This window comes from Callithrix jacchus, chromosome 5, assembly GCF_049354715.1.
Source record: "Callithrix jacchus isolate 240 chromosome 5, calJac240_pri, whole genome shotgun sequence".
Lineage (NCBI taxonomy): Eukaryota > Metazoa > Chordata > Mammalia > Primates > Cebidae > Callithrix > Callithrix jacchus.
In genome coordinates this window covers 160,343,647-160,446,998 of record NC_133506.1, presented here as the reverse complement: position 1 = coordinate 160,446,998, position 103,352 = coordinate 160,343,647, and the positions used below count along the sequence as shown (strand labels likewise).

Here is a 103,352-nt window from a genome sequence, read left to right as displayed (position 1 = left end):
ACTTTTTGTATTTTTAGTAGAGACGAGGTTTCACTATTTGGCCAGGCTGGTCTTGAACTCCTGATCTCAGGTGATCCCCCCCCTCCCCCGCCCCCCCCCAGTCCTCCTAAAGTGCTGAGATTTACTGGCCTGAGCCGCCACGCCCCACCTGTCTACAATCTTTGTGAGGCTCTCCCGCAGGCCTTGAAACGAGCTCACCAATCAGAATGCACGTTTGAAAGAAAGGTGGGAAGAAATATTCCCAGCAGTTTAGAGCACCTAACACTTTCAGTGGCAATTACGGTTGGTTGTTTTGAGACGGAGTCTTGTTCTGTCACCAGGCAGAAATGCAGTGGCATGATCTCGGCTCACTGCAACTTCCGCCTCCCCGTTTCAGGTGATTCTCCTGCCTCAGCCTCCCGAGTAGCTGGGACTAAAGGCGTGGCCCACCAGGCCCAGCTCATTTTTGTATTTTTAGTAGAGACAGGGTTTCACCATGTTGGCCAGGATGGTCTCAATCTCTTGACTTCGTGATCCACTGGCCTCGGCCTCCCAAAGTTCTGGGATTACAGGCATAAGCCACTGGAATTATGGTTTTATAAGACCACTGGTCCTCCAAGTCTACCTACTCTTTCTCTTCAGATGATTCCCCTTCCTACAAGCCACATAATCATAGAAGAAACACTCTTTAAACCCGGGACCTTTCAACTCTGGGATACTTTCTACAACAAATAAAAGGCAGCACATTGATGGTAATGTGAGTCTAGAAAGATACATGGGCAGCATGCATTCAGTGTAGGGTTAGTATTAAAGTGTGTGTAACATTAGGTACATAAGCTTATTTATGCATATGCTGAATCTTAATGGGTGCATATTTCTGAGACTATAATTGATGAATAATTGCATTTAATGGGCCGTAATCAGAACTGGGCTGCCCTTTATTTGATTTTCCTGTTGTTGTTGTTGTTGTTGTTTTGAGACAGAGTGTCACTCTGTCCCATGATCTTCGCTCACCGCAACCTCTGCCTCCTGGGTTCAGGCAATCCTCCCACCTCAGCCTCTCAAGTAGCTGGGATCACAAGCATGTGCCACCATACCTGACTAATTTTTGTATTTTTAGTAGAGACAGGGTTTTGCCATGTTGGTCAGGCTGGTCTCAAACTCCTGACCGCAGGTGATCCACCCACCTTAGCCTCCCAAAGTGCTGGGATTATAGGCATGAGCCACCGCACCCATTTGATTTTCCTTCTTTCTAGCCTAAGTTGATTGGAGATGAAAGAAAATAATAGAAGTCTTTTTTTTTTTTTCTTTTAGTCTCCTACATTTCACACAGGATCATAGGAGTCTTTTAAAACAGGATCATAGGAGTCTTTTAAAATGGGGAAAGTACTGTCATTAAAATTGGGGGTCCACAGCAATCCCACTGCTGGGTATATGCCCAAATGAATATAACTAGTTCTGCCATAAAGACATATGCACAGCCAGCTAGCTCACCCCTGTAATCCTAGCACTTTGGGAGTCTGAGGCGGGCAGATCGCCCTGAGCTCAGGAGATGGAGACCAGACCAGCCTGGGCATCTTGGCAAAACCCTGTCTCTAACACACACACACACACACACACACACACACTAGCTACTTGGGATGCTGAGCGGGGAAGATCAATTGAGCCTGGAAGACAGGTTGCAGTGAGCCAAGATCATGCCACTGCACTCCAGCCTGGGCAACAGAGAGAGACCCCTCTCTTAAAAAAAAAAAAAAAAGATACATGTACGTGTATGTTTTTCGCAGCACTATTCACAATAACAAAGACACAGAAGTAACCTAGATGCCCATCAGTGGTGGACAGGATAAAGAAAATGTGGTACACATACACCATGGAATACTACACAGCCACAAAAAAATGAAACCATGCCCTTTGCAGCAATACAGATAGAGCTGGAGGCCATTATCCAAAATGAATTAATGCAGGAACAGTGAATCAAATGCCACATGTTTTCACTTACAAGTAGAATTATAAACACTGAGTATGCATGGACACAAGGGTACGGCAGACACTGAGGACTTCTTGAGGGTAGAGTGTAAGAGGAGGGTGAGGACTGAAAAACTACCTGTGGGGTATTATGCTGATTGCCTGGGTGACGAGACTATCAGTACACCACACCCCCTCAGTGTGCAACTTACCCACGTAACAAACCTGCATATGGACCCCTTGAGCCTAAAATAAAAAATGGAAAGAAAAATATAAATAAAAGTGGGGGTCCAAAGGGCCTATGTGTTCTCCGCAGAGCTCCCAAGCTGTTAGGAAGTAGGCAAGGAGGGCTGCTTTGGGAGCTTGCCTAAGTTGCTCTGAACTAGTGGCAGTCCCCACCCGGAGAGCTGAGCAGGCACAGAGAAGTGGCTCCTCTCAGCACCCTCACACCCAACCACCGCCACAGTCCCTACCCACAGTTTGCTTAGCACAGCATTACTAATTCCTGAAAAGCCTTTGGCTCCCAATCTATCTACATCGTCGGAAGTAAAGGGTTACTCCTAGGAAAAGCCAAACCTTCAGTGTGTCAGTCAAGCCCTCACTTGACTCTCATAGGACACGGACCTTTCTAGACCTGTTTCAAATGACAAATTAATTTTTAAAAGAAATATACAAGAGACGGGGAGAAAATCATAGTACCAACTGTAAATATTTTGAAGACAAGGAACATTTATCTTTTATGAAGTTTCCTGTGGACCTCCTCCAGCCAACTTACTGTAAATCATTAACTATCTTCTCTCTCTTGGTAGCTGCTGAATCTCATTCACCCTCATTCACCGTTGCTCTCCCCAGCCCCTGAATCGGCAGCCTAGGAAGGTTCTTCCTCACATAGACTCTGCAGCCTCCTACGCAATGCCCACTTCCCCTTCCCACCATACACGGCTCTGCACCAGCATCTCCCAGGGAAGCACCGTCGCACAAAGAAAATCTGCAACCTCAAATACTAGAAAGCAGCTCTAGTTTGCTACTAAACTATAGTTTTATATGTAGTTATAAATACTCATATTTCATATTTTCTTCATCCGTCCTCCACATACCATACACACATCCCTTTTTTATTCGTCTGTTCTCACATTGCTATAAAAAATTCCCTGACACTGGGTAATTTATAAAGAGAATTTGTAAATTCTCTTTATTTATTTGCTCACAGTTCCCTAGGCTATACAGGAAGCACGGCTGGGGAGCCTCAGGAAACGTACAATCATGGTGGAAGGCGAAGGGGAAGCAGGCACATTTTACATGGCAGGAGCAGGAGGAAGAGAGTGAAGCAGGAGGTGCTAGACACTTTTAAACAACCAGATCCTCTGAGAACTGACTATCATGAGAACACCAAGGGGAAAATCTGTCCCCATGACCCAGTCACCTCCTACCAAGTCCTTCCTCCAACAGTGGGGGTCACAATTCAACATGAGATTGGGGTGGGGGCACGAATCCAAATCATATCACCTTGGCTGTCTACACTAGTGTGGGGGTGAGGGGAAAGGGAGGGAATATCGAGGAATACTGGTCATCCTGCTGTAGTTGTCATTCTGAACTTTATGTGTACAAAAGATATAATGTATGCACAAGCAGAAAGCCTAGATTAACCAGTAACTACAATCTTATTACTGACTTCCTGTTTAGTCTGGAACAAATCTTATGTCTACCTTTCAACAGAAAATTGGCTTATAATAACATTATTATAACGTGTTTCACAGCAGGGTTATGTGAATATAATGCTTAGTCATTTCAAAGCCTGCGATTAAAAAAAAAAACCAAATACTATATTAATCTGAACTCACTGTTTCTCAAGAAAAATGCTGAAGTTCCTTTGGGGCCATCGTGGACATCCACCCAGATGCTCCTTCCTGGTGCTTCAGACAGTGCATACCTCCTTTAGAATCATGCACAAGGTAAAATAACAGTAACCGCATCTGTAAAGACCTTTACAGTTCCCAAAGCACTTTTTACATGCATAATATGGGCCAGTGATTCCTCTTGTTCACCCTAGTAAAGATGAGAAGAAAAGAATCTAGAAAAGGATCTTCTCCACCCCACATACTTGCATGTCTTCTAGAGGCAGCTGGCAAATAGTTTGCTGCTATTCTACAGCCAATCTAACCATGTAATTAAAGGCTGATGGGAAAAGAACTTACCAGATTACACAACGTGTTCCACCTCAGACCCCCCTATGTTTCTGCTCTCTTCTATGTTCGTGGCTCTTCTTTTTGAGAACGAAAGGTACTCTTATTCCTCCCTTTCAGCTCTTCATCTCATCCCTTTGTGCTTTCCCCACAGAGAGTAATTTTATCCAAAAGTTACTCTTCTCCCAGTTTGCATTTTCTCTCTCTTTAGTTTATATCCTAGTGGGAGGAGACGGATTGTAAGCACATAAACAAATAGACAAGATAATTCCAAACTGTATAAAGTCCTACGAGGGACATAAAGCAAGTCCTATGAAGGACACAAAGTAAGGCCACTTGAGAGCAATGGGGGCCCAAGGGAAGGACTACTTTAAACCAAGTACACAGGAATGAGAACCCTTTGGGGAGGTGAAGATGGCAAGTGAACAGAAACCTGAGGACAAGAAGGAAGTTTGGCTGGGAGATCCTGGTGGGGGGTCGTGTGTCATGGGACAGCATAGTCTAAGCAAAGAGAACCACATACAAATGCCCTCGTGCAGGAACAAGATTGGTATGATGAAGGGATAGAGGGAAAGGTGAGAGCCTGTCTTCCTTCTCAGATTAAAGGAGGTGGCTGGAGTGTAGAGCAGGAGAAGGAAAGTGATATGCAATACAGTTAAAAATACAGGCCAGGTTGTGCAGTTCATGGTCTAAGGCAATGTGGTTTGGTTTTGTTTTTTTTTATCCAAAGTTAAATGGGAATCCACTGAAACATTTTCAGAAGGTAAGTTACGTGATCTGATGATTTAATTTTTTAAAAGCCATTCTGGCAAGGCACAGTGGCTCACACCCATAATCCCAACTCTTTGAGAGGCCAAGCAGGTGGATAACTCCCAGGAGTTCAAGACCAACCTAGACGACATAGTGAGACCCTGTCTCTACAAAAAATTTTAAAAATTAGCTGGACATAGTGGGACATGCCTGTAGTCCCAGCTACTTAAGAGGCTGAGGTGGAAGAATAGCTTGAGCCTGGGAGGCTGAGGCTGCAGTGAGCCATGATCACACAACTGCATTAAATCACTGTTGACTACGTGCAGAGAAATAGTAGGTTTTCTTTTAGGAAAGTGGCAACTCTATTTATTCCTTAAGATTTGGCTTCTGCACCCAACAGTTTTCCGAAAATGTTTTCTGAAATATCACCAGTTCATTTGTTGTGTGTTGTGAACCCTGAAAAAGCCAATCCTTCAAGATAAATCCTTAGTGTCTAACTGGCCTGAACTGAAAATAGAGCCAATTGGACATTTGCTGACTAGAGGTCACACATATACTCTGAGTTTCTGTTCACTTGTCCTCTGAGTTCCTGGAAAACACGCTTTTGCTTAACTCTGCAACTTTCATAGCTGCCCGTTCTTGTTTACAGCACCTGAACCAACCAATAGGCTGTAACTTGTGTCAACCAATCAAAACTCAGCATTCATCAACCAATCAGAACTAAGCAAGTTTGCATCCTTCGCATAAATGGAGGAGCATGGGAACCTGGATGGGTACCTTCTGTATAAAAAACCATCCTTCCTTTGTTCTCTGGAATGTACCTTCCTTTGGTACCAAAGGCTGTGTCTCCCCAGTTTGCAAACTGTTCATTGGAATAAAGTCTCTTTCCTCTAAATTCCTTTTCAGAGAACTTTTGTTCCCAATATTTATTTTTGAGCACCTACAATGTTACAGGCAGTCTTCGAATAGTCAAAAATATCAGCTCTCAGCGGGAGCCCCCGCACACGTCTGTAGTCCCAGCTTCTTGTGAGGCTGAGGCAAGAGCATCACTTGAGCCTAGGGATTTGAGGCTGCAGTGCACTCTGATTGAGCCTGTGAATAGCCACTGCTCTCCAGTCTGGGCAATAAGCAAGATCCTGCCTCTAAAAAACATCTGCCCTCATGGAGCTTATATTTTTAAGAATTAGCCAATTCCGAAAAGTTTCTCAGTCCATAGGGTTCTTAACCACTCATTGGCATTTCACACAGTAGACCACCCTCTCCTTCATGAATTTTTCTTCCTAATGTTATGGGAAAGAGCTCCTGATCCAGACCCCAATAAAGGGGTTCTTGGATCTCAGCCAAGAAAGAATTTTGAGCAAGTCCACAGTGCAAAGCAAAAGCAAATTTATTAAGGAAGTAAAGTGGTGAAAGAATAGCTACTCCATAGACAGAGTAAGGCATTCCTGAAAGTAAGAGGAGAAGGGCGCCCACCCCTAGGCACAATGATTATTTGTATACAGAATAACAAAAAAATCATGGGGAGATGTGCTCTGCTACAAGAGTTTGTGATTCAAAAAAGTAATTTTCTTAATTACTATATTTTGCCAGAATCGATATTATTTATCTTTAAAGCAAAATTAGGAATGCTTTTGTTTGCGAGATATCAGGGTATCAGGACATTCCTGAGTCTGGGTCTCTTTAGTAAACGTTATTAATCTATTCCCTTAACCTGGAGATTAGGAATACCTAACCTCCTGGGAATGCAGTCCAGCAAGTCCCAGCCTCAGTTCTCTTAGCCCTCACTCAAGATGGAGTAGCCCTGGTTCAAATGCCTCTGACACTTACATCTCCAAGACCCTGCAGGATTCTGAGTTTTCTCTTGTATCTCCTCTTGGTGATCCTTTGCGTCCTCAATCAAGTCCTCTTTCTTCTCCTAAATGTAGATTATCTAGACAATTTTGTTTTCTTTTTCAACAACAATAATAAAATATGTTCATTGAACACCTGCTATGTGCAAGACCAGCATGTACAGAATACACTAGCAATACAAAATTAATAAATTCTCCTGCTCCCGTAGCTTCATGATTGACATCAAGCAGATGATTTCAAATCTGTCTCCAGTTTCAAGTCTCCTTTTGATCTCCTGGCCTTCATTCTCAATGTTTAGTGTCTCCATCTGGATGTGTTATAAGCATTTCCTACTTTAACAGTTGAAATAAAATGTATTATCTCCCCATGAAAGTAGTCCAAAAAAATACAGAAAACTACTTCTCTATCTGTTGTGATTGGTACCACTCTTGTATAGTTAGCATCAAACATATATACAATAAAAATAAATTTTTAAAAACCCTAAATAAATAAATAAATAATAAGAAAGCTCTTTCTGGGCGTTATCTGTTAATATACATATTCCAGCCTCTTGGGTAGCTAGAATTAAGGTTCCACCTACTGAAGGTGCTCTCTTGAATAGCTGGAATTACAGGTTCCAGCTACTCAGGTGCCACCACACCCAGCTTGACTCAAAATTTTATAATCAACTTTGACTGTTTTTTCTTTTTATCAAATTGCCAAGTGCTTTAGATTCTAGATCTAGGCCAGGCACAGTGGCTCATGCCTGTAATCCCAACACTTTAGGGAGGTTGAAGTAGGAGGAATGCTTAAGCCCGGAGTTTAAGACCAGCATGGACAACATAAGGAGACCCTATCTCTATAAAAAAATTAAGATAATTTAGCCAGGTGTGATGGTGCACACCTGAGGTCCCAGCTACTTGGGAGAATGAGGTGGGAGGATCACTGGAGCCCAGGAGGTCAAGGCTGCAGTGCACCATGATTGTGCCATTGTACTCCAGCCTGGGTGACAAAGCAAGACCCCATCTCAAAAAAAAAAAAAAAGATTCTAGATCTGGTGTGTTTCTCCCTTTTCTTCCTGTATTGGGGCACAGAAATGATTCCCCAAATATAGCCATGCTGAATGCTTTTGAAAATCCTCAAAAATAAGCCTGAGAACAAAGGTCTCTCCCTGCCCCTTCTCCCACTGTCTTGTCTCTCTGATACTGTTTCCAGAAGCACCCTAAGAAAGACTCTTGGCCAAGTGAGGTGGCTTGCACCTGTAATCTCAGCAATTTGGGAGGCCGAGGCAAGAGGATCACCTGAGGTCAGGAGTTCAAGAGACAGTGAAACCCTGTCTCTACTAAAAACACAAAAATTAGATGAGTGTGGTGGTAGTGGGTGCCTCTAACTCCCGCTACTCAGGAAACTGAGGCAAAAGAATTGCTTGAATCCAGGAGAGGGAGGTTGCAGTGAGCCAAGACTGAGATCATGCCACTGCACTCCAGCCTGGGCAACAGAGGGAGACTCTGTCTCAAAAAATTAAAAATAAATAAATAAGAAAGACTCTTTCTGGAATTTCTTATCTGATGAAGAAAATTTAAATACAATTGTCTTAACACTCCCTCCCTAGAAATCTCATCAGATAATCAGGAAAGATCAACCACAGGAGAAGAGACTGAAACAGACAGAATTTTCTTTTCTTTTTTTTTTTTTTTTTGAGACGGAGTTTCGCTCTTGTTACCCAGGCTGGAGTGCAATGGCGCGATCTCGGCTCACCGCAACCTCCGCCTCCTGGGTTCAGGCAATTCTCCTGCCTCAGCCTCCTGAGTAGCTGGGATTACAGGCACGCACCACCATGCCCAGCTAATTTTTTTTGTATTTTTAGTAGAGACGGGGTTTCACCATGTTGACCAGGATGGTCTCGATCTCTTGACCTCGTGATCCACCCAACTCGGCCTCCCAAAGAGCTGGGATTACAGGCGGGAGCCACCGCGCCCGGCCGGGAACTTTTACTTCTCTCTCCTTTCTCTTCTCAATTATAATCATTCCATCATAAGTAACTTATCGAACACTTAACTCTGTACCAGACGTTATATACAATGTGCTATTTCTTATTTAATATTTATGAAATCCCTATGAGAAAAACACTATTATTCCTGAGAACAGGAAAAATAGTTCCGAGAAATCTGATCTATGTGAGGTACACAAAATGTATCCGCCCCAGAGAGACATGAGCATGGAACTTCAGTCACCCCGCTGCACCCAGGCAATTGTTTAAAGGCATTTTGTTCTTGACTAGCTGCCTTGCCCATTAGCTTCGTGTTCCTGAAATTTGTGATGCAAAGAACGATGTGTAGCCACTCAATAACTTATGTCATTTTAATATAAAATCTTGGTAAACAATTTAGGAATTGCCTCCTTTTTATTTTTATTTTTTAAAAAACACTGGTAAGGCCGGGTGCAGTGGCTCATGCCTATCATCCCAACACTCTGGGAAGCGGAGGCAGGAGGATTGCTTGAGGTCAGGAGTTCAAGCCCAGCATGGGCAACATAGCAAGACCCTGTCTCTAATTAAAAATAAAAATGTTTAAACCACTTGTAATTACAGCAAATGGAAGTGTGTATTCAGGAAAACTTGAATCTATGCTTTTGGGTAGCCATCCTCAAGCTCTGGACTCAAATAAACTCTATGCTTAATCATATTTTCTGCATCTCATTACCTAAGGTTAAAATTTTGGTGACCCAAACAGGACCTAAAGCAGACCTCCAGTGATCACTGTCACTTCACTGATAACTGGAGACCTGGTGCCAGAAGTTTATTCAACCTGCCGGTGTCCACAAGGATCTCTGGAAAGGCCCCTCTCAAGTTTGAATCTTCCTGGCTTGCTCGAGGATTCAGACCTTTGAGCCACACACATTCCTAAGTTGATAGGGCTGAAATGGAAACTCTGCTGTCAGGTAGGACTTTCACTTGCTGTTCTTCGGTGATTTCGCTGATCACAGATTTCTAAGTTTCACCTTTTCTCTAATATTAAGGTCTTATTTGAATTATACCTTAGACTTTTCAAACTTTTCTCTCATTCAAAATTTTGGTCAAGGAGATATCAGTTTATCACTGAAAAAAGAAAGTCTTTAAAACTGGCCAGATTGTGAAGCCCAGTTCAACTGATGAATTTTTTTTTTTTCATTTTGATTACTTTCTTTTTTTTTTTTTTTATTGGATTTTAGGTTTTGGGGTACATGTGCAGAACATGCAAGACAGTTGCATAGGTACACACATGGCAGTGTGTTTTGCTTCCTTTCTCCCCTTCACCCACATTTGGCATTTCTCCCCAGGCTATCCCTCCCCAGCTACCCCACCCCCTGCTGGCCCTCCCCTTTTCCCCCCAATAGACCCCATTGTTTAGTACTCCCTCCCTGTGTCCATGTGTTCTCATTTTTCATCACCCGCCTATGAGTGAGAATATGCGGTATTTCATTTTCTGTTCTTGTGTCAGTTTGCTGAGAATGATGTTCTCCAGATTCATCTGTGTCCCTACAAACGACACGAACTCATCATTTTTGATTGCTGCATAATATTCCATGGTGTATATGTGCCACATTTTCCCTGTCCAGTCTATCATCGATGGGCATTTGGGTTGGTTCCAGGTCTTTGCTATTGTAAACAGTGCTGCAATGAACATTCGTGTACATGTGTCCTTATAGTAGAACGATTTATAGTCTTTTGGATATATACCCAGTAATGGGATTGCTGGGTCAAATGGAATTTCTATGTCTAGGTCCTTGAGGAATAGCCACACTGTCTTCCACAATGGTTGAACTAATTTACACTCCCACCAACAGTGTAAAAGTGTTCCTTTTTCTTCACATCCTCTCCAGCATCTGTTGTCTCCAGATTTTTTAATGATCGTCATTCTGACTGGCATGAGATGGTATCTCAATGTGGTTTTGATTTGCAACTGACAAATTTATGCTTTTCCTCTTAGTGATCAAAATTCCTCCTGCTAGGTCTTTTTGGCCATTCAACAAGAAAGTCTGAAATATGGGCAACCTTCTATAACTGAGTCTAAGTAGAGATACACCACTAGAAACAGCAGCTGGAGTCATAGTTAATATTTACAGCACCTCCTCATGCACATATCTAGGAAAAAATGGATCTCACATTACTCAAGATGACCCTAAGTTACAATGGCCAAAATGGGGTACTTTTGAAATACCTAAAATAGTTTATCTGTATGGTCGATTAGAAAAAGCTGTCTCTAAAAGAAAAGAAAAGAACTGGGAGAGCTATTTTCAGTGGTACTTAGAAGCCTCTAAAAGAGGTTGTGATAAAGTCAATTCTCTGCAAGAGTAAGACAAAAGTATAAAACAATTTCTGAACTTAAAAATACTGCCAAAATGTCTCCCCCTCCAGCTCTTTTTCTCTTTTTTATTTTTTGAGATTGAGTCTCACTCTGTCACCTAGGCTAGCGGGCAGTGGTGCAATCTCAGCTGACTGAAGTCTCCACACACACACGCCCACCCCGGATTCAAGCAATTCTCCTGCCTCAGCCTCTCGAGTAGCTGGGATTACAGACATGTGTCACATTCAGCTAATTTTTGTATTTCTTAGTAGAGTCAAGGTTTCGCCATGTTGGCCAGGCTGGTCTCGAACTCCTGGCCTCAAGTGATCTACCTGCCTCGGCCTCCCAAAGTGCTGGGATTATAGGCATAAGCCACTACAGCACCTGGCCTCTTCCTTCTCTTTTGACAGAATGTCCTCGTCCAAATTTACCTTTCCTTCCTTCTCTTCCTCCTTCTTCTGTTGCTCTGGCTCCATTTTGGTAATACCTTGTGTCCATTAGAGGAGAACTTGACTTGCTATATCAACCATGGTCAAAAGTAGAACTTGAAGACATAATTTAAAAATTCCCAGACCCTCTTCCAGATCCTAATGAATTTGCTAGAAAATGTGAATTAAACGTTTTTTGTTTGTTTTCGTTTTTTGTTTTTTTGAGACAGAGTTTTGCTCTTTGTTGCCCAGGCTGGAGTACAGTGGCGTGATCTTGGCTCACTGCAATCTCCGCCTCCCAGGTTCAAGTGATTCTCCTGTCTCAACCTCCCAAGTAGCTGGGATGACAGGCACGTGCCACCACACTCAGCTAATTTTTGTATTTTGAGCAGAGACAGGGTTTCACCATGTTGGCCAGGATGTGTTTTTATTTTAATACATTATTCATGCATTTGAAGAATTATTTTCATTTTGTAGGCAGTTGGATTTTAAGGCCGGAGCTGGCTGAGATAGTAAATGAAACAAGATTTCTTGATGTCCCTTCCAGCTTTATTATGCATGTATTTTTACAGCTGATTTTTTAAAAGTCTGTGTTTATTGTATTTCAGATGCTGAGATGAATCGACACCTGTGTGTTTGGCTTTTTAGACGTCCGTCTCTTAATGGTTCCCTCCACTGTCACATCCAGCTCCATTCTCATCAATTTGGACAGATTCATCTTGACACAAGGATGCAGGTTTTCAGACAAACCGGAAAGTGCATTCTTCATCACCTGCTAAGTAAGAATTGGTCCAGGAGATACTGTCATCAAGGCACCAAGATGCTCTGGAAGCATAAAGCACTACAGAAATATATGGAGAACCTGCATAAGGAGTCCCAAACACTTGAGCAGTGTCTGCAGCACTTCTCTGTGAATGAAGAGAAGCGAAGGTCCTTGAACAGAAGGCAGGCTGAGTTGGCACCTCTTGCAGCCGTTTACCAAGAAATTCAGGAGGCTGAACAAGCAATTGAAGAATTAGAATCAATGTGTAAAAGTAGGTAAAAGACACATATGTGTCTTGGGGAAGAGCTATGAAAAACACATTTATATGTGTGTGTGTAAGTACAGGTTTGATTTTCTGAGTTCAAGCTTTATTGAACTTAGTCTGTTTTGTTTTGTTTTCCATGGAAACAGGGTCTCACTTGTTGCCCAGGCAGGAGTACGGTGACTCATTCATAGCTCACTATAACCTCTAAATCCTGGCCTCCCACCTCAGCATCCTGAGTAGCTAGGGCTACTGTGCCAGGGCCTTGCAGGGAGATGTGATTATAGCCACTGAGCCACTGAGGCTGGCCTGAAGTCAGTCTTTCATAAAACCTACGGGTAATAAGCTCAACACTTGGAAAGAACAGCTAATTTTTTTTTTTTTTTTTTTTTTTGTCTTTTTAGTAAAGACAGGATTTCCCCATATTGGCCAGGCTGGTCTAGATCTCCTGACCTCAGGTGATCTCCCCACCTTGGCCTCCCAAAGTGCTGGGATGACAGGTGTGAGCACCATGCCCAGCCAAATATTTAAGCTTATAATCCCAGATTCTCTGGTTTATACCAAGTGATTCATATGTTAGCGTCAGAAAGTAAAGCCAAAGATTAGATAGCAAAGGCAAATTGGAGAAACTGTTTGAAGGACTTCCACAGATTTTCTGAAGCAGATCCTGAGTGGGCCTTCAATACTGCGAAAGCTCTGTGAAATCCTGTCCCCCTCATTTTCCGAAGAGTAGTTGATTGGAACAAAATCTAACGATGCCAAAAAGATTTTGATGAGCCTGTAATGTTATACCATGAGAGCATGAAAAAAATTTTTTTCACAGTATTCAGACCTATCAGAATAGATGTACGCTAACTTACCAAAATGATGCTTTTCCTAACTAAGACTTCGTAAATGGATCAGGTGAAGAACCGACAACTGTAGCAAGGAGACAAGGCTTCGGTTGTACTACCTCTCAAACTCATGAGCTAGTTCATTTTGCTGATCAAATATCTCATACCCTAACTAAGGAAGAAAAAGAAAAGAAAGCCAAACCAGAGGAAAAGCAAAAAAGATTGTGAGTTTGCAACTAAAAAAATTGTCTAACCTAGTAAGTTCCAAAACCAACCTAATCCTCTGCTTCGCAATACTTGCAAAAATCCTGGACATTACAAAAGGATTGTAGGTTACATAATATTCACAGCTCCTTCTCTCAGAAAAAATGGAAAACATATTTAGAATTAGACGATAAGATCGAATTATTGCATTCAAGAATTTTTTGAAATCTGATCCTATTAATTCATAAATTGCAAATTATATTGTCATGGAGTAAACCAAATTGTTAAATAATGAAGAAATAAGAGTAATTAAAGGCTGGGTGTGGTGGCTCATGCCTGTAATCCAGCACTTTGGGAGGCTGAGGCAGGTGGATCATTTGAGGTCAGGAATTCAAAACAAGCTTGGCCAACGTGGTAAAACCCCATCTCTACTAAAAATGCAAAAAATTAGCCAAGTGTAGTGGCACACACCTGTAATCGCAGCTACTCAGGAGGCTGAGGCAGGAAAATGGCTTGAACCCGGGAGGTGGAGGTTGCGGTGAGCCGAGAGCGAGCCACTGCACTCCAGTCTGGATGTAAAAGCAAGGATCTGTCTCAAAACAAACAAACAAACAACAACAACAAAAAAAGAGCAGTTACAATTAGTACCTGATCTCTTTGGCTTTTGGGGTACCAGGGATGACTTTGTATTGGAGGTAGAACCTGACTTTTGTGTGGGTAATGGGTGGCAAGTTACTGGCAAAAGCTACAGTTTTGGAAGTGGCAGTCCATGTTTGCAGTGAGTGGTTGTTACTGCAGGGTGCTTAGGTAAAAGGGAAGATGTAAAAGCTTAGAGGTTGTGGAAACACTCAACACCAAAAGATAAGTCTACTGTGGGCTAATCACAGAGTGGGCTGACTGGCACTGGGTCACACTCACTAGCCTTGGGGAGTGTCTTTGTAGTGAGATATACTGTGGAAGTGTTGACTCTGGAAAACAAAATATAAAAAGCATCAGCAATATTTCAAACAAAAATGGATGTAATCATTTTAGCGCTCCGTCAGTTCAGTCCCTTGTAATCCTTGTTCTGCTGGATGTTGAGTTAGCAATCCTCATGGATCGCTCTTTCATTAGAATTCTGGGAGTTTCTATTTAGCCCGTTTATCTTAAAGTTATCAGAAATCTGTGTTCGAGAGTACTTGTCTTTTCCATGAAAAGCAATTTTGGACTAAAGCTGATTGCAAATGCTTTTAAAGAAGAATTCAAAACAACAGCTGTGGATGATAAAAACTTAGAATAGGCGTGATTTAAATCTGATGAAAGTTCCAATTGACCAGGAAATTTAGTTATTGCTAAAATACGCAGCATGTAAAATATCTAGTAGATGCAACCAGAATAATGACTGATAATGTGACATCAGAACCATTAGAATTTTATAACTTTTATATAATTTTTAGAATATTTAAATTGATAACCAATCCATGCAAATATAACTTCATGAAAGATTTAACATAGCAATCAAAAATCATAATAAAATTGACTGATAAAATATTATATTTTTATTAATTTGTATGATTTGGGAAACACTTATATTGATAACATACTCACAAATATTACTGAAAGAAGATTTAATATTATTATTTGACAATGCCTACCATACAAGTTACCAAATAAGTCAAACCATTATCTCTACAAAATGAAAGATAACATTTTTTAATATTTCCAGGGACCCAACTAGAATATCCCAAAGTTAATTTTAAGCTAAAGAAAACTTAATTTGAAATTTTGATCCTGGTAAAATCTGCCAAAGATGTGAAAGGTTTGAAACATTTGATCAAAGAGAATTATTACGGGCTAGCAACAGTGGCTCGTGCCAGTAATCCCAGTGCTTTGGGAGGCTGAGGGAGGAGCATTGCTTGAGGCCAGGAGTTTAAGACCAGCCTGACTACATCAGCAAGATCTCATCTCTACAGAAAGCTTTTTACAGCACGGTGGCTCATATCTGTAGTTCTAGCATGTTGAGAGGCCAAGACAGAAGGATTGCCTGAAGCCGAAGTTCAAGACCCGCCTGGGCAACATCGGGAGACCTGGTATCTGCAAATAAATGAAAAATTAACCCAGCGTGGTGGCACACACATGTAGTCCTAGCTACTCAGGTGACCAAGGATCGCCTGAGCCCTACAGTTCAAAACTGTAGCAAGCTGTGATTGCACCACTTCACTGCAGTTTGGGCAACAGAGCAAGACCTTATCTTCAAAACAAAAAATGAAAAAAAAAATTAATGAGCTGGGTGTTGTGGCATGCATCAGTAGTCCCAGCTATTCAGGAGGCTGAGGTGGGAGGATGACTTGAGCCCGGGTTGCAGTGAACTATGACCACACCACTGTACTCCAGCCTCGGCAACAGAGCAAGACCCTGTCTCAAAACAAAAACAAACAAACAAAAATCCAAAAAACAAAATGGAATCACAGGTCACTATTATAAATAATAGTTATTCACGTATCCAGAGCAATAATCGTAAAACTTCAAAAGCAAGATAGAAGTGAATGGATGTGAAAGCCTTAACCCATTTAAAGCTTACTCAGTTTTCCTAAGTAACCAAAATCCTAATAAAGACAACACAAGAATTATCTTGATAAAATGTAAGATCTTTTTTTTTCCAGGCCTGTTCCCAAAAAAAAAAAAAAAAAAGAAAAAAGAAAAAAAAGAAAAGGCTTCTGTAGTGAGATTGCTTTTCCTCATGAGAAGCACATTTAGATAACCTGCACGTCCAACCTGATGAAAAAGTACTTGATTTTAAGCAGACAAAGGAAGAGTTTGTCCATGATTATGATGTACAATTTATTTTGGAGGAATGTAAACAAGAAAACTACTACCCTGAGTAGGGAAACAATGTAGGGTCTCTTAGTAACAACACGGATGTTTCCTCATCATACTGAACAATGCAGATCTATAAAGAAAAGCCAAAAGTACAAAATCAAGTTATACTAGAGGAAAACTTTGCTTTTCTACACCTTTAAGATAAAACATTTCAGCGTCAGGCCATAACATCAGTGTTAGAACCAGAGAAAAAGTTATAGGAATTGATAAAAAACGTTGAAGAAGAGAGTTAGCATCCCAGCCAAGCAAAAAGATGTACCTTTCACAGGGATAAAAAAACAGAAGGCAATGACATGTGACCTGCAAATCACATGCAGCAAGGTACAGTACAAGTTAGACATCCAAGATGTAAGTCTGAGAAGTTTTAAAAAAAACGAATTTCAGAATTAAAAACCAGAACCTTTTGTAATTTTACTAAAAGTAAATCAATACTTGATGAAAAATTTGCTATTCTAACATAGGGAACCAAAACGTTTAGTTTTGAATTAGGGTACTTTTAGTATCAAAGCTCAATCCTTAGAAAGAGTTCTAAGTAATTTTCTTTTAACTATAGCCAACTTCATCACATGCAAATTTCCTTTCATAAATGTTCTTTTCACAAACCTTATCACAGTGTACACTGACAACGTGTACCATTGACAATATATTTGGAATTTCTGCATTCTCCTGCACTTTTGCTCTCAAATTTCGCTTTAGGGGCCAGGCATGGTGGCTCATGCCTGTAATCCCAGCACTTTGGGTGGCTGAGGTGGGCAGATGACAAGGTCAGGAGATGGAGACCATTCTGGCTAACATGGTGAAAACCCGTCTCTACTAAAAATACAAAAATTAGCTGGGTATGGTGGCATGTGCCTATAATTCCAACTTCTAAGGAAGCTGAGGCAGGAGAATCACTTGAACCAGGGAATCAGAGGTTGCAGTGAGCTAAGATCATGCTAATGCACTCCAGCCTGGTGACAGAGTGAGACTCTGTCACCAGGTCAAAAAAAATTTTTTTAACCTTATTTCACAAATTTATCATATAAAGTTTTTTCTCTTATAAAATTATTCTCTTTTCTTTTTAACCTTTCTTACCAAAAGTATATCTTCATATCTATACTTTCTTCACATATCCCTCTCTTACTCACTGCTTCTTTTGCATCTGTTCTATATTTTGAAACGTTTAATTAACCTCCAAATTAGACAAAATTATTTTTTTATCAATAAAGAACACAACTTTATGCATTTCTAATACATTTTTCTATAAAAAGTACATTTTGTATACATATGCAGAATTCAAGGATTTTGAATTGTCTGTCACATATCAGTATTTTACTTTAATTTCTTTTCTTTTTTTATCTACCTGGTTCATTTTTAACATATTAATACTTTATCATGAGAATCATTTTGTAATTTTTAGAAACATGTTTTACTATAACATAATTTTTAAATCTTATTTGAAAATGACTCAGATTTAATTAGTATCTATTAATTTAACACAACTTTAAGATACATTGAAAGTTCATTTATGGAAATTTATTTCATTTACCTAATTTATTTATTTTAGCAGATAACCTGGATTATTTCTGAAAATTGAGATATTAGACAAAATTAGTCATGGTATCAAATTATTTCCTTATCCATTTTTATAGCCTGTGACTATCAGGTGTTCACTTAAATAAGCACCTTAAAGTTAGGTATATCAGTATTTTGCTGATAAGCCAGAAGATATAGCTGTTTTCATTAAATCAACAACATTAGATTACTCTTATCACAAAATCACATAAACAAAGATCATTCTGTTTTAGGCTGAGTTTATGCTTTTATAACCTTTGTGTTAACCCATGACAGCTTCGGGTACCTAGCAGAGAAAGATTTAAAACTGTCTGGCGGGGCGCGGTGGCTCACGCCTATAATCCACAGCACTTTGGGAGGCCGAGGCGGGTGGATCACGAGGTCAAGAGATCGAGACCATCCTGGTCAACAAGGTGAAACCCCGTCTCTACTAAAAATACAAAAATTAGCTGGGCACGGTGGTGCACGCCTGTAGTTCCAGCTACTCGGGAGGCTGAGGCAGGAGAATTGCTTGAACCCAGAAGGAGGAGGTTGCGGTGAGCCGAGATCGTGCCATTGCACTCCAGTTTGGGTAACAACAGCGAAACTTCGTCTCAAAAAAAAAAAAACTGTCTGGCAAAAGCAGTAAACCTAGGCAAAATGTATGCTGACAATTCTGAAGACATTTCTGTTTTTATTTTACTAATAATTTTAAAACCATCTTATTTATTAATGCTTTATTCATTTCATATAAACTAAAAGCCATTCGAATTATTATATATTTTATATGAGCACTCATTTATCCTTAAAAGATTTCTGGTCAACGATGGCAGATTTTACCATGTAGACACAACATATAATACAGGTTCATATGTATAAATACGTCTAAACGTGCGCGCGCGCGCACACACACACACACACACACACACAGAGATCTCACAGCTTTCATTTTAGAATTTTAGTCATAAGATAGTATTAAAAACTCTCTGGTTAATAAAAGACAGTTGGATCCAAATTATATTTCTGACAAAATTGGAATCTGTTCACATGGCTAAAATTTAATTGCCCTTACAGATAATCTAATGAAGGCTGGGGACCCAAATTTCAGGCAAATAAGTTTTTTTGGCAGTTTGATTTGATGTTTTGGTGACGGTGTTTCACTCTGGCACCCAGGCTGGAGTGCTATGGTATATTCATAGCTCACTGCAGCCTTGAACTACTGGGCTCAAGCAAGCCTCCCAAGTAGCTAGGGCTACAGAAGCATGCCACCACTCCTGGCTAATTTATTTTTATTTTTATTTTCATTGAGATGGGGGTCTCACTATGTTACCCAGGCTTGTCTTGAACTCCCTGCCTCAAATGATCCTCCTGCCTTTGCTTTGCAAAGCGCTAGAAAGGTATGAGCCACCATAGCCGACCAGCAGTTTGATGTTTGAAAAACAAATTTTACGCTTTTTTTCAGTTTCAAATGAGTTTAAGGTTAAATTTTTTTTTTGAGATGGAGTTTCACTCTTGTTACCCAGGCTGGAGTGCAACGGCGCGATCTCGGCTCACCGCAACCTCCGCCTCCTGGGTTCAGGCAATTCTCCTGCCTCAGCCTCCCGAGTAGCTGGGATTACAGGCACGCGCCACCATGCCCAGCTAATTTTTTTTTTTTTTGTATTTTTAGTAGAGACGGGGTTTCACCATGTTGACCAGGATGGTCTTGATCTCTTGGCCTCGTGATCCACCCGCCTCGGCCTCCCAAAGTGCTGGGATTACAGGCTTGAGCCACTGCGCCCGGCCAAGGTTAAATTTTTAATGTTTACATTTTGGCTAGGACTGGGTGAATTGAATAAGAAAAACAAAATCCCGAATTATCCTTGAATTAGTAACAAATCATCTTTTGTTTGCCAGTCTGGTCTGCTTGGTTATCAAATGTGGGCGGGAAAGATTAAAGCAGTTTCTCTCTCTTTTCTTTCAGCGTTTTCTTTTGGGTCTCTGAATAGCAGAAAAAAGTAAAAGTTTTGTATTGAACGGAGATTCCTTATATTACCACTCCAAGCTCAAGATTTCGATCTGTTTGATCTAAGAGCCTAGCTTTATAAACAGTTAGTTCTTTTTCTTTTAGATTTCTAATTTTTCAATTAAGTGTTCCATTTTAATAGGGGTGGCTGAATATATTTTACCGTCACTGGACTAAGGTCACAGAAGGTCCAGGAATGGTTGCAGTAAATCGTAAGTGGCATTCATTAGTCCCAGTTTAGGAAAAATTTGTTGGATCTGTTTTTTAACAATCTCAGTAGTTTTACTCCTGTTCTGTGGCTGTTCTGTTTGCTTCTTCTGTTCTAAATTTAAATATCTTTCCCTCTTTTAAGAGAAAGAAATGCATGCATTGTGAAATTCCAAAAATCTCTACCTAAGCTAAAGGAACAAGCAGAAAGGAATGAGTTTAAATAAGGGCGTGGGGTGGGGAAGAAGCCAGAAGGACAAGGAGGAGCTGTTGGAGGTGAAAGGGAGAAATTTGCTTAATCTTTTTCAATTTAGAAATAGTTTCAGGCTGACCAGGTGCAGCAGCTCATACCTGTAATCCCAGCACTTTGGGAGGCTGTAGCGGGTGGATTGCTTGAGCCTGGGAGTTCAAGACCTCCCTGGACACATGACAAACCCCCCATCTCTACTAAAAATATCAAAATTAGCCAGGTATGGTGGCGTGTGCCTATAGTCCTAGCTACTCGGGAGGCTGAGGTGGGAGATCACTTGGGTTTGGGAGGGCAAGGCGACAGTGAACCATAATCATGACACTGCACTCCAGCCTGGGCAACAGAGCAAGACCCTATCTAAAAAAAAAAAAAAGGGAAAAGAAAAGGTCTCTGGTATCCTTTTATTTACCTGTTAAATAGAGACAACTTTTCTTTCAAAATTTCTTTGATAGGATGGGGCAAATGTAATTGCGGCTTTGGAGGGTGAATTTTAAATCATGATAATTAGGTTCAAATATATCTTTATTACTCAAAATATGAACCATTACAATCAACACATTTTTGGCAATGAAAAATAAGTTTATTTCTTCCTGCAGCATAAAAATCCACGTTTCAGGATTCAACAAACTCTTGGAAAGCATTTTCTGCATCCTGTTAGTTGTGGAAGCGTTTTCCCTTCAAAAAGTTGTTGAGATACTTGAAGTGGATAGTCAGTTGGTGAGAGGTCATGTGAAAATGGCGGACGTAGCCTAATTTGTTCAACTTTTGAAGCATTGGTTGTTCAATGTGTGGTCAGGCGTTGTCATGGAGAAGAAGTGGGCCCTTTCTGTGATCAGTGTCAGCTCCAGGCGTTGCAGTTTTCAGTGCCTCTGATCGATTTGCTGAGCGTACTTCTCAGAGGTACTATTGTTTTGCAGGAACTCAGAAAGCTGTAGTGGGTCGGACAGGCAGCAGATCACCACTGACCATAACCTTTTTTTGGTGCAAGTTTGACTTTGGGAAGTGCCTTGGAGCGTCTTCTAGGTCCAACCACTGAGCTGACTGTCACCAGTTGTCATATAAAATCCACTTTTTGGCCAGGCGCAGTGGCTCATGTCTGTAATCCTAGCACTTTAAAAGGCCAAGGCGGGCAGATCACCTGAGGTGAGGAGTTCAAGACCAATGGCCAACATGGCAAAACCCCATCTCTACTAAAAATACAAAAATTAGCCAGGCATGGTGGTGCATGTCTATAATCCCAGCTACTTGGGAGGCTGAGGCAGGAGAATCACTTGAACCCAGGAGGCAGAGGGCGCAGTAAGCTGAGATTGTCCCACTGCACTCCAGCCTGGGTGACAGAGCAAGACTCCACCTCAACAACAACAAAAAAAATTAAATTCACTTTGGTTGCATGAATCCAATCAAGAAATAGTTCACTGTTGTTGCATAGAGTAAGAGAAGACGACACTTCAAAACAATGATTTTTAAAAATTTTTGCTCAGCTCATAAGGCACCCAGTTGTCAGGTTTTTTCACCTTTTCAATTTGCTTCAAATGCCAAACGACCATAGAATGGTCAACACTGAGTTCTCTAGCAACATCTTGTACAGTGGTAAGAGGGTCAGCTTTGATGACTGCTGTCAACTGATCACTGTCAACTTCTGATGGCTGGCCACCACACTCTCTGTCTTCAAGGCTCTTGTCGCCCTTGAAGGCTTCCTGAACCACCTCTGCGCTGTATGCTCATTAGCAGTTCCTGGGCCAGAGGCGTTATTGACATCGTGCGTTGTCTCTGCTGCTTTACCACCGTGTTGAACTCGAATGACAATATCACTGGAATTTGCTTTTTGTCTAACATCATTTCCATAGTCTAAAATAAACATAAAATAAACAGCAAGTAAAAGTCATTAACACAAAACCATAAAGTTAAAAATACTCTCTAAAACGATGTATAACGTAGCCACATTTATGTAAGAATGGATCCAACATCAAACGGCAAGTTCCAGCAATGCAAAACCTGCAACGACTTTTGCAATCACCTAAATAAAAGCTTCTAAGTGCTAGTGGCAGTGAGTCTCCCACTCAGTCTGTCTAAACCCAGCTTTTTCCAACTGTGCATGCGAATTAGTCATTTTAGGCATTTTCGAAAGATTCCCATTTTGGGTTAAGGGTGAGGTGGCATGGACAATGACCTTGACACCCCATCCCCTGCCACCTGTAGCCATGCACCTGGCCTACCATGCTTCTATCCCACCGCTTCCTGCCTTAGTACTTGGCCACCCCTGCCAGGGCCCAGCGAGGGACCCAGGTGCAAACCATCAAGTGTGTGGTGGTTGGAGACGGAGCTCTAAGTAAAACTTGCCTAGGGATCAGTTTTATACCCAATGCATTATCACTATTGTCTTTGACAATTATTCTGCTGCCAATGCTAAGGTAGATGGAAAACTAAGTGAATCTGGGCTTATGGGATACATACATCTGGACAAGAAGATTGTGACAGATTATGCCCCCATTCTATCTGTAAACAGACAGAGTTTTAGTATGCTTCTCCTTGGTAAGTACTGCATCATTTGAAAATGTCTGTGCAGAGTGGCACCCCGAAATGCAGCACCGTTTCCCAACACTCCCATCGTCCTTGGAGGAAGTAAACTTGATCTTAGTGTTGTTAGAGACGCAACTGAGAAACCGAAGAGGTTGACTCCCATCACCTATCTGCAGTTTTTAACCAGCGGTAAGGAGATTGGTGTGGTAAATTACCTAACTGCTTGGCTGTCACACAGAGAGGCTTCGAAACTGTTTGACGAAGCCATCCTAGCGGTTCTCTGCCCACCTCCTGTGAAGAAGAGGTAGAGAAAATACCTGCTGTTGTAAATGTCTGAGCCTCTCATTCTTAGTGCTGCCCTTGGGAACTATTGTATATTTTGCTTAAAAAAATGGTAGAGCCTTCTCACTCAATGCCAAGTTTTAGTTACAGATTAATTTTTCCATAAAACCATTTTGAACCAATCAGTCATTTTAAGATTTTGTTTGTTCCACAGGCAAAAGTTGGGACTTGCATTCTGTTAAAAACCAGATCTAAAATGACAAGCCTTCTTAAAGCCTTATTTTTTAAATCCCCTCAATATGGTTCGAATACGTGTTCCCTCCAAATCTTACCTTGAAATGTAGTCTCCAATGTGGATCATTGGGGCAGATATCCCTTGTGAATGGCCTGGAGCCATCCTCTTAGTGATCAGATAGCTCTCACTCTGAGCTCACACAAGATCTGGTTGTTTAAAAAAGTATGTGGCGCCTACTCCGCCCTCCTTACTCCTGCTCTGGCCATGCTCTGTCTTTACCATTCACCATAAATGAAAGCTCCTTGAGGCCTCCCCAGAAGGCACACAGTTGCTAGAGCCACGCTTGCACATTGCAAAACTGTGAGCCAATTAAACCTCTTTTCTTTACAAACAACTGAGCCACATGGTTGTTCTTTATAGCAACGCAAGAATGGCCTAACACACGCCCATTCTTACTCAGATTAAGAGTTGACAGAATACCATCTGAACTAAGTCGCGTTGTTGTGTTAAGAACACTAAGCACTAAACTATTTAAATACCTTTGTCTTTGGAAAAACTGTAGTTTCTGAAATTAAGAAATGCAGACATTTTCTAAGTAATTTTCAGATATGTAAAGCAGAACAGCCTCCTTAATGAAACATTGCCATTTAATGCACCAATAACTTGTCAACCCATGTTCACGATATAACATGGCACTGTATATCATAATGAAATGAATATAACATACTCAGCTCTTTCGATCGGTCTGTTTGAATTTATAGGGAATTTCTGTTAAGAAGAATTGACCAGCTTTTGCTGAGATTTGGAACAGAACTCTTATTCACATCGTTTCCGGTAATGAAGTATTCTGCTCCTAGTCGTAGATGTACTGGGGTGGAGGGTATGAAACACTCCGTGTGATCAAAGGATGAAGGTCGTATTTTAATATATGAAGTAGAGATTAATTTACCCTCCATTGCATGAGGAATAATCAAACTGAATTAAAATGTCATGGATAAAACAATTTTTTTTTAATCCCCATTTTGGCCACTGCTGCTTACAACCATCCTGGGTGAGCAGGTCCACTTGTCTAAGTACTTGGAAGTAGAAGGATAAGTATTATATGTAAAACCAGCTGGTGTTGACAGAGATGGTGCACCCTTAGTCTTAGAAGACCCATTTCCAGCCGAGGGTGGTGGCTCACGCCTGTAATGCCAGCACTTTGGGAGGCCAAGGCAGGCGGATCACGAGGTCAAGAGATCGAGACCATCTTGGCCAAAATGGTGAAACCCCGTCTCTACAAAAATTATCTGGGCATGGTGGTGCACACCTGTAGTCTCAGCTACTTGGGAGGCTAAAGCAGGAGAATCACTTGAACCTGGGTGGCAGAAGTTGCAGTGAGCAGAGATGATGCCACTGCACTCCAGCCTGGCGACAGTGCAAGACTCCGTCTCAAAAAAAAAAGAAAAGACGACCCATTTCCCATCTTCGTTGTTTTCAGCAAGACAAACTATGTTGTGTATCCAGTGTTCTGCCTAGAATCTTTCTTCCTGGATATTTCACCAAACAGGCTGAAAAGATTTCTCTTAACTGCCTGGGATTCCCAAATCACTTCTGAAGAAGTGGCAGGATGCTCACTGGCAAGAGATGATCAGTCTGTAGAAAGCCTGCCAACTAAGCAAAAAGTTGTGTGAGGATTCTCCTTTAAGACTGCGACATATTTTGGATATTAAGTCTGACACCTCCCTCTGCTAATTTCAGTTTCCCTTTTTATTTGAGATAGAGTCTCACTCTGTCACCCAGGCTGGAGGGCAGTGGCTCGATCTTGACTCACTGCAACCTCCGCCTCCTGGATTCAAGTGATCCTCCTGCCTCAGCCTACTGAGGAGATGGGATTATAGGTGTGTGCCAAGACACCCAGCTAATTTTTGTATTTTTAGTAGAAACAAAGTTTCACCATGTTGGCCAGGTTGGTCTCGAACTCTTGACCTTAGGTGATCCACCCACCTCAGCCTCCCAAAGTGTTGGGATTATAGGTGTGAGCCACCACACCCAGCCCAGTATTCCCATTGGGCTTTGGAGCAAGCATTTCCTCATGCGATCAAAAAGGAGAAAAGGTTGTCTCTCCCCAAACTTCCAGGACAACAATTCACAGATCTCCTGTTTTGCCCTGTCCTGGAATTTCACCCTTACCTTGAATTCATAGCAGTAACTCTCAGTCTGAAAGAGTCTTTGTGCCTCCTAGCCAAGGAGGATAGCAGCTTCAAAAACCAGAGCTTTGACCAAGATAGGAGGTTTATTAATTCTGAAGGAACTCCTCTGTAGCACCCAGCAGGGGCATCTGAGGAATGCAATGGGCTTGTTGCCAGTACCCGTAGAGGGTCAGAAGCCACACTGGGTGGTCCAGGGGAATCACTCTGAATTCCTGCCAGCTACACCAAAACTGTCAGCCAAAATTAAGGCTGTTGAGACATAAATAATTTGATAAAGGTTTATTGAAAGACAAACATGAAGATGGACCCAGGGAGACACATCAGCAAAGTTGGGAGTTTTCCAGAGTCTGTTATTAGTTGCAAGGCTTTGTAGGAGAGTTTACATGAAGGGAGGAGGACTCCTCATACCAGAGTTGTCTTTTCTCATTAGAGCGTACCGTCATTGACTACAGATTGCGGCATAGAAGCTAAAATGTCCACATGCCACATGATGAGTAAAACTTCGTGATTCAGAAATAAATCAGCATCCTTTTCATCCATACATTAACCAGTAAGTCAGCAATCTGAGGAACTCACAATAAGATTCTTTGCTCAGGGAGATGATGTTGCCATGAATCACAGTACATCCTCAAGGGGAGTGAACTTAAAAGCCTATTGACAGGTTGGGCACAGTGGCTCACGCCCATAATTCCAGCACTTGGGAGGCTGATGTGGGTGAATCATCCGAGGTCAGGAGTTCAAGACCAGCCTGGCCAATATGGTGAAAGCCCATCTCTACTAAAAATACAAAAATTAGCCAGGCTTGGTGGCGTGTGCCTGTATTCCCAGCTACTTGGGAGGCTGAGGCACAAGAATCACTTGAACCCGGGAGGCAGAGGTTGCAGCGAGTCAATATCATACCACTGCACTGCAGCCTGGGAAATAAAGCTAGACCCTATCTTAATTAATTAATTAATTAATTAAGAGCCTATTGGCTATTAAAGTAAACTGCCAAATGTGTCCTGTAGGTTATCAGAGAAAATTTGTTTTGTTTTTAAACACAGTCTCACTGTGTCACCCAGGCTGGAGTGCAGTGGCAGAATCAGGTTTTTTTTTTTGAGACAGACTATCACTCTGTCACCCAGGCTAAAGTGTAATCTCTGCTCACTGTAGCCTCTGCTTCCTGGGTTCAAGTGACTCTCCTGCCTCAGTCTCCCAAGTATCTGGGATTAAAGGCCCAGCTAATTTTTGTATTTTTTTTTTTTTGGAGTAGAGACGGGGTTTCACCATGTTGGCCAGGCTGGCCTCAAACTCCTGACCTCAGGTGATCCTCCCGCCTCAGCATCCCAAAGTGCTGGGACTACACTGTGCCAGGCCTAATCAGCTAGTTTTTAATTTTTTTGTGGAGATGGTATCTCCTTATGTTGCCCAGTCTGGTCTAGTCCTAACGGAGGCTACAGATAGGAAAGTAAGTGTTGATAGAATTAAGATAAAGGTTTATAGGAAAGTTAGTATGTTCGAACACAATGTAAAGTGGTTGCATCTTACCTGATTGTGTTATAGGGATGGACGTTGTACCCAAATAGGGAATGTTTCCCCTACCTAGTGCCATAAAGCAGAGGGCATGTCAATCTGCCCTTGAAGCAGTAGTATTTGAACACGCTAAATGGGAACAAACAAGATGGTCAGAGCCCACACAGAATGTGGAGTAGAAGCTGGAGATAAACTGGAGCTTAAGGTAAAAGTCTATGAGCACCTCTCAGTGACAATTACTGGGACTTCGGACTAGAGAATCTCCAATGAAGAGGCATTTGGTACCTTGATATGGGATATTAATTGAAGCTACCGCTATGACTGAAGGACATAAAATGATCTTGAAACCTGATGTTTTGGTCGGTGTCAGAGAGACACTCTAATGGGGACAGCAATGCCCATAAGAGCTCCATGATAAAATGGAAATGGTTTACGCAGGACCGACCACCTGAGGAATACAAGGAAGAGATGAGCAGAGAAATCATTTCCCCCAGGATTAAGTCTGGAACAGTGTGAAGAGCTGCTGGATTCTATCATCACGTGGATAGTGCCCTGTGAACAGCTTTCCAAGAGCTGTTTACCTTGTGAGTGGCAGTTTAAAGGTGAATGGCATCATCCTCTTTGGAAGATACTACCCTGATGAAAGAAGGTCAAAACAAGTCAGCCTGGTGGGCAGAACTGCATGCTCTTTTCCTAGCAGTGGTGGAAGAATTGAACAGTGGGAAAAAGCCCTTATGTGTGGGTTTTTACTGACCCATGGGCAGTGGCCAATGCCCTGGCCACACAGTCAGGCAGGAGGGCAATGGAATCCAATTAAAGGGATGCCCATATGGGGCATAGCCCTATCAACATTAGAGGCATTCATTAAAGTAGGACATGTCAGTGCCCATCAAAAGATACCCCTTCCAGATTTGGCAGGTGATGAGAATCATCAAACAAATAGCTGCCTGTGTTCCCTTGAGGTTGTAACTAAACTCAGGTCTGGCCACTCATTGCTTGAGAGCCAAAAACTTAACAACAAGTGTTATATCGCACTCAGCACAGAAAGTCAACACCAGAACAAAAGTATGCCAAATTGCAGGGTTTATTGCCGGCGACCACGGAGGACTCATGTCTCTCCAACCCGTGGCAGAGAAAGAAGAGTGGCAACACCTTTTTATACCCACAAAACCACCTTGGGAGTGGGGGTGAGGAACAGAGATGGGAATGAAAGCTGTCAATCACCTCCTAGGCTGAGACGAGGGTGAGGGGGCTCCAGACATTCCAAGGGCCAGGGGACTTTTGTCATTCCGATTGCCACCTAAGTGGTTTACAGAGGTCAAGGTAAACATTAGTTTATACATTATTTGGACAGGTGTGGGGTCCACATAATTTTAGGTTACTTGGCGCCAGGATGGAATTATCTGGGGGTGCTTACTTTGGTAAACAAAGGCCAGCAATTCTGGCAGTTACAGATAAGAGAAAGTATGCAGCTTGTCCTCTCTTTGCATTTTGCAAGGTCATCTTAGTAGTTTCCAGAAGCCACGGCTAGCAGTCATTGTGAGGAGAATGGAAACAGTTTTCCCATTTTAAAATGGCACTGTACTGGTTCTAATTCTAGGCCAGCTATATCACACAAGGTTTGGTGAAAGGAAAGTTAGCTTTATTCAAAAAGCCAGCAATGTAGGGAAGGCAGTGAACTAGCATTCAGACTACCTTTCCAAGTTGGGCTTCCAAATCGGGGGCTTTTAAGGGAAATTAGAGAAATGATCAAAACATTCTTGTGAAATATGCACAATTTCAGGCCGGTAGTTAATTATTACTCTCTCTTTCCTCAAGACAGGGTTCTGCTCTGTGGCCCAGGCTGGAGTGCAGTGGAGCCGTCATAACTGACTGCAGCCTCAATCTTCCAGGCTCAAGTGATCCTCCCGCCTCAGCTTCACAAGTAGCTGGGAGTATCGGCACGTGCCACCATGCCCAGGTCATCTTACTGAGTTTTGGTAGAGATCAGGTCTCCCCCTGTTACTCAGGCTGAATCACTGCCTTCTTGCTCAGTGCTTCCTGACCTTCTGCAGGCGCCATTAGCCCATTCCTATCAGCTGGTCAGCCTATTCCCAGAGTATTTTCTTTTATCTTTTCCTGAGGCTGTTTTTAGTAAATAATCTACAAACTCAAGCAAAGCAATAATTCTATTCTAGCAAACAAGCTTTTTTCTAATGTGGAGTCAGTACTGTTACAAAGCGGCCACCTGGGTCCATGAAATGGGCAGATGTGGGGACACGGCAACCATGCAGAGATGAGCTAAATCTCAACATGTTCTTTTTGCACCGTCTCGGGCACATCATGCCAATAAAAATTGTTGTGTCTGTCAGCACAAGATGTAGAGACTGCCAGTGGCTATGGGCAGATTCCCTGAGGGGAAGGCCCTGAACATAGTTGGGAAGTGAGACTGATACTGGAAGCACTGGGGCTGTGAATGGGTCTTGATAAGAATAGACATTGACGGGCCGGGCGCGGTGGCTCAAGCCTGTAATCCCAGCACTTTGGGAGGCCGAGGCGGGTGGATCACGAGGTCAAGAGATCGAGACCATCCTGGTCAACATGGTGAAACCCCGTCTCTACTAAAAATACAAAAATTAGCCGGGCATGGTGGTGCGTGCCTGTAATCCCAGCTACTCAGGAGGCTGAGGCAGGAGAATTGCCTGAGTCCAGGAGGCGGAGGTTGCGGTGAGCCGAGATCGCGCCATTGCACTCCAGCCTGGGTAACAAGAGCGAAACTCCGTCTCAAAAAAAAAAAAAAAAAAAAATACAACAGAGCAGGAACTATTGCGTGGATTTGGATGGCTGACCACAATTTCCTCAGACCAAAGAACACACTGTACAGACCATAATATCTAACAGTGAGCAGGGGAATCTCCTCCTCAGAGTAATGGTTTGACAGAGGGAAGCTGGAGGTTAAAACATTGGTTGTCTAAAACAGAGGGCGGTGAGTGCATGAAGGGCTGGCTTACACGCCTTCCTGATGTGTGCTTACACTCCACATGGGGGGACGCAGGTCCTCGCTGGATTCTGGTGATTCACTGGATTCTCCTGTGGTTCTGGTTGAGCTGAGGAAGAGGGGGCGGGGACAATGCTGGGATGATACACGGTTCTTACCACGGGAGGGGCATACTGCTACAATGATTGTATTTCTTTTCTTTCTTCCCCCCGCCACCTCAACTCCCCCCACCCCCGCTACCCGACGCAGGGGTCCTAGGATCTGGGATGCAACTACCAATGCTGGAAGCAAGAATAATTTATAAGCAAGAAACGCTCAGTGCGTGTTTAAACCTATGCCGAGATTCCTAGGGACCTCATCGAGGTGGGTTGTACCTTTATCCCATCTGGCAAAATTGGGGTGTCAAACTCTGTAAAATAGTTGAAGAGACTTATTCAGAGGCAAACATGAGACCAGTGGCCTGTAACACAGCCCTCAGGAGATCCCGAGAACGTGTGCTCAAGGTGGTCAGGGTACAGCTTGGTTTTATACATTTTAGGGAGACATGAGACCTCAATCAATACGTGTAAAATGTACACTGGTCCAGAAAGGTATGGCGATGAATAGAGGCAAACTCTGTAAAATATTTTAAGAGATTTATTCTGAGCCAAATATAAGTGACCACAGCCCGTGACACAGCCCTCGGAAGGTCCTAAGAACATGTGCCCAAGGTGGTTGGGGTACAGCTTGGTTTTGTATATTTTTAGGGTGGCATGAGGAGATATTAATCAAATACATTTAAGAAATACATTGGTTTGGCCGGGCGCGGTGGCTCATGCCTGTAATCTCAGCACTTTTGGAGGCCAAGGCAGGTGAATCATGAGGTCCGGAGATTGAGACCAAACTGGCCAACATGGTGAAACCCTGTCTCTACTAAAAGTACAAAAAAATTAGCTGGGCATGGTGGCGCATACCTGTAGTCCCAGCTACTCTGGAGGCTTAGGCAGGAGGATTGTTTGAACCCAGGAGGCAGAGATTGCAGTGAGCCGAGATTGTGCCACTGCACCATAGCCTGGGAACAGTGCGAGACTCCATCTCAAAAAAAAAAAAAAGAAAAGAAAAGAAATACATCAAAGCAGGGGCTTCCAGGGTATAGGTAAATTTAAACATGTTCTGGTTGACAATTGGTTGAATTTATCTGAAGATCTGGGATCAATGGAAAGGAATATTCAGGTTAAGATAAAGGATTGTGGAAACCATGTTTTACTTTGTAGAGCAATCTCTCAGATAGTAGGTGAGAAAGAGAGAGAGAGAGAGAGAGGGAGGGAGGGAGGGAGGGAGGGAGGGAGGGAGGGAGAGAGGGAGAGAGAGAGAGAGAGAGGGAGGAAGGGAGGGAGAGAGAGAGAGGGAGGGAGGGAGGGAGAGAGAGAGACAGAGGAAGGGAGAGAGAGAGAGAGGGAGGGAGGGAGAGAGAGAGGGAGAGAGAGAGAGAGAGGGAGAGAGAGAGGGAGGGAGGGAGAGAGAGAGAGAGGGAGGGAGAGAGAGAGAGAGGGAGGGAGGGAGGGAGGGAGAGAGGGAGAGAGAGAGAGAGGGAGAGAGAGAGAGGGAGGGAGGGAGGGAGAGAGGGAGAGAGAGAGAGAGGGAGAGAGAGAGAGGGAGGGAGGGAGGGAGAGAGAGAGAGAGGGAGGGAGGGAGGGAGGGAGAGAGAGAGAGGGAGGGAGGGAGAGAGAGAGGGAGAGAGGGAGGGAGGGAGAGATAGAGGGAGAGAGGGAGGGAGAGAGAGAGGGAGAGAGAGAGAGAGGGAGGGAGGGAGAGAGAGAGAGAGGGAGGGAGGGAGAGAGAGGGAGAGAGAGAGAGAGAGGGAGAGAGGGAGGGAGGGAGAGAGAAAGAGAGCACGTTGTAAAATGTTTACTGTCAAACCTAAAAGGGTGCCTGGCTCTTAATTGATTATCTCCTGGCTGTGGAAAGGAAGGAAGGAAAACAAAGGGGAACGTAGGTTCTCTATAGAATGTGGATTTTTCCCACGAGAGACTTTGCAGGGCAATTTCAAGGCACAGCAAGGAAATATGTATTTGGGTTAAATATTTGTTTTCGTGTTTCATAAAGTTATGCTAGAGTCAGGTTAAAAAGTAAGTCATGATACATAGGGTCAAATAAAACCTATCTGATGAGAATTTACGGTTTGTAGGGCATGACTCCCTAGACCCCTTAGGTAGGAATTTGGGCAAGATTAAAAAAAAAATCAAGAGCTTAGTCCTCAGGTGGAAGAACTAGAAGTGGGGCTTCCAATTTATAGGCATATTCAAATATTTTTTGGATTGGCAATTGGTTGAAAGCCTTATTATCGAAGGACCCAGAATCAACGGAAAGGAATGTCTGGGTTACGTTAAGAGGTTGTTGGAGCCAAGGTTTTATCATGCAGATGACGCCTCCAGGTAGCAGGCTTCAAAGAGAGAACATTGTAAATGTTTCTTAGAAGACTTGAAGAGTTGGCTGGGCACAGTGGCTCACACCTGCAATGCCAGCATTTTGGGAGGCTGAGGCAGGTGGATCACCTGAGGTCAGGAGTTCAACCAGCCTGGCCAACATGGTGAAACCCCATCTTTACTAAAAACATAAAAGATTACCTGGGCATGGTACCTATAATCCCAGCTACTCAGGAGGCTGAGGCAAGAGAATTGCTTGAAGCCGGGAGGCAGAAGTTGCAGTGAGCTGAGATTATGTCATTGCACTTCAGCCTGGGCAACAAGAACAAAACTTCATCTCAAAAAAAAAAAAAACAAAACTTAAAAAGTCTGTTCTATCAGTAATTCCAAAAAGGGGGAGGAGAAGGAAGGTATAACAAGGCATGTCCAGCTCCCCCTTCCCATCATGGCCTGAAATTATTCTTTCAGGCTAACTTTGGAATGCCCTTGGCAGAGAGGAAGGGTCCATTCTGATGGCTGGAAGGCCTTAGAATTTTATTTTTTATTACAGGGACTATGAGTGAATGCAGCTATATTGCCTCTTGGTAAAGATGGCTCACTAATTCTTCATCCATGTTCTTATCCTATCGAATGAGAATGGACTGAGGGGAGGCACTTGCCAGACTTGCCTGCAATCTAGACCAGTGCAGTGGCCGATTCTAAAGTCCCTAGCAAAGGTGGAAAAGTTTGGATATTAGTGGAGAGAAGGATAGTGAGGCAGGGTCTGGAGGCAGGGAGCATAAGGCCAATTTGCACTTCAGCTGTAACAGGAAATATCCTCTCCACAGGGCGTAGCCCGAAAATGACTTTGCAACTTTACGTCATCTTCTCCATTTACGTGGGACTTGCTCCAAGTAACCAATGGAATCCTCTAGGGGGAATTTAAACTCACAAAAATTCTGTAATAGGGCCTTTGAGCCCCTATGCTCAGGCCTGCTCCCACACTGTGAAATGTACTTTCATTTTCAATAAAACCCTTCATTCCTTCCTTGCTTTGTTTGTGCAGTTTGTCCAATTCTTTGTTCAAGATGCCAAGAACCTGGACACCCCCCACCGATGGTTAAAGGAATGAATAAATGGGTTACACACTGGGGGATAATATTACATTAACATCTTGAAAGAGGCTGGGAGCATCTCAGGAACCTGACAAGAATGGAATGGAAGCTTGCAGACCTGAGTGGCCTCACTGTGGCAGACATTCACAAACATAATGAACTGGACTAGTTAGTAATAATTAAATGGGATTCTAGTAATAGAACAGTATCTTTTGAGTTGTATATCCTTTTGACATAAGAGACTTGTGAGTGGACTGTAGTACTGTGAAATATATATTTGGTCTTTGACCCAGTTTCCTATCATATGACTCCTAAAATCCTTAGAATCTCCAAAGTGATATCTGTTGTATGCTAATGAGTTGACTGATGGCTGACATTCCATAGGTAACTTTAACTTTAGAATGAGAGCTGGTCACCAGAAAGACCAAGGTAGGTTTACAGGGTTGAGACTTTCAGCCCCACTCCCTAACATTTAGGGAAGGGAGAGGGGCTGAAGGCTAATTTGGTCACCAATGGCCAAAGCTTAAATCAGTCCTGCCTATGTAATGAAGCCTCCCTTTTTGATGTTTGGAGAGCTTTTGAAGAGCATGTGGAGGTTTCTGGAGGGTGATGCTTCAGGAGGGGGCATAAAATCTTCATGACCCTTCTCCATACCTTGCCCTATGCATCTCTTCTATATCCTTTGTAATATCTTTTATATTAAACTGGTAATGTAACCACCTGATGGGTTCTTCCTGCCTGCTGCACAAAAAAGACTATGGCATTGCAGTAAAGAAAGACTTTGGCAGGTCATGGTGACTCATGCCTGTAATCCCAGCACATTTGGAGGCTGAGGTGGGCAGATAATTTGAGCTCAACAGTTCAAGACTAGTCTGGGCAACATGGTGAAACACCATCTCTACTAAAATACAAAAAAAAAAAAAAAGTTGGGCATGGTGGCATGCACCTGTAGTCCCAACTACTCAGGAGGCTGAGGTGGGAGAACAGCTTGAGCCCAGGGGCAGAGACTGCAGTGAGCCAAGATTGCACCACTGCACTCCAGCCTTGTGACAGAGAGAAGGAAATCTTATCTCAAAAAAAAAAAAAGAGTTTCATTGATGTGGGGCCAGCCACATCACACGGGAGACAGAGTTATTACTCAAATCAAGCTCATCAATCTCAGCAAAGGCTCATAGGTTAAGGGTTTTCCAAAGTTAGCTAGAGGGAAGGGGTGGGAGTGGTTATGCTGCAGATTGGTTGGAGCAGAGATGAAATCATAAGGAGTTGAAGCTGTCCTCTTGCACTGAGTAGCTTCTGGGTGGGTCCAGGTGGAGGCATGGGTGTCAATGCAAAAACACTGAAAAGAGGCCAAGCGCAGTGGCTCACACCAGTGATCCCAGCACTTTGGGAGGCCAAGGCAGGCAGATCACAAGGTCAGGAGTGTTTGGAAAACTCTGTCCCTACCGTGAAAGCTCTCTCTCTCTCTCCCTCCCCCACAAAAAGGCTCCCTTATCTCTCACTTTACATACCGGCCTGAGCCCTCCCGCGGCTTCTGCCTCATCAGCACTGCCCGGCTTCCCGCCGCCCAGCTTCCCGCCGCCCAGCTTCCCGCCTAGTGGTTCAAACTGACCAAACGTTGCCCACCACCTCAGCTTTCTCACTTCCCCACTCCCTCGGCCCTTCAGCCCCCTATAAAACAACCCTACCCCTCTGAGCGGCGCGGCCATTCTCCTCTTCCTCCCGGCTGGTCCGCCCGGAGGCTCTTTTCTCTCAATAAAGCCTGAACTTAAGGAATTTCCTCTAGCCTGCGGTCCGGTTTTTTCCGAACGAGCTCAGTCTTCCCGCAGAGGGTAGGTCGGTCAAGGAGTTCAATACCAGCCTGACCAACCTGGTGAAACCCCATCTCTACTAAAAATATAAGTATCAGCTGGGGCTGGGCACGGTGGCTCATGCCTATAATCCCAGCACTTTGTGAGGCCAAGGTGGGCAGATCACAAGGTGAAGAGATAGAGACCATCCTGGTCAAAATGGTAAAACCCTGTCTACTAAAAATACAAAAATTAACTGGGTGTGGTGGCACACGCTTGTAGTCCTAACTACTCAGGAAGCTGAGGCAGGAGAACTGGGGGTGCAGAGGTTGCACTGAGCTGAGATTGTGCCACTACACTCCAGCCTGGGTGACAGAATGAGACTCCATAAAAAAAAAAAAAATTTACTGGGTGTGGTGGCAGGCACCTGTAATCCCAGCTACTCAGGAGGCTGAGGCAGGAGAATCACTTAAACCCAGGAGATGGAGGTTGCAGTGAGCCGAGACCACACCATTGCACTCCAACCTGGGCAACAGAGGGAGACTCTGTCTCAAAAACAAAACCTGAAAAGATATCTCAAAAGGCCAATAGGTTCTACAATAGTGATGTTGTCTTCAGGACCTTTGGAATAATGGCTGGCGATCATTTATGTCTACACCTTAACATAACTCAGGCTCTTCTCCTCCCCCTAGCCTGGTGGTCTGTCATTGCTTTACAAAGGCAGCTGAGTTTGGGGGAAGTTTCAATGATATTGAAACTATAGACTAAATGCCTTCCAAAGCTAGCTTGGTAGCTTGAAAGCTAAAGGCAAGAGGGGGTTGGCTAGATCAGATCACCACCTCCACTGTCATGATTTTCTCACTGTTATAACTTTTGGAAAGGTGATTTCAGTAAGTATAAAAAGAAAAAAAGCTAAACTAAAAGATGATGACAGTTGGAATGATATTAGCTTTCCTCACCATGGAGCTCCCAGCACTCAGCAGAGTGCTTGGCACATGGTAGGTATTTAATAAGAACTGATTTGGCCAGGTGTGGTGGCTCATGCCTCTAATCCCAGCACTTTGGGAGGCCAAGGCAGGCGGTTCACTTGAGGTCAGGAGTTCGAGGTCAGCATGGCCAGCATGGTGAAACCCCAGTCTCTACTAAAAATACAAAAATTAGCCGGACATACTGGCGCATGCCTGTAATCCCAGCTACTCAGGAGGCTGAGGCGCAAGAACTTGAACCGGGGAGGTGGAGGTTGCAGTGAGCTGAGATCAAGGCCATTGCACTCCAGGGGCAACAGAGTAAAACACCTTCTAAAAAAAAAAAAAAAAAGAACTGATTTGATGAAGAGAATTTTAGTGATTTGCAATCTAGGTAGAGGAATTAGTAATGTCAAGAAAAATTATTAAAGACTTTGAAATGGGTGAATTATGAGGTGTCCTGTTATGTAAACTGCCTTTAAGCCATTTTACAACTCCTATAAGTTGTGGAAAACTGATAATAATGCAAATGATTCTTGTCCATAGAAATGCAAATTGTGTACAACGGAGGGGCAAGTGATTATGGTCTTTTAACCCTTTCCCATTTAGGAAAAAACAAAGTGCAGCTAACAGTCATTTAATTTGACATAAATATACTCTTTGAGCCTGGAGCAAATCTGATTTTCTTTCTTTTTTTTTTTTTGAGACAGAGCCTTGCTCTGTCGCCAGGCTGGAGTGCAGTGGCTTAATCTCGGCTCACTGCAACCTCCACCTCCTGTGTTCAGGCAATTCTCCTGCCTCACCTTCCTGAGTAGCTGGGACTACAGGCACATGCCACCACGCCCAGCTAATTTTTTGTATTTTTAGTAGAGACAGGGTTTCACCATGTTGGCTAGGATGGTCTTGATCTCTTGACCTTGTGATCTGCCCACCTTGGTTTACCAAAGTGCTGGGATTATAGGTGTGAGCCACTGTGCCCAGCCTAATCTGAATGATTTTCAATGTGAAAATAAAATACAAAAACTGTTCTTAGGCTGGGTGCAGTGGCTCACACCTGCAGTGCCAGCACTTTGGGAGGCCAAGGCAGGTGGATCACCTAAGGTCAGCCTGGCCAACACAGTGAAAGCCTGTTATTGCCAAAGAGTCATTTGATGAATCAGGTTTTTCCAAATTAGTTGATTCTGATGATTCAGACAATTCCAGTGTGTGTGTGTGTGTGTGTGTGTGTGTGTGTAAAAGGGCTTTGGGCTGGGGATGCTGGCACACACCTATAATCCCAGGATTTTGGGAGGGGAGGGCAGATGGATCACCTGAGGTCAGGAGTTCGAGACCAGTCTGGCCAACATGGTAAAACCCCATCTCTACTAAAAATACAAAAAATTAGCTGGGCATAGTTGCATGTGCCTATAATCCCAGCTTCTTAAGATGCTGAGGCAGGAGAATCACTTGAACTTGGGAGGTGGAGGTTACAGTGAGCTAAGATCACACCATTGCACTCCAGCCTGGGCAACAAAAGTGAAACTTCATCTCAAAAAAAAACAAAATTAAATTAAAATTTTAAAAATAATAATAGGCCTTTATAATTTCTATAATTTTATTTTTAATTGGCAATTAAGTTCATTTTAATTTTCCTCTAGCACACCAGACTTTTTCCTCTCTATACCTTATCATGTAAATTTTGCTATTTGATTTTCACCTGAGTTGTCTCCTTTAATATGCAACTTTAAAGCTATAGCTATTTAGCTAGCAATTGCTTAGGATAGTAAGACAGGTTATCAAGAGTTTGAAAGTATAAGATAGGAAAAAAAGCTGTTTACGAATCTGTAAGGTGTTCCTGTCTATGTATTTTTGTATTGTGTACACAATGTTTCACTGTTGAATATATCTAAAAGAGCTCTAATTAATTAACTTGAGAAAATAAAAATGTGTGAATCAAATACTTTAATCAGGAAAAAAGACTAGTCAAATACTTTTTCAAGTTTGCATAACTTAAGTAAAATCTGTTTTTTTTTTCTTAAGATGGAGTTGGCCAGGCACGGTGGCTCAAGCCTGTAATCCTGGCACTTTGGGAGGCCAAGGTGGGTGGATCAAGAGGTCAAGAGATCAAGATCATCCTGGTCAGCATGGTGAAACCCCATCTCTACTAAAAATACAAAAAATTAGCTGGGCATGGTGGCGCGTGCCTGTAATCCCAGCTACTCAGGAGGCTGAGGCAGGAGAATTGCCTGAACCCAGGAGGCGGAGGTTGCGGTGAGCTGAGATCACGCCATTGCACTCCAGCCTGAGTAACAAGAGTGAAACTCCATCTCAAAAAAAAAAAGATGGAGTCTTGCTCTGTCGCTGTGCCAGAGGGCAGCAGCATAGTCTCGGCTCACTGCAACCTCCACCTCCTGGGTTTAAGCAATTCCCCTGCCCCAGCCTCCCAAGTAGCTGAGACTACAGGCATGTACCACCACACCTGGCTAATGTTTTGTATTTTGGTAGAGACAGGGTTTCACCATGTTGGCCAGGATGGTCTCGATCTCCTGACCTCATGATCTGCCCTCCTCAGCTTCCCAAAAGTCCTGGGATTACAGGCATGAGCCACCACGTCTGGCCCAAGTAAAATCTTCAATAAATAAGTTAGCTTTAAAATGACTGGTAAACTAACAATAGAAATATCTTAAAAATTGCCAACATAAATTTTTGTTTGCATTTATTAAGCAATTTCATAATTATCTTTGCCAAATACTATAAAGTTTCAAAATTTGGCATAGGGGTTACAAAACTATAAAACCAGCCCTAGACAGAATGATCTTTGCTTGTGTAATTTTTAATAAATAGGACATTGATACTGGTTTAATGAAAATAGCTACATCTTGAATTTAGTAAGATTGCTGTAACTTCTATTCTTGTGGCTTTAGGCAGTCTAGTCCACAGGCAGTAAGGTTTGTTTTGGGAAATGACTGTTATTTTTGTTTCAAAACTAAGCTATAAACTAAGTTTTCCCAAAGTTAGTTTGGCCTATGTCCAGGAATGAACAAGGACAGACTGGAGGTTAGAAGCAAGATGGAGTCAGTTAGGTCAGATCTTTTTCACTGTCTTCATTATAATTTTGCAATGGCAGTTTCATAACTTTAAATCACGACTATCACAGTTTCCATAAGTAACATAGGTAAATAATTAGGTAAAAAAATCATCATAATTTAGAATCTGAAATTAAATTAAATTAAATAATAGATATTTTGTTATCTGGGTATTTTCTAATGAAAATATATTGTAGGAAAACATTCTAAAATAAAGTGTGTCCTTGTTTTAAAGTGAACAATTTTTGTCCAATTCAAAGCTTATTTAATGGTTATGTGCAAAACAAGGCAAAAGGAACCAGGAAATAAGAGAGATATAAAGAAAGTTATAAAAATAAAGAGGTTTTGCTTTTGGTAAGAAAGCTTAAAGAGAAATAACTTCATATAAGAAAGAATCTTTTATGGTAAATTTAATCCTAGAATAAAATGACTGGTTGTCTTAAAAAAAAAAGGGGGGGGGTATGTTCATGACAAACCAGAAAGTCCAAGCATGCCATAAATGGTCTGTGTAAGTCACAATAAGAGGATTTATAAGGAAAAAACCAGAAACTTTCTTATGATTAACTTGAGTAAAATTAAAGATAAATTATAATGGTCTCTCTAGAGATTTGGCTTGATGTAAGAACAGAAAACACTTATACACTAAATAATTGGTTAGAACAATAAAATTAATTTTCTTAAGGGATTAATTTACTCTTAATAAATTATAAGAGATTTTAATTTGGCTGGGTGTGGTGGCTCTTGCCTGTAATCCCAGCACTTTGGGAGCCAATGCAGGTGGATTATGAAGTCAGGAGTTCAAGACCAGCCTGGCCAACATGATGAAATCCCATCTCTACTAAAAACAAAATATAACAATTAGCTGGATATGGTGGTGTGTTCATGTAATCCCACCTACTTAGGAGGCTGAGGCAGGAGAATTGCTTGAACAGGGACCCAGGAAGTGGAGGTTGCAGCAAGCCAAAATCACACCACTGCACACGAGCCTGGGCTACAGAACGAGAATCTGTCTCAAAAGAAAAAAGAAAGAAAAAAAAATTTTTAATTTGTTTAACACAAAGTTCAACTTTTATTACATCTTGTTATTTTTGGTTATTTCTCTCCCCTTTTAAAGGGCATGAAATAGTAACACACTTCTTCAACTCATTTTCAGCTCATAGAAGTTTTGTTTTCCCCTTAAGTTCTGTTTGCTGTAGCCTGATGCTAAAATGTCTACTTAAAGGTCTAAATAAAATGTTTCTTTTTTTCTTTCTTTCTTTATTCTTTGTTGGGACAGAGTCTCACTGTCACACAGGATAAAGTGCAGTGACATGATCTCTGCTCACTGCAATCTCCACCTCCCAGGTTCAAGCAATTCTCCTGCCTCAACATCCTGGGAATGACTTATTTTACAATTACCTGTAATATCAAGTGTTTTTAAACCTTTGATATTTGACAAACTTTCTAAAATCAAATTATAAATTATGTCTTTTTTTTACCTAATGAATCCTTTAAGATATTAGTTTCCCTAAAGTCCAAAAAGGATATAATTTATCTTATTTGGTATAAAAATTATACAGGAAGCATTGTCAAATATGAAATAGTGTATGGTTACTCCCATACCCTTATTATCTGTGTAACTGATTTCTTCTCAATTCCCATATCAATAGGATTTCTGATGTTAGAATCATAAGGCTTTTGTTTAAGGATTAATTTACATCACCATTGTTCTTATAGATCTCTGATGTCATAAGAATAAGAAATTCATTTAAGAATTGCTTTAAATGATTTTCAGATCCTGAATTTCAGTGGAATAGCTGATGCCAACCAGTTTGAAGATGCCCACAGAACTGAATCAGTATGAGAATATAGTTTCTTTTTTTTTTAGAGACAGAGTCTTGCTCTGTTGCCCAGGCTGAAGTGCACTGGTGTGATCTTAGCTCACTGCAACCTCTGCCTCCCAGATTCAAGCGATTCTCCTTCCTCAACCTCCAAAGTATCTCAGATTGCAGGCACCTGCCACCACACCCAGCTAATGTTTTGTGTTTTATTAGAGATGGGGATTCACTGTGTTGCCCAGGCTGACCTTGAACTCCTGAGCTCAGGCAATCTGCCCACTTGGCTACCCAAAGTACTAGGATTACAGGTGTGAGCCAGCATGCCTGGCCTCTTGTTTGTTTTGTTTTTGAGATGGACTCTCACTCTGTTGCCCAGGCTGGAGTGCAGTGGCACAATCTCTGCTCACTGCAAGCTCTGCCTCCCACGTTCAAGCAATTCTCCTGCCTTAGCCTCCTGAGTAGCTGGGATTACAGGCATGTGCCACCATGCCCAGCTAATTTTTTGTATTTTAGTAGAGATGGGGTTTCAGCATGTTAGTCAGGAAACTCCTGACCTCAAGTAATCCACCCACCTCAGTCTCCCAAAGTGCTGGGATTATAGGCATGAGCCACAGCGCCCAGCAAGAACATAGTTTCTTCATCTCCCTCTCCCATGACTTCACCCTGCACTCTGACCAATCAGCAATGCTCAAACTTCGGCCCATTCCAAAACCCTTAAAAACTTCAGCCCCAAACTCCTCAGGTAAATGAATTTGAGATTTCCTCCTATCTCTTTATTCAGGGGCCCAGTGATTAAACCTCTTTCTCTGCTACAACCCAGGGTCTCAGCATATTGACTTGCCGTGTGCATCAGGCAATAAAGCTTCTATGGTTACATCATGACAGAGAAATAAGCAAGATTGGAGTCACATCATTGAGAGCTGGGAGAATAATGGTGCCATTTAGTGAGATACAGAATACAGGGGCAGATGCAAGGTCACAGTGCAACCCAGCTGTCTTAGTTCAAATCCTTTTGGCCATTAGACTGTCCCTTGGGCACAATCTTGAGCAATTCATTTGGCCATGCTGGCCTCAGTTTCCTAAAAGAAGCATTGCAATTGAACCTACTTCAGAGGTTTGTTGTGAAGATTAAGTGAGTTAAATCTCACACATTTAGAGCATTATCTGGTAGAGAATAAGTACTCAATGAAAGTTAACTACTATATTTTTATTACAGTTCATAGTCCCTTATCTGAAACACTGGGACCAAATATATTTCAAAATTCAGAATATTTGGGGTTTAGGAAGCTTAATGCATATTCTGAACATTGCATAACACCTCAGCAGGACCTGAGGCAGCACTCTGCAACCCCATACGTTAATATTTCTTCAGTAAAATATATGAGCTTTTACATCAAGTAGGACAAATAAAGATTTAAATAATTCACATCAGTCCAGGTCAGGTTTGCCTGCCAAATGTTCAGGTTAGGTCAAATTTGCCCACAGAAGAAGTTATTAAAAAAACTTAAATTTTTAGAGATTTTGAGTTTTGAATTGCAAAAAGATTTTTCAGAGCTTTTGGGATTTTGGAATTGCAGATCATTGTAATTTCAACTTCATCTCAAATTCATCTCCCTGAGGAGTTTGGGGCTGGGCTTTTTAAGGGTGTTGGAATGGGCTGAAGTTTGAGCAGGTGTGGTGGCTTATGCCTGTAAACCCAGCAGTTTGGGAGGCTGAGGTGGGTTGATCATTCAAGCCCAGGAGCTCAAGGCTAGCCTGGGCAACATGGTGAAATCCCTTCTCTACAAAATTAAAAATAAAATTATTTTAAGATTAAAATAAAAATTGGAAATCTTAGAAATTGTTTCAGAAAGCAAGCTTTTAAATTTAATCTTTATTTTTTATTTTTTTTATTTTAAATTTAATCATTTTTTCTTTTTTTTGCAACAGTGTCTCACTCTTATCACCCAGGCTGGAATGAAGTACAGTAGTACGATCACAGCTCACTGCAGCCTTGACCTCCCAGGCTGAAGTGCTCTTCCCATCTCAGCCTCCCAAGTAGCTGGGGTCACAGGCATGCATAACCACACGAGTCTAACTTTTTTATCTGTAGGGATAAAGTCTTGTCATGTTGCCCAGGCTGATCTCAACTCCTGAGTTCAAGCAGTCTTTCTGCCTTGGCTCCCTAAAGTGCTGGGATTACAGGTGCGAACCACAGTGTCTGACTTTTGATCACCTTTATGCTTTAGCAAAGTTTTCATTTTTCCTTTTAAAAATAACAAAGCAAAGTCAATAAATAGCTGATAAGCAAAGTTTCTCTTTGTAGAGGTTCTAGCTGATCTAGTGAAAAAAATGGATCGAGGCAATTAAGAGCTTCTAATAGCATCTTAAAAGACACAACTTTTAAGAGACTCCCCAGGCAAAGTCCACATAACTACAGAGCATAACCACAGCTATGAAGTAGTTCTGCCAAAAACAATTTAAATCTGAATCTGATCAAGTTTCTAGACCAGTTTACAGGAGGTACAGGGAACAAAGGACACATGATATACTGCAAGACTAGGAAAACCCTAACTGTGTGAAACTCCTCAGGGCTAAGGATCCAGTTTCTTCAACAAACACATTTCAAGGCAAAAAAAGAAGGGAAGGAGAATCTAAAGATTAAAATAAACCAACAGTATAACAACCAATTGCAATGTATGTACTTTATTTGAATAATGATATGAACAACCAAAATGCCACAAAAAAGAGAAAAAAATCTGACACAGGGAAATTTGAACACTGACCAGATATTAGATAATATTAAAAAGCTTTTATTTTCTTAAGAGACAAGGTCCCACTATGTTTTTTCTGCTTTGTTTCTGTTTTTATTTTCCTCTGTCACCCAGGCTGGAGTGCAGTGGCGTGAGAGCTCACGGCAGCCTCCACTTCCCAGGTTCAAATGATTCTCATATCTCAGCCTCCTGAGTAGCTGGGACTACAGGCACGCACCACCACGCTCGGCTAATTTTTGTATTTTTAGCAAATATGGAGTTTCATCATGTTGTCTAGGCTGGTTTCAAACTCCTGGCTTCAAGCAATCCACACACCTCGGCCTCCCAAAGTGCTGGGATTACTGGTGTTAACCACGATGCCCAGCCCTTGAAATTTTCGTAATAAATGAAAAAAGAAAAAGATATACATATACATTCACACACATATACACAAAATACAGATTTCATTGTATTTCTCAATGTAGACTTTAAATTGGAAAACAGTTTAATGCTTATAAAGGGTATTTGAAGGCCAAGCACAGCGGCTCACACCTGTAATCCCAACACTTTGGAAAGCCAAGGTGGGCAGATCACTTGAGGTCAGCAGTTCGAGACCAGCCTGGCTAACATGGTGAAACCCCATATCTACCAAAAATACAAAAATTAGCCTGGCGTGGTGGCGGGTGCCTGTAATCCCAGCTACTGGGGAGGCTGAGGCAGGAGAATCGCTTGAACATGGGAGGCAGAGGTTGCAGTGAGTTGGGTTCGTGCCACCACACTCCAGCCTGTGCAATAGAGTGAGAGCCTGTCTTAAAGAAAAAGAAAAGAAAAGAAAGAAAGACTTAGAGTCTTTTCTTTCAGTAATTCCAAAAAGGAGGAATTGCACTCCTGCCTGGGCAACAGAGTAAGACCACTATCTTTCAAAAAAAGATATTGGTTTCTGTGACATGGGTCCATGGGGCGGGGGGGGAGGTATTGGAAGACCACTGCAAAGGAAAAATGATGAAAAAAATAGAATTTATTGAAATGCAAATTTGAGAATGTACAACTGAAAACATATAAAGGATTTAAAAATATATTTATTTAGAATGATAGTTGGAGATAAAATTACTAAGAAGTTGTAGGAGACAACATTAAATGACCTTGTTAAAATGAAGCTGACTTCAACCTAGCCTAATACTAGTTCAGGGGGGAAAAGGGAGTCTTCAGGATTGATTAGCTTTTGCCCTGCCTTTGTTTTTCTTTTTCCTTTTTTTTTAACTACCAAAATGGTTTTATTTTGTCATTGACAAGTACAACAAACACTGCAATTGTATCATTATTTTGTTTAGTTTCTTAAATATTACTTAAGTATGCATTAAAAAGATATGTTTACATTTTTAAAATGTGACACATTGAAGAAGAGCTCTCTAAACATGATCCTTCTCAGTATATTTTCCTGCTTTTTCTCATAAGTAAACAACTTAATCTACAAAGTCATAAATGATACTATTTCAATTCTTATGGCCTGGAAGTATATACAAATTTTGGAGTTTGACTAAAGTGTTCTTTATGATTTTATAAATAACACATAGTATTTATAGTGTTTATCATCAATCCAATGACTTTTCACAAATTCTTACTGTCTCCTCAACCCGTTCTACCAGTAAAAGACCTTCCAGTTCACTTGGTAAAGATGGCAGGCATTTAAAAAGTAAAATGATACAACTCTAGATTTAAAACAAATAGCAGAGAAGGTTTCTATTTAAATATTACTAAATCTTCTTAAAACCACTTCAGCTTGTCTGAAAAACAAAAAATGCTACTAGAGTGAATGCTTGCACAATCATTTAAATGTTACCTTAAAAAATCTAAAATTTAAGAAATAATAAAATCAGATTAAATCCATATTCATTTTGCAAAAAAAAACTCCACAGAGATTCTGTTATAGGAACAGAATCAATACTATTCTACGTTTTCTAAATTTTATTTTTGAATATTTACTTGGATGAGTCAAAATTTTAAGGGCAAAAATAATGACACACAAAATAATTTTGAAAAGCCATACTTACAATCCTTGATATCACGATGTTAAGAAGGTTCAAAAAAAGCGCCATACTTACGATTCCTAATATAGAACATTTGATCGTTTGATGGTTAAGTTTTGCTTAATGACTAGAAATCCTTATTTCTTCAAAAAATAGCAAATATCTTTTGAAACACATCACCCATCTAATAATGTATTAACCATTCCAGATTTATTAAGTAACCACTCAAATTACTTTTATGTAATAAAAATAAACAGGGATTTTGCATGTTTGCTGTTTCATGTCACACACTATTTTTTTAGGCCTCCGTTTATAGTATAAAATTTTAAGAAAACATTCTCAACTACATTCTCATTAGATATAAATGATTCAAATTACAAATAATACTAACCTGAGCATTGTCGTTACTTTTTAAATCCAAGTTTCTAAAAGTTTAATTTTTTACTCAATATAAAAATGACCTGGTTCACAACATTAGCTGCCCAACAAACTGTTTAAAAAACTAAATATTTTTTGTTAAAGAGCAGATTACAGGAAATGTTTTCCATGCTCTTATTTTAAAAAAACAAGATTCTGATACACATAATGAATCTAAATCACAATTCCCAAATAGTGGCTGAAATCCTGTCAACTTTCAGCCCGATACAATATAAATCCAGTTATAATGCATAAACAATTCAAAAATCAATTTCCACTTATAATGGAAATGTCGACAAGGCGTAATTACTACTCATTACTACCGATGGGTTCCGCTATACTTTAACCAGGCACAGCAGATGTGCACATCTGATAGACTGCTTAGAACATGAAAACCATCCGAGCTATGAATAAGGGATACATAAATATGAGCATAGCAATGCCAAAGCATTGGAACCATGGGTAAGATGTGATGTAAACACATCTGCTGGTTCTCTCTGCAAGCCACTTCCCACTGATTTATAAAGCTATGGCTTTTTCATTCTTTTAAAAAGGCAATTTTTCTACACTGCTGCATGCAGTAATGACTACAATGCAATCTTCAAATCCTCTCGCAGGGCTTGACATATCTCATCAGAATTTCTCCAGAAAGTCAGCTTGTCATATTTTCAGCAGCCTTAATTCAAATGCAATTTTTCTTGTCCCATTCCATTTTCATATAAATTTTGGAAGTCCTTCTCCAACATACAGTGAAACACGTATTTTCACCTCCAGTACTTCAGTTGCCTTGAGAAGCTCCGTAATAACCAAAGATAAAGCTTAATTCCTTGTTCACGAAGCCGTACGCAAATAGACAGTTTCCATATCTAAGCTAGTATTCAAAATCCTTGAAATCTCAAGCAGAACGTGTGACTAATACAGGCTGAACACTCCTAATCCCAAAATCTGAAAAGTGAAATGCTCCAAAATCCGAAACTTTTTAAGCACCCACGTGACATCACAGTGGAAAATTCCACACCTCATATGATGGCTCAAAGTCAAAAGGCAGGTGCACAACACAGTTTATTCAGCATCCCGTCCCCGGTCTCCCGAACTGCATTCAGACTCGTGCCCCTGCTACTCACCGTGGCTGAGGCTGAGGGAGGCCTGTTTTTCTTTTAAAGCAGAAAAAGATTGACTTTTGAAGGCCTCTTAGAAGTCCCCGACTCTGAAAATTGTTTGAGAGGAATTTATTTTAAATAGTGCCAGAAGGTGGCGTATTTCCTAGCATTTGTTTCAAGCTGAGAAAAATCAGAGCCAGCGATGAATATATGAAAATAAGAAATGGCTACCTTTTCTCTCTCTCTTTCCGTTTCTTTCTTTCTCTTTCCTTCCTTCCCTCCCTCCCTCCCTCCTTCCTTCCTTCTCTTTCTCTTTCTCTTTCTTTCTTTCTTTTTTGAGATAGGACCACACTCTGTCACCCAGGCTGGAGTGCAGAGATACCATCAGAGCTCCCAGGCTCAAGTGATCCTCCCACCTCAGCCTCCAGAATAGCTGGGACTACAGGCATGTGCCACCATGCCTGGCCAATTTTTGTATTTTTTGAAGAGACAGGGTCCTGGACTGAAGTGATAGGCCCACCTCAGCCTCCCAAAGTGCTGGAATTACAAGTGCCGCAGTGCCCAGCCTGCCTTTTCTTGTTTATAAGAATACAAGTAGAAAAATCTTTGTCATTTCCTTTTCTCCTCAGTGAGAGTTTATATTTTGTATTAAACAGCTAAAGAATTCCTAATTTTACTTTTTTTATAATAAAATTTATCTGATTAAAATTCCAACCCATTGCCAGTCTTCACATCATGGGATGTCTCAAGAGCTGTGGTCAAGCACCTAAACCTCAGGGGACCAGAAAGCACCTAAACCCCAGGGGACCAGAAAGCACCTAAACCCCAGGGGACCAGAAAGCACCTAAACCCCAGGGACCAGAAAGCCACGTGCATCTTCATAGTGTGCTGCCAGTCATACGATGTCATGGCTTGTGTGCTTGGATTTTATGTTGCTTCAGTGCTTCTCAAAATTTCCCAGATGGGACCAGAGATTTCAACTTAGCCTGGAACCAGTATCTACAGCCACCCTGTCTGGCTCCCCAGAGAATGTCCAAGGTTGTGGAAGACCTGGTTCTCTGCTTCTCTGCACGTGGCTTTCTGGTCCCCTGGGGTTTAGGTGCTTGACCACAGCTCTTGAGACATCCCATGATGTGAAGACTGGCAATGGGTTGGAATTTTAATCAGATATATTTTACTACGAAAAAAGTAAAAGTAGGAATTCTTTAGCTCTTTCATACAAAATTCAAACTCTCACTAAGGAGAAAAAGAAATGACAAAGATTTGTATGGAATTTGCATATTCTCCCCATATCTGCATGGATTTTCTCCAGGTACACCCCCCACATTCCAGAAATGTGCATGTGAGCTGACCTGGCATGTCTCCATGGTCCCAGTGTGAGTGAGTGTGGGTTGTGAGTGCGAGTGCCCCTGACATGGATGGTGGTCTGTGCAGGGTGGGTTCGTGCCTTGCGTCCTGAGCTGCCAGGGGAGGCTCCTGCCACTCACCACACTGAACTGGAATAATTGGGGAATTAATTATCTTACTTGTTGTTACCGGTCTTTCTTACATGTGTCTGTGGCTTACATTTATTTCAGTGTTTAGTATTAGAAGTGTTTGATCTTTATTTAATAGCTTGGTGATATTTTTGTGACCAGAAGTATACCATAGGAACTTAACTCTTGCTCATTTCAATTAGCCTATGGTAAAGTTAGTTTCCTTATACATCCCTTTGCTTAAAGTGGCAGTTTCCAAGAATCTATCGACTACTTTAAGTGAAGACTTACTATCTCAATAAATTTCAACATATGTGTCTTAGTCAGCTTGGACTGCCATAACAATAAAACATACACTGGGTCAGGCATGGTAGCTCACATCTGTAATCCCAGGATTTTAGGAGGCTGGGAGTTTGAGACCAGCCTAGTCAACATAGTGAGACCTCATCTCTTAAAAAAATAAAATAAAAAGAGTGGATGGCCTAAACAACAGAAATTCGTTTCTCAGCCTCTTGGGAGGCCGGAAAGTCTAAGATCAAGGCAGCATCAAGTTAGGTTTCAGTCGGATATCTCTACTCTTGGCTTGTAGGTGGCCACTATCTCACAGAGTACTCACATAACCCCTTCTTTATTTGAGCAGGGAGAGTGAGCAAGATCTCTGGTATCTCTTTTTAGGACGGCGCTAATCCTGTTCTGTCAGAGCTCTACCCTTATGACTTCATGTAACCTTAATCACGTTCAAGTCCCTTTGTCTGATAGAGTCACGTGTATTGGAGGGGTTGAGGCTTCAATATATGAATTTTAAAAATAAATGTTAGTAATATAAACATGATTATGAATATAAACAATTCATTCCATAGCAGTGACTAATTTTTAAAGGAGAATAAAGTTATATATATATATATTTTTTTCTTTTTTACTTAAGTTATATAACTCAATACACAAATCAAAATAAAGAATTAAAGAACATTTTAGATAATTTAGGAGAATGACTTAATGTAGATCCTTTGGAACTTTTCCCTTACTGGAACATAAGTTCCATGTGGGCAAAGGTTTTTGTCTTTTCTGTTCATTGCTAAATTCTCATGCCTAGAACAGTGAATAGCTCATAACTGACGTTCAGTATTTACTGAATACATGATTGAATGTTTTCTTTCCTTTTTTGAAGCAAGGAGGCCCTGGGTCAGAGCTTAGGAGCCACGGATCACTAAGACAGATTGCCTCAATTGAATCTTGGCTCTATCACTTACTGCTTTTTACCTCGAACAAGTTACTTTAGCTCTCTGTGCCGTAATTTTCTCCTCCACAAAATGAGCATTTTAAGGTGGTAAGAATTAAATGAATTAATACGGTAAAACCATTTAGAACAGTATTTAATACATAGTACATAGAATTAGGTAGGTTGAAGTTGGTTATAAATGTTAGATATTATTTTGCATATATAGCTAATTCTCCTTTCTATGTATGTGATTTTAATCTAAGAAAATATTCTGTAAAGTCAATAATATGGGACTTTTTTTGCCTTTTCTTTCAGGAAGAAAAATTGAGGCATGGAGATAGAAAGCCTGTAAATGTGATAGCCAAGGGCTGGATCCCACTGGATTAGGAGGACGATATGCTTGCCTTTTCCTGCGATTGTTCATTAACTGGAGTTTTCGTTCTTCACTTAATCAGTGGTTCCTAAGCTATGAATCTAGGTTGAGCCCCACATTCCCTATGTGCAAGCAACATTATAAAATCTCTAACGTGGAAATATACAGTCACCTAATTTTTGGATCCTGTTATTATTATTATTATTTTGAGACAGAGTTTTGCCCTTGTTGCCCAGGCTGGAGTGCAATGGCGCGATCTCCACTCACTGCAACCTCCGCCTCCCGGGTTCAAGCGATTCTCCTACCTCAGCCTCCCTAGTAGCCGGGATTACAGGCGCCTGTCAGCATGCTCTGCTAATTTTTACTAGAGAGGGTTTTCTCCATGTTGGTGAGGTTGGTCTCAAACTTCTGGCCTCAGGTGATCCGCCTGCCTCGGCCTCTCAAGCTGGGTTTACAGGTTTGAGCCACCGCGCCCGGCCCTGTTACTACTTTTAAAATACAAACTTGGCTCGGCACGGTGGCTCACGCCTGTAAACCCAGCACTTTGGGAAGCCGAGGCGGGCAGATCACGAGGTCAAGAGATCGAAACCATCCTGGGCAACATGGTGAAACCCTGTCTCTTCTAAAAATACAAAAATTAGCTGGGCCTGGTGGCTCACGCCTGTACTCCCAGCTACTCCGGAGGCTGAGGCAGGATAATCGCTTGAACCCAGGAGGTGGAGGCAGCACTCTAGCTGGCAACAGAGCAAGACTCCGTCTCAAAAAAAAAAAAAAAAAAAAAATTGTCCTCTCCTTTAGTCATTAGGTATTTTCTGAAGGAATAAAAGCTGAAAGTATAGCAACTACACCCAGACTCTTGTAAATTTTTGGATGATGAAAAAGAGAGTTTTTATTTTTTTAAAAATCAGACAGCAGTGCTTTAGGGGTTTCTAATATATATTGCAATTGTAATTTCACATGCAATATGTTGTAAATCTTGATCGCTTAATCAGAATCGTAGAGAATCTCTCTTCTAGATTTGCAGTTAACTGTGAAAACCAAAAGCTTCACCTTTGGCTGATGGTGGGTGGAGGGGCTGGAGGCTGCCGCAAGGCAAACTACGACTCCCAGGATTCTTTGGTGGTCGCTCCTGAAAGTTGTAGTTTATTCCCGCCTTGGCCCCTCCCTCCTTCCGTCCCACCGTCTGCACCCACGCTCTGGGCTCGCGATCTGGATAATTACGGCGCGAGGGCGGTAGTCTCGTGGCAGTTTCATTCTCGCTTTTTTCATTTTTCTCATTTAGCTCAGTTATGTCTTTTTAGTCCATTGTTTCGCATGCTCGAGGACTACTCCTCCGGAGAGCGGTAGTGGCGGAGGAGGGGCTGGGAGCATGTGTTAACCCGGAAGAAGTGAACCAGGAAGTGAACGTGCTCTCGGGTTAGTCGGGCTGAAATGGGGCGGGTCTCGGAAGGTTCCGGCCTCAGTAAAGAGAGCTCACGTCCATTCTTCTTTTTCTTAGGTACTCACAGTTCTTTCCTGATCTTCCCCGCCGCCTCCCGTATCGCCTCTTTATGGACTCACTCCATATACTGAGTTACACAGCATGGTTTGCCTGTGCCGCTGCCTCGCGGGCTGTCACTTCTGACCTGCCGACGCTCGGAACATTCCCTAAAGCACCAGAGTAATACTGTGACTGGGATCGGTAATGGCGAAGCCGTGCTGTTCTCAGGTGTAGTTAATCTTGGAGAGTAAACATCTTGTTTTTTTTTTTTTTTTCTTTAATGTTAAGATTCATGACCTTGAAAGTGATTCATTCTACTAGTGTTCCTAAAATGGAAATTTTAGCAATAGGTATTCGTACAGACATGTATTTATTAGTCTTTATTCTGCCTGGTAGCAAGTGGACACTTTCTCTAACATGCTTGACATATTGGGGCGATGGAGTGTAACGTTTGTGACAGCTGGCCATTGGTGCTTTCTTCCACATGGCTTTTAATAATGTGATGCAGTATCCTAAAATCTATCAGTAGAACCCTGGAAACTTTGAATATTTTAAAGACCATTCTGAATATTTTATTTCCTAGGTGATAATGCTGAGTTAACCGACTTAGAGTGATTAAATGACCTAATGTATCAATGCACCTCCTTGCATAGTAGGATCACTGGAGACAGTAAAGGTTGCTTTTCATCAATTTTGACCCTTCTTTTTTTGAGTTGGAGTCTCACTATGTTGCTCAGGCTGGCCTTGAATCCTGGGCTCAAGGGATCCTCCTGCCTCAGTCTCCTGGGTAGCTGGGACAATAGGTGCATGCTCCTGTGCATGGCTCGACCCTTATTTCAACTTTGAACCTCGGGGTTTTAGGGGCAAAGTGTTTTCCTTGGAACACTATATTTTCTCTTTCTTAGTAAGACTATTGTGTGCTTTTGTTAGCTCTTGATTATCTCTGTTGGAGGGGAGGAGAACAGATAATTATTGTACACAGCCAATTTCACATAACCTGTAATTTTTTAAACTAACCTTTTTTTTCTGATTGTGAATGTAATGCATGCTATATGTGCAGGAGACTTGGAAAACACTGAAAAGTAGAAAAAAATCGCAAGCAAAATATATTCATAATCTCACAACTAGAAATCATTTTATTAACATTTTGGTATGTTTCTTTTTTTTTTTGAGATGGAGTCTTGTTTTATCACCTACACTGGAGTGCAGTGGTGCGATCTTAGCTCACTGCAACCTCCACCTCCCAGGTTCAAGCAATTCTCCTGCCTCAGCTTTCCAAGTAGCTGGGACCACAAGCACGTGCCATCACCCCTGGCTAATTTTTTTTTCGGTATTTTTATTAGAGACGGGATTTTCCCATGTTGCCAAGCTGGTCTTGAACTCCTGACCTCAGATGATCCGCCTGCCTTGGCCTCCTAAAGTGCTAGGATTACAGGTGTGAGCCACTGTGCCTGGCACATTTTGGTATGTTTCTAATTTAACTTTCTTTATAAAAAATACTCTATGTGCTTTTTTTGTAACATGTATTCCACATTTTGTAGAATAGTTTTTAAATGTAATTGAGATTCTACTTTGTCCCTTGCTTTTTTCACTTAATATAATTGTCACCACTGCCTGCTCTTCACCAGTCCTACTTTCTTGGTCTGTTAATACTTGAATTATTCTTCCTTTAGGATCTCACTGAAAGGGAAGCACTTTGGAAAAGTGATTGCAGAATTCAGAGTGAAAAGTACGGAGTCCTGAAGAGACAGCTTATATTATAATACCAGCTCTGTCTCTATCCAGCCGACTAAATAGATGAAGTTACTTGACTTTTGGACATCTAGATCCTTAAAATTAAAGAATTATACAAGATAATAATAATATTTTCTTCAAACTTTAGAAGATGACTCTTTGAACCACCTTAAGTTTGTATGTTTTCATTGCTGTCAAGAGCTTGTTTATACACTCAATTCTAGATTCTGGATACTTTCTTTTTTTTTTTTTGAGACGGAGTTTCACTCTTGTTACTCAGGCTGGAGTACAATGGCGCAATCTCAGCTCACCGCAACCTCCGCCTCCTGGGTTCAGGCAATTCTCCTGCCTCAGCCTCCTGAGTAGCTGGGATTACAGGCACGCACCACCATGCCCAGCTAATTTTTTGTATTTTTAGTAGAGACGGGGTTTCACCATGTTGACCAGGGTGGTCTCGATCTCTTGACCTCGTGATCCACCCGCCTCGGCCTCCCAAAGTGCTGGGATTACAGGCTTGAGCCACCTCGCCCGGCCCAATTCTGGATACTTTCTAGAAAATACCTGATTTAACTCATTTGGTTGATATATTTGTTAGTTGTACTCCTACTCAAATGCTTTAGTTAATTACATATGTTGAGCAGGTAGGAAGCAGTGCTGTTTTTATTTTTATTTATTTATTTTTATTTATTTTTTTGAGACAGAGTCTCACTGTGCCGCCAGGCTGGAGTGCAGTGCCGCTATCTCAGCTCACTGCAACCTCGCCTCCCACGTTCAAGTGATTCTTCTAACTCAGCCTCCGTAGTAGCTGGGATGACAGGCACGTGCCACCACACTCAGCTAATTTTTATATTTTGAGAAGAGAAAGGATTTCACCATGTTGGCCAGGATGTGTTTTTATTTATTTTAATACATTATTCATGCATTTGAAGAATTATTTTCATTTTGTAGGCAGTTGGATTTTAAGACTGGAGCTGGCTGAGACAGTAAATGAAACAAGATTTCTTGATGTCCCTTCCAGCTTTATTATGCATGTATTTTTACAGCTGATTTTTTAGAAGTCTGTGTTTATTGTATTTCAGATGCTGAGATGAATCGACACCTGTGTGTTTGGCTTTTTAGACGTCCTTCTCTTAATGGTTCCCTCCACTGTCACATCCAGCTCCATTCTCATCAATTTGGACAGATACATCTTGACACAAGGATGCAGGTTTTTAGACAAACCGGAAAGTGCATTCTTCATCACCTGCTAAGTAAGAATTGGTCCAGGAGATACTGTCATCAAGGCACCAAGATGCTCTGGAAGCATAAAGCACTACAGAAATATATGGAGAACCTGCATAAGGAGTCCCAAACACTTGAGCAGTGTCTGCAGCACTTCTCTGTGAATGAAGAGAAGCGAAGGTCCTTGAACAGAAGGCAGGCTGAGTTGGCACCTCTTGCAGCCGTTTACCAAGAAATTCAGGAGGCTGAACAAGCAATTGAAGAATTAGAATCAATGTGTAAAAGTAGGTAAAAGACACATATGTGTCTTGGGGAAGAGCTATGAAAAAAAACACATTTATATGTGTGTGTGTAAGTACAGGTTTGATTTTCTGAGTTCAAGCTTTATTGAACTTAGTCTGTTTTGTTTTGTTTTCCATGGAAACAGGGTCTCACTTGTTGCCCAGGCAGGAGTACGGTGACTCATTCATAGCTCACTGTGACCTCTAAATCCTGGCCTCCCACCTCAGCATCCTGAGTAGCTAGGGCTACTGTGCCTGGGCCTTCCAAGGCGATGTGATTATAGCCACTGAGCCACTGAGGCTGGCCTGAAGTCAGTCTTTCATAAAACCTACAGGTAATAAGCTCAACACTTGGAAAGAACAGGACTGTACCCAGAGTGTTTGACATACTTTAGCTACTAAAGACCAACTATACTAGGTAACTGGGCTCCTCGTGGTACTTGCCATGGTCTTAAGGTCTGGGAGACAAAATGTTGGCCTTTTCAGAAACGATTTCATGGAGCAGATCTTTGTTCAACACTGTACTTACATACTATGGTTACACATACAGTTCCTACCCCATCAGCGGGCTTCTATGGAGGAGTGTGAGAAACTTACTTAAGTATTGTTTGTAATGTGAGACCTGCTCTACTAGAGGAAGGCACAGGGTTTCATGGGAGCAAAGAGGAAAGCTTCCTGGAGGAGACCACGCATTAGTGGAGCCATGAAGGAAGCTTTATATTTCTTTCTTTTTTTTTTGAGACAGAGTCTGGCTCTGTCACCCAAGCTGAAGTGCAATGGTGCAATCTTGGCTCACGGCAACCTCTGCCTCCCGGGTTCAAGCAAATCTACCTCAGCTTCCCGAGTGGCTGGGACTACAGGAGCACACCACCACGCCCAGCTAACTTTTGTATTTTTAGTAGAGATGGGGTTTCATCATGGTGGCCACGCTGTTCTCGAACTCCTGACCTCAGGTGATCCACCCACCTTGGCCTCCCAAAGTGCTGGGATTACAGGCATGAGCTCCACGCCCAGCCTGGAAGCTTTATGTTTCATGTTGTAAATCTTGAATTTATTCTTTAATGTTTACTCAATTGTAATTTTAGATTACTTAGAATTTGTATATTTAATGGCTGGAAATATTTGCCAGGACAAACAGCTAACAGATTTCTTAGAACCCTAGAATTATTCAGTTCTTATTATCAAATAATAAGCCTAAGTGGCTTCATTGTTACATGAAACACCAAACAAAGCATCTCCACTCGGACAAGACCCCCATTCTCCAGAAGTTTATACACAACCAACAATGTGTTGAAAACAATCATTTCTACCTATTTTTCAAATCTAGAACCTTCGAAAATCTGAATATGTTTATACATGGGCTGCCATGCTAGGATTTCAAGGTGGAAATATCTAAATACTGTTTCTAGATTTCTTGTAGTAGTTTAATCAAAGTGATTTTTTTTCTAGAAATCTGGTAAGGTTAACTCAGTCATTAATTTACTCATTTATTCAGCCAGCATCTACTGGAGGCTTACTAAGAGCCAGGCATTGCAGGAAGCAAGGAGTAAGCCCCAAGGAACTTACCAAGCCTAAGGGTGTGAAGTGGTATCTTATTGTGGTTTTGATTTGCATTTTCCTGAAGATTAATGATGTTGAGCATCTTTTCTGGTGTTTTTTGGCCATTTGTATATCATGTTGGGGGAAATGACTGTTCAGTTCCTTTGTCGGTTTTTAAATTGAATTGTCTTTATTATTGAGCTGTAAGTGGTCTTTATATTCTAGATACAAGTCAGTAATCAGATAGATGATTTGCAAAACTTTCCCATTCTGTGGTTTTTCTTTTTACTTTATCTTTGATGCCGTCCTTTGAAGCATGATGTTTTTAAATTTTGATGATGTCCAATTTATCTTTTTTTCTCTTGTTGCCTGAGTTTTGGGAGTCATATCTAAGAAAATCGCCTAATCTAAGGTCACAAAGATTTACATCTGTGTTTTCTTAAAATAGTTACATATTTTTTATTTTTAGCCGGTGCATTTAGGTCTTTGATCTATTTGAGTTATTTTTTAATATGGCATGTTTATTTTTTATCCTTTTTTTTTTTTTTAAGGGATGGGGCCTCACCATTTTGCCCAAGTTGGACTCAAACTCCAGGGCTCAAACAATCCTCCTGCCTCAGCCTCCTGAGTAGCTGGGACTATGAGCTATGCTTTATCTTAGTTTTTTATTTTAGTATTTTTATTTTGAGAAGGAGTCTTACCCTGTTGCCCACACTGGAGTGCAATGGTGTGATCTTGGCTCACTGCAAACTCCACCTCTTGGGTTCAAGGGATTCTCCTGCCTCGGCCTCCCGAGTAGCTAGGACTACAGGCATGCTCCACCACACCCAGCCAATTTTTCTAATTTTAGTGCACATGGGGTTTCACCATGTTGGTTAGGCTGGTCTCTAACTCCTGACCTCATGATCCATCCACCTCGGCCTCCCAAAGTGCTGGGATTACAGGCTTGAGCCACCACGCCTGGCTTTAGTATTTCTTAATACTGCTATTGCCTCAACATTTTTTCTCTTATGAAAAATTTCCAAAATTTTTATACGGAAGTTGACAGAAAAGTTCAATGAACTAACCTGTGATTCAACATTTATCCAGATTTTGCTATTAACTTTTAGTTTCTAGATTTTCTCCTGTCCCCCATCTTGTTTCATTAAGCTTTAGAGATAATATGTGATGTACAGGCCAGTCACTGTTATACCTATAAGGTCCTGAATATTTAAAGCCTTACATTTTTCTACCTTCTACTGATGGTACCACAAGTCTCTTACTTTATAGGTTTAATGCCACACAAATTTGTAATTAATTAGTTTTGAGAAGATTGCTTGTCCATAGTAGGAGTATGCCCCCATGGCACACAGGCACTGCCCTGTCGCATATTGTAATCATGTATATGTGTTTGCCACCAGACCGGGCCACTTGAGGCCTGAAGCCATGTTTTTTTCTTCCTTGTCTCCCCAGCAACTAGCAGTGAGAAGCAAAATGTTAAATGTTGAAAGCTTGAGTGAAGCACAGAGTCCCACCAGACCCTAATGACTTTCATGATTAGAGAATAGGAGTCTTCTCTTTGTGATTATGATTCTTCATTTCTATTTTCTTTATAATTATTGTTAAGAGTCAGAATTTTTTACCTCAATTTGCAGCAATGGCCACTGATGAAGTTCCCAGGCCTCTAAAGCAGTGGAGTCAAAGGTCATGAGATCTACCATCCTTGGTCAATAACTAGATCATTCTTATCTTCTTTTGCTAGAGTTCCATGATTTAACTTTCTGCTTTGGAAATAATAGAAAAAGGCCCATTTTCCCCACAAAGGACAGGTTACAAAAATATATGTTTTGTCTGACACACATGATATGTATTTTATTTTGTTTTTTGAGACAGAGTCTCTGTCACCCAGGCTGGAGTGCAGTGGTGCAATATTGGCTCACTGCAACCTCAGCCTCCTGAGTAGCTGGAAATACAGGCGTGCACCACCAAACCTGTATAATTTTTATATTTTTAGTAGAGATGGGGTTTCACCACATTGGCCAGGCTGGTCTCAAACTTCTGACCTCAAGTGATCCACCTGCCTTGGCCTCCCAGAGTGCTGGGATTATAGGCATGAGTCACTGTACCTGGCCATGCTCAGTGTTTTAAAATACTGTACTAAGCTAGGCACGTGCCTGTAATCTCAGCTACTTGGGAAGCTGGAGCAGGAAGATCGCTTGAGTCCAGGAGTTTGATGCTGTAGGGCGCCATGATCACATCTGTGAATAGCTACTGCACATCAGCCTGCGCAACATAGTGAGTCCACATCTCCCTTAAAAAAAAAAAAGTGAGCAGAGTATGTACAAGAGATTTTAAGAATTCTTATTTCTGACTTCTCTTGGATAATATGGAAGTTCTAGGTGTGCTGGACCATGTCACAGTGTGCTGAGTTACAGCTGCCACCTTTAGACAAGAAGTGCTCACTCCAGTTTGCTCTAAAACTTACCTTATTTGGGTGTATATTTAATTAGCTATCCCTTTTATACCTGTTTGATTAATCAGTTTACATAATTACAGACATTCGAATAACGAGCTTTGTAAATATGGGTTTCTATATTAAGCATATTTTTGTCACTATTAATAGATTTGGGTTTATATATAATTAGCTAGTGCTTTTTTAAACCTATTTGATTAGTCACTGATTTATATAGCCATTCAAATAATGAGCTTTGTAAATGTGGGTTTCTATATTTCAGTGTATTTTTGTCGCTACTCTTAATAGATTCATTTGTTTAGATATTAAATCCTTTAAGATATTTTACCTTTTAAATAAACACAAGCTTTTGGAAGCCATGATTATACTGCTTTTCACATTAGTTTTTTGGAAATGCTTAGCAAATACTTGTTAATTGACATTCTCCAGCTATTCTAAATGTTCCTTTATATATAATCTCTTGCCTTTAAAACTGAAATAAAACTTAGTAGCCAAAGAGGAACGTGCTACCTAGGCGTTTCTCTGTAAGGATTTAAAAATGTTAACATTATTTCTGTTGCTGGCTTTTAGGCCTAAATAAACAAGATGAAAAGCAGTTACAAGAACTTGCACTGGAAGAAAGGCAAACCCTCGTTCAAAAAATCAACATGTTGTACAGTGAGGTAGGTTTTCAGAGGTAGACTAATTTCAGTACTGTTGTATAAAGGAGTACTGTTTTTGTTACACTCTGCTTTGGTGCTCAAGGTGCTTTCCAAACACTTTTAAGTGTTTTCTCTTATGATCAAGCTGGTCTTCTATAATTTACTGCAGAATTAGAATCAAGAAATTAGGATATCAAATTAAAAAACAGAGACTCCCAGGGTAAAAAAAAAAAATTCAGAGTTGAGTCTATTAACTCGTTAAGCAAGAGAATACATGTGGCTAGAGAAATTTAGTTTACCACAGAGAAGAGTCAGGGTTTTAAGTGTGAGAAGGGGATGAGTTCATGGTGACTAATTAAGGATTGGAATTTGCACTCTGGATAGAATGGAATGAATCCAAAGGTGTAGAGATAGTTGGTTAACACACATCTTTAGTTAGGTCTAGTAGGGGTGTGACGTACTGGAGCCTCTCAGGGTTCGTGATACTGTATCAGCATCGGCTGGTATCTCCTAGACATGGAAATGGAAGATTTCCCTTCAATAGTGGTCTGTTTTCCTTCTTGCTCAATGGACAGCTTGTCTACAAAGACAGTGAAGAACACACTACTGTATACCGTGCCTCCCTCTGTCATATTGCCATCCTCCTACCTTCAGCCTGTCTTGCTCTGGGAATCCAAGAGAGGGCCTTTTTGAAAAGTGAAGGGGGAAGTTAACTGGGATGTCAGTTACTTTTATTACGAACTGAACCAGTTAATCAAGGGCGGAAGCCCTTCTTCTAGGGCAGAAGATGTCTGACTCTTAGTCTGATACTATCTCCTACAGACTATGTCATTTCTAGCAGAGATGGAGTATTTCAGAAATTGGCAGTCGGGAGAGTCACGACGCATAGGTACTTTAGTTTGACTTGAAAAACCTTTTAGTACTAATGAAATTACTTCCCTTTTCTTCCTAAGAGGAAAGTTGTCTACTTTCTTTATTAGGAAGCCCCTTTTTTTTCTGGTCACAGCTGAGAAACTCAATTTGAGCCTTATCTTGGGAGTCTTCCTCATAGTCTCTAATTAGTGAGACTCTGCTGAGAAGGCACAGCATGGCATGGTGTCTGCTGTCAGTTATGACAGGAGATAATATGAAACCATTTCTCAAAGGGAAGACTTTCAAAGCCTTGCTTCATTCATTAGATGAAAGAAGCTACTGTTCAGAACTAATTATAAGAGCCAAAATCTGAAGAAAATTGAATGGAACTCCCCGGACTTTGATCTGTACTTCTGCATTCTAGAAAATTAAGATAATCTGATACAGTGCAGAAAATAGACTGACAAGTAACTCCATTGTTAACATGAATTGATCACCTTTTTAGGCCTAATTAGTTGTACTTATTATTAACATTTTTGGAATACCCACATTGGGATACTATATGATTTTGCCAATTACTGATTTTTTTCAGTGTTTTGGGGGCCTTAATTTAAATTCAAGTAATAATAGTACACTGGGGAAAATATACACACAAATGCTGATTTTTATTCCAGCTTTTCCAGAGCCTTGTGCCAAAGGAGAAATACGACAAAAATGATGTTATTTTAGAGGTGACATCTGGAAAAACTACTGGAGGTCAGTAAACTTATTATTTAAATGATCTAAAAAGTCCTTGAATTTTACATATATTTGATAATACTGACTTTAAAGTCCATTAAATGTATTTAAATTTGGAAATAGTGATTCTTTATTTCCTAAAGGACTTAGTCTTAAGGATGGGATTCAGAAATTTGTTCTGACTAAATATTTTTTCTATTTTCTTTTAGGTGACATCTGCCAACAATTTACCCGAGAAATATTTGACATGTACCAGAATTATTCGTGCTACAAACACTGGCAATTTGAACTTCTGAATTATACACCAGCAGATTATGGTAGGCATATTGAGGATTCTGTCCATAGGAAATACTAAAATTTATTTTACCTCTGCTCTTGATTAGAACCATACTGTCTCATTTTTGAAACTTTTGGTGTGTATCTACTAAACACTGTGGCATAGGCTCATGAGTCTTACTATTATAGTAGGGTTGTTAGCTGGAAGAAGAGAGTGGGAAGGAGGGAAGCATTTGCCTAGGAAGAAATATGTGAATTAGAGAAAATTCCCCTGAGGAACTTACATACCTGTCTTGCCTCAAAATCATTTTTCTCTGTTATTGAATGCAAAGGTATATTAAGGTTTTTACTTTAAATAACTTTATTATTTATAAAATAAATATAAGAAAGTATTACTAATTAAACTAAGTGGCTAATGTATTTGATTTTTATGAGAATGCAGAAAAAGTTAATCATTTGTTTTTATTTTCAAAAAACTTCTATTTGGGCTGATAAAAATTGATACAATGGCTGGGCACTTTTGCTCATGCCTGTAATCCCAGCAGTTTGGGAGGCTGAGGTGGGTGGATCACCTGAGGTCAGGAGTTCAAGACCAGCCTGGCCAACATGGCAAAACCCTGTCTCTACTAAAAATATAAAAATTAACCAGGTATGGTGGCACAAACCTGTAGTGCCAGCTACTCAGGAGGCTGAGGCAGGAAAATCACTTGAACTTGGGAGGCAAAGGTCGTAGTGTGCCAAGATCACACCCCTGCCCTCCAGCCTGGGCAGGAGTTTGACACTGTCTCAAAAAAAAAATGTATGTAACATAGACAAACAGCGCAAGTTCTTTACCTTTAAATACTCAGGCATGTTGATTCAAAACGTGATAATAATTCTTTCATTTGTCCCTTTCTTTAATCCACCTGAAAGTTTTCCTCTGCTTGGTTACACAGTGATACATCATAGTAGACAGAGGAGTCATCAGTAATCAACCCCAAACTATCAAAGTGGGGAGAGAGGAATAATGTCAGTTGAGCAGTAGAGGGAAACGAGAACCAGCATACCGCATAAGGAAGTTGTACTTGGTACAGATTTCAGATACAACCCATGATCAGGAAAGGCGATTATCAGTGAGAGCAGAGGGAAGAAACAACCTGAGCAGCAGCATGGTGGTGGGAGAGGTCTTGGTGTGTGGGTAAAGCAGTGGGGAGGCCAGTTTACCCATAGCTGGTCAGGGAAGTAATCTCTGAAGTAGGTTTCAATGGGTAGATTTTGGAAAGCTTTGATTGATGGGCAATAGGAAGCTGTTGAACATTGTGTTGATAAGAATATGATTTAATAAAATACATATTTTAAGGAGATTATTTACAACAGTGTGGTAGATGGATGGAAAAGGCAAGATTTGGTGCAGACTGCAAAGCGGTTATTAGATTAATCCAGATATGACTCAGAGTTAGAATTCGGACGAGGATTCCGTGTCAGAGACCTTCACAGGATGGAACAGGCGTAATTTGCTAAGTAAGTGGACGTGCGGGGGCTGTTGCTTATCCAGTGTGTCTTGTGTGCACAACTTCACACCCTTGTGAGATAGGTATTACTAACTCATTCTACAGATGAGGGTCTGGGCTCAGAGAGTAAGTAAGGAATCCAAGACCACACAATAAGTAATGGCAATCGTGGGATTAAATTTTAGTCTGTCTGATCCAGCTGTACTACATCCCATTAGTCTATTCTGACACAGAGGAGATGAGCCACAGGGATGCCAATCTTTCTAGCGGAGAAGACTGATACTCATTCATGCCATTCAATAGAATTGAAGTTGGGAGGCAGAGGCCATTTGGGAAGAATAATGAGGAATGGTTTTTGAATGATTAAGTTTGAGGTTATAGTGAGCATCCACTTAGAAATATTCAGTAAATAAGCCGGGGGCAATGGCTCGTGCCTGTAATCCCAGCACTTTGGAAAACCAAGGCAGGTGGATCACCTGAGGTCAGGAGTTTGTGACCAGGCTGGCCAACATGGTGAAACCCTGTCTCTACTAAAAATACAAAAATTACCTGGGCATGGGGGCGCACACCTGTAATCCCAGCCAAATAATATTTTGGTATGTTTCCTATTGTTGCCTCACTGGCTCCTATAACTGATCAGTGAAATGTGAATACGTTTCCTTTTAGATTTTAGTACATTTACGTTGGGAAACTGTAGTTTTGTGCACACTTTATGTTTTGTTTTCGTCTTCAGAGGTCCTCGTTCTCCCACGCTTTTATGTTCTCCAGGCTCTGTGCTCATAGTCAGGCCTTAGATTAAGGTCATTTGGGATCCTGATCTGTTCCAAAGGAGAATTCATTGATATTTCTGGGTTGTTGTCCCCCTAGGTGGACTACATCATGCAGCTGCCCGGATTTCTGGTGACAGTGTCTATAAGCATTTGAAGTATGAGGGTGGGATTCACCGAGTTCAGCGCATCCCTGAAGTGGGCCTGTCCTCAAGGATGCAGCGCATTCACACAGGAACAATGTCGGTTATTATCCTTCCTCAACCAGACGAGGTAACCTCAGCAGGAGGCATGGGAAACTCACTCCACATCAACGGGTATTGTGCTGGGAAGTTTCAGCTTCCAGGAAAATCTGTGTTTTTTGTTTGTTTGTTTGTTTGTTTGTTTGTTTGTTTGTTTGAGATGGAATCTTACTCTGTTGCCCAGGCTGGAGTATAGTGGCACGATCTCGGTTCACTGCAACCTCCACCTCCCTGGTTCAAGCAATTCTCCTGCCTCAGCATCCTGAGTAGCTGGGATTATAGGTGCACACCACAATGCCTGGCTAATTGTTTTTGTAGTTTTAGTGGAGACAGAGTATCACCACGTTGCCCAGACTGGTCTCGAACTCCTGACCTCAGGCAATCCGCCCACCTCAGCCTCTCAAAGTGCTGAGATTATAGGTGTGAGCCATCGAATCTGGCTGAAAATCTGCTCTTTTCATGGCTGGATTGGAGTTTATAGTCTCTAATGGGAAATCTGTAACTCTCCCCCAGGCAAAGTTGCCCCTCTTATTCTGACCAAGCTGTTTTGTTTGCTTTTAAATATAAGTCACTTATTTTCAAAAAGTGCTCATTTAATGTTGTTGCTTATGTTTTATCTTAAGAAAAAAAATGAATTCCACAGATAATATTTCAAGGTCAATGGTGTAATATCAGTATGAGGGCCGTAAATCTTTTTAGTTGAATGCAGCCATCTGCTCTATATTTTTCTTTTCCCTTTTTTTTAAAAACATACAGAAAATTGAAAGGATATCACAATGAAAATTTTATAAGCTTCACCTGAGGTTGGTTGTTTACATTTTCTCACATTTGCTTGATTCCTACATATATGTGTGTATGCATTTCTTTAATGAACTGTATGTAAATGATACAGCAGATACCAGGAGACTTTACCTTCCAGATCTTTCACATACATCTCCCAGGGCACTCTCCGACATAAGCTCATTACCATTACCTATGAAAACTAACCATAATTGTGTAATATTATCTAATCTCTAGTACATTTAACAGTTCTCTAATCAGCCCGAAAGTATTTTTACAGCTTTTATTTATCTATTTTGGAGGCAGGGTCTTGCTGTGTTACTCAGGCTGAACTCCTGGGCTCAAGGTGATCCTCCTGCCTTAACGTCCTGAGTAGCTGCAGGCATGCCACTCACTGTACCTGGGTATTGTGATTTTATTTTAACCAGGATCCTGTCAAGTTTCACACATTGCAATTAGTTGCTATATTTCTTTAAGTTTGGAACAGTCTCCTAACTTTTTTTTTAAATAACATTGACTTTTTGAAAAGTCTAGACCATTGGTCTTGAAGAATGTCCCACATTTTGGATTCCTCTGGTTGTTCATGGTACTTTTTAACTTGCTCCTTTGTCCTCTGTATGTTGAAAGTTGTATCTACATGTTCCATTCCATGCAGGTTATACATTTTGAGAGAGAATATCTTATAGGTGCAGTTATAGTCATGTTGCATCTTATCAGGAGGCATTAATGCTAGATTGTCCGACTTTTTTTTTTGAGACGGAGTTTCGCTCTTGTTACCCAGGCTGGAGTGCAATGGCGCAATCTCGGCTCACCGCAACCTCCGCCTCCTGGGTTCAGGCAATTCTCCTGCCTCAGCCTCCTGAGTAGCTGGGATTACAGGCACGCACCACCATGCCCAGCTAATTTTTTATATTTTTTTTAGTAGAGACGGGGTTTCACCATGTTGACCAGGATGGTCTCGATCTCTTAACGTCATGATCCACCCGCCTCGGCCTCCCAAAGTGCTGGGATTACAGGCTTGAGCCACCGCACCTGGCCGATTGTCCCACTTTCAGTGTGCCTTAGTTTTAGTAGTTACTGAAGATGATGACCACAGAAATATTTCCATTGTAAAAGTGTATTTCTCCCTTTGTAATTGCTAAGTAATTTCTGGGTACATGGATCCTGTTCCCAATCACCTTTCATCCACGGTTTTAACACCCATTGGTGATCCTTCCTGAATCAGTTCTTCACTTTGGGGTTGCAAGATGGTGGTTTTCTAATTCTTTCATTCCTTCTACATTTACAAACTGGCATTCTTCTGTGAAGGACGTTCCTCCCTCCTACCCTCTCACCTCCTAGCCCACACTCTCTTGCATTCTTTCTCTAGGATATGATTCCATTGTACTTATATCAAGTTTCAGCTGTTAACCTCATTATAGATTCATGGATTCACATTTTAATTCATTTATTTATAGTTCCTAGTCTTCTTTATGTTCAAATAGTCCCAGATTTGGTCCATAGTAGCCTTTCTAGGGCACCCCTTTTGTTCTTTTGAAATGATAGCATCATTCTGTGAGTGCATCTGTGCTTTCTGATGTAGTTAGATTCCCAGGCCCATTTTGTACTATCCTGCCTCAGACCTAGAATCAGCCTGGTTCATTTTAGAGGAGTGTATATCCAGAAATCAAGATCTAGATAGTAGGTATGTTTATTACTGTTAGTGCCATTACTTCTAGGCTCTTTGAGAGGATATAGCCAGGAAATACATGCTTTGAAATCATAGCTTCATATTGTTACTACCAATTCAAATTTAACTTTTCGGAAATTTTTTTCACCTCTCAACTTACTACATTTTATATTTACATCTCTCCAATATAAAAAATCTTATTTTCTAATCCCTTTAATATGTTTACTTGGTTTATTATATACTATATATAAAATAGTTCCAAAACTATAATATCAAATTACTAATAGTAAACTACTGAGTAATGTTTATGATTTTTGTCTTTAGAATGTACTCTACCAAGAATGCATAGTCAGGCTGGGTGCAGTAGCTCATGCCTGTAATCCTAGCACTTTGGGATGCTGAAGCAGACAGGATCATTTGAGGTCAGGAGTTCGAGACCAGCCTGGCCAACACAGTAAAACCCTGTCTCTACTAAAAATACAAAAAAATTAGCCAAGGGTGGTGCTGCACGCCTGTAGTTCCCCCTGCTCGGGAGGCTGAGGCAGGAGAATTGCTTGAGCCCGGGAGGCAGAGGTTGCAATGAGCCAAGATCACACCATCGCGCTCCAGCCTGGGTGACAGAGTAGATTCTGTTTCAAAAAAAAAGAATGCATAGTCAGAGCACTATGCTCAAAGACCATCTGAAATCATCTTTTTCTGTGTAGTTATGTTATCATTATGATAACTGTTTTGGTTCATTTATTTCTGTTTTTATCTCATTTTAGGATTTGATTTTTCTTTTCTCTCCCTTTTTTTTTTTTTTGAGATGAAGTTGTGCTCTGTTGCCCAGGCTGGAGTGCAATGGTGCCATCTCGGCTAACTGCAGCCTCCACCTCCTGGGTTCAAGTGATTCTCCTGCCTCAGCCTCCTGAGTAGCTGGGATTGCAGGTGTGTGCCACCATGCCCAGCTTATTTTTGAATTTTTAGTAGAGATCGGGTTTCACCATGTTTCACCATGTCACTGGCCCATACCTGTAATCCCAGCATTTTGGGAGGCTGAGGCAGGCAGATCACTTGAGCTCAGGAGTTCAAGACTGGCCTAAGCAACATGGCAAAACCTCCTCTCTACAAAAAATAGAAAAATTAGCTGGGTGTTGTGGCACACAGCTATAGTCTCAGCTACTCGAAAGGCTGAGGTGGGAATATTGCTTGAGCCTAGGAGGCAGAGATTGCAGTGAGCTGAGATCAGGCCACTGCACTCTAGCCTGGGTGACAGAGTAAGATTCCATTTCAAAAAAAAAGGGAAACAAAAAGAGGGTAAATGGGAGGAGTGGGATAGAATAACTAAGGATGGAGAAGATAACCCTGTGGTTTTGACTTTTGAGCCATGTGAATGTTCATATATGAAAATAAAATGAAGTAAAAGAGAAAAGAAAGGCTGAGCATGGTGGCTCATGCCGATAATCCCAGCAATTTGGTAGGCTAGGTGGGTGGATCATGAGGTCAGGAGTTCAAGACCAGCCTGACCAACATGGTGAAACCCTGTCTCTACTACAGATACAAAAAATTATCTGGGCATGGCGGCAGATGCCTGTAATTCCAGCTACTCAGGAGGCTGAGGCAAGAGAATCACTTAAACCCAGGAGGTAGAGGTTGTAGTGAGCCAACATTGCATCATTGCACTCCAGCCTGGGTGACAGAGTGAGACTCCACCTCGAAAAACAAAATAAAATAAAATACTTCATCTGCCGTAAGCCACATCTGTACCCAGAGTTCCCCAAAAGTCATTAGATCATTTCTGTAACGTTTGGGAGAATATCAAGTATGATATCCACACACTGTCTATGTAACTACTTAATATACTGTAGCTACATAAAATGGTACGTTACTCTTACCTCTTCAGTATTTATTTAAGTCTTAAGGTAGCCAACTCTCACATATTTTAACAAAAGCCATATAATCTTTTTCTTCACTATGTAGCAGTCATTTGAGGGGAAACATACAAAAAAACAGTCAACTAAACAGTATGTTAGATTCCAGCCTTGACCCTGTTACTACTTTTCTAAGAGAAAAGTCACACCTGCTTTCTGCCATTCATACTAAGAAATGATGAATGTGGGGTAAAATGTTAGCTCTCCCCTTAAAAATAGCATATCTGTTGTAGGCAGGGCACAGGGGCCCATGCCTGTACTCCCTGTACTTTGGGAGGCCGAGGTAGGCAGATCACTTGAGGTCAGGAGTTCCAGACCAGCCTGGCTAACAAAGTGAAACCCCATCTTTACTAAAAATACAAAAATTAGCTGGGCGTGATGGCGTAGGCCTGTAATCCAGGCTACTTGGGAGGCTGAGGCAGGAGAATTGCTTAAACATGGGAGGCAGAGGTTACGGTGAATTCTGAGATCACGCCATTGCATTCCAGCCTGGGCAACAAAGCAAGACTCTGTCTCAAAAAAAAAAAAAAAACGGCATATTTGTTAACTGTTTGTGTGTGTGTGTGTGTGTGTGTGTGTGCGTGTGTGTGTGTGTGTAATATATGTAAGTTTCCACAGGCTGCTGTAACAAATTACCACAAACTTAGTGGATTTATATAGCAGTAACTTATTCTTTCACTGTTCTAGCAGCCAGAAGTCTAAAATCAAGGTGTCAGCAGGGCTGGGCCCCTCTGAGGGCTGTGGGGAGAACCTCCCCTGCATCCTCTCACTGTGGGGAGACCCTCCCCCGCATCCTCTCGCTGTGGGGAGAACCTCCCCCGCATCCTCTCACTGTGGGGAGACCCTCCCCCGCATCCTCCCGCTGTGGGGAGAACCTCCCTGCATCTTCCCGCTTCTGGCTGCTCCAGGTATTGATCAGCTTGAAACTAAACCACTCTCCAAACTCACAATGTCGTCTTCTTTACTGTCTCCTCTAGTTACTTTTTATAAGAACGCTTGTCATTGGATTTAGGGCCTATTCTGATAATCCAGGACAATCCCATCCTAATTACATCTGCAAAGACCCTTTTTCCAAATAAGGTTCCATGAGTTAGAACAGGAATGTATCTTTTTGGGAGCCACCTTTCAATCCACTAATAAACATACACATCCATGAATAAAGTTGATTTTCACTATTCCTAATAGTTATGTTCTGTAAAGTTACAGCAAACACTGATTTATAGATAGTGAACCACTTGGGAGTAATGGTTCAGTACTTGCTAAATCAGAATTAGGAATAGCTGGGTGTGGTTGCACACACCTGCCGTCCCAGCTACTCAGGAGGTTGAGGCAGGAAAACTGCTTAAGCCCGGGGGTTCAAGGTGGCAGTGAGCTATGACTGTACCATTGCACTCCAGCTTGGGCAACACAGTGACACCCTGTCTCCAAAAAAAAAAAAAAAAATTAGCTAAGTCCATGCATACATGGACATACACATAAACACATACTGAACTCATTATCATAATCTTAAATTCTAAAAATAACCCATCCTGGTAGATTCTCTCTACTTTACAAAAGAGAAAACGAGGCTCATGAGTGTCACGTGACTTGCCTGATGCAGCTCCACTAACAGGTGCTAGAGTTCAGATTCAAACCCAGTCCAACTGGCCCCAGAGCCAGAGCACTGCTCTCCTGTGCCCCCTACACCTCCGTTCTCTGGTCGTCTCTGTAGCAGAGCTGCAGTAAGAAGGCAGGTGTTACCTTGTCCTACTTCAGCTGGTAGTACGCAAGTGTGAAGCAGTTCACATTTTTCACTGCTCTCTGCATGTCTGCGAATGACTGGATGTGCCTCGGGTATTGAATTGAGAATACAAATAAATTGTAGTGAGTAGGTAAATTTGCAAATAGACATTCTGACAATAGTGCGAATCAATAATATATATGTGTGTATTTTATATATTTTTGGGTTTTTTTTTAACATTTACTTTGGGGTGATGAATGATGAAACTTTTGAAAGATTGCATACTCGGTGATCTCATAACATCCTAAATCAGTGCTTAAAAATGGCATCCCAGGGCCAGGCGGGGTGGCTGCTATCTGTAATCTCAGCGTTCAGGAAATCCAAGGTGGGAGGATCGCTTGAGGCCCGGAGTTTGAGGTTACAGTGAGCTATGATTGTGCTACTACACTCCAGCCCAGGCAACAGAGGGAGACCCTGTCTCAAACAATAGCATCCTATTGGAATGGGGAGTTTATTGCCCTTTATTTGGTATAAGTTGCTTCTCTTAGGCTAATAGCTATGACTTATCTTAAAAGGGTACAGTTTATTCGAAAAATCTCGGAATCAGTTTTGTACTAAGGAATTCCCGGAGTGTAGAATAATGCCATGCCTTCTATTCTAGGTAGATGTGAAATTGGACCCCAAGGATTTGCGAATAGATACGTTTCGAGCCAGAGGAGCAGGAGGGCAGCATGTTAATACAACCGATAGTGCCGTCAGACTTGTCCATATCCCCACAGGTGAGCAAGTCCCTTGGCTTTGTACTTTTAACCATTTTTCCCATCTTACTCAGAGTTTGGAAGGAAATCGTCCTATGTGAGTATCTGGTTCCCTGCACAGCTCTTTAAAAATGTCACTGGGATTGTGGATCGGGATGTCTGTTGTGTTCATATTCCCCTTCGGTTTGGAAAGATTTCCTTTCTGACAAGATGCAGACAGTGAGCAGACCTATTCAGGGAAGCTCCCAGGTATGCGGGCGGGAGTGAGCAACCAGAGGTGCCTCTGCCTAAATACAAATGAAACACAGAAGTAGCCTTGGGTGGGCCAATGCCGTGGATCTTCTGTCACCTGTAGCTTGATGGCTAACTCCATTAGGCTTTGCTGCACTAATGCTTTTATTTTGAATACTGGTAATCCTGGCAAACTCAGGTGGTTTTGTGGTTTGTAATGTGATTTTAAATATTCCTACCGTTTTTCAGATTAAAAACCTTTTTAACTTCTTAATTTTTCTTTTTAAAATTAATTTTTACATTTAATGTATATTATTTTAAAAGTCTAATGGCAAAATCCAATAACAAAAAAACTAGCGGTCCTCTGGACTCATTCCCACCTTCCCACTTCCTCTACCCTCAGTTCCCACTTCCTAGAGATAACCACTTTAAATCCTTATAGCTCACGTCTCCAGCTACAAAAAACAAACCTCTTTTAGTTATTTCTTCTGGTAATTACATCAGTATTTCTAAATAATAGGCAAACAGTGCTCTTCTAACCAAGTATAAAGATTACATACTTACGTCTTAATGTGGTAGATGAGAATGTTACCCCTTTTATATCCCCTTTCCTCTTTCAAATATTTATCTTTTGGCAAAATTAATCTTCACTCTTTTCATATAATGAACAGATAGTGTTTGATGCTGAGCCCGTTAGTATACAGTCCTGTGATTTCATTTCCTAGAGTTAATAATGACCTCATTGATTTTCCATTTGCTTACTTTTCTTTGACTCTGAGTCTGCCTACATCTTCCAAAGGCTGTGTGAAATGAAGTCACTGCAGTGCTCTCTGGAGACTCTCTGACAGAGCATGCTATCTTCTTGCTCCAGTGTGGACCAGCTGCTCCCCCGGGCACTGCACAGGGGTTGTCCTGGTCACCAGCAGTTGGGACGTTCCCTTCATCTCTGTTCTGTGTTGGATCCTCCCATTTCTTGGGTTCCATATCATCTTTTCTCTTTGTTACTCTATCTTTTTTTTTTTTGAGACGGAGTTTCACTCTTGTTACCCAGGCTGGAGTGCAATGGCGTGATCTCGGCTCACCGCAACCTCCGCCTCCTGGGTTCAGGCAATTCTCCTGCCTCAGCCTCCTGAGTAGCTGGGATTACATACTCTGTCATTCTAACAAAGCTCATCTTTAAGTGGCTTCCTGAGAAAAGATTTGTGACAGGTAAATATTACAAGGCTTTGGAGATCTGAAAATAGCTTTTCCCTCCCAGCAACTACTTCAAGGAAAAAATAGCTTTACTCTAACTTCACACTTCATTGATCACTTGCTGGAGACCATTTCCCCTTAGAACAGTGAAAATCTTTTTCATTCCTTATATTTGTTGCTTTCAGTTTAGAGACTCATGCCTTTCAGCTCTGAAATACTTTCTTAATAATTTCTTACATAGGGCCGGGCGCGATGGCTCATGCCTGTAATCCCAGTACTTTGGGAGGCCAAGGCAGGTGGATCACGAGGTCAAGAGATCGAGACCGTCCTGGTCAACATGGTGAAACCCCGTCTCTACTAAAAATACAAAAAATTAGCTGGGCATGGTGGTGCGTGCCTGTAGTCCCAGCTGCTTGGGAGGCTGAGGCAGGAGAATTGCCTGAACCCAGGAGGCGGAGGTTGCGGTGAGCCGAGATCGCGCCATTGCACTCCAGCCTGGGTAACAAGAGTGAAACTTCGTCTCAAAAATAATAATAGTAGTAGTAATAATAATAATTTCTTACATAATATTTTCTTTATTCTTCCTTGGATTTCTATTAGTTAGATATTGGACCTCTTGAATTTATCCTTTTTTTCTCATAGTGTCTGTCACTTTGTTTTTTAGTTCTTTTTCCTACCCTTTTTCTGATTTAAGAGAAATTATATTTTTTAACTTTTGAGTGCTCTTTCGTGTTCTCAAAATTTTTTTCGTAGCATTTTTTCTTATTTTTGATACTGATTTCTCTTTTTTATTGCTCAAGGATATTAATATTCATTTCCCTGAAGTACTCTTCTGCTTTCTGCAGTCTCTGTTTCCTCTGAGTTTATTTTGTTTCATTCTTACTTTTCTTTTTTTTCTTTTTGAGGCAAGATCTCGGTCTGTTGCCCAGGCTGGAGTACGGTGATGTGATCACAGCTCGCTGCAGCTGTGACTTTCCCAGGCTCAGGTGATCTCCCACCTCAGCACGCCTTCCCGCCCCTCTTCCTGGTAACTGGAACTGTAGACGCTTGCCACTGCGCCTAGCTAATTTTTGGAGTTTTTTCTTGGTAGACACCAAGTTTCTCTACATTGCCCAAGCTGGTCTCCAGTTCCTGGGCTCAAGTGATCTGCCTGCCTCAGCATCTCAAATGTTGGGATTATAGACATGAGCCACTGCACTCAGCCAGTCTTACTTTCATGCTAGAAATGTCTAGGAATTCTTGGCTGTCTATACATATTTAAGAGTCAGGTTCTAAAAGCTTGGAGTGCACTTACCCACATACCCACTGGCGAGTTCCACTGTAGGGTGGTTGGAGGATTAATCAGCTTTTTATTAGGATCCCCCAGGTGTCTGTGTCTGTAGATCTTTTCTCTTGTGAGTTTGTTTTCTCCTGAGAAGGGTCTTCCAGGATACAGCTGAGAGTAAGGTCAAGATCTCACCATTCAATAGTAGCCTTTTACTTAATCCTCTTGTCTTCAGGCCCATGCTCCACACTTGTCCTCCCTTGTACCTAGTCCCAAGTCTAGAACTTTCCTGATTTAATTATTCAGGAATATACCTCCTGCCTTCTGCAGATTGAGGGAAGAGACTTGAGGATCTATTTGTTATTACAGACTTTCTGTATTTAGCCCCAGCTTCTCAAGCCTGACTTCTGAAATACCCGGTGTCTCTATTTCTGAGCCTTTCTGGCACTTAGCAGGGCAAATTAGCCAGTGTCTGGTCAGCATCTCCCTCTACAGGGAGTTAAGTCTCATCTTCCTTCCATCTGCTAAGTCATTTTCTATTCTTCCATCCACTTTCTGTCTTTATAGGCCATGTCTGGGCATAGATACGTGACCTAGTTTTATTTCAGATGGAGTTTGTGTTTCTGTCCCTTGCTCTTATTGTAGTATGTTAAAAAGGTGGGGGCAGGCACAGTGGCTCACACCTGTAATCCTAGCACTTTGGGAGGCCAAGGCGGGTGGATCCCCTGAGGTTAGGACTTTGAGATTCGCCTGGCCAAAATGGTGAAACCCACCTCTACTAAAAATACAAAAAAATTAGCCAGGTGTTGTGGTGCGTGCCTGTAGTCCCATCTACTTAGGAGGCTGAGGTAGGAGCATCGCTTGAACCCAGGAGGCGGAGGTTGCAATGAGCTGAGTCTGTGCCATTGCACTCCAGCCTGGGCAAAAAGAGCGAAACTCCTTCTCAAAAAAAAAAAGGGAAACCATCTTGAAATCAGACATCATTTTTAAATTTTAAATTCATTTTCAGCTTATTATGATTGCTTGTGTTGTGTGTTATACGAAAAGCTAAAACAACCTAAATATCCAACAAGAAGATAATTTCATATTTTCTCTTAAATTTTCTTTATTGATTTTTATTCCATAGGAAACTGTAAAAAAAAAAAAAGAATATATGCATGAGCAAAACAAAATAAAACATCCATAATAATAACCCAGAACCATTGTTGGCATATATCTTTGGTATACACATCCTTTCAAATTCTTTTCTATACATATAAAAATATGCCATTTTTTCCCCCAAAATTAGGGGGAAAAAATGCTTTCTTTTTTCTTAGATGGAGTCTGGCTCTGTCACCCAGGCTGGCGCGCAGTGGTGCAACCTTGGTTCACTGCAACCTCTGCCTTCCATGTTCAGGCAATTCTGGATCAGCCTCACAAGCAGCTGGGACTACAGGCATGCGCCACCACACCCAGCTAATTTTTGTCTTTTTAGTGGAGACTGGGTTTTACCGTGTTGGCCAGGCTGGTCTCAAACTTCTGACCTTAAGTGATACACCCACCTCAGCCTCCCATAGTGCGGGGATTATAGGCATGAGCCACCATGTCCAACCTGAGGTTACGCTTTTTGTAACTTGCCATAATTTACTTCAGTAATCCATAAATTGTTGGATACTTAATGTGTTTCACCTACACCCTGTACTGTTGGATATCATTCTATATTATACGCAGTCCAGAACATTAATACTTAGCTGAAGGTGAATTAAAAATTAAAATGAGTAAAAAATGGGGTAAAAGGCAATCAAAGTTCTGACAAAATAAACCAGAATACTTTAAAACATATTAAAGGGTTGTAAAACCATAAATTGTAGCCATAAATTGCTGACTTTACAAAAAGTGACTTACAGAGAGTAGAACTGTGCTTATTAGAGGCTGGGAAGGGCAAGGGGGAGGGGAGAATAGAGACAGGTTGGGTAAAGGATACAGAATTACAGCTGGATAGGAAGAATTCCTTCTGCTGTTCTGCAGCACTATAGCACCAATATGGTTAATTGTAGGGAGTCCGTGAGCCCCACACATTGCGTGCCAGAACATAGGGATCCATGAGCCCCATGCTGGGCACCAGAATGTAGGGAGCCAGCCCTACATCGCCCATGGGTTTGTAGGCAACAAAGGAATGAGAAAAAGACAGATTAAGAGAGGCAGTGGGACCAGGGGGCCATCACTTATCACTGAGGCAGTGAAGGCCCTGAGCTCTGACCATCCATGCTACTTACTGATTACTGACAACAGGTCAGCTGACAAGAGGAATGTGGAGGAAAGTTCATGAAAGCCCAGCCGTCTTAAAATGGAAATGCTCATATTGCTTTGGGTAGTACAAAAAGGATACGAGATTCAAGGAAACTCCAGACAAATACCTGGAAGATGGGGGCCAGTCAGTGCCCCAGCCCAGCTAGATGGCTGCGGTACAGCAGTCAAGGAGTGAGTTCAAACTAGTAGAGGTGAAACCTCCGTGCCCTGCTGAAATTATTAGCAGGTAGAAACTGTAGCTTATTTAGACAGGGAGAAAACATAGTTCAGAGAATAGAATGTTATAGAAATTCTTTAAATTTCCAGCAAAATATTTACCACTGTATTGGTGCAGATTGGCTATATTAATGGGGCTTTTGGTTTTTAGTTTTTGTGATGCAGAAAGAAAATCCCTTTCTCCTCTAATTTATTGAGAAGCGGGATTAGACATGGACCTTCTGAGCAATAGCTGCAAAGTTAAGAACAACACAGCCTCAAGAAGTGATCGATTTAGAGCCGGATTTGGGCCAGGAACTGGACTACACAGTGGGCCAAACCCACCCAAATGCAGAAGCTGGTCAGCCAAATCTTGTGTGTGGTTAGATGTATTGATTAGCTGGACCCCTGCTTACTCAGACTATGCAGAGCAACTTAGAAGTTTAGAACTCAGACAACTCAGAAACATTCCCTGTAAACTCTTCTTTTTAAAAGCTCTGAGTAGCATCCTTCCATTGGCTTCTTTCTATAAGGGTATTTTTAAAACCTCAGCTCTGTGTGTATTTGTGATTGAAGGGGGAAAAGGCGAGTTCTTCTTGAACTGGACAGAGAATGGAGCAGTGCAGCACAGGGAGGAGCAGCAACTTGCTGTTTGTTGAGCTGCAGAAATCCCTGGCTGAGCTAGAAGGAAGAGGCCAGGCTCCGGGACTGAAAGACAGTTAACCATCTGCAGATGCTGCTTTCTGGGTGCTCATATGGAGCATCTCATTACACATCAAAATCCAAAGAGCCAACTGCAGCTATAATCATTACCCAGCTAGTTTCTGAAGTGTGCTAAACCTAAAATGTTTTTCTCTTTGGCGATCTCTTCCTGATTAACCTGTTACATTTAAACTGTTCCTTAGTTCTATCTTAGTTTGGTCTGTGGAACCTACAGTTTACCTTCTGATACCTGTTGTTTTTCAGGACTGGTAGTAGAATGCCAACAAGAAAGATCACAGATAAGAAATAAAGAAATAGCTTTGAGCGTGCTGAGAGCTAGACTCTACCAGCAGATTATCGAGAAAAACAAGTGCCAGCAACACAGCACTAGAAAACTGCAGGTAAGATGGACTTGGGATAATAATTTAATGACTTTTTTCAAAAAGTCATTTTCTTTAGAGAATGTAGCATTTGTTCTTGCTTCAATGGGAAGGTTTTGGAGCATAGAGAAGCGTGCTCCTTCACGAATAAGCAGTAACTCAGTGCACATGGACTGATGGATAATGACTAAACCTGGGCATACCAGTTTGCAAATTAGTAAATTAAGATGTTGAAAAATTATTTCCTAGTTGTTTCCCTCTTAATGTTTGTATCATTACTGTCTTAAGAGGAAAATGCTTTAAAAGACAAAATAATTCTTTGAGAGTTAAGAACACTTTAAATTTTTGAAAATTAAAACCCATGCTTGTATTATAACTATGTGAGATAAATACAAATGACACTGCAAACAACCGGGAGCAGCGGCTGCAGCTGAAGGGGACAGCGGACAAGGGTAGAAAGGACATTTAGGTTTCTTTATGTATCATTTGGTACTTTCTGAATTTTATACGATATACATGGTATAGTGTTACTTATTCAAATAGATAGATGAATTCTAAGCAAAATTAATAAATGTCATTATTTTAAGTAAACAAAATATATAATTTACTTTTTTGTTTTTTTGAAACTGAGTCTCACTCTGTCACCAGGCTGGAGTACAGTGGCACTTTCCCTGCTCACTGCAACCTCCGCCTCCCAAGTTCAAGCGATTTTCCTGCCTCAGCCTCCCGAGTAGCTGGGACTACAGACGTGACCCATCACGCCCAGCTAATTTTTGTATTTTCAGTAGAGACAAGGTTTCACCATGTTGGCCAGGATGGTCTTGATCTCTTGACCTCGTGATCTGCCCACCTCTGCCTCCCAAAGTGCTGGGATTACAGGCATGAGCCACTGCTCCTAGACAAATTCTTTTTTTTTTTTTTAAGATGGAGTCTCATTCGGTCACTCAGGCTGTAGTGCAGTGGCATGATCTTGGCTCACTGCAGCCTCTGCCTCCCAGGGTCAAGCAATTCTTGTGCCTCAGCCTCACAAGTAGCTGGGACTACAGGCACTTGTCACCATACCAGGCTAATTTTTTGTGTTTTTGGTAGAGACGAGGTTTTACCATGTTGCCCAAGACAGGTGTCAAACTCCTGAGCTCAAGCCATCTGCCCACCTCAGGCTGGGATTGCAGGCATGAGCCACTGCACCCGGCCTATAATTTAAATTCTAAAAGAAGTAAAGTTTGTCACTGAGAGAGATTGGGAAAAAAAGTAGAACTCAGAAATAACTGATTTTTTGTTATTTGCCCATAGGTCTGCTACAGTAATTTTTTTTTTTTTGTCACCCAGGCTGGTGCTACCTCCTGGGTTCAAGCGATTCTTGTGCCTCAGCCTCCCGAGTAGCTGGGATTACAGGTGTGTGCCATCACACCTGGCTATGCTACAATAATTTAAATTTGGAAGGTTCTGTGGCCTTTTAGGATAATGAATTGTCTAAACCTAAGCATGACTTACGCTTTTCATCTAGACGTGTCCAGCTTTTTCACACTTTTGTGTTTCCAGCTCTCTTTACCTCCATGCTAACTTGCAGGTGGTAAAAGTGACAGGATACATAATAGTGACACTACTGGTGGTAATCCCAGGTTAGAGCATCATCGGTGCATTCACTTGCAGAGGGGAATGCTCATTTACAAACCACAGCTTATTTTTGTCTTTAACAAGCAAACAATATACCCTGAGTATCCACCATTACTTCATGGCAAATAAGTGATGGCATCAGTACTACAAACTCTGCCACATTTGAATTTTAAAAGGACATTTGGATTTATTTGCCGTTTAACATTTTGGCACCAGAGGTTCCACAAAGTAATAATTTTATTTTTATTTTTATTTTTTGAGACAGTTTCTCGCTCTGTCACCCAGGCTAGAGTAGGTTGGCATGATCTTGGCTCACTGCAGTCTCTGCCTCCCGGGTTCAAGTGATTCTTGTGCCTCAGCCTCCCAAGTGGCTGGGATTACAGACATGCACCCCCATGCCTGGCTCATTTTTGTATTTTTAGTAGAGATGGGATTTTACCATGTTGGCCAGGCTGGTGTCCAGTTCCTGGCCTCATGTGATCTGCTTACCTCAAACTCCTAAAGTGCTGGGATTTACAGGCATTAGCCCCTGCACGCAGCCCACAAAGTAATTTTTAAAATAGGTATTCAGGATTGGCTTTATGCAGATTGCTCATGTGTATCTTCTTCGGTAGTCTGATTGACCAGCCAAAAAAGACATCACTGCCTGTTGAATAACTTATCCACCTACCTGAAATTTTTTCATAGGGATTTCTAAGGCTTAGAAGTTTTTTCTGCAACCGATAGATACTCTTGGCTTTTATACATAAGGCATTATGCCAGATTCTCAACCCTGGCTCCACTGACCACCTAACGAGTTTCTGTAGATGCCCAGGCCCCACCCCAGAAATTCTGATGTAACTGATCTGGAGTGAGGTCTTGGCCGTTAATATGGTGGTTTGGGATAGTGGTTTCCAAGCCTGACTTGTCCAGAAGAGGTGATCTGGGAATGGTCTCAAAATACGTGATTCTAATCCATTATGTCTGAGGCTGGGCTTAGGAATCCATGATTTTAAAAAACTCTTCTAGTGGTCAGGAGTTTAGTTTCATGTCACTTGCCTTAGGGTTTAAGATGGTAAGTTATAGAAATATCTTTTTTTTTTTTTTTTTTTTTGAGATGGAGTCTTGCTGTGTCTCCCAGGCTGGAGGGCAGTGGCGTGATCTCGGCTCACTGCAACCTCCACCTCCTGGGTTCAAGCAATTCTCCTGCCTCAGCCTCCCAAGTAGCTGGGACTACAGGTGCATGCCACCACGCCTGGCTAATTTTTTGTATTTTTAGTAGAGATGGGGTTGCACCGTGTTAGCCAGCATGGTCTCTATCTCCTGACCTCGTGATCTGCACGCCTCGGCCTCCCAAAGTGCTGGGATGACAGGCATGAGCCACTACGCCCGGCCAGAAATGTGTCCTTTTATTTTAATAAGTGAAAGCAGTTGAGGCAGGGTGTTGGGTATATCAGGGGTCAGGGAGGTGGAGGAGATGAGCAGACTAAGAAGAATGCAAGTAACTGCAGCATGATCTAAACTGTGTGTGCCATGGGGAAGATTCTAAGTACAGCGGGTTTCAGAGGAAGAACAGAACATATTTCACTTGCTGGGGCCAGAAAGGCAGAGATGGTAGGAGGGTGTTAGGGAAGGGCATCCCTTGAGATGCTGTTTTGTAGCAGAGATAACAGACACACACATGATACAGTCTTATTAGTGGCATTGTAGAGATTCACATAATTTTCAGAAATAACATTGCGAAGACTGGCCACGTTACAAAGTACCTTGCATGCTGAGTTGAGTTGTGTCTGCTCAGTAGACAAGAAGGAACCAAAGAAAATTTATCAGAAAACCATACTGTAGGAAGACAAAGTAAGTAGGGCAGCACAATGTGAGCAGAAAACTGGGAGATTAATCAGGAGGTTTTTGCAGAATTGTAGGTGAAAGTGATGAGTCCACGAGTGGTAACAGAAATGGAAAGGGCAGGATATAATCAGAGACCCAGGAAGCCAATTCGAAATGGGCAGTTAGAGAACGGGATGAATTGAAGATGGTCTCTCCCCCTGTATGCATCTGTATCAAAGCCTGGCATAGTAAACTCAACCCCACAAAATGTTTGACAAACTGCAGAACGTCAGAGTTTTCTAGGAATACATGGCGCTGTCATTTGTGGAAACCAGGAGGAAGAACTTATTGGAGTGGAAAGATGATTAATGTGATTTTAAATATTTGGAGTTTGAAATAGCAAAGAAACATTCCTTCTTATTCTATAACTGAGCTCTACAAACCTGTAGTATTAAACATTAAGTTCTGCCCATTCTTGTTCTTTGCCATTTTGTATCTATGACTTTTAGAACGAATCTAAATGGTTGAAATAGTCATTTACCAAGTGCTTTCTCCATTGTAATGAAGATATTTATAAAGGTGAAATGTAAATTGCTTTTTGTTGTGGCACAGGTGGGAACAGGAGCCCAGTCAGAGCGAATTCGGACATACAATTTCACCCAGGACAGAGTCACTGACCACAGGATAGCATATGAAGTTCGTGATATTAAGGTAATATTTGTGTACCTTTGATTTCAGAAGAAAATTAGTCAAATTCTAGAACCTACATGTAGATATTACCAAGTATATCTAAAATGTTACCAAGTAATTTAAATCATCAAGCCACCCTAAAATTTACAAACATTTTTATTAGTTTGCTGGTTAAAAAATTAATGATCTTTATGCCATTTTGAAACAATGATCTTTTCTAAATTCCAAATTCTTCATTATGCAATCACAATATATGAACATATATTCAGTCTGCATATATACATGTGTATTGGTTTTCTATTGCCGGGTAACAAATTACCAGAAATATAGCAATTAAAGCAGTACCTATGATTAAAGCATTATCTTGGCTTGGGTGCTGTGGCTCAAGCCTGAGGCGGGCAGATCATCTGAGGTCAGGAGTTCAAGACCAGCCTGACCAACATGGAGAAACCCCATCTGTACTAAAAATGCAAAATTAGCCAGGTATGGTGGCACATGCCTGTAATCCCGGCTACTCGGGAGGCTGAGGCAGGAGAATCACTTGAACCCAGGAGGCAGAGGTTGCGGTGAGCCAAGTTCCAGCTATTGCATTCCAGCCTGGGCAACAAGAGTGAAACTGCATCTCAAAAAAAAAGTATTATAATTTCTGTAGGTCAGAAATCCAGGCACAACTGAGCTTAGTTATCCTCTCAGGATCTCACAAGGCTGAAATCAAGGCCTGGCCAGGCTGCATACTCTTCTGGAGTTTGGAGCCCTCTTCCAAGGTTATGTGGTTGCCAGCAGAATGCCATTGTCATGGATTGTAGGACTGAAGCCCCCATTCCTTTGCTGGCAGTCATCTAGAGGCTGCTTTTCACCACCTAAATACTGCTGAAAGTTGCTTCCCAGTGGCTCCCTCCAGAGACTTTCTCCCACTTTGAATCTCTTCTTGCAGGAATGGCTTGGGCCTCTTTAAGGGCTCACCTGTTTAGGTCAAGCTCACCTGGATAATGTTCGTTTTGATTCAAAGTCAACTGCTTAGCCACCTAGACACTAGAATGATACTCAGTTGTTTTCACAGGTTCAGTCTGCACTGAGAGGGAGTTATTCACGGTGTGTACACCAGGGGGCATCTTAGTATTCTCCCTACCACAAAGTGTCTTCATTAGATTGAGGTGTTACAGTTAGGCTGTTGGGGAAAAGACTCTGTCAAGATTGTTCAAACAGTCACCTACCTAAATAGCATCTAGCAGAGACCACTGTAATGATGAGGTGTGGAAAAATGTCTGTTTTGCCGCCTCTGAAGGAGGTGAACTGGTCCCATAAAGGACTGTGTGGAAAAGGCAGCAGGCAGAAAGCTTTGATCCTTTTCCTTGGTGCCATGTGATAGCTAAGGCTTCTTTACTCGACTCTGTCCCATTCCATACTCAAAATTAAAGTCCTGGTTTTACAAGGCCTGTGTTGTTCATATGTTTGTAAGTTTCTGTATGTTTTTCATGCTGTTTTTAATTCTGTTCCTTTTACTACTGTGGAATGTCTTCTTTCCTTCCAGTAGACCAGTTACTGCTTATTAGAGCTTATCAGTGTTTCCTTATTACTTCTGAGTTTTGCATGCTAGTTTGGTTAGTCATTTATTATTATTTAGGCCAAAGTCAGGTATTTTATATCTACAGAAGCCAGTTAGTTACCTTGCCTTTGTTTCTCAACCGAATACTACACTATGCACCTAAGGGCCCATCTGAAAGATATTACTGGTCATGAGAATGTGGCTGTCTCCCAGAAAATTGTCACTGCTACCAGAAAAACAACTGAAAGAACATGGTGTGATTAGAACAAACATGTCTGGTTAATACTGTACGTTTCCTGAGGAAAGGGAGCTTTGCAAATATTTCCTCCTTTTCGACATGGCTACTATTTTCCTATGCAAGATAGCCATATCCTGCTGAGGAGAGAGCATACAGAATATTTACAACATAAAACGTACAGAAATTCTTGTCCTGGAATGGTCGGGGAAGGCTTCCTCTAAGCCACATCCAGAGGAGTTGGCAAAGAGCAGGATGCACATTAATGCACAAAATGCTTGTGGAACAAGATGCTAGAGGAATTGAGACCTGTCAGTCTTTTTCCTTTGGGAGATAACATGAGTGAAAAGGGTAGAATTTTCAGGACAAGAATTAAGCCATTTTTTTAGGGTACAATTCAGCAACAAACCAGTTCTCCCAAACATGGTTTGAGAGCCTAGAATGGTATTGTCATGAAAGCCAACCAGTGGAATTTTAAAGAGAGGGAGGTGGTCAGTTTCAGAAGTCCATTTAGATCTCTTCATTTTGTTGTCTCCAGAGTTGTTAGAAAAATCCAAATTTCAGAAGATTTATTTTAAAATAAAACGCTAACTTAATTCTTACTGCAGAGCGGGGATCTTCCCAAGTTAGCAATCATGTTCATTATATTGTAGAATACCAGTAATCCTTTATTGTTATTAAATAATAACTGCAAAGAAATGAAATAAACATGAAAGTCTTTGCTTGTATTTCTAATCATCAGGTTTCATTATAGCTCTCTCTTTTGCCAGGAATTTGTATGTGGTGGGAAGGCCCTGGATCAGCTAATTCAGAGACTGCTTCAATCAGCAGATGAAGAAGCCATTGTTGAACTTTTGGATGAAAACCTTAAATCAGCAAAATAAATATTGACTTTTTATTTACGATTATATAAATGAAATGGACCTATATCAAGAGACAGACTGAAGCATGGAAATCTTTATGGATATTTATAAATTACAGCTATAAGAATACATTACGCATAAATATATATTTTTTAATGAATCAAAGTCACATTTCCTGACCTAACGATTTATTTTAGGTTTCTTGTAAAGTACAATCCAACTCCTCAAGTAGAAAACAAGCATGCATCATTGAAAAGAGAAATAAAGTATTGAGAATTGATTGTGTGATTTAGGACAGGTCACTTGTTCTCATTATATGTCTTTTTTCCCCCATCCATCTATGAATTAATTTAAATGTATTTTTCAGCTAGGCATGGTGGCTCACGCCTATAATCCCAGCACTTTGGGAGGCTGAGGCAGCAGATCATGAGGTCAGGAGTTTGAGACCAGCCTGGCCAACATGGTGAAACCTCATCTCTACTAAAAATACAAAAATTAGCCGGGCATGGTGGCATACGCTCATAATCCCAGCTACTCTGGAGGGTGAGGCAAGAGAATCGCTTGAACCCAGGAGGCAGAGGTTGTTGTGAGCAGAGAACATGCCATTGCACTCCAGCCTGGCAACAGAGCAAGACTATGTCTCAAAAAAATATATATTTTTTATCTACTATTTCAGGAAAATATAGTAAAATTTAGTGATATATGATTTATATACTTACTGATAAACCCCTTATTTAAAGACAAAGTACTTTGGCCTACAGTGGTGGCTTATGGCTGTAATCCCAGTGCTTTGAAAGGCCAAAGGGGGATGATCTCTTGAGGCAAGAATTCAAGACCAGCTTGGGCAAAATAAACCTCATGTCTGTCTACAAAAAAAATTCAAAACATAATACTGTTAATCATGTTAAAGTCAAGACTTAGACTGCAACTTTTAAAGAAGATATATGAAGAATATGAGTCACTCTAACAGTGAGCATCTAGGTAGAGCCTGTAAAGCTCTTTGATTGCTATATGACTTTTATGCTGTACAAACAATATTCTAATATTTTAGATAGACTCTCTGCTTCACTTCTATTTTTTTTTTTTTTCCTCCTGGCAAGCTGGAGTAAAAAGGTTATTGTTTGCTGGTTTAACTTAATAACCACTAACAGATGTGGTGTAATATGAGTTATACACTGAGATCAGGTTTGTGCAGCATTACATAAAATCCAGACGTTACCTTAAAGAGCTTACAGTTGACTGAATGATTTAAAAATGTAAATCACCCACTAATACAAAGTGGCATGATATATTTAGTAATTGTTCTGAAGAAGTTGGAAGTTAAAAATGAGGAATGGCCAGGCGCAGGGGCTCACACCTGTAATCCCAAACCTTTGGGAGGCTAAGGCAGGCAGATCACCTGAGGTCAGGAGTTCAAGACCAGCCTGGTCAGCATGGTGAAACTCCGTCTCTATAAAAATACAAAAATTAGCTGGACATGGTGGCACGTGCCTGTAGTCCCAACTACTTGGGAGGCTGAGGCAGGAGAATCACTTGAACCCAGGAGGTGGAGATTGCAATGAGCTGAGATCATGCGATTGCATTCCAGCCTGGGTGACAGAGTGAGCCTTCATCTAAAAAAAAAAGAAAAATAAACAAAGAGAAATTATTATTTTAGATACTTCTCAGAGAATAATTTATATGCCAAGAAAGACTAGCTAGAGTTTGAAGGCCAGTGGAATTATTTGAATGTAAACATGAGAGAAATGTTTTCCCTAATTTTTATTTTGAAAATATTCAAGCATAAAGAAAAAAAAATATTCAAGCATAATGAAAAGTCTTTAAAATAAATAAATTATTTAATCTTTTAGAGACAAGGTGTCATCCTGTTGCCCAGGCTGGTGTGCAGTGGCAAGATCATAGCTCACTGCGACCTTGAATTCCCGGGCTCAAGCAGTCCTCCCACCTTAGCCTCCAAAGTAGCTGGGACTGCAGGCATGCACCACCATGCCCAGATAATTATTTTTTTTATTGTAGAGATGGGTTGTTGCTGTGTTACCCAGGCTGGTCTTGAACTCCTGGCCTTAGTGATCCTCCTGCCTCGGCCTTTTAAAGTAGTGGGATTACACATGTGAGCCTTTGTGCCCAGCCACAATAATTTTTAAGAAATAGTTCAATCAGGAGTGGGCTAAGCAAGATGGCTGAATATAAAAGCCTTCACCAATAATCCCCCAATGTAGGAACACTGATTTAACAACGTTATACACATGAAAAAAAGCAACTTCAAAAGAACCAGAAATCAGGTGAACCATCAGAGTACCTGGTTTTAACTTCATATCACTGGAAGAAGGTAGGAAAGATAGTCTTGAATTGGTAACACTGCCCCTCCCCCATTCCCCTAGCAGTAGCAGGTGTTGTGCCCTTGAGAGAGGGCAAGTACAGTGGTTGTGGGATCCTGCATTGAGCTCAGTGTTGCCAGGTCACAGCAGAGAGCAAAACTGAGTTAAACTCAGCAGATAGATGCCCATCCATCCACAGAAGGAGCATCTCGATCAGCCCTAGTCAGAGGGGAATTGCCCATCCCAGCGGTCAGAACCGGAATTTCAACAAGCCTCAGCTCTGTGGGCCAAAGTGTTCTAAGGTCCTAAATAAATCTGAAAAGCACTCTAGACCACAGGGACTGCAGTTCCTAGGTAAGTCCTTGTTCTGTGCTGAGTGCAGAGCCAGTGGACATGAGACACCAGTTGGGGTGGCTAAGGAAGTGCTTGTGCAACCCCTCCCACAACCCCAGGCAATGCGGCTCATAACAATGAAAGTGACTCCTTCCTTCTGCTTGAGGAGAGGAGAGGGAAGAGGAAGGATTTTGTTTTGCATCTTGGATACCAACTGAACCACAACAGGACAGGGCGCCTGGCAGAATTGTGAGGCCCCCATCCTAGGCCCGGGCTCCCAGACAGCATTTCTAGACACACCCTGGGCCAGAAGGGAACCCTCTGCCTAGAGGAAGTACCCCCTTGCAGGTTTCATCATCTGCTGACTAAGGAGCCCATGGGCCCTGAGTAACCAGCAGCAATGCACAGGCAGTATGCTGTGGGCCTTGGGGGAGACTCGGATGTGCCAGCTTCAGGTATCAGCTTGGCAACAGTGGTGTAGAGTGCCAACGGGCTCTTGGGGTCCCCAGGTCCAGACTCTTGGATAGCATTTCTGGACCTGCTCTGTGCCAGAGTTCACTACCCTGAAGGGTGAGTCCCAGGCCTGCCTGGCAACATTCACCACAGCTGGCTGAAGATCCCTTGGGCCTTAAGTGAACATTGGTGGTCTGACAGAACTCGCCATGGGTCAGTGGTGGCAGTGGCCATAGGGAGAGGCTCCTCTGCTTGTGGAAAGGGGAGGGAAGACTGGGAAGGATTTTGTCTCGTGGTTTGGGTGCCAGCCTAGTCGCAGGAGAGTAAGACCTATTTCTAAGGTGGTTACTCCAGTCCCTGGCTCCCAGATTGCATCTCTGGACCTGCCTGGGGCTGGGAGAACTCACCACCCTGAAGAGAAGGACACAAACCTGGTTGGCTTCAACATCTGCTTATTGTAGAGGCATAAGGCCTTGCACAAACATAGGCAGTAGCCAGGTGGTGGTTATAATGGGCTTTGGGCAAAACCCAGTGCTACGCTGGTTTCATGTCTGCCCCAGGGCAGTTCTACTTATGGTGGCCACATGGGTGTTTGCATCACCTCACCCCCAGTTCTAGGTGGCTCAGCACAGAGAGACTCTGTTTGGGAGAAAATAAGAGAACAAGAGTTTCTGCCTGGTAATCCAGAGAATTCTTCCTAATCTTATCCAAGACCACCAAGGTGGGACCTCTACTAGCCTGGAAGAACCTCGGCATTACTGAGCTTGGGGCCCTAGTCTTTGTGTATACCCGGAAATCCTTCTTAAGAAGGGCAGGCACAGATCGCAAAGACCAGAATAAATTCCTAACTCTATTGCCCAGACAAACATGCACAAGCATCAACACCAGCCAGGAAAACATCACTTCACCAAATGAACGACATAAGGCACCAGGGACCAATTCGGAAGAAACAGAGATGTGACCTTTCAGACAGAATTGAAAATAGCTGTTTTCAGGAAACTCAAAGAAATTGGCAATCACACTGAGAAGGATTTCGGAATTCTATGAGGTAAACTTAAAGAGATTGAAATAAATAAAAAGAATCAAGCAGAAATTCAAAAAATTCAACTGACATACTGAAGAATGCATCAGAGTCCGGTCCCTTAACAGCAGAACTGAACAAGCAGAAAGAATTAGTGAGAGTGATGACAGTCTGTTAGAAAATACACAGAGGAGCACTGTGGCTCACGCCTGTAATCCCAGCACTTTGGGAAACCGAGGTGGGTGGATCACCTCAGCCATCAGGAGTGTATGACCAGACTGACCAACATGGTGAAATCCTGTCTCTACTAAAAATACAAAAATTAGCTGGGTGTGGTGGTGCATGCCTGTAATCCCAGCTACTTGGGAGGCTGAGGCAAGAGAATCACTTGAACCCAGGAGACGGAGGTTGCGGTGAGCTGAGATCACACCACTGCACTCCAGCCTGAGCAACAAGAGTGAAAGTCCATCTCTCACACACACACAAAGAAAAAAAATACACATAGGAGAAGAAAAAAGAATCAGAAAGAATGAAGCACACCTACAAGATCTAGAAGATAGCCTGAAAATGGCAAATCTGTGATTGGCCTTAAGGAGGAGGTAGAGAAAGAGATTGGGTAGAAAATTTCTTCAAACGGATATCACAGAACTTCCCAAACGTAAAGGAAGATATCAATATTCACGTGCAAAAAGGCTGTAGAACGACATGCCAATCTAACCCAAAGAAGACTACTCAAGACATTCATCAAACTTCCAAAGCTCAAGGATAAAGAAAGGATCCTAATAGCAGCAAGAGAAAAGAAACAACATACAATGGAGCTCCAGGACGTCTGGAAGCAGACTTCCAGTGGAAACTTTACAGACCAGAGAGAGAGAGAGTGGCATGACATATATAAAGTGCTGAAGGAAAAAACTTTAACTCTAGAATAGTAAATCCAGCAAAAATATCCTTTAAGCATGAAGGAAAAATAAAGACAGAAAAAGCTGAGGGATTTCATCAACACCAGACCTGTCTTAAAAAAAAAAAAAAAAAAAAGAAAAGCTAAAGGGAGTCCTTCAATCTGAAAGAAAAGGAGGAGGTTAATGAGCAATCAGAAATCATCTGAGGATATAAATCTCACTTGTAATAGGAAGCACATAGGAAAACACAGAAATTATAAAACTGTAATTGTGGGTTGTCAATTACTCTTAAGTAGAAAGACTAAATGATGAAGCAATCAAAAATAGTAACTACAGCATTTCAAGACAGTGCAATAAGACATAAAGAGAAACAAACAAAAAAAAGTTTAAAAGTGAAGGAAGACAGGAAGGAAGGAAGGAAAGGAAAAAAGGGAAGACCGCAAAACAACCAGAAAACAAATCACAAAATGGCTGAAGTAAGTCTTTATTATTAATAATAACATTAAATGTAAATGGCTTAAACTGTGCAACAATAAGACCCAATGATCTGTTACCTGCAAGAAGCACTTTTCACCTATAAAGATACACATAGACTAAAAATAAATGGATGGGAAAGGATATTCCATGCCAATGGAAACAAAAAGAGCATGAATATCTATACTTATATCAGACAAAATAGATTTCAAGAAAAAAACTGTAAGAGGAGGCAAAGAAGGTTATTATATAATGATAAAGGTGTCAATTCAGCAAGAGGACATGATGATTGTAAATATATATGCATCTGACACTGGAAGCTCCCAGACATATAAAGCAAATATCATTTGCTGGAGATGGTGGCTCACACCTGTAATCCTAGCACTTTGGGAGACCAAGGCAGGAGGATCACTTGAGCCCAGGATTCGAGAACAGCCCAGCCAATATAGCAAGACCCTGTCTCTACAAAGAAAAAATAATTTAAGAGAAATATACATCAATACACTACTAGCAGGAGACTTTAACACCCAGCTTCAAGTATTAGACAGATCTTCCAGACAGAAAACCAACAAACATCAGACATAATTCTTCACTATGTCAGTTGCATTTCTCAAGTCTAGAATTTCTGCTTGATTCATTTAGAAACAAATGGACCTAATAAATATTTACAGAGATTTTCATACAATGGCTGAAGAATAGACATTCTTTTCCTCAGCACATGGATCATTCTCAAGGATAGACCTTATGTTAGGTCACAAAACAAGTCTTATAACATTTTTTTAAAAAGTGAAATAAAATCAAGCATCTTCTCTCACCTCAATGGAATAAAACTGGAAATCAATAATGAGGAATTTTGGAAACTATACAAATACATGGAAATTAAACAATATGCTCCTGAATGACCAATGAGTTAATGAAGAAATTAAGAAAGTAATTGAGGGCCGGGCGCAGTGGCTCACGCCTGTAATCCCAGCACTCTGGGAGGCCGAGGCGGGTGGATCACGAGGTCAAGAGATCGAGACCATCCTGGTCAACATGGTGAAACCCCGTCTCTACTAAAAATACAAAAAATTAGCTGGGCATGGTGGCGCATGCCCGTAATCCCAGCTACTCGGGAGGCTGAGGCGGGAGGATCACTTGAACCCTTGAGGTGGGGGTTGCAGTGAGCCGAGATCGCGCCACTACACTCCAGCCTGGGTGACAAAGCACAGGTGTCTCAAAACAACAACAACAGGAATGTATTTCTTACCGTTCTGGAAGCTGAGAAATCCAAGGTTAAGGGGCCAGGTTTGCTGAGGGCCTTCTTGCTGGTGGATAGTTTGCAGAATCCCGAGGCAGTACAAGGTATCACATGGTGAGAGGGAGTTGAGCCTGCTAACTCAGGTCTCTTTTCTTCTTATAAAGCCACCAGTTCCTTTCCCACAATAACTCATTAATCCATTAGCCTATTGTTCCATTAATCCATTAACTTGACTCATTAATCCTTAAATAGATTAATCCATTCATGAGGGCAGGGACCTTGTGATTCAATCACAATGACAAATCTCAATACTGCCACATTGGGGAGGGGACAGTCAAACTATAACAGAAATCATTTTCGATATAGAAATAAAGGAGTGAACAGTGTGAAGACTCCACTTAAAAATCAAAGTAAAAACAATACTGAGGGACCCAGGCTGTAGAGCTGGCAGTGCCTGACAGCCTACCTGATGCTGAGTGGGTGGGGTACGGCATAGGGAGCGGTAGCTGAGTGAGGTCGGAGAAGGGAGTCGGGTTATCACTTATAAATGGCACTGAAGCCTAAACTCTGAGGTGAGTAGGTGCTGTGTTTTCATGGGTCCCTTTATGAAGCAAAGTGTGTAAAACTTTCCATCAAGGACCATCAAGTGAAATACTTTATACATCACAGTGGTTGGGATGAAAATTGGGATTAATGGGTTCCAGAAAGTAGGAGTACCCAGGTACATGAACACCAATCTGTAGAAACGGGGGAACTTCAAGAAGTAAATCAGGAACAAAATTCACAGGGGAGGAGGAGAGGGGCTGCCCCAGCAAAAAAGACATCTGGTCTGCAAGGGGAAAATGTTGAAATCCCATGGAAATAGAAATGGAGCAGTACCAATGAGGTGCCTCCCCCTCTTCAGAAGAGCCCCAGTAGATGCTGCTGTTGAAAACATTCATGAACAGAATTGAAGTTACAGATTTCTGAAGAACTAAAACCATGTTTTGTTGGTGAGTGAGATGTGATGACCAGACAAAAAGAGCTTTTCTCTTCCTGCCAGGAAGAATGTGGATTCTATTGTAGAGCATTATGTAAATTACAAGACTTGAAGGACCACAGATAATAAGGAATATGTTATTAATGCCATTGTGGCAGAAATGAAAAATACTTGAAGAGAATGTTAGGCACTCGCATACTTTAAAAATTTGAAAGACTGCAGCATGCTGAAATCCTTGAAGATTACTCAGAGGCACTCAAGTTCCAGGTGTATGGAACACCAGATCTGCGGATGTAATTTGTATAAATTGTTATACACCTCTAGATGACAGTAGCCTTTGCTTTATGACTAAACTATCTTCATAATAACTTCCTGGTAAAGAATTCTGCAATTATCTTTAATGCCAGCAATTATGAAGTGGCTGTTTCTGAGAAGATAGTTAAAATGCACAGATCTGAAGAGTACAGTTCAGAGCTCGCGATTACATTCATCCATGTAACCACCAGGTCAGTCTAGCAGAAAACATTTGCATCAGCCCTAGACATTCCCTCATCTTCCTTTCTAGTCAGTCTAGTAAGTTGCCACCTCCCCACTACCCCTCACCCAAGAGAGGAAGCCTCTACTCATCAAAGCTTATTTTCAGTGTTGTGGAACTTCACACAAATGATCAGTACCCTTCTGTATCTGGCTTCTTTTGTTCAACATAAAATTTTTGAGAATCATCCACATTATTACATATATCAGAGGTTCTTTCTTATTTCTGAGTAATCTTACACTATAGGAATATGCTGATATGGTTTGGCTGTGTCCTCACCCAAATCTCCTCTTGAATTGTAGCTCTCATAATTCCCACGAGTTATAGAAGGGACCCAGTGGGAGATAATTAAATCATGGGGTGGTTTCCTCTATACTGTTCTTGTGGTAGTGAATAAGTCTCAAGAGATCTGAGAGTCATATAAAGGGTTTTCCCTTTTTGCTTGGCCCAATATTTTTTATCATTCTCTCTTACCTGCCGCCATGTAAGATATGCCTTTCCCCTTCTGCCGTGATTGTGGAGCCTCCCCAGCCATGCTGAACTGTGAGTCCATTAAACCTCTTTTTCTCTATAAATTACCCAGTCTCAGGTATGTCTCTATCAGCTGCATGAAAATGAATTAATACATATGCTACAATTTTTTTCATTCTCCTCTTGATGTATATTTGGATTGTTTCTACTTTTTGGATACTATGGATAAAGCTATTGTTACCCAGTATACTGTTTAGTGGCCTAAGTGAATTTCTACTCTACCTTAACTCTACTTATCTTTAAGAAACAGAATGCCTGAGATCAGAAGTTTCCCACTGTGACCAAACTGGCAAAGACTGCTGGGATCCGAGATGTCAGCACGCTTGACCACTGAAGCACCTGTAACTTCATTATGATCTCATCTCTATGTTAAATGACATTCCTGCCAGCTGCATGACAGTTGACAATTACCATGACAATGACCAGAAGAAACCATAAAAGGACAAAAAGTAATGTGGCACTCTGGTTTCCAAGTTCTTCACACACCCCTAGAAAAAAACACGAATATTCCTCTCCTTGCTTTTTCTTTTTTGCAACGAAGTCTCACTGTTGCCCAGGCTGGAGTGCAGTGGTGTAATCCGGGCTCACTGCAACCTCCGTCTCCCAGATTCAAGTGATTCTTCTGCCTCAGCCCTCCCAAGTAGCTGGGATTACAGGCGCCCACCACCACACCTGGCTAATTTTTGTATTTTAGTAGAATAGAGATGGGGTTTCACCATGTTCCCCAGGCTGGTCTGGAACTCCTGAGCTCAAGCAATCTGCCTGCCTCAGCCTCCCAAAGTGCTGGGATTACAGGTGTAAGCCACTGCACCTGGCCCCACCCCTTGCTTTTAATACCCATCCCCTTCATCAAAGATGCCCTATAACTGTGACTTCCCGGCTCTTAGGAGCTGAGAAATTGATTTGTGACCCACGCTCCTGCTTCTCAATTCCATGGTCATGGAATAAAACCTGCACTGCCTGATGCTCACTTTCAGTTTCGCATCTTGGCTTCATGACCTAGAAGAGAGAAAAACTCCCTCTTCAAGGGACCACCTTTGTCATTAACATTATTATGAAGATACTTACACAAGTGTTTTTGTGGATTTATGTGTTTATTTCCCTTGGGCAACTGCCTGGGAGTGAAAGTACAGGGTGTTTAAAAGAAACTACAAAAGAGTTTTCTAATGTGAGTATATACCGAGCACCAGCTCAGTCGGGAGACCCCACCCAGGCAGTGCTGAAGGTAACGAGAGGCAGACATCCAGACAGAACAGCAGAGTGGATCTATCCGTGGGGCCAACAGCCTGAGAGCCTCAGGGGCTGACGGCATTCCAGGATGAAGGCCCCGAGCAGATTCTCATCAACGTTATTTATTCTCTCTTAAACAGGTGTTCTGTATTTACTCATAACTCAAAAAATATACCAAGTAGGCAGCTCTTATCCACCTACCACTAATTACAAACCAAAAGGTATCTTCCACGGAGGAGCCATGAGGCCGGGGTAAACTTAATGTTTCTCAGGTATGCCAGTTTATATTCCTATTATTAGCACATGAGAGTTCGATGGCTCTGTATCTCCACAATATGTAGTATCATTGACGTTTTTAAGTTTAGCCATTCTAGCGGGTATTCAGTGTTTCTCATTGTGAGTTTAATTTGCATTGGCCACGAGGTATACATATTACCAGTATTTTTTCCCAGTCTATGGCTTATCTTTAATTCCTTTCACTGCCTTTCCATAGGCCACAGCTTGTAATTTTGTTGAAATTCACTGTCTTTTTTAATGATCTGTTTTTTGTGTCCCAAGAAAACGTTGCCAACCCCAAAGCTATAGTCTTCTGTTTTCTTCTTGAAGCTTTATAGTTTCCACTTTTCCATTTTGTATTAATTTTGAGAAATTTGAGAAATTTTGAATTAAGTTTCTGCTTATGATGGAAGGTAGGGGCAAGGGCGAGTTTTTGTCTTACATTCTTGATCCAGTTGTTCCAACACCATTTGTTGAAAAGAATTTTCTTTCTTCATTAAACCGCACTGGTGTCGTGCTGTATTTCTAAAATGTTAAATTTCATTCCTCAGTTGCACTAGGCAAATATCATGTACTCAAGAGCTACATGTGTCTTCTGGCTACTGTATCAGCACAGATATAAAGTATTTCCAAGTTTTATGGGACAGCACTTAGCTCTAGACCTTAGGGAACAGTGCCTAATAAATATTTTCAATTCTGTGACAGGTAATCTAAACCAAATAACGCAGTAAGGGCAGATATAAGGAAGGTAAAAATCAGTCCCTGACCTTTTGTAGGTACCTAGGGAGGTCAAATTCATAGAGACGAAGAGTAGAACGGCAGTTGCCCGAAGTGGGAGACTATAGAGTTATTGTTTAATCGGTACAGAGCTTCGGTTTTGTGACAGTTGCAAAACCATGTGAATATAGTTAATGCTACAGACACTACACACGGAAAATTTTTAAATGGTAGATTTAGTGTTTTACCAATATTTTAAGAAGTTTTTTCAAAATGGCCATTCCTGAGCTGGGCATGTGGTTCACGCCTGTAATTGCAGCAACTTGGAGGCTCAGGCGGGAAGAGAGCTTGACACCAAGATTTCCAGACCAGGCTGGGCAACATAGTGAGACCCCATGTATCATTTTTTTAAAAATTAACTGGGCGTGGTGGCATGCATCTATAGTACTAGCTACTTGGGAGGCTGAGGCAGAAGTATTGCTTGAGCCCAGGAATTCGAGGCTGCAGTGAGCTATTATGGCGCCACTGCACTCCAAGCTGGGTAACAGAGCAAGAACCCGTCTCAAAAGATAATAAAAAAGGCTTTTTATTCCCGGCTGGTGTTCATTACAAGTGAGGAAACAATTGGCGTTACTGGCAATGACTGACTTAATTCTCTCTGGTGTAACTCAGGGACATCTAACATCTCTTTTTATTTACAGAGGAGATATTGGAGCCCAGAGGCTGACTTAATGTGTCTACCCTAGAATATTTCCAGCGGATACTCTTCAGCCAAGAGAAGAACAATTTGAAGTTATTCTCTTGTGATGTGTTATCCACACATGCATTGTAATACGGATGATTTTATTTATTTGGTTATGGTAACATAACAAACCAGCACCAGGAGCGGTCACTGTTTTTTAAATAAAAGTGATCTTTAAAAGTCTATCTGTTGCCAGTGCAGGGTGCCCAAGTTCTTGGCATTTTGAACAAAGAATTGGACAAAACTCATAAACAAAGCAAGGATAGAATGAAACAACAAAAGCAAAGATTTGTTGAAAATGAAAGTACACTCCATTGGGGCTCAAGGGCCCTGTTACAGCATTTCTAGAGGTTTAAAGACCCTCCGGAGGATTCCACTGGTTACTTGTTGTATGCCCTATGTAAATGAAGAGAATGAGGTAAAGTTACAGCCATTTGCTCGGCATACACCCTGTGGAGAGGATACTTCCTGTTAGAGCTGAGGTGTGCATCGGCCTATGTTCCCGGCCTCCAGGCCCTATTTTCCTGCCTCAAATCTCTAATACTTGGTTTTGATGATTTAGCTGTTGATCAACGCATATATTAAATAGTTTTGTAAAGCATAGACTATACTGTGTATTAATTCAAGGAACGTCAGGGCATGTATGAATGCTGAAGTCTGAGAATCATGTGCTTTTGTACAGAACAAAGTCTGTTGAAATGTTTTGAGTTAAAATTCTCCCTAAAACTTCTCTACGAAAGCAATTGCAGAGTCTGTTAACTGATTTGTAGAATGGCAGTGAAAGAGGCTGTATTTGGCCGGGCGCGGTGGCTCACGCCTGTAATCCCAGCACTTTGGGAGGCCGAGGTGGGTGGATCACGAGGTCAAGATATTGAGACCATCCTGGTCAACATGGTGAAACCCCGTCTCTACTAAAGATACAAAAACTTAGGCCGGCATGGTGGTGCATGCCTGTAATCCCAGCTACTCAGGAGGCTGAGGCAGGAGAATTGCCTGAACCCAGGAGGCGGAGGTTGCGGTGAGCCGAGATCGTGCCATTGCACTCCAGCCTGGGTAACAAGAGCTAAACTCCATCTCAAAAAAAAAAAGAAAGAGGCTGTATTATTCAATTTGAACACACTTACATTTGCAGCTTAATGAAAATACTCTTGCTCTGCAGAGATGAAATGTTAGTGAGAGCAGCAAATCATCTATTTGTATATGCTCAATTTGCATATTTGAGGCCATCTATTAATACTGCTCTTTAGGACCTCAACCTAACCATCTAAGACATTCTTGTTAAATGAGACCAATATACATCATTTAATATTGAAAATATTAATACTCTTCAGAACCTCTCAAAAAATAAAAATTAAAAATTGGAAGCTTTGTAACGTTTTGCAGTTTTAAAAAAAATACTTGGTTTCAAATTAGCGGGTGCCTCATTTATCATAAATTATAAAAGAGAATCTAACAATTATTGATTACATTCTAGGCACGGGGTAGTGATTTATTAATTATTCTTCTAATAAAAAAATACACATATTTAAGCATCCTATGTAACATATCATTCAACCCCACAAAACCCTGTAAAATATTGGCAGGGCGCAGTGGCTCACGCCTGTAATCCCAGCACTTTGAGAGGCCGAAGGAGGAGGATCATTTGAGCCCCCAGTAGTTCGAGACCAGCCTGGCAACAATAGTGAGACCTCGTTCTTCACCATCAAATCCCGGAGTATTAATTTCTACTTCTGTTAGAGCAGGCAACGAAAGGAAAGCTCGCGATATTTCACAAACTACTACTCCCAACATGCAAAGCGGTTTCCTTCCTCGGTCTTGGCCCGGCTGTCCGAGAGCCCCAGCAGGCCTCGGGGCGCGAAAGGCAACCCGGGAACCGTAGTTCTCCAGGGCGCCTAGCGGGATCGCCAGCGCGGCAGTGGGGCTTCCGCGGCTCCCAGCCAGCGGGTCCTGTGAACGCGAGCAGAGGCGGAGAAAGGGCGCGGAAGTGAGAGAGGGTGAGTCAGCCACTGTCTACGCGATAAAGGGAGGCCTCACCGCGGGGTAGGCAGAATTCAGGAGTCAGGTCCGTGCCGCAGTCTGTTCCAGGAAGCGGCTTGTGTTAGCGTCAGCGAGGGAAGGGTGAGGAGGAGCCAGAGCCGGGTCCTGCAGCCGTTCTCGCCTTCAGCGCCCGTCGCCATCTCCATCATGCAGTCCCGGGAGGACGCCCCGCGCTCTCGCCGCCTCGCCAGTCCCCGCGGTGGGAGGCGGCCCAAGAGGATTTCCAAGCCCTCGGTTTCGGCCTTTTTCACGGGCCCAGAGGAATTAAAGGACACGGCCCATTCTGCAGCCCTCCTGGCCCAGCTCAAGTCCTTCTACGACGCGCGGCTGCTGTGCGATGTGACCATCGAGGTGGTAACGCCCGGCAGCGGGCCCGGCACGGGTCGCCTCTTTTCCTGCAACCGCAACGTGCTGGCAGCTGCGTGTCCCTACTTCAAGAGCATGTTCACAGGTGGCATGTACGAGAGCCAGCAGGCCAGCGTGACCATGCACGACGTGGACGCCGAGTCCTTCGAGGTGCTGGTGGACTATTGCTACACGGGTCGTGTGTCGCTCAGTGAGGCCAACGTGCAGCGCCTGTACGCGGCCTCGGACATGCTGCAGCTGGAGTACGTGCGGGAAGCCTGTGCCTCCTTCTTAGCCCGACGCCTGGACCTGACCAACTGCACCGCCATCCTCAAGTTTGCAGACGCCTTTGACCATCACAAGCTGAGGTCTCAGGCCCAGTCCTATATAGCTCACAACTTCAAGCAGCTCAGCCGAATGGGTTCGATTCGGGAGGAGACTCTAGCAGATCTGACCCTGGCCCAGCTGCTGGCTGTTCTGCGCCTGGATAGTCTGGACGTGGAGAGTGAGCGGACAGTGTGCCACGTAGCAGTGCAGTGGCTGGAGGCTGCTCCTAAAGAGCGGGGTCCCAGTGCTGCAGAAGTCTTCAAGTGCGTGCGCTGGACGCACTTCACTGAGGAAGATCAGGACTACTTAGAAGGGCTGCTGAGCAAGTCCTTAGTGAGGAAGTACTGCCTGGGCGTTGTTGAAGGGGCCCTGCAGATGCGCTATGGCGACCTGCTGTACAAGTCTCTGGTGCCAGTGCCAAACAGCAGCAGCAGCAGCGGCAGCAGCGGCAGCAGCAGCAGCAGCAGTGGCAGCAGCAGCAGCAACAGCAGCAACAACAACTCTGTTGTACCTGCAGCAGAAAATCCACCTCAGAGGCTGGGTATGTGTGCCAAGGAGATGGTGATCTTCTTTGGACACCCCAGAGATCCGTTTCTCTGCTATGACCCTTACTCGGGGGACATTTACACAATGCCGTCACCTTTAACCAGCTTTGCTCACACTAAGACTATCACCTCCTCAGCTGTCTGTGTCTCCCCAGATCATGACATCTACCTAGCTGCCCAGCCCAGGAAAGACCTCTGGGTGTATAAACCAGCTCAGAATAGTTGGCAGCAACTTGCAGATCGCTTGCTGTGTCGCGAGGGCATGGATGTGGCATACCTCAATGGCTACATCTACATTTTGGGGGGACGAGACCCTATTACTGGAGTTAAATTGAAGGAAGTGGAATGCTACAGTGTTCAGAGAAACCAGTGGGCATTGGTGGCTCCTGTCCCTCATTCCTTCTATTCTTTTGAACTCATAGTGGTTCAGAACTATCTTTATGCTGTCAACAGTAAGCGCATGCTCTGCTATGATCCTAGCCACAATATGTGGCTAAACTGTGCTTCTCTTAAACGCAGTGACTTTCAGGAAGCGTGTGTCTTCAATGATGAAATCTATTGTATCTGTGACATCCCAGTCATGAAGGTCTACAACCCAGCTAGGGGAGAATGGAGGCGGATTAGTAATATTCCTTTGGATTCAGAAACTCACAACTACCAGATTGTCAATCATGAGCAAAAGTTGCTGCTCATCACTTCTACAACCCCACAATGGAAAAAGAACCGAGTGACAGTGTATGAGTATGATACTAGGGAAGATCAGTGGATTAATATAGGTACCATGTTAGGCCTTTTGCAGTTTGACTCTGGCTTTATTTGCCTTTGTGCTCGAGTTTATCCTTCCTGCCTCGAACCTGGTCAGAGTTTCATTACTGAGGAAGATGATGCACGGAGTGAGTCTAGTACTGAATGGGACTTAGATGGATTCAGTGAACTGGACTCTGAGTCAGGAAGTTCAAGTTCTTTTTCAGATGATGAAGTCTGGGTGCAGGTAGCACCTCAGCGAAATGCACAGGATCAGCAGGGCTCTTTGTAAATAGTATTTTGAGACACTAAGATGTTTCTACTGCTATGGAATGTATGTTAAAAAGATATCCTCTCTTTTTCTTGGGAAAAAAAGGTTGATTACGACCACAGATTTGGTTTAGAAAGGGTAACATTTTGAAATACTACAGGGTTTAAACAGTCCCTGAAACCAACCCGTTTAATAATTTACTGTGCTGAAAGTCCAAAATTAAAATATGCAAACAAGAACTATATAATTGGTTGGGATGCTTGGTAGGCTTTTTCCTGGTTCAGGTATTCATCCCACAGTGGACTGTTTTGATTAGTGGGCTTATTTTTTTTTTAATTCAGTCTTCTGTTAATTTTTAAGTTTTCTTTAGTGCCACAAAGAATTTATCTTTTAAATCTGTATAATAGAAAACTGGACTAGGGATTGTTGATGGCGTTTTGAAGGATGAGTACTTTCAAAATAATGAAAGTGGTAGATTTTCAAAATCTTAAACTAGTCAGTTCTTTATATTCTAAGTTAAATATAGTTTGTAAAATTATTTTGGTTTTCTTCTACAAAGGAAAAAAATTGGATATATGTATGTTAAGGTTACTGAATAGTGATTTCATTTTGATAATGTGCAGAATGGCCTCACAAGCACACAGAAAGTAAAAAAAAAGGATTCCACACCCTTCTAAACCAAACCAAAACAAAACACAAGGTAACTTGCTTTTTACATTTGTATTTTTAATCCATGCCCATTACACGCTTTATTGAGTCAGAGGAACAATTCCTGAACATATAATTGGGTAATGTAAATTTTTATCCATTGGTCATGGCTTGTCTTAAAATGTTTATTTGCCTCCGTAAAATATTTTGGCTGTATAGGTTTGGTGTTTGTCCTAAAGGATTCTTCAACAAAAAGTGATTTATTCATTACTGTTTTCGTGAGATAATATGGTTTAGAACATACGTATAAGCTAAAAACAGTATTTTACACAGATCAGTAGTTATTGTGTCTATCAGCTATAAAACAAGTGCCAGCAAAGAACTTTAAAACTTTAAGCTGTGTATTATAGAACTGTTTTGTGTAGCATTGGAATATTGTCCATTTTGTAAGTCACTGTAAATGTTCTTAATTATCAGCTTGAAAGTATTTTTGTATGAAAAGTTGACACTGAACAACCTAAGTGGATGATGGCATTTGGGGCCAGTAGTGAAAGTATGTTTCCTCTAAAATATTTCCCTAAACAGTGGTATACATAGTTTTTTTATTGAGATTTGTATATGTTCTGTGTTTCTCTGTGAACATGTTTCAGTCTCTGTCACCATATGTAAGGGAAAGTCCATAAATATAGACTAAATTGCACAAAACTGACATTGTTAATTACAGGAAATATAGGTGCTTACCTTTTGAAGGTTTATTAACACATATGGTTGTCACGACACATATAAATGGTGTACATATACAGATGTTTATGGTGTATAAATTTTTCTATATCCAATTAGAATTATCTTCCTGATTCTATATTCAATAACATGCTAATTCCTCTTCTATGTTTATTCTCTAGTGACAGAATGCTAACTTTTCTTACAGCCTGGCAGAGGACAGTCTGGTCTAGGATGGGGAACTGAATTTCTGAATGAATAAAAAGGAAAGGGAAAGGATAAACAAAACAAAGCACAATAGTGTTTCTCAGTCATTTTGATTGGCCATTTGAACAACCTACGAGACCTTCCTGTTTATTTCTAGTGAAGTAATATGCCTGCCCTAGCAGTGTATGTGTCTTCAAAAGGGTAAACATGCTTTAGCAACCTAAGAGTAAATTTTGTTCATTTGACATCAGGGATGTTATAAGTACTGCACTTAATACAAAGCTATTTCTCAATTGTGTTATTTTTGAGCCAAATTTTTCTTCACCATTAACTTCTTGTTGGTAGCTTTTTGTTTTGTAAAAATTGAGGATGACAGTGCCTATCTCAACCAGATTATCCATCTGCAGAATTAAAGTCTGCAACTGAGAAACACAAGACAAATGCTCCAATTTGTCTTTCTCAACCTTTGAATTAAAGCCTAGCCTACATAGAGGGAATGACTTGGTTTACAGTGAGGTTTTCTTTGGAAGGGATTTTGGTTTTGTGATATATTTGTGAATTAAGGAGTAGATGTTAGCCTTATTTCATAGATAAGTTATTTGTACATGGTTGGTTATAAATAAAACTGGTACTAGAACCCAGATTTCCTGACTTTCTGATTCAGTGGTTCTGCTAAATGTATAAAATTCTTGCTGTGCAGCGATCTAGCAGTGTTGAAAGATCTTCATGACAAAAACCCTTTTGTAAGTTTTCCAATTAATCAGTTCATCATTTAACAAGTGCTCACTATAATGTCATTTGTAGGACTGCCATTGGTAAGATTTAGTTTTATTTCATACGCTTTTAAATTCAAACAATAAGTAATTGTTTTCAAAAAAGTAAAATAGAAGACTAATTTAGCAAATAACTTGTTTAAATTTAGTTTTAGGATTTAGTTTAAGTTATAATAGCCCCTTCATGTCTCTTCTAGTTGAGCAGTAGTTTTCTGTTTTGGTGCCTGGATCTTAATAGAGAATATGATGAACACTTTTGACCCATTCTTCAGGAAAATGCATATGTTCATATTTTCATAATTTTAAGGGTATAATGACATTTCTGAAGTTCATCCACACACCCAGGGTAAAAAACGCTTGTGACAAGGTTTTGTCTACAAAAAGAAATTAGCATTTTTCACAAGACATTTTTCAAATGTTTGTAGGGTGAAAGAGTAATTCCCAAAATAGGGCTAAAGAAATAATACACATTCACCATCTGAAAGAAATGTGGAAATGAGTACCTCAGAACAAAGGCAAAGTTGACATTTCTGAAATTCAAATTTCCTCATGATTAATGCAAAAAGGAGTAATGAAATATAAACTCTTCAGAGGACAAAGTGCACTCATGTATATGAAACCTCTGAACCTTAACTGTTACACAAATGTAAGCGATAATGATTATTGCCCAAGAAGGCTGTGTATATTAGGATTTAAAGAAAAATACATGTTTGTTCAGATGTTTAGAACTACTGACATCACGGCTCTTTATTATAAATATATCTTAAGTAGCAAAAGTTCATTGTCTCTTCATAAATAGGAAAACAAGTGGTTGGAAAAGTGCATGTACCTAAAAGGGATCTATAGTAAATG

General features: G+C 41.6%; 2 protein-coding genes and 1 long non-coding RNA gene across 11 annotated transcripts; 2 read left to right on the top strand and 1 right to left on the bottom strand.

Moving 5' to 3' along the window:
- Positions 1 to 20,883: 20,883 nt before the first annotated feature.
- LOC144582786 (uncharacterized) lies at positions 20,884 to 47,615 on the bottom strand. The gene is made up of 2 exons (XR_013536228.1): positions 47,531 to 47,615; positions 20,884 to 22,227 (listed from the first exon to the last, which is right to left on the bottom strand). It is a non-coding gene; the product is annotated as an uncharacterized LOC144582786 (long non-coding RNA).
- Positions 47,616 to 51,729: 4,114 nt separating this feature from the next.
- On the top strand, positions 51,730 to 84,415 carry MTRF1 (mitochondrial translation release factor 1). Of its 9 annotated transcripts, none has more exons than XM_078370914.1 (12): positions 51,730 to 51,989; positions 52,072 to 52,281; positions 53,397 to 53,517; positions 54,867 to 55,292; positions 59,851 to 59,942; positions 61,448 to 61,529; positions 61,721 to 61,828; positions 64,145 to 64,317; positions 71,027 to 71,144; positions 77,263 to 77,399; positions 81,414 to 81,512; positions 84,043 to 84,415. In XM_078370914.1, the coding sequence occupies exons 4-12, from the start codon at positions 54,875 to 54,877 to the stop codon at positions 84,154 to 84,156; spliced, it is 1,341 nt and encodes a 446-aa protein (XP_078227040.1). In that variant the 5' UTR covers positions 51,730 to 51,989; positions 52,072 to 52,281; positions 53,397 to 53,517; positions 54,867 to 54,874; the 3' UTR covers positions 84,157 to 84,415. The 9 variants fall into 9 exon arrangements, with proteins under 9 accessions (XP_078227040.1, XP_078227043.1, NP_001257841.1 ...); XM_078370916.1 differs by lacking the exons at positions 51,730 to 51,989; positions 52,072 to 52,281 and adding exons at positions 52,002 to 52,071; positions 53,727 to 53,964; XM_078370915.1 differs by lacking the exon at positions 51,730 to 51,989 and adding an exon at positions 53,727 to 53,964 and having other exon boundaries at positions 52,002 to 52,283.
- A 13,353-nt stretch (positions 84,416 to 97,768) lies between these two features.
- LOC100399567 (kelch repeat and BTB domain-containing protein 7) lies at positions 97,769 to 102,368 on the top strand. Its single transcript, XM_002749016.7, has one exon. The coding sequence runs from the start codon at positions 98,068 to 98,070 to the stop codon at positions 100,171 to 100,173; it is 2,106 nt and encodes a 701-aa protein (XP_002749062.3). The 5' UTR covers positions 97,769 to 98,067; the 3' UTR covers positions 100,174 to 102,368.
- The last annotated feature ends 984 nt before the right edge of the window (positions 102,369 to 103,352 follow it).

What these genes read in the sequence shown, in the direction of transcription:
- MTRF1 (NM_001270912.1), top strand. Translation starts at nt 52,005, where the DNA reads ATGGGGCGGGTCTCGGAAGGTTCCGGCCTCAGTAAAGAGAGCTCACGT. An exon ending in ATTAGAATCAATGTGTAAAA is followed by an intron (nt 55,293 to 59,850) that starts GTAGGTAAAAGA and finishes GCTGGCTTTTAG; the next exon opens with GCCTAAATAAACAAGATGAA. An exon ending in TTATACACCAGCAGATTATG is followed by an intron (nt 61,829 to 64,144) that starts GTAGGCATATTG and finishes TTGTCCCCCTAG; the next exon opens with GTGGACTACATCATGCAGCT.
- LOC100399567 (XM_002749016.7), top strand. Translation starts at nt 98,068, where the DNA reads ATGCAGTCCCGGGAGGACGCCCCGCGCTCTCGCCGCCTCGCCAGTCCC.